Source organism: Haliotis asinina, chromosome 10 (genome assembly GCF_037392515.1).
Source record: "Haliotis asinina isolate JCU_RB_2024 chromosome 10, JCU_Hal_asi_v2, whole genome shotgun sequence".
Classification (NCBI taxonomy): domain Eukaryota; kingdom Metazoa; phylum Mollusca; class Gastropoda; order Lepetellida; family Haliotidae; genus Haliotis; species Haliotis asinina.
Genome location: NC_090289.1, coordinates 13,616,780 through 13,735,221, shown reverse-complemented (window position 1 = coordinate 13,735,221; position 118,442 = coordinate 13,616,780). Strand labels below are relative to the sequence as shown.

At 38.6% G+C, this 118,442-nt stretch overlaps 5 protein-coding genes and 2 pseudogenes across 5 annotated transcripts; 5 read left to right on the top strand and 2 right to left on the bottom strand.

Annotated features, from left to right (window-relative positions):
* Window positions 1–10,368: 10,368 nt before the first annotated feature.
* On the bottom strand, window positions 10,369–29,386 carry LOC137298086 (pleckstrin homology domain-containing family A member 8-like). Its single transcript, XM_067830160.1, has 12 exons — window positions 29,316–29,386; window positions 22,742–22,858; window positions 22,290–22,445; window positions 21,607–21,731; window positions 21,133–21,285; window positions 20,487–20,524; window positions 18,450–18,821; window positions 16,678–16,763; window positions 15,863–15,921; window positions 15,192–15,322; window positions 14,828–14,960; window positions 10,369–12,904 (listed from the first exon to the last, which is right to left on the bottom strand). The coding sequence occupies exons 1-12, from the start codon at window positions 29,353–29,355 to the stop codon at window positions 12,707–12,709; spliced, it is 1,608 nt and encodes a 535-aa protein (XP_067686261.1). The 5' UTR covers window positions 29,356–29,386; the 3' UTR covers window positions 10,369–12,706.
* A 5,829-nt stretch (window positions 29,387–35,215) lies between these two features.
* LOC137299115 (multimerin-2-like) lies at window positions 35,216–40,092 on the bottom strand. Its single transcript, XM_067831616.1, has 3 exons — window positions 39,908–40,092; window positions 37,877–38,021; window positions 35,216–35,727 (listed from the first exon to the last, which is right to left on the bottom strand). Exons 1-3 carry the CDS (start codon window positions 40,055–40,057, stop codon window positions 35,315–35,317), a joined length of 708 nt encoding a protein of 235 aa, XP_067687717.1. The 5' UTR covers window positions 40,058–40,092; the 3' UTR covers window positions 35,216–35,314.
* Window positions 40,093–51,549: 11,457 nt separating this feature from the next.
* LOC137298530 (uncharacterized) lies at window positions 51,550–66,429 on the top strand. The gene is made up of 15 exons (XM_067830826.1): window positions 51,550–51,700; window positions 52,278–52,376; window positions 53,660–53,758; window positions 54,018–54,095; window positions 54,549–54,613; window positions 55,186–55,525; window positions 56,739–56,920; window positions 58,588–58,878; window positions 59,480–60,048; window positions 60,273–60,421; window positions 60,769–60,896; window positions 61,311–61,411; window positions 63,593–63,753; window positions 64,168–64,292; window positions 65,360–66,429. The coding sequence occupies exons 1-15, from the start codon at window positions 51,602–51,604 to the stop codon at window positions 65,463–65,465; spliced, it is 2,592 nt and encodes an 863-aa protein (XP_067686927.1). The 5' UTR covers window positions 51,550–51,601; the 3' UTR covers window positions 65,466–66,429.
* Window positions 66,430–69,447: 3,018 nt separating this feature from the next.
* On the top strand, window positions 69,448–71,911 carry LOC137297919 (fibrinogen-like protein 1; annotated as a pseudogene).
* A 1,371-nt stretch (window positions 71,912–73,282) lies between these two features.
* LOC137298815 (microfibril-associated glycoprotein 4-like) lies at window positions 73,283–80,335 on the top strand. The gene is made up of 3 exons (XM_067831087.1): window positions 73,283–73,594; window positions 78,437–78,539; window positions 79,132–80,335. The coding sequence occupies exons 1-3, from the start codon at window positions 73,301–73,303 to the stop codon at window positions 79,803–79,805; spliced, it is 1,071 nt and encodes a 356-aa protein (XP_067687188.1). The 5' UTR covers window positions 73,283–73,300; the 3' UTR covers window positions 79,806–80,335.
* Window positions 80,336–85,175: 4,840 nt separating this feature from the next.
* LOC137297918 (fibrinogen alpha chain-like) lies at window positions 85,176–89,043 on the top strand (annotated as a pseudogene).
* A 16,407-nt stretch (window positions 89,044–105,450) lies between these two features.
* On the top strand, window positions 105,451–106,583 carry LOC137297917 (caprin-2-like). The gene is made up of 2 exons (XM_067829909.1): window positions 105,451–105,709; window positions 106,189–106,583. Exons 1-2 carry the CDS (start codon window positions 105,451–105,453, stop codon window positions 106,581–106,583), a joined length of 654 nt encoding a protein of 217 aa, XP_067686010.1.
* The last annotated feature ends 11,859 nt before the right edge of the window (window positions 106,584–118,442 follow it).

Here is a 118,442-nt window from a genome sequence, read left to right as displayed (position 1 = left end):
ATTATTGTCTGAATATTACTTAATGATATATTTTGGGATCACATGTAGCTTTATTCTTGATAAAGTGCTCTTTTTGAGACGGATGAGAAAATTCACATAACTCTGTTTAGATTTGTAGCAGCTTTCAAAGTATTTGTACATTTAAATTAATTTTGCAGAATGATGTAGATTCTGTTCAAAACAAGTGCAGCCTTACTGGCAATACATTTGTGTTCCTCAATGATACTTATGCCAATTTACAACGAATACTATGCTCAAATCATTTACAATATTTTATCTTTTATATATCTTGTCTAAGTGGAGAATGGTAAAATTTCTTAAAATACACCTAATCAAAATATGTGTCCTAAGAATTTATACATGTAAGCTTTGTACCTGTGTGCGGTAACAGCAAAAGTAGGTGTTTATGGTTACAGTGCCCTACCTTTTTTTTCAAAGTGTTTTGTGGTACAGATGGAATTGTCTCAAAGTTCTTGTTAACAAGTTACATTCATACACAGCAAACTATTACAAGTTTTCCGCGCATGTTCCAAGAAGAATATCATTTATATGTGAAGTTACAAACACCATATCAAATTTCAAGTAGGGCGTGATGTTTCTTCAGTACTCTATGTATACTATAGTCTTACATGTACTTAGTTCAGAAAGCAAAACAAAACATATCATCTATTTTCATGCCTTATTACTTCTGTTGATGCAAGCAACATAGTGGATTGATCGATCTATTTAAATAATGTGCTAATATACTTTGTTAGAAGTTGTTTAATTTGTGATGATGGTGTCTTATATTGTGATGTTGTGGTAATCTGCGGCTGTTATTATTCCTTTCGTGAAGCTGGTTTCATTGAATTCTTTGTTCATGTAAAATGTCTGGTTTATGCTGTTGCTATACGCTAAGACTTGTACTGAAATGGTTTAGCTTCTAGTACTTTAGAATATAAAACTACTGCAAGTTTTAGGGCTTTATGCACACTGTAACATTAATATGGCTAACCTTTTAACAAACTCTGTGAAGCAAATGCTGATTTACAAATTCCTTGTAAACATACTCATAGTTTGCTTTTCTTTGTGAGTATGATCATTCTTGATTCATGTGATATCACAAACATACTTCTTAAATTCATTGCAATGAAATGATACCAGTAAGCAGCTTCTATCACACCAATGTACATTATCAAGTTTCTCCTTTTCTCAGAGCGTGAAGTTACTCCAAATTTTGAGTACCACCTGAGTATGGGAAAACATTCCTTCTACTTATACTTCTGATAGAAGTGCAACTTCTTTTCATACGCAAAGTGGTTTAGCATCAAAGATATTTCCGTTAATTGCAGAACTAGGTAACAGAATTCAGTGAATTTCTTCACTGGCAATATTACCATAGGATTGAGTATGTGCTCTTAGCTGATCAAGAATCTCATATGAAATACTCAAATACTCCTTGATTGTATGTTATTGTGCTTGTTTCATGTAGCATTTGAATCTTCCAGAGTAGAACATCGGCATAATGTGGAATGGAATTTGATATTGTAACACTTCAAACATTCAGTAGAATGATGATTTTCTTTTATCATCCATTCTTAAAAGGTGGTGAAGTTGTCTCATTCTCCTGTTTTGAAAAGTTCATATTATGTATTAGTGAAAAATCGAAGTTGATCCACCAGATTTTAGAGGTTGATGTATCACAGCATTACAAGCGGTATCTTAGACACTCCTGAGTCTGTGTTCAGTCATGATGCTTATCTTCAGAATTTCTTTATTTGTCTGTCTCCAAATGATTTAATCTTGTTGCCTTGTTCTGTGATCATCATCTACTGAGACAGTAGTCTTTGTCAAAGTATTCATGTGAATAGTGCCTCTCTATGATATTACCTGCCAAATCCAGTGACATAATGTTCTGAAAATAGGGACAAACATTTACACATATTCTTTACTGTTTACCCCAAATTCCTATTTGTTACAGTTATACATTACTATTTTCAATGTTTAAACTTTTGAAGTTGTGAAAATATTTACTTATTATTTTGCAAATTACTGATTTATCATTTTTCTCTGATTATCCTACCAGTGATATTTACATCAAGTCACTTTGGTTATTTGTACATATTGAGTGTTTGTTTTAGTGCTTATGGGAGATGCAAACTAAGACAGTCCACTTCCATTGTCTACAAGTGTACATTTAATTGTGAGACATTTTGTTGTTTACTTTTTTTCATCTTGACTTGTCTGTGATCGTGCCAAAGTAAGACAGTATTATTTCCACGTTGATAAATATACCCATTTCTACTTGTAGTGTCAAAATAGGGCTTGATACTGGTTAACCTCAAGGTATCACAATATTGAACACTCACTTGAATAACTATACAATAATATCTTTCTGTTTTATTCATTCCACTGAACAGAGAATGGAGTCTTTCATATCAGGATTGTGTGTTGCACAATGTCTAGCTCTTAACTTTTCACTCATGAATTTATGAAATGGGTTTTTAATCTAGAATGCATCTCATTAATGTAGAAGTACACATGCCAACCTCTATGGTCCATTTTGCAGTGTATTGACCATTTAATGGGCTAAATATGTACATGTTTAATATGCAGTCAAACCTCACTATCTCAAACACTGTAATCTAGGGATTTGACAACTTCAGGTTAGGCTGTTAGCCAGTAGTAACCCCATTTTTGTCATAAGATTCCTGAGCCAAGATAACCCGCATCAACAAGTTCGCGAGAGTGAAATCATTACACAGCTCTGTCTTCAAAACAGTTTATGTCATGGAACAGTTGTTTTCATTTTGAATGCTAATTTCAGGTCATGTTAGCTTTTCATTATGATCTATTATCTCACGATCAGCTAATAAGATGTTCCATATATACTTCTGAAAGAAATGATATCAATTGTATAGTCATACATAACATTCTTGATTCCTTTTCTAATTTGCCTTTATGAAAGTCAGTTGAGCTTATGTTAGGCTTGTCTACCTTGAGACTAAATATCTGATCAGAAACATCATAACCAACAATGATGACACCAAAATGATATTTTCATTTTTGACATTTAAACTGCTGATGTTCATTACTCGGTAGTTAGATTGGTATATGTGTACTTTGTTATGGAACTCAACATGTTCCATTTTTGCTGATATTTAATTTCAAATTTTACTAATCTCCTAAATTCACTTAAAATGTAACCACCTGACAGTGAAAAAGATACCAACTATACATTTGCTCAAGAAGTTTGAATTTGATTTTCATTTGGAAAGGTCTGTACCTGGTCACATTGAAACTTTGTCATGCTGTAATTTTTCTACAAAAACAAACCAACACATTCTGTTTGGGTTTTGTTTGGGGTTTCAGATGTCAGAAAACATTGTCGATCTCTGCAGTTTTGAGATACTGAGGTTTACCAGATTGATCAGATGTGATGATTTATTAGGAATGGGAGTATTCCACCTTAAACTATGGGCAGATTCTTAACCATCCAAATTCCTGCTACCTCAAACTTTTAGTGTCTTAATTCTGTTTGCACAGTGTAAGTAATGTGATGCCAATTAGATTTAAGCTTTAATGTCATAATGATCAGATCATTTATCTTGGCACAGTACCATTTGACATTAAGATAGGACACCTCTAAAACTGAATGAATGAAGCACTGCTTGTGACTGCCTAAGAAAAATAACAGCTATTGAAATGGCTCCAATTGGTTGCTCAGAAAGTTCACACAAGACATCGTAAAGGGGTGTCCTAGTTTGTCTATGTTAGGTATTGTGTGTTGGTAGTAGATCTGATTTTGTTAAGATTGAATTAACCTACAAACACACTATATCAATGGTTATGTGAAATCTTCATCATTGGAAGAGAAAAATTGTTACATTTGAAAGCACAGTGGACATGGAGTGTCATTCTTGTTATTAAGAGAATATTTAACAAGTGTCAGTGTTGTTATTTGAGAGAGTTCAACTAATTTTAATGCAGCTCTTGTTAACCAGTGTCAGTCCGTTTTGTCAACTCCTTCAAATAGTAATGTCATATGTACAAACGTCATTGTTAGGGTGTAAGGCCATAAACTCTGTGAAGGTGTGCTGGCAGAAATTATTTGTTAAATGTAGTAACTCTGCTTCTAGGAACTTTCAGTATAGGAATCTAATATACTAAGGCATAATACCATCACAATAAAACAGACCCCATCCATCTGTTTGGCCAAGTAATGTTGAATATTTTTATATCTAAAATATTTACAAGGCTGCTACTATGTGGCTTGTTTAGTTGTTAGAATAGGCTTAACTTAGTAATTCATGTCTGTTTATTTTAATAGTTTATTTTCCCAAATACTTAAGGCCAGAAAACAGAAAATTTACAATCTTTCAGAATCTTTGACTACATTTACATAAACTGTATTGTGACTATTTTCTTTAGTTTAGGGAACATTTTTACCATTTTGTTAGTGAAAGAGTGAGTTTGAGGAAGCAAAGGTTTACAATGCTAGTGTAACGTATATAAAAAGAAATTATATTATTAGATAGAATACTCCCCAAAGTAGAGTTTCAAAAATTCATTTTTAAAAAGTGACATGCTTTTCTGTAAAACCAGTAATTGTTTGAAATGTATTGATGTGAATGTTATTACCTGATAGGATGACAGATGTGTCACCTTCCCAGACAATAGACATTCCTGACGGAAACTCTTAAACATTCCAGTCTTCAGTGAGTCTTACTTTCACTGATCAAAAGCCAAAGATAAGATCTCTGTTTTCCTCTTATTACCCCAAATGCAGTAATGAATGATATGAAAGGAATTGATGTAAAACATATGGGGATGGTTTGCTCACTTTGGGAGGGACATGTTTCATTTTATACAACTCTATGAAAAAGACACCATCTATATAAGGGAAATGGGAATTGAATAGTGTGAAAATTAAGGATGAAATTTTCATATTTTTGTGATAAGTGTTCTGTGATTAACATTTTGCGTATGGGGGATGGTTATGCTGTATAACCAAAGTTAATTACATTTCTGAAAAAAAAAAATATACAGTTCTCAGTAGTTCGAAGAAAACTGTCAGTTATTAGATCTTCAGCATTACTTCAAATTATTGTGCCATGATATTTGCATTGTTTGAAGGAGTTGATGACATTTAGATTCTATATTAATACCTGCATTTATTTTGCATGATTTTGTGCCAATATTGCACAAGATGTTTGTATATCTCACAGGACCAGGTTTATTTTATATATTGTACTGTCTTGGTCAATCTTGACATTACTTGTCCAGGAGACTTTTATTATTTTTCCAAGACAAACTTGTTTTCAATTTGATCTTTGTATTAAAAGTTGAATCATTTTAGATATTGTTTGCTGTTTTAAAGCTGAATCGGTGCATTTCTTCATATTTGACCACCATTTGGACTTTGAGTTAGAACATGTCAACAACTTTGCTGATTGGAGACATGACCACATCATTGAGTGGTCAGGTACCTTTGTGTACTGAGTACCCTCCAAGCACGAGTTGTTCACTGTCAATCACTTCAAGTGTTGGGCACAATCGTTCATCTCAGACCAGTCATAGATCTTGAAGACTGCTGTGTTCAGTGTTAAATATATGGACAAGAAGATAAAATAAGCTAAAGGTCCATGATAAAGAGTCTAAATATACTTCCCATAAAAAGTTAAGACTCACTTAAAACACTCACAAGACGTTATGTACACATGAGGTTACCTCGTAGACGGATTTCTCCACAAACTTCGAGAAACCAACTGCAAACCTTATGCAGATGAATTGCATCAAATTGCTGAAAAACGTGCATACATGTGAACACCTGCATTCCGGTATAAAGTTTTAAGAATTTGCCAATTTTCAATGATTATTACATTTATTACATTCATGACAATTATCTTTTCAACATTACAAATTTATTTTACAACACATCAGTTCATGTGTCAAGAGTACAGAGTATTTTGCAAAATTTAATTTCGAACAGCTGCCTGAAGCAAGTGGCTATATTTACTCGAGTGAGTCTAAACTTTTGATGGGAAGTATATGTAAAGTATGATGTAAGATTAAGATGTTCGATTCTTGTCAATTAAAATAAAGTACAGACACATGAGAGAGATGAAATCATATATTGTAAGGATGAGGCTGATGCTTACACCACATGGGAAGGAGGTAGGCCTTTAACGAACTTTCAGTAATCTTATACAAAGAAACCTAGGTCCTTGTCTGAAAGATCAGAAAATGCACCAGTACAAACACATTCTGTTAATACTATATACCTTTGATAAATACTCTGATTCAGTAATGTCACAGACTCCAGTTTTAATGTAAAGCCATCCATCTGACCACTTTCATACAGTGTTCTGGTCTTGAAAATCTTGCCCTCAGCCGTCATCCAAGACATGAAAGGACACCAAACTTCATTTTAAGTCGCACTCAGTTTGAACCCACAGCCTAAAAAATTTCACAACATAATATAGTAATGTTAACTAGTCCCGCATATATTACTATATACATATATACATGCATGTGTGGAGTTGCAGTCCTTTTCACCATACAGGACTTGCAAGGAATTTAGAACACCTATGCTGCCAGGACAGTGCACCAATTTAAAGAACATAATGGTGATTCAATACAAGAGCCAATCAAATAGCAACACCATTTCCTGGGATATCGATAATTACTAAGCAAGTGTTGTGCCTGATCCATATCACCTGCTGGACAGCAATGTAAACAAGAGAACACTTCACACATAACATATATACAACACTCGGATATGAATAACCAAATTTAACAAAATCATGCAATAACAAGTAAACAAAAGTAATATTTAGTTCTTTAACTGCTATTATCGTGTAAGTGAATGTACAGTACGTAAAATTGAGTCATCTGACAAACTATTTGATGTTTTGAACTGTAAATGAAATTTTAAGCAGATCAAACCATTTTAATGCTTGTAAAAGCATTCAATGAATGCCCAATACTTTATGTTCAATTATCAGGAATTGACATATTTTTATAACTACTTCCTTTCAGAGAATTAGCATGCTTCATAATTCATTATGCTGGTGTTATTTCTGCAATATCTTGACTTGTGAATGTCTCTTTCTACAACAATATGAATCAAACAGGAGTCAAAGATAAACAGTTATAGGAATCATTCTAAGTTTAAGTTGCGTATTGCTTTCAGAAATGGTTTATAAATATAGCACTTGAACCACACACAGCACATAGTGTTGCTACTGTGAAGAAACTGAGGAAACCTGATACATTTGTATCACCAAATAATACAATCATGCATGTTTATGTCCATTTACTAAATAATTAGCTCATTTACATTTTCTGATGCTTTTCTTGTAAACAATTTATCCATGTGTAGTTAAAATCTTTAATGAGCAGTATTGTGTGAAAATGGATAAATTATACTATGTGAACCATGAACACACTTCAGTGTATTACAATCCCTTAAGAAAAATAACAGGTATTTTTTTTTTAAAAAAGAGAGAGAAGTACATGTTCTCTAAATCTATACCAGCATGATGAAGGTGGTTTTCCAAACTTTCTGATATTTTATTATCAGGATTGTCCTTGGTTAAAAAAACAAAGATGAACATGATGAAACTTTTGATTCACTAATTTCGAACAGTAAGCAAATAATCCATATATACTATATTATAACAACTGTTCACAAAATAGAAATTGTCATTCATATTTGAATGGTTATCAAGTGACAAACATACACAAAGTTATGTTCAAATGAAAAATATCTTGTGTGACCTTAAATACAGACCATAATTAATAGTGGGATATGTCACCAGTGTGGTGACTGTTATTTCAGGATGAGCTTATCAACTTATCACAATTCACCAACACAACACAAGCTTGCATCTCATGTATTAATTGGTGTCCTAATTCTGCATGCACTTTAAAAGACTGACATTTTACACTGCATTGTACGTTAACTCAGTCTGATAACAACTCAACCTACCATAACATGCTAAATCTCTTGCTCTCAAGACCTTCGGCACACCGAGAGAAACCAGTCATCAAAGCTAAACATAAGCTCGCTCAAAGCAACACTATTTTGATTGCAGGGATACAAGGCAAATGGCGAATTCACAAACAAAATGGTGCAAACCAAATTTGAATACCAGGTGATAAAAGTTTACTGTGAAAAGCCTCAAAATTAAAGCAGGAAAGGTACGAGATACAACTTGAAAAAATACTTTGTCAAATAATGAATCAAGCACCAATACAAATCTGAGTAAAAGGAATGAAATCTCCCAAATTACCTGAAGTTTATGAATAAGAACACACCAAGGTTGTCAGTTCAATTCTGATTCTGAGATGAGATAGGATCAGATAAAAATCTGCATCAATATTTGTTTTCATAATTTCTAAATCATTTGTTGGACATAGAGTGCACTTATATTTCTCAAATATCTTGGACAGTGTAAATATCAGTAAACACTAATGATTTTGGATGACCTCTGCAAACGAATACTTAAGCTGAAACAGGTTTGGGTGAGATCAGTGAGAAAATAGGAAAGCAAGCAAGAACTAAATAAAAAAACAAAATAAACCTCAAATTCTATTATAATTAGTGTATTCTTTCAATGTACCAAAGTGAAAGCAAGTATGATGAAAATGCAATCAGTGAGCTTAGTATCATATTTCTTGTGTGAACTGAAATATAATCATAATATAATAGAGACAGATGACGGACATTGTACGTGAAGAAATTGACCTTTGCTGTGAGAAACAATTGGTCCAACCTCTCATTCACTGAGTAAATGTCCATGTTATATGAATTGTGAATAGAAATCAATACATAGATATTTATTGTGTCAATGGAATGTACTGGTATTTTCAATTCTTGAACTGTCTTAAAGACAATCCAATCGCAAACACTTAACACCTGGCACCAAACAATCATGTCCGTCTATAGACATAGCATGATGCATAGATACATTAATTTTACCCCAATAGCAGTTTAAAACTATTTTCAACATAGAAGAATAATTTTCTGTAAAGAAGTTTCCCTTGTTGTTACTCCATATTTTCCCATGTTCCACAAAACCTCTAATGAACAAAGCCCTGCATGTGAAGCATGCGAACATACAAACGTATGGTAGACTGAGGGCAAATATGTTACTGAAATTTACTCATTTGGTGACATTTTAACAAAAATAACACAACTTCAAAAATGAAAGCCTGTTCACAAACTGTCTGCACTTAGGCAGCATGTTGTTTGTTAAAATTCTCATTGTTAGTTTGTGCATAAACAGTAATTTCAAATACCAACATCTACAACCATAATGTGAAAATCCAAACAGATTTCAGGAGTCGATAAAAAGTTTGGGATTAATATGTGGAAATATTTGTCAAAAAAAACAAACAAACAAAAAACCCACAGATAATAATGTCTGCTGTCTTGACACTCTCTATTACTGTGTACTGGTGATGGCAGCACCATCACACTATACTATCCACCTCATCTTGGTTATTGAAACATAGACATGACACTCATGATCAATCATGAATTCTGATGACTGAGTTTGGTTTCATGCTAATTAACTATAGTTAAATCATTTCCTGGTAAGTCAGTTTGATGTGATGCATGTCTGAGATACTTACCATGTTTGATGAAACCCTTGAGCAAGGTTATAGTGCTGACAACTTGAGAGTAAGTATGGTTTTATGCCACTTTTAGAAATATTCCGGCAATATCACAGTTGGGGGATGCCAGAAATGGGCTTCACTCATTGCACTGATGTGGGTAATCAAGCCTGGGACTTCGGTGTAAGGAGAGAATGCTTGAACCACTAGGATACCCCACATGATCACCTACAGAACCTGCCATTTCATTACATTGCTGGCATTCCCAGGGGATGACACATTCACCTTTCAAACCTGGGCTCCCCAAGAATCATCACAAAAAAACCCCAAACAGTTCATGTGGTTCTTTGTCTGAATAATGTATGAAGAAGCTATTGTTTCAGTACTGTCACAATACCTTTACCTCAACACAGCACTACAGCTTAATGAGATGAGACCCTTGTAGTCATGCACAAGAAATTCTAAATATAACATCCATTCTTAATATACCAACATATTAGTTATATCATACATATCAACTTCCAGTACATATAACTATGTATATATTATTTTTCATGTAATGTTTTCCTCTCAGTGTGCATGCTATTCATATTATTCATATCATTAAAGAACAGTTACTGGCATTATCTGCAAAATATATACATCAAGTTATTCACACACCCCAAAATATACCATACACATATAAACCCTTAAAGTTCTATTTATTATAACAAAAATAACCTTTCAAGCTTTTAGTCTAGTCTAAAAGTTATGTCATTTTCTATATTTTCTTTCATTTTTCTATATTTTCTATTTTGGAACAGATTGTTCAAATGTTAAATGAATAACTGTTTATCATGTATCTTGCATGCTCTGAATCAAATTTTCTTGGGGAAATAAAATCTGGCTCATTATTGCTAAGTTTGAACCCAAATAACAGCTCACAGTAAACATGAACATGTGCAGGACAAAAATACAGTAAGTCATGTGACAAAAGAAAGCACTGACTACCATTTGACAGTTTCAACAATGGACTGTCATATAACAGAACACATACAGTCGCTCAAATGATAACACAAAGCTGAACTGTCAAGTGACAGAAGAAAAAAAAATGTCATGACAGAACAAAGCAGAGATTGTCATGACAAAACAAACCTAAGATTGTCATGACAGCACAAAGCATGCATGACAAGATAAAGGTGAGACTGTCATGGCAGAACATACAGTCTTATCTCAACAAAGCAGACAGTGTCAAGACAGCACAAAGCACAGACTGTTTTGGGACATGCCTCAGCACTAGATGCACCAGCCTATGAGAACAAACTGAGAACATGGACTGACTATGTCCTACAAGACAGAATGCACCACTGATGTGCCAGGTAAAAACTATGAGATGGGAATAATAATAATAAAAATAATATAAGTGCCAAATGAATGAACACTGGCAGTTGCTGGTTTGTGACTTATCTCATACAGAGACACTTGTGACTCTCATAATGAACAAACTCTTGTGACTATTACATCAGACCTTTGATATATGTCATTATGTTTCTCCTGAAAGTCAAATTATTACAGGCAGTCAAATTTGCAAAATAAATACCTTTCAAGATCACCCTTGACAATATCAAATGACCATCCTCTTATAAATATTTCTCTTGTCATCATAAAATAGGTTATCAGATATCAGACTCAAATAATTAAGTTTTCACACATGAATCAATAATCGAATATGAGCTGGAAACATATATATATATAGAGAGATTTGCTGCCCAATATTTTGTTCAATATCACTTCCTTATTTTGGTCCCTTTTACTGCAGGATGACTACAGTATAATTACGTTAACACTTACAGTGGTAACACTATGATAAGCATAATTATCCTGATGTACAAAGGGTAAAATGATCATAATTTCTTATTTATAATTATAATAAAAAATAAGTCCTTAACACGTTGACAGACACCATGAGTATACTAGTAGTGTCAATGTCTGGCCCAGTTTGCCACTATGTGTTATCTCGTAGCTACATCAGTGACATTTTAAGTTTCACATGTCGGCAAAATGTAAAAAATGTAATCGTCTCCTGTCGGAAACAAAGTGGCAAATACGACCAGAAGTGATACCTCGAGCATACACAAGAGGCAGTCAATGAATTAGGTAGATGTAGAGAAGATTACAAGCACCAATGGATGATCACAACAGATGATCACAACAGATGATCTCCCTACTTCTGTGATACTTACTTCCATACATGAGCGAGTGAGTTTAGTTTTATGCCACAATAAGCAATATTCCAGCTAAATGGCTGCAGTCTGTAAATAATCGAGTCTGGACCAGACAATCCAAAGATCAACGGCATGAACAGTGATCTACGCAATTTGGGAACCAATGATGTGTGTCAACCAAGTCAGCAAGTCTGACCACCTGATCCTGTAAGTCGCCTCTTACGACAAGCTTGGGTCACTGAAGATCAATTTTAACCCAGATCTTCATATTTTCATACATCACAAAGAAATCACAACTACTTATTGTCTGAAACATAATGGTTCCTTTATCTATTTCCAGAACTTCACTCACAGTGCTACACATGCCTTGTGAAGAAAGCTGGAAAACAATAAAGGAAAACTTGCACATTCATGTGTTCCTTTATTTGTTTCCATGAGTATATGAAATAAACTGTAGTAAAAGATGGGCAAAAAGTAGGCAATTTAACATCTATAACCCGTCTTGTTGAAAAGAGTGTATATGTACAATGTAGTGAATGTCAAAACTTAGTCTCTGATTAGGATACAGATTACACAGATAATAGAATAGTCCAAAACACCATATACTTGTTCTTCTGTTTGATCTACGTCATGAGACCCAAAGAATTGTTGAAAGGCAAATGAAAACAGGCATGCTGAAATACAACATGATCATCAATGTTTTGTTGCATCATCAAAATTGAAAGTCTAAACAATGAATGAGAGAATACAATTATTACTGACACACTGCTTCAGTGCAAGCTCAAATTCAAGGGAGTTAACTGGTAAGCTTCACAGCCTTATTTTTACATTGCTCCAGCTCATATCAAACATGGCCTACGAGTGGTGAAGAAATCGGCCAGTTTCCTGTGGTTTGCGTATCAAACTTGTTCAGCAGAGTCAAGATCGTGACTGACGTAGAAATCAGTGATGATTCGGGTTAGAAAGCTGAGGGAACGGATGAAGACCTCGCAGTCTTCACTGAGGGAGTGTTGGTAACTGGAGCTCTCTGTGTCACACTCTACCTCTGCCAGTTGAGACAAGAACACATCACGGTATGGTAGCGCTTTCACTGCAACCTGACAGATCAAGAATATCTGATACAAAATTCAAAATACACTGAGCAGAAAGTTGATTATTAATATACACAGTTTCACTGAGGTAAAAGCAAAATACACCATGCCACCTTTTTCAAATCGTAGATCAGTGCCTGCATCATACTCAACAGGGCATTATTCTTCAGCTATTTAGCAGTCACAGCAAATTGTTTGATCATGATTTTAAAAGTTGGAGAGAGAATGTGCTTGATAAGGGCCACAGAATCATCTGCACCTCAAAACAAGAGTCGTCAGAAGATGACATATCGCCCTGGCTCACACATATTTGAAAGGACAGATCATCTGACAGTTACTTGATGTTTTCTTAGATTAAGTTTGAATCGTTTCCGTGGAAGTCATAAAAAATATAAATGCCATATATCTGTAAACAGAAAAAGGCACCACTTCAAGATCTGTCTCTTATATCTGCCAAGATCTGTTGAAAGATATCAAATATCTGCCAAGTTTTTCTGTAAGATACTGAAGTAGTTTTCTAGTTGTGATCTGGAAACGAAGCCCTTCCCTCCATTTTGAGACTAAGTCTGTATTGTTTCCATGGAAACTGGGAAAATGATACATCACAAAAATCTGTAAATAGCAGAAGGCACCACTTTAGGGCCTCCCCTACGTATCTGCCCAGTTTTGCAGAAAGATATTTAAAAGTTTTTGAGTTGGGCTCCGGAAACGAAACCCATCCCTCCATTTTGAGACTATGTCCGAAACATTTCAATGGAAACCGAGAAAATATTAGATCACAAAAACCTGTATCTAGCAAAAGGCACCACTTAAGGTTCTGACTGATAAATCTACCAAGCTTTGCGGAAAAATATTGAACGGTTTTTGAGTTGTGCTCTGAAAACGAAACACACCTCTCACTTTTGAGACTAAGTCCAAAATGTTTCCATGGAAACCGAGAAAATAAGAAATCACAAAAACCTGTAAATAGCAAAAGGCACCACTTTAGGTTCTGACTGATATATCTACCAAGTTTTGCAGAAAAATATGGAATGGTTTTGAGTTCTGCTTCGGAAATGAAGCCCATCCCATCATTAGACTAACACCAAAATGTTCCATGGAAAAACAAAAAAAATAAAAATGCCCAAAACTCTGCAAACAAGGCTATAGGTTGGGATTATTATATCTATCAAGTTTGGTCTAAAAATATTGAACAGATTCTGAGTTATGCTCCGGAAACAAAACGATTACGGACGGACAGACGGACGAGGCGGGGGGATAATGAACAAATCAATGAGACAAACATGAAGGAAGCTGTCGCTCATACAAATGCTCACAGTTAACTGGTTTGGTTGTCATTTAATGCTGTACTCAGCAATTGTATAGCTACATTGGGCGATCTGTGAAAACCTGAGTCTGGACCACACAATCTAGTGATTAAATGCAGGAACAGTGATCTACACAAATGGAATACAATAAAATGTGTCAACCAAGTCAATGAGTCAATGAATCTAATCTGTACACACATAAACAAACCTTGAGGGTACATGAGCCCATGGACCCTGAGGGGCCAGTGAACAACGTATTTATCTTACGGAACACCCAAGTTTAATTTCGATCTGTTTGAAGCTCCTCGGTTGAATGTGAGGCAAATCGCCATTTTGCAGACGACACACGGTAAACAGATTTAGAGTTATCTCCCTTACATCGATTTTCAATCGGTAATTTCCGTGCTTGATGCATGATTCAATGTTATTCGAGATAAAAAAGTACTACCATGAAGCACCAGAAGATTTCGGAATTCCCAGCGCTGTAAATTGAAAATAATACATCGCCTGTAAGTGGGGTACATTGAAAATAATAGAATAGAGCTTAGCCAATCAGAAAGCAACATCCATGTGTGAGGTAAGATAATATGTGAAGTATATAACCATCAAACAGTTTACTTACAGCAAACACGCCCCTCACAACCCATCCATGGAAAGGTTTTAGACTGCGGGAATAGGCATTGCTTGCACACACTGTAAGGTCTAGCTGACCTGAGCACACTTCACGCATGAACTCCAAGATAAATTCAAGCCCTCTGAAATACAATACAATTATTTCTTTATGATGCAGTGTCTCTGATTCCAGGATAAATTCAAGCCCGATGAAACACAATGCAATTATTTCTTTATGATACAGTGTCTCTGATTCCAGGATAAATTCAAGCCCGATGAAACACAATGCAATAACTGCTTGTTTTGTTTGTTAGTTGTTTAAAGTTGCACTCAGCAATATTCCATTTTAATGGCAGTGATATGCACATACATACCGTTTGAGCCAGAGTATTGCTACTGTAGCGGAGTTTGAGTTTGTGTGTTGTTTGGCTTTGACTTCATAAACCACCATATCTTGGAGTGTTGCAAAGCTGTCTGAGTTGGTAGAATACTTTTGCTGAATTTTCTGGAAGGAAAAGTCTTACATGTTATTGAAGAATTAGTAACAAACATATAGTCAGATGAAGTGCAATGAAAGCTGTCCAAGCTAGATAAGTGCATGTTTAGTTAGGATTTGAGATCCGGTTGAAAGAAACAGGATACCAAGTTTTACAAAATACCATTCACTGAAAACCTTAGATTTGATTAAAAATGAAAGTTGACATGTCAGTTGTGATTGTGAATGGTGTTCACTTGCCAAATGTAATATCTCCAAGCTGACATGTGATGACACTACAGAGAATGCAGAAAATTCCACATAGGTCACATCCAGAGAAAGGTCGACCAGTTAAAAAACATTTGGCAGCTTATTGATGAAAACAACTGACAAGACATATGTGCAAAGAGATGTTGCATGCAAGCATGCTGCATGTATTTAACAGTGTTTGTTGTTTGTGACATTACAATAATATACTCATCAGTTAGGGGAGGATGAATGAGTATATTGTGATATATACATTACACAGTTTGAAAAGGCTGGCCAAGGCACAAGTTAGGAATGACTCACCCTAATGTTTCCAGCAAAGTCCATCTTTACAGGAGCAAAAGCAGTCCCATTTAATTTATCTGCAAAAAGATACAATGAACCATAGAAGTGTTTTTAAATTAAAACATGCCAATAATTTATTTATAGGTTAAACAGCAGCACATTACATAAATACAGATTTTAATATTATTATATTTGGTATCATATTTATTGTGTTAAACACCCTCCAAACAGAAACATGACAAACTTAAAAGATGAATCAACACGTATTAGGGAATCTTGTATGGTCCATCTGCATACAACTATGAGACATAATAATTTCAGTATAAGTATTTTGAAATAGTTTTGGATACAATAAAATTTGAAATAAATTTGTGCATGACTACTTAATCTCTAAATGTAAATTTAACTAATCTATGGTATTAGGAAGTCTCCTTGCAAATAATATAAGAAGCCAAAGTGTTTATCAAGGTGCAGCATGTTATGCAACAGGCTCTATCTAAAGACACATTGGGTAGTAAAATTCAGTAAGCTCATTTAATTACAGTCCATGCACAAAGGCAGAAATTACCTTAATGATGTCATAAGACACACTGAAGATTATGGAGTCTCTTTGAGCATTTCAACATGTAAGTTCTATTACTTGCTGTAGAGGAGATATGTCCCAAATTTCAGGAACAAGGATGGTTATCCTTCACTGAATAACTGAACTGCTCCCTTGTTGACCATGTACGTCGTTGTCATATACAAAGCACCATCATCAATGAATCAAAGATATTTACTACCTACAAGTATTCATCATGCTAGTAATAAGCGCAAACACATTTCTGTCTTACCAAATATAGGCACAATGGATCTGCATGCTCCCAGGAATGGTTCCACAGGAACTCCGTTATTTGGTAAAACTCTTATATCAGTGACACTAAAAATAAAAAGAACTGAATATAACAAAATGATATACGATGAAGTCAATAAAGGATTGAAGTTGTATTTGTTGAAGGGAGACAATGAATTTGAGGAACACCTTGATACTACTAAATGATATTACTTCTGTTTTCATCGTTGTGAGAGACTAAACTATAGCAATAGGAAAGAAATGAGTGGCATTAATTTCTCTTGAGATGCATACATTGTATTAATAATTAAGTCTGGACAAGACAAGTTGTTGATGATTGACCCATACAGTCTGAGTACAATGACACTAGAACGTATACAGTGTGTTTGGCTCTAAAGTGGACCGATGAATTGCAATTTAACTTAAAAAAATAATAAACTTTAAAGACTCAATGCAATGCTGATCATAATCAAAACATCAGACCAACTTCGTGAGGTTTTTCCAGAATTTATGTCTTAGAAATAAAAAAGTTGTTCAACAAAATATCATCACAATACTGACACAGTTCAGTATTTGTTACAAGGGAGGTGTGCAAAGAAAGGATTCATATGTACAACCATGGCTACCATTTTCAGAGAATGGTCACAGAAAAAGTTACCATGCACGAAACCATTTTGACACTGATTTTAGGGTTCGGCTCATACACAGTAATATACGGTACAAACATATGTTACTGATAACAGTTATTTATGACAAACTGATGTAAAATGAAACCAACATGCAACCAGGATCTAATTACAGAGGAAGTGTTTTCATGGTTTTTAATTTGTTGTGTGAGTTTAGTTTTACCCTGATACTGCTAGTAATATCTCAAAATGGGGGCAAAAAACAATAAATGCTTACATTGTACCTAGGAAGATAGATCTTTGGAAAGACAAACAACCCAAACGTACTGCTAGGATTCCAGATTGTAAAGATGAAAACAGGATGTGTATAAGCTACATGCCAAAGTCTTAATTATTATTAGTTCGTGTATGTAGCAAAAGTACTGTAAGTCCCCATGGTCCCTATAATGGTGATCTACTTTCAGTTGGCAATCTGTAGCCTGTTATATATTGTATTGTCCTCTATAGTGTTTTAGATTACATTACTATATTTAAGCTATACACATCTGTGATAGTAATCGCTATGTGTCTGTAAATATTAATACTCATTAATTATTGTTAACACTAGGCAATCCAACCAAGATTGAAGAAGAAGACAGGGTGAGTATGTTTTTTGTTGCTTTTAGCAATATGAAGGAGGGAATATGAAAAATGTGCTTCACACATTGTACCCATGACGGGAATCGAACCATGGTCTTGACAAGCATGACTAGCTGACACTTTAACCATTAGTCTACTCCACACTCCCGAGTCCCAGGAGGACATGAGCAGTCTTGAGATGTATGTTAGTACAGTTGAGTGAGTGAGTGAGTTTAGTTTTACGATGCACTCAGCAATATTTCAGCTATAAGGCGGCAGTCTGTAAATAATCGAGTCTGGACCAGACAATTCCGTGATCAACAACATATGCATTGATCTGCGCAACTGGGAACCAATGACATGTGTCAACCAAGTCAGCGAGCCTGACCACTGGATCCCGTTAGTCGCCTCTTGCGACAAGCATAGTCGCCTTTTATGGCAAGCATGGGTTGCTGAAGGTGTGTTCTACCCCAGAACCTTCATGGATCAGTACAGTTGATGCAATACATGCACGGAATATACTAAATACCTTGGTTTCATTACTGAGAAAAATGTTGGTATCTTGCTGTCAATTGCATCCTTAAAATCCTCCAAGCCATCATGTTCTTCAGAGTTTGCTTTATGCTTCAGTGATAACACTGGCTTTGGTTGGGTATCTGAACTGTCACTCACACCAACAGACTTCTCTGATTTGTCAGCACCATCCCCGGACTCCTCCCTGACAGGTTCTACTTCATATATCACATTAGAGTCTGAAGTGATTGAGCGTGGTCGAACTGTTCCGTTGGTGAGCTCGGACTCAGAGAAGGAACTTTCTGAACCAGATCTTGGTCTTGTACGAGGTCGTAAAGGTGTGACACCATCATAAGAGTTCATTGGAGACAATTTGGGATGTACTGACCTGAGACAGACAAATGATAATTAAATGGTGTATACCTCTCATTCACACTGTACATGTGACTCCATAAAAATCACTCCCAGCCAGAAATTATGAACAGTCCCTTATCCCACATAACACATAATGCAATCTCTTACTTTAGAACCAAACCATACTTCCAACTGGGATATCAGAGAGAACACTTCCATAAATGAATCATCTAAACAGACCTCCCACTAAACTTTACATGACAAATTAGCACTTATGGATTACGACTTCCTTAATACTCGTACAGACATGTATGTTATAACTCATAAACCATTATCAGGCATATAAGGTTGATAACAATAAAAGGATCAATATCAAAACATCAAAGAAGTTGCCAGTCATACACAGGCTACTTTGTCATTACTGAAATTCAAAAGACTTCTAAAGGTCATGTGACCTAAGGATTACATGATTCAAGCTGCACAGGACTGTTTCACATTCCCAAATCATGCACATGGCAATCTAACCTCACAAAATTCAGAAGTCGTAACAGAGCAAATTCCGTACATATAGGACATGACTATGGCAAAGTTAATGCTGTACAGGGTATACTCAGTGATGAGTATCTTGTAACAGGAGTGTTGTGTGCAGTTTGGGTCACATGATACTCCATGGTAGTCGTTTTGTTGAATTCTTTGACGGAAGTGTGCTCTTTGGTTGTGACTGGGAGATATGGGATTATGGGTGGGCATTGCATTGTTGGTAATGTGGATAAGTTAAATATCACATACATGCATAATAAAGCATCTTGTAGATACTTGAATCTTAGCACAACATACCACAGTGTCATGTTGACAGCATGAACACTGATCTCATCCAGGAGCTACACTGTACTGTGAACCCCAGGCTTTAACAACACATACAAGAAGTAAGTTACTATCAGAGACCAGTTTCTTTAAAGAATACCCGCACGGACAGATCTTATGCAGAAATTTGAAATATAGCAACTACAGGGGCGTGGTGGGCAAGCTAGAGTGCCAGGCTAGTGATCCAGCAAGGTTGAGGTGTTGGGATTGAGCCCACCTGTGACAGGGTGTAAAAACCATGGAGTCAACTTTGAGTGCAGACCCTCACTGTGTTCTCACAACCCCCAGTGTTTAGTACATAACCCCATGCACTTAAAAGAACCCACAAATCCGTTGGTATATGACCAGATGGTGGCCACATGAATGCGTGCATACAGCTAGTTGTGGGTACAGCAACATGCAGTAAACTGCATGTAGACAAAGTACTGTGACTATGTGTCCCAGTCCACCCAGCTGTGAATGGGTACTTTGATAGGATGACACAGCCACAATAAACTTGGTGTACCTAGTGACAGCAAGAGTTGTATACTCCCCAGGGAGTTGAGATTGACAATACTATGTGACGCTGAGATGGACATCCAGTGATTGAGGGGAAAACAAATACCAGCGCCTTGAGCAAGCAATAGTTGCATGGATATGTGCGCTATATAAATATCCAATAAGATAAGATAAGTTTATACAAGAGCTTATTAGGACAGACCATTTGATTTTGAAATCCTTACTTTACTAGTATGCTGCAGACAACATTGTGGGGGTCAACACAAAATGTATTTCACATTTAACTCAGAAAAAATGAAAGATCTAATATTATATCAAACATAATTCAGACACTTACTTTTCAACAGAGTTGGACCTCGAAACATTCCTTGATCCCTAGAAGAACAAATGTCACTTCATTAAGACATCCACTATCACGGTGACATGTTATAACTGAGAATTCTCCCAAATGACATCATACTACCCATCATAAACAGCCATTGCTACTGACTGAGTCACTCCACTTTCACCTCTGGACTGACAATTTGTATATTCTATTGTTTAAAGCTGCACTCAGCATTATTCAAGCTATATGGTAGCAGTCTGTAAATACTTCAGCCTGGATCAAATAATCCAGTGATTGACAGCACGAGCATCAATATATGCAACTGGGATACGATGTCATGCCAACCAAGTCAGAGACCCTGACCAATGGATTCTGTTAGTTGCAGCTTACAACAAGCATTGGTTGCTAAAGACCAATTCTAACCCAGCGACTTCAGCAAAAGTGTATCGTAAAGCAGTGGTACAGGTGACTTTGATTCAAAGCTGCTTAGAGTTAAAAAAAGAACACTTAGTGAGAGAGTGTGTGAGAACAAATCCCCAAGTAAGTTCAAGATAATCAATGTAATAGCAAAGATCATGAATACAGCTGAATAGCCATTGGAGCAAAGTGATAAGAATAGCACTGTGACAAATAATATCATCATGTAGAATGTCTATACCTTTCGGTTTGTGCGTGTGGGTGAGGATGGAGAAGGACTAAGATCTGTCGGCCCAGGGCTAGAGACATGCTTTGCGAGTTGCATGCAGTCTTCTAGTGTCTGGATAAATGTGTCACAGGTGGCCGTCAGTAGAGAAGTAGCTTCATCAAGTTTCTTGAAACAAAGAAAGAAAAAAATATTTTAAGCAATAACCTGTCAATCTCTGATGATAGAACTTCCATTAGATAACAGTATCTGTCTGGTCAGTCTTTACAGCTTGTTTGAAATAGCAGACAGGAGATAGCTCATCTGAGTATCTGGCTGGTCAGTTTTTACTGCTTGTTTGAAATAGCAGACAGGAGATAGCTCACCTGAGTATCTGTCTGGTCAGTCTTTACTGCTTGTTTGAAATAGTAGACAGGAGATAGCTCACCTGAGTATCTGTCTGGTCAGTCTTTACTGCTTGTTTGAAATAGTAGACAGGAGATAGCTCACCTGAGTATCTGTCTGGTCAGTCTTTACGGCTTGTTTGACAGAGTGCACCTGCTGCATGAGAAGGTCACAGTACAGACGCAGTTCGGACTTCTTAGAGCGAAGACTGCCAGGGGATACTTCATCAACTGGAACATGAATTTGCTGGCTTTACAACTTCAAAGACTGTAATGAAATCCAAACCATGTTTCAGAATTTGTCATTTTGCTAGTAAGTTCAATCCCTGTTGTGATGTGATAAGTCTTTTTGCACTAACACATTTAAATGATTATATATCATTTGTGATATCCTTACTCATTATTTCAACACAGTGTATTGTTACATCAGTAGTATTTCTTCTTTTATACTCATGTCGGTTCTTAATAAATCAACCTGCCATTGACATTGTTGATAGTCTGAACAAATGTCACCACACCTGCATATTAAGTGCGCATTCTTAACAGCTACATCTTTTCCCACACATCAGTATTATTAAACTTCTATTTCTAGACTGCTTCTAACTATCTGATTCTGCAGATGAGGATCAATAAAGGGTGAATGACTTTAGTTTTATGCAGAACTCAGCAATATTCCAGCTATGTGGCACCGATCCGTAAATAATCAAGTCTTGACCAGACAATCCAATGATCATTGGATCAGTAATGGTGCCTACAGTAGTTACACCTCATGCATAACATTAAAGTTACTTGAATCTGCAGCTCGTCCACTGTTGTTCAGCATGGCCTTGGCACTGCCCAGAGCAACGAGCCATTCCTGTCTCTCTTTGGTTGTAGCGGCCTTCACATAGTAGTGTTGTTCTCCATGAATGATTAAGTCCAGTCTGGCAGCATCAGTTGGATGGACTGAAAGCATTTATTCCCATCTTAGTGACAAGACTGTGGTCAAGAATGAAATGACGAGAGATGAAAGCTGGTGTCTATACTTAGGGCCAGTACACGTTTAGACTAAAAAAAAAAATCATGAACAGATAATAACAGGGAAATATTTTTACTTGTAATTAGCTCCATGTCAAAGGCATCCAGCCATGCCTTCACTACCCAATATGCAAATTTTAACTTCAGATACTTATGGTGTTTGCCAACTTGCATAAATTTCAATCAAATACTGAAGTTTTTGAACATGCTAAAAATCAACTCACCAACTATGTCACAAACAGTCATCTTGATCGAACCTTTACATCCATTGTTGACATCCTCTTGTGATTTGTAATAAGACAGAACACCATTGTCCAGGACAAACCAACGAGGTTGCCAACCTGAAAAATACGGCAGCAGTCATGACACTGCATCAGCGAAAGCGATGTATGTTTTCATCATTGATTGCTGCCTCTAAGCTAATGTAATAAGAGATGCAAAGATCCAGATTAAAAAGGGTTGCTAGCAACCCATGCTTGTCATAAGAGGTAACTAATGGGACTAGGAGGTCCTAATGTCATTGACTTGATTGATGAATATCATCATATCCCAGTTAACTGATGCTTGTAATGTCCATCATTTCATTGTCTGGTCTGGACCTGATTAAATACAGGCTGTCCTCATATGTAAGGAATACTGCTGAGAGCGTTATTAAATTTAAACAACAAATAAAAAGAGCTAACTTGATAAACTAATAAATTTATACAAACCTGTAGAGGTTATGAATTCTTTGAAGAATGTCCTCCTTGGGGTACATACATAGCATTAAAATGTCCATTTTAAAATGCCTTCGACAGTTGTTCAGACCTTTTAGATTTAGAATAAAATCCCTCCTGTTCCTGTCCCCTCGGAACCACCTCGATGGCCGCATTGACCAGTAACAACTGGACCTCGGCGCTGAGCACCTCGGCTTTCTCCGGAACAGCTGGCACTGGCGTGCAACGGATTCCGGAAAAGAGAGGTCTCGCTTCCACTGTGGTAAGTGGCCGTCCCTGAGTGTGGATAGGACCCAGGGATTGGATGTGACCTTTTTCCATTCCGGTAGGAAGAGAGAAAGGCGGCCACCCACAGGGATATGTGGTAAAACGCAGTGAATTCCTGACATCAGCACTACTCCGACTGCTTGATTCGGGGTCAATAAGGGCACCAGAGGAGAAACTACTAGGAAGCCGGTAGCGACTTCCCCTTCCTCTGCCCTTACCTTTACCCATTCGCTTGCCCTTGGGCACCTGTAAAGGCTGCGCCCACTTGGTAGTGTCCTTGGCTGGAACCGAAGGAAACACCAAGGCAAGGGTCGAGGGCCGTGTACGAGACGAGTGTGGCTGCTCCAACAAGGGTTTAGAATCCTTAAAGGTGGAGACAGCTTCCGCGGCCTCCCGAACTACCGTCACCGCTCCCGAAAACAGGGTAGAACCCATCCGGTACGGCAACGCGAGAAGAGCCTGCTGCGTGGCAGGCGACTAACGTGCCACAGAGAGCCACAGCATACGGAGGGCCATAACAGCAGACATCATCTGGCATGCCGAGGACCTAATTGAGTCCCGTGCCAAATGAGACTGCACCTCCGTAAGCTGCTGCGCTACGGTCGAGGGGGCAGACTCCCCCTCGCCCCCCTCACTGTCTACCAGCTGGCGCTGTAGCACTGAAGTGTATGCAGCATGGATAGTGACCTTGAGGCATTGTGCAGCGTTGCGGTACTGCTCCTCGAATGACCTATAGGCGGATTTGAGGGCAGTCGCATTAGATGTAAAGGGTGGTAGCCTCCGACCCTGCCTCGATGAGGCTAGCGAGCTACCAGATGAACCCCCAGGGCGACCGACGCATAAATGCAGTCGTCCAAAACAGGAGGGTTATAAATGCCAAGATCTCCCCTTAGGTATCTCCGAACAAGCTCCGGTAAATCGAAGCGAGATCGGGATCCTGACAGGAGAGGGTTGATAACATCGGCTAGAATTGACGGGATGATGCGGAGCTGGGTATCCGCCACCTTCGTCGGAGTGAACGCCTCGCCCCGAAGCTGAAACTCCGTGGGGTCGGGCGTCACCATGGCAATGACCACCTGAGGCAGGACAGTAGCTATACTCTCCGGTACCTGCCTCGGTGACTCGCCGAGCGAAAAAGAAGCTTCTCTTGGCCCCCCCCGACACACACACCACCACCCCACCCACCCCATCCCCCATGATCTCCTCGACGCATGTGCGTCCTCAGCGAGGCACCTGAGACAAGACGTGTGTGAATCTTGGGGGGGCAGCATGGCGCTGCATGTTGAGCATCCTTTAAACTGGAAAAAACAGAACCAAGCTATGATAGTAGCAAGGTCCGTAAATCCACCAAGCACACATAATTTTACAGAAAAATTAAAACACGCGGGCGAAAATTAACTGTAAAAATAAAAGCTATTATACGTATCTGTACGAATAGCCAAATGCGCCTAAGTAGAGAAGCCATAAAGGATACTATACACTAAAACATACCAAGGCAAGCAAAGGGACCCAAAGTTGAATGTAAAGGTCTGACATATGAATTCCTAATAGCGCATTTGTGTAAAAAAGGAACCATACATACAGAGTTAGAAGTCTTCTCACTCATAACTAGCCGTAAGCTTGACAGTACTTGAGAGTTGTCTGTGGACGTCTGTCTCGTATGACGACAGTATGAAAAGTGAGGTGCGAGGTACACGGCAGGAGTTACCTGCTCTTGGCTGTTAAGGGGCCCAGGTAGGGGCCCTGTAGAGGTGGTCTCACAAAACAAAAACGAGTTTTTGTTTTGTAAAATATTTATTCAATATTGTTACAACTGTCGTAGGCATTTTAAAATGGACATTTTAATGCTATATATGTACCCCAAGGAGGACTTCTTCTGAAAAAGAAGTAAGTGTGTGAGTGAGTGAGTTTACTTTTACACCACACTTAGCAATATTCCAGCTATATGGAAGCAGTCTTCTGGATCTTCAAGGGTCAAAAACATAATTGAGAATTATAGGGGTAGCATGAACAAAAGGATAACTCATGTTCAGGAAATGTGTTTTGTCATTTATGATTGTTATTGGTTGTCTGTATGCATAGATTTACCCAAATTTGTCTGATCCATCATTCAAATATCATGACAAATCTGTGTTTTAGTTCGATTTATGAACATGATTAAATATAACAAGTTTGAATTGCCATGGGTTTATCAAAATTCCCAACAATGTGCCTTGGCAAGAAGACAAGAAATCTGTTTGTTGAAACATTAACATTTGTTAGTACAAAAATAACATTTTCTGAAAATAAATATGGATCGTACACTTGCACTGAAAATGTAAAAGCTTCATGCTTGTTATCAATGTAATGTAAGTCACCTCAACAAAAGGCAGTTATATGACATAAACTAGAAATTTAATGATAACAATTTGGAAATGTTTACAGGCACATACCATGTTTACTACAAACTTAGGCCTGAATATAGGCCTCTACACATGTCTAGATAAATCCCTGGATATAATTAATATTTCTGTTATTTGAATAATGATGGTGAATCATTGTTGCAAAACATAGTAGAGGTTGCATAAATGGAATGTTAGATGTGGAAATAGCTTCAATATTGCTAGTGTATTCTGTAAAATCACTTGCCCTGATAAATTTGATGTTTGTGTTTCTGTTCTTTACATGAAACCATGTTAAGTCATTGACTCAGAGAATGAGCCCTGTTAATGCTAGCAACATCCAGGATACTGATGTCAGCATTTTCAGTGTTATCAACAGAAACTGATAACCTTCTATTTTCCTTCGTAAGTGATAAATCCATTTGTGATAACATATTCTATATTCACTGCACATGTACCATTACCACTGTTGTATTCTACTAATGATTTTATGATTTCAATAATACCATAATAAGAAGTAACAATGACATCAACGAAGAAATTACCATAACCTTGTGACATGTATACCATGTGAGCTATTAATTCACTCACTGTTAATTCACTCACTGTTGTATCAATAAGTTTCCTAGTCTTCAGTGAGCATTTCATCATGTTCATGTTGCCACTATAACCAAGTTTACAGCTGGGACCTATCAGATAGGAAACATGACTTTAACATGTTAACTGAATACTGACTGCAGTACTTGCAAACTGTGAGTAAGTTTTTCCAAAAGTACCTTTATTACTGTCTGATTTTATAATTGCACTTTTGCATAATAAAATTTGAGGCATTTTAGGGCTCCTTGATATCACTATTATTTTTAGTAAGTATTTTCCATGTTTAGAGAGTATCCCTATACAACTGAACAGAGACAACATGTACACATTTTACCATTCAACATTTCTAGATAACATCAGTTGCAAAAAAAAAACAGGGAAAAAAGAAAACCTAAACAAAAACATAATACTTCCAAGATATCAAATATCAGGATGGTTTACACATATTCCTATTCAAACATAAAGGAATGATGAGGGTTTTATTACAGCAATAACCATCCTTCATTTAAAAACAGAAATTGGGAAAAAAAATATCCTGTTTTCCAAGAAAGACACCTCTGCCCTAGTATTTGGCACCACAATAAATTGTTTGTTGTTGGGGGTCACCACTTTACAACGACATGGCTGTTTGTGTGAAAAACAGAAATATCCCAAAATTTCCGAGTGCTATGAGGTTTTCCGAATACATGTCAAAATACTGGTTTTCAATCAGTGTATCGGATAAACTGGTCAGATTGCACTACCCTATCATTTTTTAAACTTTTCTTTGGAGCATCAAGAAAGCTATGACACACAACTTGAATCACACTATGTATTTTCTTTAGGTAACGCAGAAAACTATCTGCATAACATCTTTAAATGGCATTTACATTTTGGCATAATAATGAGGAATGGATAGAATATTAGATGCAACGCTTTGCTGTAGATACTATTGCATGCTTGACTTGGCTGACACTTGTCATTGTATCCCAGTTGAGTAGATCGATGCACATGTTGTTGATAACTTAATTGTCAAGTCCAGACTTACAGACTGTCGCCATATCGGGATATTGCTGAGTGCAGTGTAAAACTAATCTCACTTACTGACTCACAAACGTCATTTTCACAGACTGTGTAAACATAATTGGAGAAAAACATAATGAGACATGAATCTGCATACAAAGTTGAATCTTATAAAACAGAGCTGAAATCAAAAGGGACGGAAAAAAAGTCAAAAGGGCCAAGGTTAAAAGTCAAATTTGTCAAAATGAAAAGTCAAAAAGGCTGAAAAATAGAAATTTAATAAATGACATAGTAAAATAGTGTAAATAGTGTTTGGTTTGTTATGATTTTAACTGAACTTTGAACATGATTCTTCTTGACTCAGTGTAATGACTAATTCGTATGGGATGCTTGTGTTTTGTAAGTTTTTAATCCAAATCTAATTAAAACATGGGAATGTTTGTTGTTACAAGTTTGTTGAACATAACCAGTCACACAACAGAGGCAGGCAAACTTGTTTCAGACCAAGTAAGAGCTCAGGTGAGTAGTACCTCCTACTGATTGATTCCTGAAGCAGTTAACTGAAGTTACTTAATTGTTATTTGGAGATGGTTTTATTTTTTTTTTTAAGATGCAAAGATTTATTATGTACAATTTCATGCCTGTTAAATCTCTAAATCTACAGCACTTTCCTGACAATATTATTTGGAGATGTTAACAAATTGAACTGATTCTTAATTAGATGAATCATCCTTGTTATTATAGCTGAAGAAAACTGCAACACAAAACTTGTTTAAGGCTTCATCTTGTTTGCTACTGACCGGCAACTAGCTCAGTTATCTATGGCACTGCAATGGTTTGTGGATGGGACAATTAAAATGTCGAAGTCATTCGAAAGATTCTTCATGTCCTACCCTGTCCACCCCAAGTCTGATACATCATGAACGAATGAACTTGCATGAATTATTTTTGTAAAGAACTTGTGTTAATTAAGTACATTATTAACTACATGTGGTGCCATTACATGAAAACTTGGCTACATGCTTGCACACTACCATGCTATTACAATTTTACTCATGTTTTGATGATATTATGTTTATGCTGTATGTGTCAATAAATAATATAAAACTTTTCTACACTTTTTCTCTGTTCGGCCTATATCAGTAGGAATAAGGCTCTGTGACTTTTTGTCACAGCCCATTTGACTTACACCTCAGTCATTTTGACCTTTTTCATCGGCCCTTTTGATTAGTTCCCATTTAACATAATCTCTAATGTGAGAATAGAAGTTGCATAACAACCACATGAAATTTGTCTGCTCTCTAATTTGAAGCACTGACAGTATTTTACAGTTTGACAACCAGTTTTGTTGATTAAGTAAGTTATCAGGCAGCCACTGCTCTGTTTGGTCAAGCAAACACATGATGCTTGGTTAACAGAAATTCAATAACACTGTTATTACTACAGAAAAGCTACTAACTGTATAACATCAACCCGAGATCAGTGGAGCCTGCACGATTTTAACCTGTCGCGAGTGGACAGCATTTCATAGTCTTTTCAAGTTTTGTCGGGGAACGCTTGTCAGTTTACGTGCACACTGAGGAGCAAATACTTACATTTTAGCGACAGACAAAAATAAACGTTTATTAATATTGAAGACTGTCGCACAAAACCGGCTTAAAAAGTAAAACCCGAAATCAGGATTTGACAGTCACACGGGGATATTTAGGAAAATATATTCGCGTCTCGTTGAAGAAACAGAAAAAAAAGAAAAACTGGTTGTTTGTGATAGAGATGTCATTGGTTCAGAGAAAAGCGAAAGATTTAAAATGAGCGAACACGTCTCGTTTTCTTACCCGATAAATAATTTGTCCACTTCCATAACACACCTTCCATATTTGTTGTCAAACGTCAACATGTAAAGCTAATCATAATGCTCTGTTTCGTATCCTGCATTTTTTGCAGATTTGGCATATGAATTTAAGTTGGTAAAATTTGAATTGTCTACAGAGTGCATAATAACATGAGTATGATAAAATTTATAGATTTTATAACATTCGATGACCAAAACAGACAGGTTTCATATCTTAGTTGCGCTACTCTAGCTTGGCCACGCTTAACAAGTTTCCGTCTCCCAATGCGCGTCGTCAACTTGCGCCAACATTCTCCAGTACAGCAAGTGATGACTTTGATGTGCACAAATAGCTTCATAGAATAGGACAGAGAGGTCATTAAATTTTTAATACACTTTGCTCGACCGTTTTACCTAACTATTTCAGATCATTTTAACGAATGTGCTCCTCGCTTTACTACGGTCACTGGTAGGCGAAGGACAGATTACCAGTCTGTAAGAGATGGACCCCAGCCTACCATGACAGACTGCTAGCTCCTAAGCTGGTTCCTGGCTCTCTTTGCGCGCCCTAACTTTCGCCAAAGCTATTCAAGTCCCCGAAACAGCAACCCCTGCCACCTACACACCCCCACCACCACCCAGTGAAGAAAAACAGAATCAATGCAGTCAAACAAAATGTTATTTTCCAAAACTACAAAGCTATGTGAATTAAACTTGTAGCACTTGTTTGAAGTAATGTACCCGTAAACGCCCAAGTAATTTACGTTCATGGGTAACTGGTAGTATAAACATAAACCGTGTGAAAATTGAACTCTTTTGTTCTTGTCTTAATTCAAACATCGAATAAAGTAACAATTAATTCATCTGAAAAAAGAATGTGTACTTAGTAAAGCACATTTCACACTGTTCACACCACGTGATGCCTGTTCAAAATCTATAGCGTATCAAAGATTAAAAACAGAAACATGAAAATAAAACGTTCCCTTTCGCGAAAACACCATGGAATCATACAAAATGGGAATGAATATTTTTAGCTTAGCTTTAACCGATAAACACTTTTACCATCTTACAGTTCTACTGCGTTACGTATATTACGATGTAACTTAAGTTCTTGGTAAATTCAAAGACAGGATTTTGATTAAACGCAAACGACGACAAAAAAAGTGAAAATCTTTTCACCAGATATGTAATCAAAGGAGAAGTGTACATTATTCTGAAAATATGGACGAGACAGTCGTGCTACACTAAGATATCTCCAACCAAATGTGACATAGTGAGACATTGTGATACAACATGTGTCTACGTTGGGATCCATACCTGTTTAGAACAGGGAGCCTATATAGAGAGTTGTAGAGTATCCCTGTTTAGAGTAAGTTAACGAACATTCTGAGATGCTTCGGTGAAAGATCAAAGCCGCCGACAATACTTTGTCAGACGATAATGTGCACTTTTTGCATTACGTCACGATGTGTTGACGTCGCTGCGCCATTCCAGTCTGCCCCCTCGTGATCGAACTTTTTTGCACGTTTTTTTAAAGTGTCCGAGTGCTTTAACGATATAATAGGTCAGGACGAAAGTGTGCGTTATTACACTATACATGGTGGTAGAACGAACTGTATTTCTTAAATCTTTACAGTTGACAAAGTGTAGAGAGAGAGAGAGAGAGAGAGAGAGAGAGAGAGAGAGAGAGAGAGAGAGAGAGAGAGAGAGAGAGAGAGAGAGAGAGAGAGAGAGAGAGAGAGAGAGAGAGAGGTGACATTCTGCATTCCTTATTTAACTGAACACTTTCCGGATTCGGCCGGACAAAATGCACAATTATGAAGAATGTTGTGACAGAACAGAACAAGCTGTGCATGCCATTGTTACCTCCCTTTGAACAGATACCGATGTCTTCTTGTATATAAAGCGGAAAGCCGCTAGTAGCGAAGCCTGATCCAGAACAAGCATGAACCACTGCGGGGTGCCGCCTCCAACCGTTGTTCCAGTTCTTTATTTTGAGATAACGTTATCTAAATAAATGTATAGCCTCCTTATACATTGATATCCAGATCTGGAATTTCTTGATCATTTATCTCCCATGAAGGTCCAAGAATTTATGTTCAGTAACCCATACTTGTCGGAAAAGGCAACCAACGGGATCGGTTGGTCAGGCTTGTTGACTTGCGTAGATCGATGCTCATGCTTTTAATCAATGGATTGTCTGATTCTGACTCGACTATTTACAGATCGCCGCCATATAGCTAGAATAATGCGGCGTAACATTAAACTCACTCACTATTAATTATATATCACTACATTAATCTGTAACCCACCCTGTATAACAGACTTGCATAAAGTTCCTTTCACTTGATTTTCGGAACGCTCCTTTTGTTGAGTATATTGTGCGTCCAATCATTTTTCGATTGGCTAAAGCGTTATCTCGTGACGCCAATTCCCAACATGGGCACTATGTGTTAAGTCCATTTCTGGAGTCACGCGTCGTGATGTTGTTGGAATGTTGCTAAAACCAGCGTTAAACTCATTCACTCACTCTTCAAATGCCGTCGAATTCGGCCTGCAGGTTTTCCTTCCACGAACACAGTTACCGGTAGTTCTTCCCTTTGCTCCTTGGGACTTCGTTCGTTACAGTATAATTCAATCTTATAAGAGAATTAATTAAGATTAAAAAGAAAAAAAAGATAAGATAATATGAAATGAACACCTTAGCGATCGATAAATCGGGTATCCAAAAAGCCCAAGCAGAAGGATCATTTGACGGTTCTTTACCAGGCAGAACGATCATTTGATGGTTCTTTACCAGGCAGAATGATCATTTGATGGTTCTTTACCAGGCAGAACGATCATTTGATGGTTCTTTACCAAGCAGAACGATCATTTGATGGTTCATTACCAAGCAGAACGACCATTTGATGGTTCTTTAGATGTATCGGTATATATATGTGTGTGAAATCAGAATAACTTTCAAACCGAAAGTCTTGAGTTATGTTTTGTTATGTTTTGGTCCATTTTCCAATTTCAAACTTCAGTTCAGGCTTCAACAGACAGAGGTGTGACAGGTGGAGCTGAAGGATCAAGTGGGTTACAGTTGTAAAGACCGTGTTGATTAAATTTCTGTATATTCAAGCCAAAGGGAAATTTGCCAGTCACACATGTCACATATTCCGCACAGTCATTAACAACCTCAGTGACTGCCTGGCGTCGCATACAATCATTATGGAACATTGTGTATCGACTTTGGACCGTAAAACACTCGCTGCCGATGGCATACCAGACAGCGACGGAAGTCTTTGCCCACTGTCATCTACGATGACAATGTACCTGGGCCACCACGATGTTCCTTGTTTCCACCCAGGGGATGTCGAGCTCTGAATCCTAATGCACTTACAGGTCGCAGCACGGTACGTCGACTGATGACATGACCTAGAGCCAATGACGCCGTTTCCGGTGTCGTGATAACCCAGTCGCGTCACGCGTGGTCTGCTTGACTGTGGCCTGTCTTCTTGTTGGCTGTTGCTAGTGCATATCTGCCTCATGCCTATGAACCCCCAACACACACACACACACACACACACACACACACACACACACACACACACACACACACACACACACACACACACACACACACACACACACACACACACACACACACACACACACACACACACACACACACACACACACACACACACACACACACACACACACACACACACACACACACACACACACACACACACACACACACACACACACAAACATGGGCAGGTTGTCGATGTTTAGTTGAAGCGGTACATGTACTGTTCATATTCCCCTCCAATTAAAATCCTAGTATATGTTTTGCAGATGGAGATTATTATTTGCACATAAAGTCAGACTATTTATAATTGATCGATTATATGTGCTGTTCTACTCCTGTACCGTGACTGACAGAGAGAGGTTTTAGAACACCCAAACCTCTCTAGGCAAAAACTATGGACAAGCAAGTCTCGTCAGTTTCATTCAAGAATTTTCAGTGTCTGTGTGACGTGATCACGCCTTGATATACCTCATTAACATTATGGGGTCTCAAACAACAGAACGAATTTGTGGCGAGTTTATTATATCCCCAAAACGAGCCCATCAAACACAACGTACGGCAGTTGTTTGTCCCACGAAGAGCGAAACACAGGTCAGGATAACATCTGCAAATGATAATTACATGTACTTTCTCAATGGCCTTCTCGTAGCTTAAGAAAATAACAACCCTTCCATTCCCGCATAAATGATCACGTATTCAAGTGTTTTGCCCGCGTAACTCACATCCTGACTTCGATTTTGCCAACGCACTTCTAATGATTCGAGACTGTCAACCTATACAACCTGAACGACATGGAAAGTATGTATATGTTTCATCTTGACGTACTGTCAACATACGCACACAGCCCATTAACTTTGCTGTTCACCATCACACGTTTTCAATGACGTCATAGTATTGATTTTAGTTGTAATTTTCGACTGAAACTGAATTTGATTGCATACAATGAAACTTCGCTGACTCGACCTTCTTCACCCTCATACCTTTTGTGTCTGTGGTATTTAAGATATGCATTGATAAAGGACAGACATTTCGTTTTGATAGGACACCTTTCTAGACAATACTAGCCCAAAGATTATACTTCAAAGCAGTGCAAAAACAAACGTGTTGTGAAACGTCGCCATTCCTTTCCCATCGCCGAAAAACAATGTTATGGTTATGTGTTATGCGTAGTCAATGACTACGTTTATTTCTCATTTTAACCTACACTTTAAGAGCCGTTGAATGGCGAATGATATTGTGCAGATTAAGGAGTTTTGACAATGTGAAATATATGGACCAATCACAGACCCATTAATTGCTTATACGTCTGAAGAAATCACTAACTGCATGTATAGATAAAAGATGAGGTAACAAAAATGTGCCACTGACAAGAGGAACCAGTGCCTAATTGGCGTTGGACGTTGATTCGGGATGGCAACTAGTGCAAACTAAAATGTAAATCCAGGCGTAAATAGTACAGACACGTACGGAAGCCTGATAGACAACTAAGCAGTGATTAAAAATCGACAAAGGGATGACAAGGATGTACAACATGGTTGGTAATAATTGTTTTCACGTGTACATCTATATCTGTCACCTTCGCAGCTTTCATACACCTGACGAAGGGATAAGAATATACTCAGAGCGTCGTATACCTCGTAGCAAAGAAGCGAACATCCATTCATTTTCGACCATCCACCCCAAAAGGAGCTGGAAAAATACGTCGAAATCTCACAACACGTTTTTTATATTGCTTGAAGTGAAAGTGTCCAAGAATTATTTGAAATAAAACAAAATATGATTATGTAATGGTATTATCGATATACTTCTAAAATTATACAATCTTAAATCATGTCCCCTTTTATATGTATCACTTCTAGACGCCATTGGAAGAGTAAGCAGTGACCAATATCCCGTCGGAAACAAAACTCCAACATCATATACAGTTCAAATCGTTATTCTTTGATACATCTTAATTCATATTAAAATTGTTTTGTATTAAAACAATTGTGCTGTGGATCTTTCCGTCATAATATTTACATTACGGAACCGTTACTACGAGTTGGACTTGAGACAAGCCCAGATGTGTTGTAAAAGTGAGTGAGTGTGTTGTGTTTTATGCTGTATTTAACATTGTTTCAGTGATATCACAGCATGTCAGCTTGACGCAGGAGGAACGACCGTGGTGTCAATGGAGGTTTTAGACTGGGCAGTTCGTATTACTTTTTACCATCAGTCTTTGATTAACATTCAGAAGTTACAATTCAAAATTTAAAAATTCTGAAAACTATGCTGCCTTGACCACATTGGTTGAACACAATTCATTTTCCCCTTTCAATAAGATTTTTAAAACAGCAGCTTCAGTTTATTGGGTAACAACGATACGGTCTATGTACCTCGGATACATGTCCAATACTCTTCAGGGTAGAAATCAAGATAATCTTTTAATGAGCACGTATCAGTGTGCCGCCGTAGCTTGAGGCGCCCCCACCGACGACCACGTGAGTCACGGTGGAGGAGGAATTGAACGAAAAGGTTATCCTGGATCCTTGGGTTAGTCGGGAGACAGTTGTGAGATGGATTGTGCCGTGGTTATGACCAGCCTGGGAGAGTGGGTATCCTGTGCCGAGAACTCCCTCGGGACCGTTCATGTATAAACAGTGATCGTTATGGTGGTTGTACATCATGACGTCAGCCCAGAACAAATACGTTCCAGAAACAGGTGCCCTAAACACGCCTGTCCTTGGGCTATAGGCTTTCCCTATGTTCGTCAAGACTGTATCAAATTTCAGTGTGGTCCAGGCAGTTTTCTCCTGCTTTTGGCTCACCTCGAAGGCAACATCTGCGTCAAGTTCATCTGCAAGAAATTCAGGTTTCGACATTCAGAAACATTTACAGCTTGTAATGCAGTCAATGCGTTTTTGTCAATATTCAAGCAATTTCGAGGGTACCAGAAATGGCTTCACTCATTTTACTGATGTGGGGAATTGAACCCGGGTCATCGGCTTGAGGGGCGAACTCTTTAACAGCTAGGCTACTCCACAGCCTCAATGTTGAAAGTATATTTGATTATTTTCTCATGTGCTATGTTTGGATTTGGTTTGAAACATTTTACTGAAAGCTTCAATTATTCTTTGAAGGTTTCAAGGGTATTGTTGTTCTTTATCAAGTTACGTACAATTTACTCTGATATACTGGGTATATCATGTGTTAGTATCATTAGTATCAGCAAACTAATACGAAAACTAATACCTCTGGCATTAGGCGACAAAGAAAAGGAAACTGAGCATTAGCCTTTCTTTAAAATCCCACAAGGCGTCTGTTTATGTTTTGTTCCGTGACTTATTCTCAAATTTGGTTCCATGAGAAACTGAGGTATACATTTATGAAATACATGACCATTTTGAAACTTGATCGATTCATCGATTTGACGCTTGCTATGAGCACACTGCAACATATATAGATGTTCTGCTTTAACGAAGGTTGTTGCCAGCATTGTTTTAAAAAATCGTTTTGTGTTTTATGCAAGAATGTTTCAATTGTATTTATGTGTAACCGAGATAAAAAAAACAACGAAGAAGTGATGGATAAAATATGGGAGAGGCCATGAATTAATATACCCCTAATTTAACTGTTGGTTTACTTGCACTTTGTTGCTGTTATTATCACATTTCAAGAGTTAGAGGTTGTTTTAATTAATAAAATATTAACCACATGGACAGCTGAGTGTGCGCTTTTCATCCGGAGTTTCTTCTACAACAACTATCACTGAAATACATCCGACTGTGTATTATAATGCCTTTACAGTGGTTGTTCAAGTCATAGAAAATCGACCCTTGAAGATCCGTGTTGGAATATATCATTGGTCTTCAGTAATCAATGCTTGTCGTACGAGGCGTCTAACGGTTAGTGAGGTTCGCTCACACGGTTGTAGCCTGTCTCACAGTCCCTGAACCACATCATTTCTCCTACCTCCAAGTCCTCTTTGCAGTGCTAAAGCCATAAATTACCATACTAGGGACCATGGGGACTTACAGTACCTTTGCTACCTGCTTGGACGCTAGTTGGATTTACATCATCCCTTCAGCCGCCGCTGGAGATTGTATGAAATGCTAGTCAAAATTAAAATAACATGAATACTACGATTAAAAACCTGGTAGACTTAAATTTACATCAAATGTTTTGGGACTTACGTACCCTCTCAGGAGGACAATAATTTACAATGCTTCAACCCCCTTTGAGGGTACCGCCACTATCAATTCTAGTTACTAATCTAAACTACCAGTCATTAAAATATATCTATTTACAGAAACATATTGCTCAAAATTCAACCATGAAATCGATTTCCTTTAAAAATCCAATGCTTAAATGACAACTAACAGTGGTATAAAGGTTCTTGATAGTTTTGACATTGGAATATTTATCCCTTGTGACGTATATATCCAGAGACTAAGCATTAGTTTAACATGGTTGATATATATTCATATACCAGTTGCTTTGATATCTATGTACAGACCTCTGCCATATAGCTGGAATATCGTTAAACAACAATCAACCAACCAAGACGTCCTCAACAATGACACTTTCACTGTCCACTCAAGGAGGGTTACATTACAGTCAGTTGCTAAACAGAGGGCCATTTTGGTACCATGGCCTTCCTTCAAAAGGCACATAAAAGATAGTTCACATGAACGAGTTAGTGATGTCTCGGTATTTCAGAGTATTTATTATAATACCCCAGTGAATACATCAGCTGTGGATAGTCAGGCTCGATCACAGCTGAGTCACCTACGAAAGAAATGTTATGTCCGGAACATTAACACTGACAACCCCCGTAAAACAAATCAGTGTGTTTATCGTGGAAACTGCGGACGCAGGAGATACTTACCATATCCTATATGGAATTTATCTGTAAGGATAGTCTGTTTATTCATTTGTGCTAATGTCCTAATTTCACAATGATGCTGATGCTTTGGTTCATCCTTTCGGAACTGAAGGCTACTCACTGACAAGTCGGGACATATTTTTAGTTGTTTTCTGCAGTGCTTCCTGCTTTGCCTGCACAATGAGCAGCTGATCAGACGTTGTCTGTAGTTTGTCCTCGGTTGCCTTCAACTTGGACTTGACGCTTTCCAGTTCCACCGTGTTAGTCTGGCGGGAAGCAAGCATATGTTAACTTTGGAGGAATCATGGATATATAATAGTCTTCAACATTATTAAAGGACAGCAATTCCAGTAAGACTGTGTGAACTCGAAGGGATTTGACACAGAGAGACCGCAATCCTCAATGACGTTATATTAGAATGTTTCTGTGACAATCCTGCTTGAGTAGTAAGATGCCGAGGGTAATGAAGTAATTCCTTAAAAAAATATTCATCCTGAAAGCGAGATTTATTTCAAATGTGTGATTTTTGTATTTATGTATTTTGTGTAATAATTCATTTTTTCAGATATGTTATTGCTTTTCATACAATGTTTGTGTTAGGGGTGCTAGGTTTCAGGCAAGATGAGCATGCTTGTATGAGCTGACTAAGGACGTGGTCGAGAGGTTCAGTGTGTCCTTTGGCCATGATGTCAGCCCTTGATTTGCTTGGCCGGTTACTCACAGATCACTCTCATCTAACCCCCTAGATAATGGCTGGCTTCAGAGTAAGACATCATTCATTTTCGCACTTTACTCACAGTCTCTGTTAGTTCAAGTTTCTTCTGTCTGTACACACGTAAATCACTAGTCATCTCACGAAAGTTCAATATATCATTGCATTCATATTACACAGGTGTATGTGGCTACTCGTGTATCTTACCACCAGCTGTAAATCACAGCGGTATGCTGATATTAAACTGATCACCACTGCTGTGATTATAGTCACAGGTGCCAGTAGTTTTGCGACGTTTCAGAGCAAGTGATACACAGATGGATCGATTATATAGCCCTGAATTCCCAAATCTGTGTATGATGTTTTAGAAATCTTAATAAGGCGGTTATGATAGAATGGTGATAAACCTATTGTGTTGGAATATCAGAGGTACATAACGAAATTATAATAGCTCTAAATTTAATTTAAAACCAAACGCGTAGCACAGTGTTGGAAGATCAGAGGTATACAACGTGGCTATATACCTCTGAAGGACTTTGATTAACCAATCACAATCCAGTATTTACTGATGTCTTGATACAATAAGGTCTATACCTCACTTATATGGAGTTGCGTAATAGTGAAATCATTTGATTGGGACATTATATGATGTTAATGAGGTGAATTCACGAAAGCATGAGATACCGTCTGTAACAAGTCAGCCAAATAAACAGGGAGGACGAACCTCGACAATGACCCCCGTCCTGGAGGGCCTGTCAGCAACATCAGAACTGATCCAGAGACTCCACGATATCATGAAGCACGACCGGCGAATGGATGGACGTCTTAATGCTATTTCAATATGCATTTACAAAGAGAGAGTACATTTCATTATCACAGACAAACTTTGGAATTGGAAAAAATACCAGCTCGTTAGTTTTCAAAGACTCTGACATTTGAACAAAATATCCTTCACAACATGTCCTGTCAACATGAAACTGATTCTTGCAACGATTTGTGACTATGGGTGGAACCTGTGCTCATCACATCCAGCCGGAGTCTAACTGGGACATCGCCATACTGTGAGCAGGTGTCAGCCTGATGTGTATACCCGCAGTGTTATCTTTCAATGACTTTTGCACCACATGACATAAATATATGATATTCACTAATTTTCCTTCCTGAAACCCTTCAAGCTAGAATATGATGTCATGCTACAACGGGTCAAGTCATAATCTCCCATGAGCAATTTTCTTACATGCCACTGTCGGTAAATAAACTAGTTTGAACCAGTTGCTACAAGGTTAAGGGTTGCTTCACTGGCTGTCATCAGCTGAAACATCGAGGCTGACTGCCAGATCCGTCCGGTTTGGTTCTGACTGGGTTCGATGACGATCCACAGACTTCCTGTTGCTAAGAAACGTAAACTAAGGGATAAACAAACACAAATTGTGTATTTACCTGAAACTGGGATTGCAGCGATGTCATAGCTGTTTCTAAAGTGGACACATGGCTAACTAAACTATTCACATCAACCTGTCCATTTGGTTTGGTGAGCGGCATTATTAAGCCTGATGCAATAGAAAATAGAACAGCCAAACATAACAGCATGGCTCCAGTTGTCACACGTGCTAGCTTGGATTCACACAAGTGTCGGAGACGCACATGGAAGTAGTTGTATGTTGGTTGATAACGTTTCTTATCTCTGAAATGTCTGGCATCTAGATTAGGAGCGGCTCCATTGTGTGCTAGTTCATATCCTTCATAGATGAATTGCGCAATTGTTCATCATTTGCAATGTTGGTTTTATTAGGGCATGTTTTCAATTAAACCGTATCATATATATTGTTGGATCGATTAATAGTGAGTTAGTGAGTGAGTTTGGTTTTACGCCGCTTTTAGCAGTATTCCAGCAATATCACGGCGGGGGACACCAGACAATGGGCCTCACACATTTTACCCATGTGGGGAATCGAACCCGGGTCTTCGGCGTGACGAGCGAACGCTTTAACCACTAGGCTACCCCACCGCCCCGGATCGATTGATAGCTTTGCAGTGAAAGAATACTCTGATCAGATATTGGTTCTGCCATTTTAGAATTGAATATAAAGAAATAAAACTCGGGATAAACTTATGGGAGAGGAGCATTTATATTAATGCTTTATAAAGGTAAAAAAAGGTGACTGTGATAATTGGAAGGTTTTTGTATAAAGATGATGGTCTGATGGGTATTAGAGTATATATATATTATAAATCTAACAAGTCGGTCAGTACGATCTTGTTGTAGTTAATGTACACGCATGTCAACGAAACTGTATAACGATAATATAACGCATCAATATAGCGTATGACTAATGCGTTGATGATGATTATATAAATTTCAGGCACCCGTGAACGGCCACCTCCTCGTGGTGGGTGCTGGGTAACGCAAAGAGCCGTTCAAACCCCCGTGTGGACCCGGGTCAACTAGGTCCATAGCACCCCATTGCTGGTTGCAAGGAGCAACCGAATTGGGCAATCTGTTTGCCGTGGGTTGCGTCCCGTGTCGGTGGAGGACGGTAGTCTGGTGGTTGAGGGCAGTAGGAGCCTGAACCGTGTTCCTGTTGCTCAACACACCACTTCGACCCTTACTTCACCTAGACGGGTGGTAGAATCGGCCCGATTCTATCAATCGGCTGGTCACGCCAAGCCCTGTGTATGGACTTGTACGTCACTCATGTACGTTAAACATGTACGTTTAATTTGAAAATGTTTTACATTTGGACTCGGTACATTTATACATATCAGATGTCAATGATTTGCAATGTGATGTTTTGCTCTTTGCCTAGAGTCTTATGCCAGAAGGCGGTGGCTCATGGGCCAATCTGGTGGATTAGCTATTTATAACTTTTCTGCTGGAGTATATCATCCGAGTATCCTTGGTGCTGCAAGTTGGAGACCCACTTGTTTTTAGCATTGTCCTTGTGATACTCCGTGGTGGGTGGGGAGCTCGGATGATGAACCTTAAAACACTAACTATGGCTTCCGAAACCCCTATGACCAAGAAAAAACGTCCTCTTGACATGGATCCTGATGTTAATGATCAAAGACCGTCCACATCTATTGACTATTGGCCACGTTTTATAGTACTTGAGACTGTTGACAAGACTCCCTTGAAGCTGAACCCTTTTGCTGTTTCAAAAGGCGTACAAGGCATAGCAGGAGATGTTAAAAATGTTAGACGTTTGCGTACAGGTTCACTTCTTATTGAATGTAGTAAGAGACAACAGGCAAATAACCTCCTGTCAACTAAATCTTTTGTTGGCATTCCCGTATCAGTCTCTGCCCACCGAACGCTTAACACCAGCAAAGGCATAGTGAGAGACCGAGACCGCCTTTTTGCTGATATGCTGGAAATTGATATTGCCTCAGAGATGAAGGAACAAGGTGTGTTGTATGTGAAACGTTTCACTACCCGTAAACACAATGAGATCCAACAAACAAACACCTATTTGTTCTCTTTTTCTTCTCCGACTGCTCCCACATCAATAAAGGCTGGTTACTGTCAACTCAAAGTGGAAACGTACATTCCAAATCCATTGAGATGCTTCAAGTGCCAAAAGTATGGGCATGGCGTAAATACCTGTACATTGTCTGTTGTGTGCGCTCACTGTGGTGAGAAAACACACACAACAGAAGATTGTGACAGTGATTTTAAGAAATGTACCAACTGCTCAGGTGACCATTCATCTTCATCGAAACAGTGTCCAATCTGGAGAGAGCAAATGGAAATAAACAGAATAAAGTATACCCAAAACATCTCTTTTTCTGAAGCAAAAAAACTGGTGAAGAGATCTGATCTTCCAGAAAGTTATGCTACAGTAGCAAACGCATCATCTGTGCGCAGCTCTAAAATAACAAAGTCATCTACAAGCTGCCAAACTACCTTGACTTGGGTCAACAGTGACTCTCCACAACTTCTATACCCAGCTATGTCATCACAGACTGAAGAATCACTTCCTGGAACATCAAAGTCTTCTTCTGATCATAAATCATCTTCGCAGTCACGCACTGAGTCTCAATCTACAACTGATAGACAACAAACTGCTAAAGGTAAATCTAAGCCTAAACCTGATGTTTCAAAACAACAAAGTGGCAGAGCTCCTAAGGGGTCACAAAATAAAGTTCAATTGTTTAATAAATACGGGTCTCTTGAAGACATGGACGTTTCTGAAAACGTCCATTCTAGGGCACATAGCTTGTCGCCCTCCAAAAGAGTGCGGGGTAGATCCCCAATAAATCCCCCCAAAAGATAGTTTATTCCACTAATATTGTACAGTGGAACTGCAGAGGATTGAGGACTAATTTACATGAATTACAGCTATTAGTCCAAGATTTCACACCTTCAGCGATATGTCTCCAAGAGACATATTTAAAGCAAACAGATACATTTGACCTTCGTCATTTTAATGCATATCATTCTTTTTCACCTCCGGGTGATAGAGCTACTGGCGGATCATCCGTTTTAGTCAAACAAAACGTTATTCAAAGCCCTGTTTCACTTAATACTAATATGCAGGCTGTTGCAGTGAGAATTACCTTACACGTAGCGTTTACGCTATGCTCTCTTTATATTTCGCCGTCTTCGACGTTCACTAAAACTGATCTCCAAACTCTATATGACCAACTCCCGAAGCCCTGTATTATAATGGGAGATTTAAATGGGCACAACCCACTCTGGGGTAGTGTAAATACAAACACTAGAGGTAAATTGTTGGAGGACTTTTGTTCTGACAATGACTTATGTATTTATAATGATGGTTCCAACACATATTTACACCCTGGCACAGGGACGTATTCTGCTCTCGACTTGTCATTGACAAATTCCGAACTATTAAATGAATTCGAATGGTCAGTCCACGATGACCTGTGTGGAAGTGACCATTTTCCTACTATATTAAAAGCTGTAACTCCATCTGATGTTCCTCCATCATCAAGGCGGAATTTTAAAAAGGCTAACTGGGCTTTATATGAAACACTGTGTGCTGAAAAATTTAAACCTGAACGTTTTATTGACGTTTCTGATACTATCAAATCTTTTTCTGATGAACTGAATTCCATAGCTGATGAGTGTATACCAAAGTCCTCTGCAGTTCCACACATAAGAAAACCATGGTTCAACGATGAGTGCAAACAAGCTAGGAAGGCAAGGAAAAAAGCAGAACATTATTTCCGTCGCCATCCTATGGTGCATAATTTAAATAAATTTAAGATTTTAAATGCTAAAGCACGGCGTACTTTTAAACAGAACAAACGCCAATCTTGGCAAAATTATGTATCCAAAATAAATTCTCGGACACCCATGTCCAAGGTATGGAACATGGTCCAGAAAATCAAAGGTAAAGGTACTAAATCTACTGTCCATCATCTTAAACATGGAGATCAATTGCTTACTGATAAATCAGATATTGCTAATAAACTGGGTGAAACCCTTGCTAAACACTCTTCCTCTTCAAATTATGTACCTAAATTTCAGCAATATCAAAAACAACAAGAAAAGAAAACTGTTAATTTCAATTCTGATAATGGGGAAGATTATAATGAAACGTTTTCTATTCATGAACTCCATACTGCTCTTGATCAAGCTCATGACACTGCTACAGGAGCTGATAACATACATTATCAACTCCTGAAGCACTTACCAGAATCCTGCCTAGAAACGCTTCTCAATATTTTTGATGATATTTGGACATCGGGTAACTTTCCTCCGTCATGGCGTGACGCCATAGTAATACCAATACCTAAACCTGGACGTGATCATACGGATCCGTCCAATTATCGACCTATTTCACTAACTAGCTGTGTTTGCAAGACCATGGAACGCATGATAAATAATCGACTTGTTTGGTACTTGGAAACAAATAATCTTATCACAGATATACAGTGTGGTTTCCGTAAAAACAGAAGTACTGTCGATCACTTAGTGCGACTGGAGTCATTTGTTAAAAACGCACTAATTAATAAACAACATGCTGTGTCTATCTTTTTTGATCTTGAAAAAGCATATGACACAACCTGGAAACATGGTATTTTGAGGGATTTACATGACTTTGGTTTGCGAGGTCGTTTGCCTCAATTTATTGCCAACTTTTTAAATGACAGACAATTCCAGGTCCGTGTGGGTTCTACCCTGTCTGATCATTACAATCAGGATCAGGGTGTTCCACAAGGCAGTATTTTATCTGTCACTCTTTTTAGCATCAAGATCAACAGTTTGTCAAAAGTTTTAAACGATTCAATTGATGGATCGCTTTTCGTGGATGATTTTAATATTTCTTGCCGAGGTAAAAATATGCATACTATTGAACGGCAACTGCAGTTGTGTTTAAACAAAATAAATAAATGGTGTCTTGAAAACGGCTTTAAATTTTCTAAATCGAAAACTAATTGTATACATTTTTGCAGAACATATAAGCCACATAAGGACCCTGAACTGTCTCTAGATGGCACTCCCATCAAAGTTGTAAAGGAGGCCAAGTTCTTGGGATTAATTTTTGACTCGCATTTAACGTTCCTACCACATATCAAATCCCTCAAAACTAAATGCCGGAAGGCACTTGACTTGTTGAAAGTCGTTTCAAATTCTAAATGGGGAGGGGACCAAACTACCCTCCTGCAACTTTATCGATCACTGATCCGGTCAAAACTCGATTATGGCTCCATTGTATATGGTGGAGCCTGTAAAGGGAACCTGAAACTTTTAGATTCTGTTCACCATCAAGGTCTAAGACTTTGTCTTGGCTCCTTTCGAACTTCACCTGTTGACAGCATGTACGTTGAGGCCGATGAGCCATCTCTTGAACAGCGACGTATAAAATTAGCTTTACAGTATGTAACAAAATTATATTCCAGTGAGTCAAACCCTGCATATAACTGTGTTTTCAGTCTTCTGTGTGAGGACTTATACAATAAAAAATCTTCGCTTGTACCGCCTCTTGGTTTAAGAATTAAACCATTTCTTGCTGCTGCCGGCATTGAGCTGGAAAATATAGCTCCTTCCCGTCTTCTTTCTTCTCCTCCTTGGCAGTTGGTTAGGCCCCAAGTGGACCTAACATTGACCGCATTTAAAAAATCGGAAACTAATGAATTACAGTATAAACAAGAATATAATCAATTGAAACATAAATATAGCAGTTATAAATCCTTATTTACAGATGGGTCCAAGGACGGTGGCGCAGTAGCTTGTGCCACTGTCATTGGATCCAGAACAATATCTTCTAGATTACCAGACAACAGTTCTATTTTTACCGCTGAGGCTAACGCCATATTAACAGCTCTTAAATATATTCAAAGACGCCATAAACATAAACAATATATAATCTATTCCGACTCTCTTTCTTGCCTTCAGGCGATTAAAAATCTTTCTTGTAAACATCCACTTTTAATTGAAATTATTGAATTATATAATGATCTTGCTACTGGCCAATACGACATCGTCTTCTGTTGGTTACCCAGCCATGTAGGCATTTCAGGGAACACAATGGCCGATTTTGTTGCCAAGGCAGCACTCAACAAATCTGTGACACCACTTCTTCTTCCATACTCAGATTACAAAGCGAATATTAGAACTTATATACGTGATCTGATGCAAAGGAAGTGGGACACCCAAGTAGGTATAAATAAATTACATGAAATAAAACCGTATATTGGTTACACCTACTTGAGCTGTCAGTCCAGATTTGAAGAGGTCGTTATGCGACGATGTCGTATTGGTCACACCAGATATACGCATAAATACCTTTTGAAAGGTGAGGATCCTCCGTTTTGTATCCCTTGTGATGAAAGAATCACTGTCAAGCATGTCTTGCTTGACTGCGTGGAGTATTCCATCACAAGGGATACCTATTTTAAATCACGTAGTATGAAGGACCTTTTTACTAATATCAGTTCTCATTTAATTATTGGATTTTTAAAAGAATTAGATTTATTAAATGAATTGTAAATAGATAATTTTTATTATCGGAAGTTTAAATTGGTAACTGTGCTTGTTGGTGGCTGTATCCTCAAAGGGGGTTGAAGTATTGTAAAACTATTGTCCTCCTGAGAGGGTACGTAAGTCCACAAACATTTAAAGTAAATTCAAACTTTCCATGTTTTTAATCGTAGAATAAATGTCTTTTTACTGAATGGCTAGATTTCCCGAACTGCTGACTCCTGAGGGGATGGTGTAAATCCAGCTAGGGTCCATGCAGGTAGCCAAGGTACTGTAAGTCCCCATGGTCCCTAGTATGGTGATCTACCTTCAGTTGTTAGCAATCTATAGCCCATTTTTATCGTGTATTGTCCTCTATAGATAAATTGTTTTAGGTATAGTTACTAGTTTTATACTCTACTCTGTGATATTCTAGTTGTTTTACTGTCCTTCGTTGACAGGTTTTATAATAGGCATATAGTTCATTTCAGAATTAAATGTTCTCGTCACGATATGGCTGAGATACTGCCGATGTGACGTTAAATGTTAACTCACTCACTCACTATAAATTTCATCTTAAACACTTGCCACTCATTATGACATATCAACGAGTGAACAGCCATAGAGAATATTGGTTTACAGCCCCTAAATGTTTCTGTGGCTTAATCAATAGGTATTACAATGAGAATTAAACTTGCTCAAATGCAAAATGTAATGTCATTTCAAGGAACAAGTCCGTGAATTGCCATGCTTTTTCACTCCAGCTGGAGGTATTCCTTTCATAAAAGCAGGTTATAAGGAGAAATAGTAAACTAACGAGGTATTTGGATTATGTGCTACTAAATATATAGAATATACCATGCATTATGTAGAAATAAATTTGTTACCTAGAACTGGTATCAGCCTCAAGAATGCACCTACATATTTGTCAATCATTTTGACACATGTTTTTCTGAAACAGTGAAAAAAAACCCACATCATATTATTCATTCTTTAAGTGGCATTTTTAGAAGTTTGGAAATACAATATTGACAAACTTTATGGAGTTTAACTTCTTTCCAGTTCGTACTACATTTCGATACATGTGCTTGTATCGTTGTCAAGCAGGAATTACTAGTCTTGAATCTGTGTCGAATGAGCATCGAAACGCCAAGCACTCTCGAATTAAAAGAAGTTGCCAACAATATAGATTGTCAATACCATATTTTTCATAGTTTCAGTACGTTATCATTAACAATAGACATGGGTCTTATGCAGTTATGAATATAATTAACAATTTGAATACTTTGATCACCAATGAAGAAACGCAAAATGACCGAAAGCTACAGCAGAATATTCAGAGGAATAAAGACGGAAGAATATGCTCATTGTGTAGTGCATATAGCTATGAATGTGGCCCTTTCATGATTCAGGCATACTATGTGGAAGAAATAAAGTAAGTGTCTACGTTATATACATTTGAGGACATCATATATATGTACGTGTATGTATGTGTGTATGTATGTATATATAATACATATATAACACAATGTACATTGCTATTTTATTTATAACAACAGCCATAAATTCTGATGCACACTTACCTATGAATGTTCACAGAGCATGAGAGGCTTGTTCCAGTACATCATGTTTATGTACTGGTGGATCTCTTCAGCGTATTTTACAACCGATAATATCCCAAACACCATGCCCTACAAGGTATAGAGTTTCTACAGCCTTTTGACGTGAGAGTTGAGTTTGGTTTTACGTCACACCGGCATTATCCCAGCCATATATTGACCAGATCAAGTTTGCATCCATTACCATTTTAAGTGCATGTCATTTCACCACTATTTGAAAACAGAAGATGTCATAGCATCAAATACAAAAGCAAGCAATTCATGAGCTTGACATGAGAACTCACCATACTCTTGTGTACGATGTCGCCAAACATTGCCGTCCACGAAGATTAGCTTTTGCGTTCAAAGGATGGTCATGGTCATGGTACAACACTGTTTAGGATATCAGTGATGACCGGTGTCTATTCAGATTCAAGCTCATCGTCATAAAGTTAGGTTTACTATGAGAGGCGTGCCACCAGTGAACCTCATATATATTCATATTGTTCATATGCATTTTTTACAAAAGCAACGCAAACAGTGGACACTTCCCAACGACCTCAATTACAAGCACCTATAAGGCCGTTTGGCTCCGTATCCGATCAATTTCGAACCCTTGTCTTGAACAAACAACAGCGCGCAACCAGCTCTGCTTTTAAAACACAGCATAACATGGAAGGATGGTTATGAGGGCAGCTCTGTAACTCCTAGGGGTTGTCACTAGTGATGGACCTGAACGCTGACAATCCTTAACCTACAATGTGCTGACGTTTTCAATGACAATTATATCTTCCAATAGTCCTAAATGACAGGTAACCTATCTGCATACCAATAACTTGCAACTCTGAGAAGTTGTCAGATGAAGACCCCCCACCCCTCCACCCCCCCATGTTTGCTCATCAAAAACGAAGTCACTTGATTTTGATAGCTTATCGAATTGTAAAAGGTTTACTGAAACTTGATATTTTCTTAATGACAGGTACTCTTACTGGACGTCATAGTCTGGTTTGACTGTGAATAAAAAATATCTATAATATATCTGTAATATAAAATATCTAAAATCAGTTAAAAAGAATTAAAAACTAAGATATGAACTAATATTATATAAATATAGATAGCTATATGTAACTAAAAGAGTGGCGATGCTATTTAACTTGTATATGCATTGAAATCAGATGTGTCTAAGACATGCTCTTTACATGTGTCCTAGATACGTGTCATTATTTCAGTGTCATTAAAATCTACACCTAGAAATAGCTGTATCTGATTTTTAAACACGATTCGTGATAGTCTTCGCAAAACGTGTACAGAAAGGAATGCAGATAACAAACCGATGACATGAGAAATTATGAAACCTGTGAAAGACAGGTGCTGCCGGAATGCCATAACCTTTTGTGAAACTATGATGCGTTGTCTTCTATTTTAACCTAAATGGTTATGAAAGTTAAACATATGCTGGCAATAATTTCCATTCTGTTTCAAACATTACATTAAGCGTAGCAAAGCATTTCACATAATCCGAGTGGGTTAAGTTCATAGTTTAAGAACTCAGAAACAGCTGGAGTCATGCTGCTCGTTGTTGCGTCAACCTAAGCGGTATATCTTCGGTTCTTTTGTACCAAGTGCACTAAGTTCACGTGAACGTAACTTTCATTCTTATGTACTTGATTCATATTTTCATGATCTAAAGCTTTGTAAAAAATTTCATGGATAATTGAAACTATATATGATGACGATATGAATTTACGGATTTATCAATTTTTGTGAGCTTGCCTGGACACCTCTTCAAGACCGTTGTTAATGGACAATGGTAAATAACTCGATAACTCAAATAACTTTCAAAAATAGTTTGAGTTTGAAAATAACACAAAATGAACGAAGGAATACAAATAATCCATCTTCAGTTCAATTAAAGATTGCTTCTTCGCATTTTCAGGAAAAGAATGCCTTGGGTGTTTTGAATTTTATGCATGGAAGAAACAGACTGTGATCCTGACAAATCACAGTTTCCTCCACTTCTGAGTGTAAGTCTCTCACGGTCACGCTGACATAATGCTGTAATGATTTAGTGATAAAAGCCATCATTGTCTGAAAGAAAAAGAAACACAAAAGCAAAACAAATATATATAGAAAACTGTAATAGATGTGTTTCATAACATAGTGTCTTTTAATGTCTTGAACCAAACATTATTTTTCCGTAGAAGGAGCGGCGATGAAACCTTGAGGTTAAACGTTCGGTCATGGGTATAATGGGTACAATGGGTATAATGGGTACAATGGGTATAATGGGTACAATGGATATAATGGGTACAATGGGTATAATGGGTACAATGGGTATAATGGATACAATGGATATAACGGGTACAATGGGTATAATGGGTACAATGGGTATAATGGGTACAATGGATATAATGGGTACAATGGATATAATGGGTACAATGGGTATAATGGGTACAATGGGTATAATGGATACAATGGGTATAATGGGTACACTGGGTATAATGGGTACAATGGGTATAATGGATACAATGGATATAACGGGTACAATGGGTATAACGGGTACAATGGGTATAATGGGTACAATGGATATAATGGGTACAATGGATATAATGGATACAATGGGTATAATGGGTACAATGGGTATAATGGGTACAATGGGTATAATGGATACAATGGGTATAATGGGTACAATGGGTATAATGGGTACAATGGATATAATGGGTACAATGGGTATAATGGATACAATGGGTATAATGGGTACAATGGGTATAATGGGTACAATGGGTATAATGGGTACAATGTGTGAAGCCCATTCCTGGTGTCGCGATGTTGCTGGAACATTGCTAAAAGCGACGTAAAACCATACTCACCGTAATCTATATCTCACAATGTTACCTGATAAAGAGACAAGTGAGCGAGGGCATACCTCTTGTGAAAACGCTTGATAACTGTTCAATACTTGTCACACCGGGTATCTTCCCCACAATCATGACGCTTTACCCGCTTAAGAAGGAGACTATATCACTACCGCCCACAACTGTGGATTCAATATTTTGGTAATGTATTTTGCTTCATTCATGAGTCTGTAATATGTCTTTCCATCGCTGTTCTTGTCTTACACAACTTTTCATAGACATAGATTCTCATAAGAGGTTTGATTGTGTGATTGTGCATATGTGCATGTGTGCATAATTATGTACTAGTATATATCATTCTTTACTGTTAAAACCCTTTTCTTTTACTAAGAAACAAGTATATCCTGACGAAGTTTACTATTTATCAGTTTGTATTGCATTCACATGCCAATCTTAATATGTTTGCGTGTGTGCATGTGTGAGCATGTGTGAGCATGTGTGAGCATGTGTGTATGTTGTGTTTGTACCGTCTCTTAATCAGATATATATGGTGTTGGCATATTCCTACTGCTATGTTTCATGTTTGTTCATATATTTTAAGATAACTAGTAGTGAGTGGTGAGTTCACCTCACGGTATAATTACCGGATATCAGCCACGTCACCAAGCTTGATAGTCCAATCCCATACTTCAGAGCTGTAGACCCGACCCGGACCACGTCGGTAAAGGCAGTGCTGAGCAACTGAACAGCCATGACAAGAAAAGCTCTGTTTGAGGCTATTGACTCCAATTGCTTGAAGACAGTTGAAAAACTACTCAAGAGAGGAACAGATGTAAATGGAAGCAATTGGGTAAATATCAGCGCAAGTTAACACAACCGTGTAATAAACTGTAGAGAAACTGACATAGTTCTGTATTTCTAGGTACATAATTCCTCCCGCAGTCCTTAATTTTCAGAGACTAGTCTATCAGTAATTAATGGGACTGAAAAAATGCATTGTATTTCATATGTATTTGTTTAGTAAGGGGTGTGCAAACTGACCAATGTTGAATAAAATATGAGTGGGTGGAAGTGCAGTCCTTCAGTGATATATTCCAAAGTCATATGTGAGACCATTTTATAAAGTAGAGCATGTATCGCTATGTCGAAGTTGAACGTACCGACACAAATACTTTGAGTTATCCAACACACACATGGTGGATAATGACATGACTGCTCATCCTGACTTGTGAAACAATCCAGGTTTCTCAGACACGTGCAGCTCTAGAGGACTGCTTTATTTTTATTATGTACAGGGTGGGTAAGATGAATAGTGACATGGTTATTTACCATGACTTGTGAAACAATACAGCTTTCTCAGATACCTGTGGAGTCCTAGAGAACTGTTCCATTTTTATTCTGTAGACGAACAATCATGTCAATTTCAGACAGACAAGACTCCGCTCCTCCATGCCATTGAAGGTCAACATACAGACATTGTCTCCTGCCTATTGGAATACGGCGCAAAAGCTGACGTAGCTGACACGGTAGAGGTGCACGCGTGAATAATTGTGTTGTGCCCTACTCAGTGAGTGAATATGGTTTTACGTCCCTTTTAGCAGTATTTGAGCAAGATCACGTCGGGGGACACCAGAAATATGCTTCACACATTGTACCGTTGTGGGAATCGAACCTGGGTTTTCGGCGTGACGAGCGAACGCTTTAATCACTGGACTAACCCAGAGTTCCAAACTATTAAATGTAAAGAAAGGTTCACTTAGTTGTGACTAAATAACGCGAAACTACATATGCAGATAAGGTCTAAAAAGTACATTGTCCGGATAAGATATGACATTGAAACGTGACGATGACCTGAACGTGGAAATGTCGATCAGATTACCACGACATTTCGTTGTGGTTCATAGTTCGGTGTGTATGTGTATAAGTGTTCCAAGTAATCCGATAAGTGGGCTTTGTGAGCAAGTATGTGTGGAGCAGCTAGTCTAGGGGATACGATCTTCCTGGTTACAAGCGACCAATCGCCTGTGTCGATAAGTGTAAGTTCTTGTGCCCTACTTTCAAACGTCAACTACCAAAGAATGTGAGCGTCTAGACAGAGGCAAAAGTGTCCCTCCTGGTTTGGTAATTTTATGGTCGCTCAAACCTAATATGGCCAAACTATTTGGGGAATCGAATCTGCACACTGGACACACATATTTCCAATAGACTGAATGGAAATAAATCTTTACTTCAGTAACAGCTTACATAGTCATGTTTGTCATAATCACAAGAAACCCGAGAAGATCCTGATTTTCTATTCGGCCACACTGTATATCAGCGTTTCTTGTCAGCAGTGAAAAATATCGGGGAACTCTTTCTCTGGGATGGTTTTGGATGAGTCATCTTTATATTATTCTTCTCCATGTCCATTTATGCGCAAAGTAATTTGAATGTGAATGTATTTCTCGTCTCGAGAATTCTATACAGTTGTCGATAAATTCATTTTTTCAAGAAGAATCCTTTTGTGCGAAAGAGCGTTCTACTTCAAGCGTTGTGTTTCCTATGCCGTAAGGAGTCCGATTCTTCATATCACCACCCACTGCTTCTTTCAACCTCTTCAATGCATGACTTCGCAGTATGCTCACTTTTCAGTTGAGAGGTATCTAAACCTGAATATCATTTCACAGGCTGAACAGGGATGTTGGTGGAAGTTCAGCGCCGTCCATTTTGAGAGCTTGTGAATTGTTGGAATACCAACCAATCTGTAACACCGGATTTCCCGTATCATGTTAATGTTCGCTGTTACTCTCACAAAACACTTTTCTCCTAGAATGGGCGGACGGCCTTTCACCATGCCGTGATGTCTGGCGTACGAGGAATTCTACAGATCTTGCTGACTCGAACTCTCAACTTTAACCATGAAGATAAGGTATCAAACATTCTTGCTGTTGTCAGTATTTCTTTCATGAAGAAAATAATTAAATACTTTAAGAAATTTTAGAGCTTTTGAAATTTCAATTCATTTCTTAATACCATGTTTCGTTTCACTTAAGATACGTTGTTCTGACAGCGTAGGTTTTGCTATACAAAACGACCTATTTGAGGGTGATATTCAATGAACAAATTGCTTCTAGGTTATACATGTAGTCTTCAAATTTCTATTCTGCTACCTGAAAGTTATTTTACAGAACGGCCAAACACCACTGCATTATGCCGTAGAGAGATGGCTGGTTTTCCTTGGAGCTGACGTCAACAAAAAAGACCAGGTTAATAAATGAAGACAATGGGTATAATATACATAAAACTGTATGTACCAAATCTTTTGGCATGTAGTTGGAAGGGTGGAAATTTTGGCACATAGATCTACAAACCACGTGTAAATGTGAACTAAGCTGAGCTTAGATAAAAAGGCTGAGACTGTTTCATTCAATATGAGTTTGATCTCGCTATCCACTTATTTCTACAATTTCAACTTTATATGACTTTGAATAGATTCTTGAATAAACCCCCGTCATTACGTATTTGAGCCCGCTCAGAGATTGCCACAGCATATTGTCTTCACAGTCCAAGCAAAATTAGATCAGATCAGATGACAGTCTTTTTTCATGATATTTTTATTCCATGGAAGCAGTCGCCAGTGACCTTGGCAAAAGCTGGTATCTTTGCGTAATCGGTCATTAGAAATCATAATAAATTTACTCACTCGCTCTTTTTTTGAGATGGGAAACTCTGCAAAGACTCTGGCCGGTGATAACAAAGCTCTTAGAGACGCTATTGAACAACGGTGGATTTTGAAAGGTAGCAAGAACACACACAAATCGTAGAAAAGCAGCAGCAGCCGTAGTTGTAGTAACAGTAGTGGTAGCAGCAGCAGCAGTAGTAGTAGTTGTAGTTGTAGTAGCAGATGCAGATTATGCCCGCCCACTCCACCCCCCCAAAAAAAAGAAAAGAAAAAAAAAGAAATTAAGCCAGACCATAGGGCTGGTTGGATTTAAAACTTGCTGGCTCTGACTAAAAACTTACCTGATTGCAAAGTATCTTCGTACACATGTCTAAATTGTAACCCGACCGTCGGGCAGGTGAATTTGACTATCTGTCAGTCCGTGTTGAAATTTACTCGTCCCGGGCGGCAGGGCAGGCAAGTATTTCGAACGTTAGTAGGTGTAGTAGTAGTTGTAGATGGCAGCTGAATCTTACTCAGAGCTACTACAATGAAAATATTTGCTAAACCTTAAAACGCATTTTTCTATATGCTATAATCATGATATAAAGGGCATGGAAGTTTATGGTTGCCATAACTTGTGCTGCTCAGCACATACTGTACATTCAAAAAGTAATACTTACGTTAATCTTCAGGCATGCAGAAAGAATCCTGGCTGAACATTGCGAAGAAAAGCATATCAAGAGCATGAGTATCAGATTTGGGTCACAAACTGACTTGGGTTGTTCCAAGACATTCATGATGCTCAAGCGATACGAACCAGCTAAACACCCAAAGTGTCCTTCGAAGAAGAAAGACGAATCCTTCTGGGAAGAGTTTTTTGAATGCCGTATATCACAACCAAATATTCTCTTGACAATCACTTTCCCTCTGCAAGACAAACCAAGCCCCTATTCTGAAGTGTTTGTAAAGTGTGCAACCATGAATGAAGAGGAAAAGGAATCGGTGGCAAAAATAGCCTTCGTGCCAGAGGAGGTAAGAGTCATGTTCAAATACACAGCTGCAACGTGTGACGTGCAACTCAACCGTATGTAATATCCACAAGGATCCGGGATAGATCTGATTATCAGTGTGTGGGTAAGTTTAGTTTTACGCCGCACTCAGCAATATTCCAGCTATATGGCGGCGGTCTGTAAATAACCGAATCTGGACCAGACAATCCAGAGATCAACAACATGAGCATCGACCTGCGCAATTGGGAACCGATGACATGTGTCAACCAAGTCAGTGAGCCTGACCACTCGATCCCGTTAGTCGCCTCTTACGACAAGCATAGTCGCCTTTTATGGCAAGCCCGGGTTGCTGAAGGCCTATTCTACCCCGGGACCTTCACAGGTCTGATCATCAGTAACTCATGCTTGTCATTAGAGACGACTAACGGGATCGGTTGGTTAGGTTCACTGACTTGGGTGACGCATATCATTGTATCTCAATTGCGTAGATCGACGCTCATGTCGTTGATTGATTGTCGCTTGATTGTCTGCTCCAGACTAGATTATTTACAGCCATTATACTCTTTAAAAAATGTAGGGGAGTCTGATCTTTGAAGGAAAACCCACTGAGGAAGGTTGCAATGACATTCATCTTGTGTATGCAGCATCACTGCACGTTATCACCACATACAAACACAATGCATTGGAAGCACGTGCCACCTTAACGCACATAGGGTGTCGTTATGAATCTTGACGTTTTTCCTCCGTAACCTAGTGGATAAAACCGCCAGGGCAGTAAGCGAAGGGTTACGAGTTCAAAACCGGGTGTCGGCATTACATGTTGAAAATTGTCAATATATACTGTGATATTTAACGATCATATTCATATTCAGTGATGACAAGACAAAAGTCGTATTAGTCTTTAAAATAAGTAGAAATTCAAAGTTCTGGAGCCGAGGGACAAAATCAACATAATGCCCGGGTAATGAAAATAACGCCCGGGTCAGAGGGACATAGATAATTACCCGCGGAAGCGACATTGTATCAGACTTGAGGGATATTACGAAAAAAGTGTCCTCACATTGCTCAAATTCAACTGATTTGTGACCCGCACTCTTTGTACCAGACCACACATCACAACGAGGAAACCCAGGAGCCAAGTTTTGGTGATTAGAAAGAAAGAATCGTCAGCACAACTCTAACATCAGTGACACTGTCGTAATGAATGAATATTTTCTCAAATTCTTTGTTTTCAGCAACGTTGGACAGCAGAAGTCAAAATAAATTTAGGAAGCCGTGGCTGGTTTGTCATTTGTCAAAGACCAGGAGAAGAACTGCTTGACATTCCAGCCAATGGTGGGAAGATAGCTTCTGTGCTTGACACTGATGTAGAAATTGATATTCCGAAGACTGCATTTGACAGACCCGGCAAAATGTCACTCAAGCTAAATAATCGGCTGGTCAATGTGTCACATCTATTTGTTTCACGCACATTTGTCATAATTACAAGGCTGAATGTGTTATTACACTTACCCTCAAATACATGTTATATCCCAACAGGCTTTTCTAACATTCTCATATGAACTTATTTCTTGTAACAACTTTTCCAGTTATAGAGTTTAGGCAATAGTATTTTGCGGAAAGAGATCTTGGAATGCTAATCATACACTGAATAGCAAAAGAAACTCTCACTCCTTTTTTGAAATTCGTAATCAGCTGACATGTTTCATAGCAATACTTTTAAGACGAATTTCAGATAAGTACAAGTCAAAATGGCGACAGGTCCCGAAAGTCATCATCGTGTATGGTACACTCCTGTCATCTTCTGTACATGGAGTGGATGAGACGGTTGATGAAAGCCTTGGGAACTTGCTCCCATACTCGATACGCCTGAGAGAGTTCAGCTGCAGTTGTCGGTCTTGGTCGCACATCAATGTGCCTCCTCTGAATCTCGTCCCACGAGTGTTCTATCGGGTTTAAGTCTGGACGGATGGCAGGATATGGAAGAGTTTGTACGCCGTGTTGACGGAGAAAGTCTCTAGTTGCTCTGGTAATATTTGCAGGAGCGTTGTCCTTCTGGAAGACGTGGTTTCCATGACGACCAAAATGTGGCACGACGAAGGGTCTCGACGCATGCTGAATCATTCCTTCTTTCAGGACCAATATTCCGGAACACCACATGGCCTAGTTTGTGGTTGAGAGCAATAGCACCCCACACCATTATGCTCGGACTTCCCCACGCGTCTCTTTCCAGGACACAGTCATCTGCAAAAAGCTCCCCGCGTCGCCGCCACACTCTCACTCTGCCATCAGTCGTCGAGACGAAATACGGGCTCTCGTCGGAGAAGACTAAAGTTCGCCACTCCCGGTGCCGGCAATTCCGTTGATGTGTGGCCCACTGGAGACGACCACGGCGATGTCGAACAGTGAGGATCGGAAACCTGTATGGCTTGCGACAACTAACGTTTCTCTGCCACGAGCGCCTTCACTATGTGTCGTCCCTGATTGGTCTCTGGCATGGCAATAGTCCGTGCAGTTTCCGTACCCCTGGCAAAACGATTTTGCAGGTGATGACGGACAATCTGCCGATTTTTTCTCGAGCGTTGTCACAGGCGGTCTTCCACTGCGGCTTGGATTCGTTGCTGCATGCGGCATATTGTTCGAACATGAACAGAATAATAATAAATAAACATGTCTTGCAGTCTGGACAGCATTCAGTCTTCCTAAAGCTTGGTCTCCATGTTCCCTTGATAATCGTGGCATGTCGCTACTGTCGAATAGTGATTTGGTGAATGCCCGCTGCCTCCTCGTATAGGGATGACACCTCGTGATGCACGTACATTGTCATTTTCATGCAACGCGCACAAAAACTTCGTCCCATTATTACTTTAGTAAATTCGTTTTGACGACATTTTTTGTATCAAATACAGAATCTGAAACCAAATTTTACTTACACATTGGCTACGAACCAGGGCCAGCTTGCATATATAACAAGTAAAAACATATTAAATTAAGATGAAGCATATCTGGTAAAAGTTCTGGTAGGTGACGTTTCTTTTGCGGTTCAGTATACATCCCTTCTTCCCATCATATATTAGTTTTTTTCTTTAAGGTCGAGGAGAGTTTGCCTCTTACCAAAGACCTAGATGCCATCATATCATTTTCAAGGTTTTATGAAATTGAACACACGTCTGGCACACAGCCGAAGAAAGATATCATTCTTACTTTGCCCCTTCCCGAAAAATACACTGGGAAAGGACAACTCTTTGTCTTGTCGAGGTCTGGACCCGAGAATGTCTCGAGTGTAGAAGAGGATACAAAGTACTGGACAGTCCTTGACACTGACATCAAGATCAAGGGCAAAGTAGCAAGCTTTGCAACCAAACACTTTTCAACGTAAGAATTGTTCATATTCTATGCTATCTTGAGAACGATAAACACTGTGTAGATGTTCGCATTCGTCCTGGAAATGTTGATAGATGGTTGATATAATGTGATAATTACTTGGCGACTGGCTTAACGGGAGTCGCCAAAATATTGGTTCGGTGACTGGGGAGATGTCCCCCAAAACAACATGTAGTCCTATTTCCGATTATATAGGGGTCCCCCCCGCCCCCCTTACAGACGGAAGTGGTTCTAACTTTTAGATGTCTATGTTTCGAGCTCTTGTGATAAGGTAACCGTAAGTATCTTAGTCAAGGTGTGTACGTCAAGGATATCTGACATTAAATACTTTCTTGTCTTGGGAAAATGGGTTACGGATTTCTACATAACTGCTGATCTTTTCGGGGGTTTAGCACTAAAAATATCATTGTGCTTCCCAGGTCCTTCCTTAGATGTTTCTTCGTTTTGCCAGTATCACGGTTTCGTCCTGCATCATGCTTTGACATAACTGAAGTACGTTGAAAGCGGCTTTAAACCTGTAGCAACTATTACCGCACGTATGTCTAAAAGCATTAGATTCATATTTCAATATTAATCAATTAATCATAAACAGAACGACGGTGGTGGAGACTCGGAAAAACACCCAAAGGAAGAGCCTGAAAAAGCAAACATCAACTTGTCACCGAAGAAGAAAGATTCACATAGTAACATTTATGGCATACGCAAAACAAGTGTCTCCAAAACTACACGACGTCATTGTGGAATGCTGTAAAGCTGAAAACCTGAAGACACGTACCTCGGCATGGGAGAACGATAACTATTTCTGTCTCCGTGTTAGCGGGATGTTCAAATCTCAACCGGAAAACGAATACGGTGTTGCTGTCAATGGAAACGCCAAATCATTGGTAGATATCTCACCATTGAAGATCACTTACTTCCCAGGGATGAATTGTCACCAGTCCTTGGAACTAGAAGTGATTGACCTGAAAGACATCAGTCGAGCTACGGTTGCTATAAAAGATCTGCAAACGGACAACCACGTCGTGCTCACGTTTCTGCCGCTTATCCTTGACAAAAGTGCATATTCGGCCCAGAGTTATTCTGTATCAAAATTTGCAGCTGATGAAGTGAACAGAGGACTGGATGAGGCTTATGATCCAGAACTGTACGAGTCCAAAGGAAGTACGTATATGTCATTTACTTGATATATAGTTGTTTTAATGAAGTGTACATTTTATTATGAATACGAATATTATTAAAGCCATTATCACCAATGATTGCTTGGCACATCAAGGGAATAAAAGTTGATCACACTGAAAAAAGGAGAGGACGAACCAAAATCAAAGAATAACTTTCCCAACGAAGTAAATAAATCGCAATCAAACATTACATTAATGTGCTTTCAGAATTCGTAGTAGCAGAACACACAGCCAGTCTTTCAGTTCAACTGTTTGGGTCCTGGTGGAAAATATGGCTCTACCTTTGCCGCTCTCTACCTTGGTTGATGGATGTACTTCACAATGATCTGTATGACTCTCAAGAGGGAATCAAACAGGTATGGTGTATATACATTATCTTATAGTGGTTGAGTTTTGGTTATTTTTTCGAATACTGTTTCATAACACGGAATCGTATTTCCAGAAAGATAGAACCGAACAAACGTCTTGATAATAGATGTTGAGAACATGTTGAAATATTCCAACCACGATGGTAAGTGTGTCCAAGTAGGTCTTCCGTTGAATCGGAAATATGAAAACCCAAAGATGGTGGTTTCAGCGCAGTTGAAATACATATTTACTATGCTATAAATACTGATGGATTAATAGCCATGAATAGCAGCCATGTTGCCAGAACTGAGTTGCTTATGATTTTTCTGGTGAAGTCATTACGTTAAGTCCACAGGTATTGGGGAAGTGGTTCTCAGCAAACGCCAAAGCAGCAGACTTTGGTGTCACAAAACTTACACAAGCATTAGTAAGAGTTGACAACCTGTCAGCGGCACAGTCAGTCATTGATTATCTTGAGATGTGGTGAGTATTGATGCATTAATTATCCTCTTCTCAGTGAAACTGTCTTAATGAAACGCATTGTTTTCTTTATCGCTGTTTATATGAAAGCAAGAACAATAGGCGTTTCAAGCCTTTCTTTCTCTTGGGGACATATTCTTAGCGGAGATGCGAATTCTCACTTTCTGACGATACTTTATATGATCCGACCATAATTTGTTAACAGTCGATGAATTTCGAAGTAATAACAACCCATTGGAGTTTTTGGTTTTATCAATGTATGACTGTAGCTTGTACTGTTGTGCTTTCCAAAGAGAAAAATGATCCTATTGATGGAAAGGCCTTACTGCTGGTTGTAATAGGATGCCCAATGTAAATCACACATCATCCCACCACACATTCACATACACACGTAAACTATTGGTTACCTTTCACTAGCTGGAAATCGTCTGACTGCAAACATGAATGGGAGAATAAGCCATCTTGGAATTGGCTGAAGAACCAGACCCTCAGCCTTGAAAGCTTTACAGAAAACATCAGTAAGTTGTTATAAGTGTAATGCATGTCATCAAACATGTGGATATATTGATGTGACTTATATTAAGTAACATTCGCAATACACAGTGTTATCATATAAAGGATAAAGTTGGTATCAGGTAGGAACATATGCAGATAGAGAGAGCATACCTTCAGTTTTCCCAAACAAAATATGCGTCATAAATTCACTAAATTAGAATTAATCAATGGAAATATGGAGAAACGTTTAATGTGCTATCATTATTACAACAGCTGGTCCTGTGTAGTTGGATTTGTTCTCAAGGCATAGTCTTAGTAACTAAGTGACTAACATCTTCATTCTTCTATCTTTGCTATCAGTGAAGTCGATGTTAAGAAATTCCATTGAATAGGCTGTTGCGGTAGGTCAGGCGTGAAAGAATAATTATGTTATCGCATGAGAGTTGCAATGGCATTTGAAGTAAAACGATGCCGACCAGAACCATTGTTCCGGAGGTAGAAGTGGTTTCTCCTACACATAGTCCAAGGTTATGAACGAGTCAAGGTAGACTCTAAGATCTTAGAGGTTAGATTGGATTCCTGACCAACTGTTAGACTGCTGACGTAATATTTCCATACTCTGGGAGAGGTAGAAATTATAGGTATCTCAGTCTTGTCTGCTTTGTGTTGGAGCATGCTGCCAGTCATGCATGACTTAACACAAGCAATACATGAAAATCCTTTCATCAGTTGGGAATCATCTGAATAGATGTGATGGTCACTTTCATGATCAGTACGATTCCCGCCACAATTCACTTTGAGACGATTGATTAATATATCATGGTGTCATGGCGACATGACAAATTTACTTTATCAACCGCGCGCGAGAGGCTCATCATTATACCTTATGATGCCGTTTCCGTGTTGTGATCATACATACATGTAGTTGTAGCTGAGACATTTGACTTGTTACAATTTAGCCCAGACACCATGCTAGCTGGGATCCGTTTCCATGTATATGTGCTTCTAGACTAACGCATTTCCATGAAGATATATAATTTTGGTGGTAACATATATATCCAGTTAAATTCAAACGGAGCACCAAGGAGACCAACCTGGAAAAAATCTAGACTTGCTTCAGATGGGGCAACAGCTTTGCAGGGAACACTAGGAAGTAGGGAAAATAGTATGGTCCAGGGACTGTGGGACAGACTAATGTGCTTGTTGTCCTCTGCGGTGCACCCCAAATTCAAACCAGTTGGATAAGGCCTAATTGTTGCCTATTTTGTCGGCGAGTATACGTCTGACACCAAGCTTCGTGACCTTATAACCATAGTTTCAGTATGTACATGCCGTCTCATAGAACAGGGTTAGATTAGCTGATAAAGGACATTTACACTCGTGGACAAAACAACTGATTGCCACTGAACTAGAAACAAGTGATAACATCTTGGTAATGAATTTTCCTTTTGCGATTATGACTTTCGAAACATAATTTACTTTTCTAATGAAATGACATTTGGCCATTACATGTGAAAGTGAGTTTAGGTAGTAGCTGTCATTACGGGAGCTATTAGAGAGACATCCTACGAAACCCAGTACATAAATTCATAAAATGTAATGTTTGCTCCAGGTGTTGAACTGAAGCCATTTGTACATTGGGAAGTTTGAAATCATTTTTATTTTGCATGATTGGTTAGATTCTTAAAATTGCCTCCTCTATACATGCTGCATGAAGATGGATGCCCCTGTTTTAGGTGGGAAACATTTCACTAAAGCCTCCCTTTATAATTATATTTGTTCATATTAGAATGCTTGTAAAAGTTAGGACACTATCATTTGTTGATGTAACTGAATCTGCATTAGTAGAATATGTGTAATGTGAGAAAAACATAGGACCAACTATACAGGACATTAGCTAGATGTTAACACATACAACACCACGGATAAAGTAGTTAAAGTCCAAGAAGATTTGGGTTAAAATATGTATATAATATATGACCATGCTGGCTGACTTGGTTGATGCATGTTATTGTATCCCAATAAGCAGCGCAATTTTATAGATAGTCGGGGAAGAAACCGTTGATATCGTCGGATGATACCTAAGGGGATATTTTATAATTAATGCTGAGAATTGTGTCTTACACTGTAAACTTTATGCTTTTGTCTTGTCGATATTTTCAATGCAGATGCGACCAACTGTTTCCTGTTTCCTATCTTTGTAGGTCCACCGGAACCGATGTCAACTCTGTTTCTCCTTGATATCCTGAAGTACATCGAAGTTGAGCCCGAGAATTTGGGAATATTTCTGGGTTTGACAAAACAAGAAACTGATACTGCAACATCCGATGCCCACAAAGGCGGTCGGGAATGTAGGATGTTCGTGGTAAATATACTTCTTTGTGGAAATCAAGGGAATAATCAATAGTGGGTGAGTGAGTTAATATTTAACGTCACGTCGGCAATATTGCAGCCATATCGTGACACTGAAAAGCACTGTGTGTATATTGTAAAAACCTGTCGACGAAGGACAGTAAAACAAGTAGAATATCACTATTTGAATTAACAATAGTGTGGAAAGTTAAAACTAATATCACTATGTGGACAATACAATGTAAAAAAAACAGACTATAGATAGCCAATAACAGAAGGCAGATCACCAGATTAGAAATAATCAATATAGGCAAGAATACCTCTTTAAAATTGACTGAAAATATCGGTCTTATTTTAAAACGTGTCAAGAATGTGTTATATGATACCAAATATATAATGGAATAGATGTACATGTGGTTATTTCAAGGTTCTGCTTCGGGCAAAAGAGAAATACAAATGTAACCATGAGTTCCTTCGTGTGTTACTGGAAGCACTCGAGCAAATGGAGCACAATGATACCAAGGAGTCCATCATTCAACATGCTGAAAAGTGGTAAGTGAAACTCGTTTGTGATTCTCGTCATAGTACGTCCTTCTTTGCACAACTTTCAGCCTTCTTGAAAATGATGAACATAGAGATTTTTCTGGGTTCCACCTTCTTGTTTTATTCTGGACCACAACGTTTCGGGGCATCCTCTAGCCCCATCATCAGGTAAAAACGAAGTGGTTCAGAGTAAAACAAGAAGATGTGACCCAGAAAAATCTCTATGTTCATCCTATAGCATCGTCTAAAACGTCAAGCATCTAATTCGTGAAAATGGCCAGAGGTGTTTTCTTATGACTATAACGTCAACATAAGGAAAGATATCGCATACCATGAAATCGATTTGTCATTAAATATTTAATGTTGATACTATATCGACACAAGGTTATGATTGTTCATTCTAAATCGGTATTTCACTGACACATAAACATTAATGATATTAAGATTATCATGATTTAGATAACTCTTCAGATAGATGAACATTTCAGACTAATTCATAGATAGTATTAAAGGGCACACATAGCTAGTTATTTTTCTTTCTGTACAGCACATACTTTTTCGTCACAGGATATGTTGATGAACTGTGGCAGTTATCTGAGTCGATATATCGATACATAGATTTCCAGTGATTGACATTCCAGTTCTATCCATAAACCATTTATGATGATATTCTAATGATATTCTAAACGTTCATTTCAAACTAAGTAACTACAATTATTACCTATTTGTATAGATACAGTCTGACTGAAATTTCACCTCCTTTGAATCTAGAGGAACATAGTTTAAGGCTTGACATGGTCGAATATTCAGTGACACTTCGACAAGTAAAACAAATAAAACTGACATTCCGTTTTGGATGAGATAATTTTAGAACACTTGAGAAGCCTTTTGTGGGAAATGCAGACTACCGATGAGTAACATACGGTCAAAGTGCATACTTTTAACATTTGTTTCTTTCATATGTGTCAAACATGATAATCGTTGCTACCGTTTAGTTTTTTTGAAATCGTGCGTGCAAAAGAAATCCGACAAGGACCTTACAAGAAAGTTATCGTGTATTTTTGTTTTGATTGAAGGTTAAAATCTGAAGGAAAATCTAATGGAACGATTGCGGAACAAATGAAAGAGGTTATTGACCAGTTCACACAGATTACCCCACCAGAAGAACTTGCCAGTGGCTGACTCTCAGTGTCAAGGAATCATTTAGGGCAGGACTGATGGAAATGAAATCAATGTCACCATATGCCTTCGAAAACACATTTGTGTAATGCATGTAACTGATGATTAATTCACTTGAAACAATTCGTTGTGACTTGTAAACACTCGTTTCTCGTGCCGTAATGAAACTTTTATCCTTTAAAACTTTTGTGAGAGCTTTTCTACTATATGCATACTGACACCAGACATGCATCTTCTACACATAACTGCTTCATGAGTAAGAGTGAAAATAACTGACGGAGTGTGTATTTTCATGACATATTCATTGAACATATTCAAACGTACAGACATCAACACGAAACGTGCCTGAATGGTTTATTTTTCCAAAATCGGGATCTTCTTTACTCTTACTCGAATATTCAATCAGAAATGTTCGCTTTCGTGCAAATGGACACTTGGGAATTGTGTATAAGTATTTTTGGTGACGTTAATTGTACATATCACAATAGCAGCAAATTGACAGGGAAGCCATGATGCTGCATTGTTACAACATTTACACATTTTTTCTTGGTTTTTACCCCAACCTCGACCACAACCCTAACACGATTATGTAAGGTAAAGAAACTGCAACATTATACTTAACAGATTATATGAAATTCTCATAGCTCATCATTTGTTAAATTCTGACATAAATGTGAAAATGATTATGACATTGTTGTGTATTAGTATTTTACATGAAACCAAATACACTCTGTTTTGTGTCACTTCAACACATCCCTATGGAGCATCGATGATGCCGAGCTGTGCGGACAGTTAATAGCGGGGGAGGAGCGACAGTCACTGGACTGTGAAGAGCTTTGTTTTATAAGCTTGTGACAATAATGGCTGATGTAAATACAGTTTATACCTTCTGTGCCAAGCTTGTCCATACATGAATATTGCTGAGTAATTGCTTTTGCCAAAAATAAAACATTAACCTGGACTGAATATCTCATGCTTTTACTTTCAAGTTAGACATATGTGCAGTGCTTGTGACAGTGAATAATAACACAGGAAAAGTGAGGCTTTTAAAGACAAGTACTAGTATATACCGCACGCACATGACTGAGATGGTCTCTCTTCAAGGACACACGAGTGTCTTCAAGGACACACATCCGTGTGCTGAGCATTCAGCTGAACTGCAGTTGGGGAAAAGGTAATCTGGGAAACGGTAATCTCCGATTCCCGTTGAGGCGATAGATAGTGAGGCTAAGTATATTGCTGCTGATCAAAGTGCACTCCACAACTGTTCTCTGGAATGTCATCTGTTCATTCCACTCAATGGGAGTAGGTCTAATTGAGTCGGTTATAGGTTGAATATGTCTTTTAATCTTGCATTCGGAGGTCGCGTACTTAAATGAGATTAATGGAGCGCAAATTGCACCATAAATGAAAACGCTTTTGTGTTTCTTTCAGCCATCGATTTCCCCTGAATGTAAAGACTCTTCACTTCAGTTTGTCGTGTTAATTATGCATTTAAATGATAACCTTTCAGGCTAAAGTCCTCTGACAAAATAAAATAACTTACATATTCAACACGATGCTTAAATCTACAGTTCTGCTGATTTATGTGGAGTTTACCTAAAGACGTGAGGTAGCATAGGTTTGGTCGCTGACCTCTTGAAATAATGCAGTTTTAAGTCGGTGGAAATGCGTAGGCACAATTCAGGTTGATACAGTGAAAACTGCAAGTGGAGACATCACAATAAAATATATGTATAATAATTCGTCCGATATCAGCGCAGAGGATGAAACTTCTTGTTTCAAGCAATGGGCGTAATCCACAACGATGGAACAAAGACTTTGTTATAATGTCATTCTGAGAGTTGAGAATATGAAAACCTGTGCTTAAACCAACATTTGAAAGTAACTAAAGTATTATATTATAAAAGCAAACATTTGTGTAGCATCGATATCCAGTTCAACTGCTCAAAGGCGCTTTGTTTCCCCTCGATCATCGGATGTCCGTTACAACGGCAATGTCAACTCCACAGGGAGCATACAACTCCTGCAGCCTAATGGGCGGACCGAGTTAATGTCAAGGTACCAATTCACAGCTGGATGGGCTGGGGCATATAGTCACTGTACTCTGTCCATGTTTACTGGACGTTGCTGTACCCGCAACTAGGTGTACTCCTGTGGCCACCATCTGATCATCTACCATTAGATTCTTAATCACTATAATAGAATGCGGTTGAGTGCAACCTTAAATATTTCTTTATTATTCAGTCATATCAATCACCGATCAGTAGTCCCAGTGATTATTCATGATAACTATCATTTGAAACAAACACTTGAAAAAGTGCTTCATTAGTGACAGTCGTAATTTTGAGGTAACTTAATTAAAATCGCCTTAGAACCATACGAGGTTTACAATCTAGGGAAAATCACGATGGTCACAAAGGATAAGGTGAAAGCTCACCTCGATCCACGTGCTCTAAAACCTTCTGAAGAATTTACAAAGGATGAGGAAATACGAAAATCAGGAATTTGCACGAACATTGATGACGATTTCTAGTTCAGTTGATTTATCTAAGACTGAGGCCGTTTGATAAATCAATAAACTGTTCTCGTACTTATTGAGCACTGATCTGTGTTGCCCGTGAGTGATAAGTCCCCATATAAAGAGATGACACATAGTGAAGACATCTAGTTTTGATTTAAAATACACACAAACAACTTTCGAATACCTGTTTCTGTGATAGACATACTGCTTTTCAAAGTTATAAGCTAACCAAAGAAAAGGGAAAGACTCTGCATTATTATTATTTAGGATGAGATGTATATTTTGTGATACTCGGTTTGGTTTCTCGGATGACGACACTGTCCTTGAAAACAGATTGGTCATACCTGTTATATGTGTTATATATCTACATATGCACACACATACACACACACACACACACACACACACACACACACACACACACACATACATACATATAATGATATAGATACCCTAAACTTATCTCCACCCCTTCCCCAGCCCTTACCTTATCTTACCCTACTCTCTTCAAGAAAAGACTGATTGTTCTCAGTAGATTAAAACTCCCATTGTAATGGCAAATCGCCTGTGAACAAATTGCAAATAAGATATATCACCAATGTATACAGCAATGCATAGATCATGGCACGTTAAACACAAACCTTGAACACGTCATCGCATGATTCGCTCCACGTTCACATAGAACAGAGTTATTCACGGAGAAACCAATTTCCGTTGTGGTTTAAGTATCTCCATTTAACAGATCCTCTAGAACATTGCTAACCAACTGTGGAACTCTTGTACTGCAGTTAAACTGCTTGGAACCACCCCCATACTTACTCAAAAACACCAGCGTCTTTATTGTAACGTTTGGACCATTAGTGCTGTTTCATGTCATGGTATTTATCGACCACTGTAAACCAGTATTTAACAATAGAAGATACAGCACGAAAGTAGTGGTGTTTTTTTTGATGGTTTGATCAATCACCGAGAAAACATCTGAAAAAGACTTTGATAGGAATGGGATATTTCCTGGACATTTCAATATGGCTGCCTTCAGAAAGGGAACGTGTTGAGTATCCTAGTGATTTGCATATATGTTAAGTATACTGTGCCACAAAAGAAACGCAAGTTGATTTAGAAATATCAATAACTCTAAATCTGTTGAACACATAATCTTAACACTACGAAAAAACAACAGACAAATGATTGTTGAAAAAATGAGTCGTGATCTCTGATGTAAACAACACTCAAGTTTACTGTAAAAGCACGTGTTATCACTCCACCCTCACACATAAAAATGTCATGAAACAGTGTTCAGTCAGTGGCCGCCATTGGCTGCAATGCAAACAGCGCAACGTCGTCTCATTGAGTCAAGAAGCGTCTGATAGAAGGCTTGGGGAATTTGATTCCATTCCCTGAACAATATGGCTTCCAGCAGGTTGAGCAGCTATCTGCCCCTCTACCAATTGCATCCCACGCATGCTTGATTGGTGCCACATCCGGGGAAAGAGAGGACCATGGGAGTACAGCACTGCTGTTCCCTTTGAGGAAGTCCATAGAGGCCCGCGCAGTATGAGGACAAGCAGTGTCCTGCTGGGAAATCAAGCTGAGGCTGGGCCTGGAATAGCAGTACAACGTGGTGTTGGAGGACCTGGTCTCTGTAAGCTACAGCTGTCACTCGCTGATGAAACACATGTAATCGTGTGGTTGTAGCTGAAGCCATCCCGTCAGCGGTCAGCCTCCAGAACACATCAGTTGGCGTAACGTTCACTACGTCGTCTAATTACACACACTAAACAATCGGTGTTGGACAAGTTGAATCTGGACTCAGAAAACAACAGAAAACAGACGCAACAACACTTGTTGCCATTGTTGACGTCGCCAACACTGGTATTGTCGCGCCCACTTGGTGCTGACGTTGCGTTGAAATCAGTCCGGCGTAAGGACGGCGACATCTGATCCCCGCTGGCCTCAGACGACGACGAACCGTGTCTGCGGAGAAGTGAGATTGTGGCCCTTGAATGCTTGCAGCTGTCTGTGTTGCTCGTTGTTGTCGGACCTGCACGTGGTCTTGAACGATACCTTGCGGAGAGTCTTGTGATTGTTGTCACGTGACTTCTAAAGTGCCTCTCCACTACAGATCCGGTCTGCATCATTCCAGTGGCGATTCCTGGTTGCTGTTGAGTTAGACGTGGCATGTTTACTCCACGTCGTAGCAGCCAATTTTGTGTTTTGTGGTGTTTTTGGAATGACCTGACTTATAAACGATCAAACTGCAGTAAAATGCATTCATGTTTGTGTGAAGCACGAAAACATCCTGCAAAAAACACAAAAGCATGAAAAGATCTCGTTTCGGCGATATGGTCAACAATTACCGCAAACAACTGCTAAACTATCCTTGAATGCTTGGTTCAAAATTGGTATGCTTTGTTGTCTTAAAAAATGCATGCGGAAGGCATGTTTTGAAAAAGTTAATTTGGGTTTCTCTTGAGGTACAGTATAGAAGACTTAACAGACAGAGGTCCTGTATACTGGCTTCGAAAGCTAAGGTACACTTTACAGATATTCTTACGTCACTATTTAAATTGTGTACAAGGGTTCGTTACTGGAACACATTTAATTACCTCACCAAGGCTACTGCTTGTATGTTCAACTCTATGTCTGTGAAAAAGACAACTAACATGTTTTTTGTTACATATGACTATACATGTACGTACAGGCTTCTTGTCAAACAAATGCTACATGAAACGTTCTGTTTTACTTCAGATGGTACAAGTGTATGAACAAAACCAACATGTCTCGGTAGCGTGACTGAAATAATCACTATTCTTACAAAAGAATCAAGACAAATGGCTTTCACATTCTGCTACTGCCAAACAGCATTCACCTCAGTAACCCTATAGCTTTGTTTATGTAACTCAGGTTATGGCACTGTGTGTTCAAGTGTGTTCATGCTGCCATTGCCTTGTGTATTGGGATGTTTCAACGGAACGTATTCTGGCTTCAGGTCTTCATGGCAGTGATTACAATTGTGGTACAAGCACCTGTCGATGTTTTCAGCAGTTAAAAGGGAGACCTTTGTGGGCAGGTGATTGAAGACTTTTACTTTATTGTCTTCAACGTAAATAAACTGTATTCAGGTTTCACTTCGAAAATAATCTATTAGTCGTGTTTTCATTATTCAGGTCATTACTGAACAATATCGATTTTACAGTCAGGCAAAAAGATTTCTGTCATATATTTAATAAATAAGATACTCATCGAATCATTGTACCAGTGTCCCGTGTACTTGAACGCATGTGGTCGTATTACATCGTTTACAGTTAAATGATGTGCAAGCAAAACAAACAAACTGGCGCACATACATTCGTTGCAGACTGTTCGGATGGAGTGGCTTATTACTACGGCCAGAATGGCGAATTCATTATCCACCCTAATCTACCTCCAAAACCATTTATTGTCTACTGTAAAATGGCCTTTGGTGGACGAACCACAATCCTGAAACAAAAACGTGGTAATGAAAACTTCAACAGACCATGGAATGACTACAAGAACGGATTTGGGAACATATCAGGAGATCACTGGCTGGGCAATGACTACATCAGCTACAGCAGAAAACAGTCTCTCTTGTGTCCAGATTGGAACGGGAAACAGCTATCATCAGTATGTCATGCAGGACTTTGGAGTAAACGACGAATCAAGTGATTACAACCTGACGTTTGGCGATCATTTCCCCAGTGAAAAGTATCATGAATCCCTTGGAAACTGCCTAGGACCGTTCTTCGGGTACTCATTCAGCACCCCCGACCGTGACAATGACAACAGTGCTTGGAACTGCGCTCAGGACTTTCAGTCACAGGTTGATAGTTTAAGCAATCCTACAGGCGTGTATAAGTCATCAACCGTTGGTGGACAACGACTGGGTGAGGACCTTACATACTAATCATTTGACGTTACCTCTCTGATTTTCACAGCTTTATGAAATGGGATTGATCGTGCAAAGTGCGCCAATGATAAAAAGAGAATCTTCCACCTACGTCTACCCCCGCCAGCTCTGCTGTCGACTGTTGCTTGTAGTGACCATCATTTGCCCTTTTGTTACGTGTGAGATGATTCCCTCCACCAACAATATTTCATGCTTCTTCAGACAACAAGATGTATGCATTTTGACACCAAATCTGTAAGCTTAGTTTCACCTTATGTATGTGTTTCATCGTGTTGAAACATATAGTGTTTGTTAAAAAGTGAAATTCCTGGTTCTTCCTCTTTACGTTGCCTTGTTTTGTTTTGTTGTTTAACACCGCATCGTCATTACATCTACGTGACGTTTTTCTACATTTGTACAGATCAATATTTCAATAAAAATACGATCACAACCTATTACGTCATGATTGCATGTTATTATGAGAAAGATTTCAATGGTTTGCAAATGTGAGTCAATTGGCCTTCCATCTTTGTCATGTTGACCTGAGCTAATCGAGTCTTGATCAGACGAGTGTCGAGCGCAATACACAATCTGAATGTTTAATAGTTCCTGTTAGTTTGTAATTCATATTCCTCGTTTTGAGGTTTGATAGTTCTGAAGTGGCCTGTCTGTACACTCGATGGAACATTGTATTGTGTCTTGATCTCTTCTTTAAGTGGCATTTTAGAAGTTGGTATGATGAGGATGAAGACATTTATGGATAGACAACTTCTTTCTTGCAGTGGATGCGACGTTTTGGTGTAGATTCTAACACCACCATTTGAAAGAAGTTGTACTATACAACCTTAGCACCTAGGCCATCTTAAGGCTTTGTTAAGGTAAGGGAGTTACGGTCACCTTTAGCTCTAACACCCTTTTTGTACAACGGCCCCCTGGCTGATAATGTGTTATCTTGGGCGCAGAGCATTATTCAGATTCGATTAGTTGTATGTAATCATAATATGGAATAATTTTGGGCGTAGATTTGACAAAAGTCAAGGAAAACTTGGTAAATTTGTATTCACGTGCCCTAAACCTTCTGAAAAATTTACAAGGATGAGGAAAAACTAAAATCAGTAATTTGCACAAACATTGTTGAGGTATCCTAGTTCATTTAATATATCTAAGAGAGAGGCCGTTTGACAAATCAATAAAAAGCCCTCGTACGCATTGAGCATTGATCTGTATGCACAGTGAGTGACAAGTCCCCATATAAAACCAAGACACGGAATGAAGAATATTAGAATATAGGCAAACAACTTGGCACTTTCCACTAACTTTCATTGCGACATTTCTTGAATAGACATATTACTTTTGAAGCTTATACGTTAACCAAATTAAAAAGGAAGACTTTCGCAATTATTGTTTATGATGAGATGTGCAGTAAGTTTTGTCCTGTTGATATTTTCCACGGACCATCTCGTCTCTGGGGACTTTAAAGGTTTCGAGGTTGTAGAGTCGTGTCTGGATCCCTACAGTTTCAATGGTGGACCACTGAGGACAACTGTGGGTCACACCGCAACATCCTGTGCTAGCCTATGCAGTGGGGACACACGATGTCATTCCTTCACATTCAGGAAATCCTCTTCGACCTGTTTTCTCCACCATGCTTACATCCCTGACTGGCCCTGTGACAAACCTGGCGACATCCATTACAACGACGTAAGTAAGTTGAGGACAAAGGATTGACTTCGTATCCTGTCCTTTCATATAGTGGCTTTTACGAACTTAGTTAGTTATTGACTTGAATCATTTCTTGCAGCCGGAACACGTCACCCTTTTTCAGAGTTTGGGTGTATGTATATATGCTGATGACAGTCGCTGAAGCTAAGACTTAGCACCCATATATACCTCAGGTAACTCCGCATGATGCAGATCAAACTGGTATCATGTCTACAAGGGACAGGGAAGTAGCCTGGTGCTAAAGCGGTCTTTCGTCACGTTCAATACTCAGGTTCGATTCCCCACAGGGTTACAATGAGTAAAGCCCAATTCTGTTGTCCTCTGCTAAAATATTGCTAAAAAGAGGCGAAAACCTAAACTCACTCACTCATCTTCTGATCAGGTTACTTAGCATGGAACATATCTTATTGCTACCATGTTTAAACAACGACATAGAACAAAGTCGGGAGTTAATGAATGTGTGGGTTGGACGTTTGTACAGTTGTTTTACTCAGTTATAATTTGATGTAGAATAAAAGCTCCAAATGATGCAGGACTTGATTACCAATCACGGTTCTCATTAACCAAAACAACACAATGAAGGTGAATTCGTAAATCGAATCCATTGTCATAAGTTTCAAGCAGTCTTGAGGGATTGAACACTGTACACTAACGACAGCGTCTGAGAAGATTTGACTACGCGTGTTGCGAAGTTTTGAATAAAACACCTTTAATTAACGTTTTAAAGGACAGTATTATGAACAAATCTTGCATAAATTCCGACAACATATGTTGCTATTTCATTCATTTCTGAGATATTTTATTAGTGATTAATTCTGATATTATCAAAGCATTGGAATGAGTGCATGTGTGTGGGATAGAGTAAAGCGTAAGCGGGGTAAAGCACATAATCATGATACTTTATATCTTTGAGTCCAAACGCGGAATTTGGGATGGCAACACGATATCACTTTTGCTATTTCACATCAATGTTTCTAAAATCTGTTTCATTCATGTCCCTTGCATTCTCCTTACTAGGTTGTTCATCATTTATTCCTATAGTGTCATCCTTTGAGCTCATGGTAGTCTTCATCTGTCACAGTACCAAACAGGCCGGGACAACTTCCGATTCATTTTGAACGTTTGAATTCGATGATCTAATTATGAAATAAAAATATATATTCATGGGCAAAAGAAACGGAACACTTCTTATTTTGACGTTTTGGCAAAGTTGTTCAAATTAGTAAACTCCTTTTAGGCCGATACGGTTCGCCCACTCACTGACTAATCATGCGCCCAAAACGCAGCATGGTGGCTGTTTAGGAGCACGTGAATTTGCAAAAAATGCCAAAACGTGCATTCCTGAGAATGCAGAATGCCTATCGAGAAATGGTATGCAAAGGCATCAGTCGGTGGCCATATATCTCAGCAGACATAAAGACCTCCACTAGGAAGCCCGCCGTCTGCATACTCTTCATCTGCGCAAACAGGTCATGACGGCTACGGAAAAGGCGGCAAGGGCTCTACGACATCGTCATCAGTCGACGTACCATGCTACGACGTCTACGTGCAGCAGGTACCACAGCTCGACGTCCTCTGCGTGGAATGGTACTGACCCAGGAACATCTTCGTCGTAGGTAACAGAACTGTACGTCGCTGACTGGCAGCGAGTGTTTTTTTACAGACGAAAGTCGATTAGTCTTTTTCCATATGATTCTTTGGTGTAAATATACCGTCACAAGCGAGAAAAACTAGCGCCGAACTGCATCCAAGAAGTGCACCCTTTCGGAGGAGATGGTGTGGTGGCATGGGGTGGAAATTGTGGGAATCAACGAACACGATTAATCGTAATTTGGGAAACTTGAACGCTCAGAGATGCAGACACCTTTCAACCCGTATCAATACCATTTCGTCGCCAGCAACAACGGGGAACACTTCTGCAGCGCGACAACGCCAGGCCCCACACAGCGCGAAATGGCCACAACGTCTTCAACGCACAGAATATCCAAGTTCTTCCAAGGCTAGCAGGCTCACCAGACATGAACCCCATAGAGCATTTGTTGGATCATCTGAATCTCAAGGTGACACGACGACCACGACGGCCAGGGGACCGACAAGAACTTGCAGACGCTCCCAGGAACGAGTTGAATTGGATTCCGAAATCACGCCATTTACCTGTTGACGACATCGATGCGAATCTGGGCGTGTATTGCAGTGAGGTGGTCACACTCGTTACATAGGATGTGTATGCGTGGACAGAGACTTGAAATGACCGAGACATTCCATGACTGACTCTTGTTGAATCTGTGAGCTGTGCTATTCCTATCCCTCTGTCCATTACATGACACGTGTCCTTTATCTGTGATGAATTTCTCATAGACACTGTTGGTCCATTGTCTCAAATACTGGCTTCATTAAATGTACTACATTGTATAACTTAAAAACACTGTATGTTTTGCTTTGATTTTATTGACTTTCTTTTGCCCACTAGTTTAGATAAACAATTGTGACTGTTTGTAATTGTGAATGTAACGTTTAAACATTTACAGAACAAAATATTTCAGCTCGTAGTTTCCTATACCCATTGGTCAAGCGGTTTAAATGAAGACTCAACGATTAAAACCCGTATGAGAAACTCCATTATGTTAGGAACGTTTCATCATCCCGACTGTTTGCTTTCAGAGATGATTATAAAGTCGATACTTTGTTTTTTTTTAATCCACTGCTGTTTGGAATAGATAAACTTTCCCTGCACCATGACAACCTAGCAGTAATGCTCAGTTTGTTTGCACGGATGACGCGATTGTAGGTTAGCAACCCTTGAAAACGTCAAGACTTTTCTCAAACGGTGTATCCTATGTGCAGATGTAAAGCATACACTTAACGCAGCCTCAGCGCATCCCCGTTTAGGTTGTGTGATACCGGTACGACCAGGTCTAATATCGACAATCATTTATTATCGAACATATTCGATAATCGCAAGGTGTTTACTGGTTCCACAGTACATGCTAGTCAGTTCCTGAGTCTGTATAAGTGAATAAATAAGGTAAAGAAAATTATGCTTTGGTCAAATTCTTTCTCAAATTCCAATTGTCAAAGTGAGTGAGATTAGTTTTTCGCCTTTTCACAGCCTTATTCCAGCTATATGGCGGCGGTCAGAAAAAAAAATCGACTCTTGACCAGACAATCCAGTGATCAGCAGCATGAATATAGATCTCCGCGTTTGGGGACCGACCTTTAAGTTCTGAAGACAACAGAGGATCATTTTCTCCAAATTTAAATGCATCGGAATCATTTATAAACAAGATTTGATTTTATTGTTCCGAAATAACTTTATTTCTCGTTTTCAGAGGCTGAAAAGTGAAATGGCTTATCTGCAGCTGTATATACAATAAACGAGTTGTTTACTTACAATGACATTCGTAGAATATTGCTGACTGTGGCGTAAACAACGACAAAAATAAGAATAGGTCGAAAGTTAATACACCACAGTATGCTCATATGGACATTGTTGCTAAACAATACCATGACGATTTTGATAAAATTTGGTTTGCAGATAGCCCCGAATGGTTACGTCACGTTTCTTATATACTAATTAGGCAACTGACAAGCAGGTCAAAAGTACGCATACGCAGGCTAAAATGTCATTTTGGACAAACATAGTTTTAGTAGATAAAAGATCACATGACAACACAACAAAAATATTGATACACTATGTGCTCACAAGTTATGTATTAGACTAAAGACGTGTGAAAATCGCTTAAAATAAACAGTTACTGCAAATAAGATACGATACGATTACCAGTGCATACGCTAATAAGAGGAGACATAATAACACAAGTCATGTCACACATAGATAACGACATGTTAAACACAAATCTTGAACACGAATCATGTCATGATTCGCTCCACGTTCACATAGAACAGAGTTATTCACGAGGAAACAAATTTCCGTTGTGGTTTATGTATCTCCATTTATCAGATCCTCTAGAACATCGCTAACCGACTGTGGAACTCTAGTACTGCACTTAAACCAAAGTATACCTACTTAAACCAACTCTCATACTTACTCAAAACACCAGCATATTTATTGTAGTGTTTGCACCATTAGTGCTCTTTATACGGATAGGTGGCGTGGTATTAATCGACCGGTGCAAAACAGTTTTTAACAATGGGAGATAGAGCATGAAAGTAAAGGTGTTGTTTTGATGGTTTCGTTTACCTAAATCAATCATGAACGTGGCGGACTTCTCACATATTAGATGCACAATATGAAAGGTGGAGATCTGATATTTCATGGCAGTGTCAATATGGCTGCCCCCAGAATGGAACATGTTCAATAACTATCCTAGTCATATGTCAATATGTTAAGTAGAAGACTGAAGAGATTGAGATCGTGTGTAATGGCTTCGAAAGTTAAGGTTCACTTTGCAGATGTTCTATAGCTAAGATCGTATTTTAAATGGTGCACAGGAGATGCCGGAAAATGGGTTTGTTATTGATCATTCTCTTTAAACAAATCTACTTCTTGAATGCTGAACTTTATGTCTGTGAGATTAATGGCAAACAACATGCTTTTTTTCACGTTTGTGTATCTCACGAGGTTGCATGTGTTTCTATGAGATTATTTGAAACACAGATGCTTCGGTAATATGACTTGAATAGTCTCTATTCTTACTTCTTGTAATGCTAAATAATGCATTCTGCTCCTGCCAAAATGGTATTTGTGTCAGTGACCATATAAAAATGTAACACATGTTAAGGCCGTGTGTGTTTAAGCGTGTTCATGTTGCCATTTCAACTTGTATTAGGATGATTCAGCGGAACGTATTTTGGCTTCAGGTTTACAACCCCTGTCTTCACGGCGGAGATTACAATTCTGGTACAAGCACCTGCCGATGTTTTGGTGGTTACAAGGGAGATATCTGTGGGCAGGTGATTGAAGGTATGACTTCTACTTTATAATATTCGACAAAAATAAATTGAATTCTGTTGTCAGTTAAAAACTGCATTGTCTGTTAGTTCAAGTCATTCTCTCATGGTTCAGATCACTTCTAATCTACATAACCCGTGAAAGTCCCGTGGTAGAATAGGCCTTCAGCAACCCATGTTTGCCATAAGAGGCGACTATGCTTGTCGTAAGAAGCGACTAACGGGATCGGGTGGTCAGGCTCGCTAACTTGGTTGACACATGTCATCGGTTCCCAAGTACGCAGATCGATGCTCATGTTGTTGATCACTGGATTGTCTATTCCAGACTCGATTATTTACAGACCGCCGCCATATAGCTGGAATATTGCTGAGTGCAGCGTAAAACTGAACTCACTCACTCACTCTAATCTACATAGATTTCACATGTGGGCATGTATAATTTCAATCATATATTTACTACATAAACATATATTTAGCTGTTAATTAAAGCCTTGTAAAACTGTTTGTGCACTTTAAGATGTGGGAATGCATCATAACATTTACAATTAATTGATATGCAAGGAAAATATATATACTGATGTACAAACAATAAATCTTTTCTGCAGACTGTTCGGATGGAATGGCTTATTACTATGGTCAGAATGGCGAATTCATTATCCACCCTAATCTATCTCCCAAACCATTTATTGTCTACTGTGAAATGGCCTTTGGTGGACGAACCACAATCCTGAAACAGGCAACTGGTAATGAAAACTTCAACAGACCATGGAATGACTACAAGAATGGATTTGGGAACATATCAGGAGATCACTGGCTGGGCAATGACTACATCCACTACATCAGCTACAGCAGAAAACACTCACTCTTAGTACAGGTTGAAACGGGAGACAGTTATCATCAGTATTTCATGCAGGAGTTTGGAGTAAATGACGAATCAAGTAATTATACCCTGACATTTGGCTTCAGTTTCCCCAGTGACAAGTATCATGAATCCCTTGGAGACTGTCTAGGACCATTGTTCGGTTCATCATTCAGCACCCCGGACCGTGACAATGACAACAGTGCTCGGAACTGTGCCCAGGACTTTCAGTCTGGCTGGTGGTTCAAAGACTGCTCCACCTGCAATCCCACAGGATTGTATGAGGCATCGCCCGTTGATGGATTAGCTGGAGCAGGTGACAGCACCCTACATTGGACCCCCGGGCAGGGTCTGGGAAACCGTTCCCCGAGGAAGATGCTTTTGTACCTGGTCTACAACAACCCAGATACTTGGGGATAAGCAACAAGTTGTGAGATATGTTTTCGCTACACGATGATTATACATGAAAACTGAAATTCAACGTATTGTTACACATTGTGTAATAAATCAAACGTACCAAAGCAAATGTAAATGTAAGAATACAATGTATTTGGCCCGTGACGATACATTCATTTGGGGATAAGACAGTCAGTCCGACATTGTCATGCAAACGGTGAGTCGGTGAGCATTCAAAGATATCAAGGCAGCAGTGACGGCATATATGCCATATACAGTGATCAGATGGTGGTTATCTTCCCTGAAAATTCGAGCGATCGTGCGTTTTGTCCCATACACATAGGATAGGAACACGCCTCACACCTACGTCTGCCACTGCCGGCTCTGCTATCGACTGGTCCTTGTAGTGACTATCACTTGTCCTCATGTTACGTATGCGATAGAACCTCCCACCCCTATCCTATGGCTATCTAACAACACTTTATGCTTCGTGGGACAATAAGTTTTTGTACTTTCGACACCTAGACTATGAACTCGCTTACACCTTCAACAGTTGCTGTATTTTTGTTGCAATGTACAGTGTTGGCTTAAAAGTTGTATTAATAATTTCTCCGTCTGTCTCTCCTTCCTTGTATTTGTATAGTTCAATAAAATCATATTGCAACCTTGAATGACATAACTGCATGGTACATGAATGCGAGGAAGATTTTACTATATATTTTGCAAATGCAACTTTGGCATTAATCGAGTCATGTTCAGGCTATTGTCGAACACAATGCATAATGTGAATTTTTTTTTTGGCTCTCCACAAACGAAAGGTTCGGGCAGCTGGGATTTCTAGCCCCAAAATAGACATTTCTGAGTGGCATGGTTGATGAACTTAAATCCGAACTGAAGCAGGTCACCGTTCATGACTCTAGTGACAAACTAGGAATCTCGGACAACGATCATTCGAACATAGGCACAGAACTGGCACTGACACACCAACTCTGCATATGAAACTGCAACAGGTCAACTCATGCTTATATTAGTGAGTTGTTTGTGAATGATTGCATAGCGATGTGCTGAGAATGAGAAAGGTTCACACACCATAAAGATTTCCCCCGTGTTAGCAAATAAGTATCACAAGTAAAATGCATATGACTGAAACTAAACTGATGAACAGACGTGCACTTGTCTTAAAGTCTGAGAGAAGAATGGTTCGAAGACACGCGTGAAATATCCTGATTAAAGTAGACCAGTTTAAATATATGACATATGCCTCTGTAATCGATTAACAGAGGTTTTACTTTTTCTGTTTCTGGACAACTGACATCGAAACAACTCCTCTGGTCATCATCATCATTAATTAGATTTCTTGCAAACGTTTCACTACACACACACACTCACACACACACACACACACACACACACACACACACACACAGAGAGAGAGAGAGAGAGAGACAGACAGACAGAAAGACAGACAGACAGACAGACACAGATACACACACAAATGTCGATGCCAAGACTAGGTCCTTTAAATGCGGTTTCGAGCGGAACGGTTATCACGTTTATAGTGACTGGTCGGTGTCAGTTACGTCAAGTACTGTGACAGCCAATCAGTATAAGCACATATGGTCATGTGACCACCTAACGTTGAGCACTGGAGTCATGCAGTGGAATTTGAAAGTGTCACTTACAGGCCTCTTCATGGACTGTGAACGATGTAATTAAGGCTTCTATTTGTGACGGATCATTATCATTGGCTTAGCTGTCCTTAAAAAATGATTTAAATAATTCATGACTGAAGTAATCGTATATTCACTAACGTTAATCATTTGTTGACCTGCTGAGGTGTACAAGAGTGTTTATTTCATCCTAAAATATGTTTGTTTACTTCGTTGAGTCTGCAGAGATTCCGCAATAGTGATATCTATAGTTCATTTACTTGCGAACGTTAATTACGATGATATAATGTACTAGTATTGATCGTTGACGATAACATTGTTTAATAAACAGACAGCTGTACATAATAACATCACGTGCAGACGGCACTATTTTCGGTTATTAGCTACAACGAGCCATGCGAATGTACACAACGTCTACTCTGCTCACAGAAATACTGTCAATAATTTTTACATTATTGGCTTTGATATATCGCCGGGTCTGAGGAAAAATATTTGAAATAGAGAGAGAAAACTAACTCATAATGATGTCCTTTGTTATGTAAGCATCGTTTAGGACCATTAATATTCAGAGTCGCTGCATCATCAAAACCTTTGTTGGATTTTCTAGGAGATTAGTCTGTTGAAGCTTCTGTTACATTTTTTTCGCGCTGTAAATGACTATCCAGTGGCACCATCAGCTACGACTTTAAGCTCTGAGATAAGATCATGAGCAAAGTTACAGTGAGTAATCAATACAAACCATTACACACATCCTGCTACAGCGTATTTTAACAGGTATACTTCCAAACGAATCTACACGAACCCCGACCAAAGCTTTTGTACGTCAAATAAAGACAACATATTTCAAGCAGGATCGATTGTACTTACTCTGTCACGTGCAGTTGCGAAAGTTAATTTCATTTGTCAAATATTCTTCTCATGAACTGATCACTTGCGTTTATGGAGGTGTAAACGTAGAAAATAAAGGTATATAACTATACTAGGGTAAAATACCAAATAGCACATGTAAAGGAAATTCTCAGAAATAGTGGAACTAAGAGCGTCATCATAATGTTAATGAGTTGATAAAGTGACACACCATGACATACAGACGAAAAGTTCAAACAGCACTAGCAAACAGTTGTATTGAAAAAAAACATTCCAAATGAAAATGACAAACACAAAGCACTCCGTCTTTCAATATCTTGTGTACCCCCCTCGCGTGTACAAGACACGGGTGTATCTTGTTCTCATGCATCTTATCAAGTTCATAAAGACAGCTTGCGGAATCGCATTGCATTCCTCTACTAGAGCTCTGTGGAGTCCTGGGAGGTGCACTGGTACTGGGTGACATGTACACACGTCGACCGAGTTCATCGCAGGCATGCTCCTTCGCTCTACACCCTGCTGCCGTAGGAATTCCGTGACCTGGTCCTGTGAGGCCTAGCGTTGTCGACCATAAACACATGCACAACTTGCAGAAATGGCACTGCTATAGAAGCCAGAATGACAACACCGGTCAGATAACTGTCGACCACGTGCAGTGGAGTAGTCCAGTAGAAGTTATCCCTGCCCAAAGCTTAAAGCTTGACTGACCGTAGGCCAAAACTGTTATGTGTGGCCACATCTGCAACAGTGATACGCTCTCCACTGCGACGGTAAATCCTCTACCGGCCACCATGGAAGTGAAAAACTGAATTTGCTTTCATCTGTGAAGAGCACACGAGACCAATGACATTGATTTCAGCTTCCATGGTGTCTACTCCATCTCCAGCGCGCCTACCTGTGACGTGGTGGATAACTGTAGGTCACCTACAGTGGAGCCCGGTAACCCTTAAACGTCGACGACAGGTGTTTGAAGATCTACTGAGTTAAGGAACCTGTAATGTAAAATCATGTGCCTATTGTCTTGGACTGTTGTGACTCGGGGACGACTTGGTCGACGTGTGTATTCCACAAACCCACTGGCTTGAAATCTCTGTCACCAGTAGCACTCATGACAGCAACCGTCCGATGGGTTTGACCAGATTCCTAAACGTCTCATCTTGAGCTGCCATTTCCAGCAGATACCTGAACAGTGAACGACAGTGAAAAAGCATAAATGCATGTGTATTGTCCTCGACTTTCCATGGATAGTGCGACACACGTGCAAATTATTGATGTTAAATGGCAGGTGGATGTCTATAGTGACAATTTGACTAAAAACTGTGTCATTTGTAACAGAATGAATCGGACGTTAAAGAACATGATAATGACATTTCAACGACCCGGTGTGTTTTCTCATACTGTTGAAATGATTGTAAAACATTTATTCCTATATGTTTAAAACAAAGACAAAGATTTGACAACATTTAAGAAATAGTGTTTTCAACAGCTTGACCATTCATTAATGACGCCGAGTATATTTCGAGGTTAGGCCTAAGGATAAATAATTATGTTCATAAAAATATCTTCACAGACTGTATATATCATCATAAAAATAACCTTAACAAAATCCTTATTTTACAGCAACGTATCAATAGCCGACACACTGTATTATTAAATTTAAAAACAAGACTTCTTTAGTTCGCATACATTGTTTCTTACATCGAAACGCACAAAATATAATTTAAAATGATTAGAAAATATATTGCCACCGAAGCACGTGCCGTGTATTCGTTATAAAACATAGTTACTCGTAATATGGATGCAAATCTGAGTTTGGGTGGTGAGGTGCGTGTGCATGTGCGTGTGCGTGTGCGCATGTGTGTGATGTACGGCTTAATATTATAATATATTCTAGAAATGTAATAAATATTATATAATATAGAAAATAAGAACTGTTATCTATGTATATAGAAGACTCAAAGTCAATTGAGCATGTTCTTTTTGCGAAAATTAAGTGACAAGAATCATGTTTGATGCAATATACTGTGTAAAGCTCTACTACAGTCTACTACATGTCAACATTTGACTTGCCTTCGCATGTGTCTGAGAGAGAAGCCTTCAGAAGCAGATTGATATGCTAACCTTTTCGCTAACGTATAATCCTCTATAATTTAGAGGTAATTCGACGGTGCATATAACTTAATAGCCTACAACAAAGCATTAAAGAATATATTATTCCGTCTGTCACTCACATAGACGATAACTGAATGACTGAAGGCCAAATCAAATGTTACAAAGCTAGAAAAAATGTTACCGCACATTAATAACCAACGTAGAATGTTTAAATGACAGCTGCAGCAAACCTCGACCAATGCGCAGGTCTACATTCGTCCTTACATGTTTACAAATCGTTTGGTTCGTTTCAAATACAAACTGAACATTCCAAATCACTTCATCACTCTCTCTCTCACTAATTACGTTCCTCCGACCCTGACACCATGGCAAAAACAAAGACGGATTGTCGGTCGGGACTAGATCAGTTTGTTCTTCAACAGTTACTATTTATCACTAACATCGGTTTTTTTTTATATCGATACAGTATTAACAAACACAAGGTGTATTGAATTTTGAGGACAGTCAACGACAAATCAAGATGATATTCACGGACACAGCACTATCATTTCCAAGTTTCCAGGAAGCATTTAAAACTCGAGTATTCTCTTACCCCGTATAGGCATTTTTCATCCACTTCAGGTTTGTGTTTTACACGACAGCGAAGGTTTACTTACCTTTCTAAAAATGAAACTTGCCACAGTTATTATCTTGGTAATTGGTTTCGTTAACTGGGAAGTCGCTGGGGTTTCGAGGTTTGTTTATGATGAGATATGTAGTAAGTTTTGTCCTGTTGATACTTTCCACGGACCATGTCGTCTCTGGGGACTTTAAAGGTTTTGAGGTTGTGGAGTCGTGTCTGGATCCCTACAGTTTCAATGGTGGACCACTGAGGACAGCTGTGGGTCACACCGCAACATCCTGTGCTAGCCTATGCAGTGGGGACACACGATGTCATTCCTTCACATTCAGGAAATCCTCTTCGACCTGTTTTCTCCACCATGCTTACATCCCTGACTGGCCCTGTGACAAACCTGGCGACATCCATTACAACGACGTAAGTAAATTAATGTCAACTCATCACAAACATCATGAATGCACAATCTAAAAGTTCACCTCAGGCGGTATCTGACACATATGTGTATGCACTGGCTTCATCAGAAACATTTTAAAGCGAGGCTGAAATGCGACAGCTGTATGTTCTGAATGCCTAGAAACTACATCAGTATCCTTTTCATACACATTTCTTTTAAAAATTAAACTGTTTAAAACTCTGTGATATATATACTCTATTTTCGTTCTTAGATATATATAGTCGTGGGTGGAAGGGACACCTTCGAAAAACTAGGTTGTAAGAGTGGCTTGTTGTATCTGGTTAAACTATATTTCTGAGACATTCAAACATATGCACGTGTTTTGCTTGACTGTGTTGAATATTCCATCACAAGGGATAAATATTTTAAATCACGAACTATGAAGGATCTTTTAGAAACGTAAATTATCATTTATTTATTGCATTTTTAAAAGAATTAGATTTGTTGAGTGATTTGTAAATAGATATATATTTTATTGGAAGTTTGAATTAGTAACTAAGATTGCTAGAGACTGTATCCTCGAGGGAGGTTGAAGTACCGCAAAATTATTGTCCTCCTGAGAGGATAAGTAAGTCCCAAAACATTTGAAGTCAAATTTAATCCTCCATTTTTTAGCCCGTTGTAAAAAATGCCGTTTCTGTCATTTTAATTTGTGGCTACTCTTGCATACAGTCGCCAGCAGCTGGGGTGATGGTGTAAATCCAACTAGGGACCATGCAGGTAGCAGAAGTACTGTAAGTCCCCATGGCCTCTAGTATGGTGATCTACCTTTAGTTGTTGGTGATTTATAGCCTGTTTTTATATTGTATTGTCTGAATAGTGTTATGAGTTTTATAACTCTTGACGCCAGTTTTATTTCTTATTGTGATATTCCAGTTGTTTTACTGTCCTTTGTCGACAGGCTTTTTACCATATACATAGATTCCTCTTTTGAAGAATGTTCACGTCCCGATATGGCTTCAATACTGCCGATGTGACGTTAAATATCTACTCACTCACTCACTCACTCTCTAGTATGGTGATCTACCTTCAGTTGTTGGTGATCTATAGCGTGTTTTTATATTGTATTGTCTGAATAGTGATATTAGTTTTAACTTTTCACGCTAGTTTTAATTCTTATTGTGATACTCTAGTTGTTTTGCTGTCCTTCGTCGACAGATTTTTTATCATGTAAATAAATTCCTTTCTTCCAGAATGTTCTTGTCACGATATGGCTTCAATATTGCCGATGTGTGTGATATTAACTCACTAACACAAACACATGCACGCACGCACACGCATTCCACAGGCACAATTTTCAAGGAATTATCCATTTAGACGGATGTCTGAAATACTTGGATTTAACAGTCCGTGTTTTTCTTGTGGCAGATTCTATTCGTGTTGGTAACAGTGTGCTCGTGTTGTCATCACCACATGTTTTGGTTTGTGCTTCAGGTATACAATCCCTGTCTTCGCGGCGGAGATTACAATCCTGGCACAAGCACCGGTTAATGTTTCGATGGATACAAGGGAGATATGTGTGGGCAAGTGATAGGACGCGTGATCTCTATATATTTGCATTTATCGAAAATTTACATCATCTAGGCATGACATAGAGTTCAGGCCTCGACTAGAAAATAATGTATTAGTCCGCCAGGTCTTCTCGATTCAGAGCACTATAGTGAATATAAAAATACTCACATAGGTAAGTATTGTGTCGTTATTAAAGTTTGCAGAATGATCGATATCGAAGTGGGTGAGTCAGTGAGTTCAGTTTTACGCAGCTTTCTGCAATATTCCAGCAATAGACCAGATATAGTCTTTATTCGCAGACTCGTGTTTAACAAGTATAGATGTAGTAGTGTTAGGATGTGGACAAACCCACAAAGCCACTGGGGTGTGAGGAGGTGGATATTTTATTACATAAATGTAATAAAGACGATTTAGCCAGGCTGTTGACACCTGTGCTATTGGCAACTTGACACATCTACGTCATCCTGCCCACATTATCTTCATATATGAAACACAGTCCAGATCACCATGATCTCAATCCAAAAAAACACAACCTGTCTGACGCTGACCACATAAGATACTGACCTGAAACTAGATCAAATTAAACTTTAAATACCATAAGGCCTTATACGCTTGGATGGACACAGAACAAAAAAACTTACACACTAGCCTGAGCTAAGGACATGTTTTAAGAGGGATTGACAGGAGAAAAGCATGCAGTGCAAATGAGTATTACTGAAATAGATTACATTGAGACTAGATTGGTGTTTAGAGAGCTAGGGTTAGGATATAAAATGTTGAAGATAAAATAACTCATAGATTTAGGTAGATTTAGGCTATTTAATGAGATAGTATATCTCATCAAAATAATACCATGACACGATACTTTAAAAGATTCACATGTTTATTATATTTACAGCAGTAACTATATACAAAGTTGACTCTGCCACATAAACATTGAAACAGTGCATCATTTCATGTTGGCTGTATGACTTCGTTACAAAGTTCGTTAGAACTGGTTCTGGAACACGCAGTTCCAAATATACGTACAAACATATACTAATACACATGCGATGAACATTCGTTGCAGACTGTTCCGATGGAATGGCTTATTACTCCGGTCAGAAAGGCGAATTCATTATCCACCCTAATCTATCTCCCAAACCGTTTATTGTCTACTGTAAAATGGCCTTTGGTGGACGAACCACAATCCTGAAACAGGAAAGTGGTAATGAAAACTTCAACAAACCATGGAATGACTACAAGAATGGATTTGGAAACATACCAGATCACTGGCTGGGCAATGACTACATCTACAACAGCAGAAAACACTCACTCTCAGTATCGCGACGTAATATGTTTTCGATCGGCCATTACGATTCCCGTTTATAGTGCGATAATGCGGGAAAATCCATGAGAAGCAACCTGCATGCCAACAACACGATCCCATCTATTGTTGGGACATAAATACAATATGAATCAAAGTTTCATGCGTGAAGAACAGTAAAAAATCAACGAAAGATTAATTTTTAACTCGGGAATCATTAATGCAATATCTACCTCATAACCAAATACATGCAAATCGTAAATCCTTACTCCAAAGATGTCATTAGTGTTTCGAATGCCTAGTTTACATACTATGTTACTAGTCATGTGACCACACTAATTGGTTTATTTTTATGGCATGCCAAAATCGCAAAATTGATTAGGTAAAAACGATAGAAAGTGCGTGATATGCATGTGAATATAACAGTTTATGAAATAAACTTTATTTTCCCTGAATGTTTGCCGTACGATATTAAACGATTGTATATATTTTTCGTTCACGAAATATTTCATCGTTACTCCAGGATACAGGTTGAAGCAGGAGATAGCCATCATCAGTATTTCATGGAGGACTTTGGAGTAAATGACGAATGAAGTAATTATAACCGGACATTTGGTGTCCGCTTCACTAGTGACAAGTATCATGAATCCCTTGGAGACTGTCTAGGGCCGTTGTCCGGTTCATCATCGGGGATGAGCGACGATTTCGTTGATGACGGGTAAAATATACAAGAAATGTCGAATATATCAATGTATCAATGTATCAATGTATCAGGAAGGAAGGATGAGTGAGTGAGTGAGTGAGTTTAGTTTTACGCCGCACTCAGCAATATTCCAGCCATATATCGGCGGTATGTAAATAATTGAGTCTGGACCAGACAATCCAGTAATCAAGAACACGAGCATCGATCTGCGCAATTGGGAACCGATGACATGTGTCAACCAAGTCAGTGAGCCTTTTATGGCAAGCATGGGTTGCTGAAGGCCTATTCTACCCCGGGACCTTCACGGGTGAGGAAGGATGAAATATCTACATCGCTCAAGCACTTGAGATCGCAATACAGCAGTGTATTAATTTCAGCGTTGAGAAGCACAGTTCCCTCTGCACAAACCACAAACGCATTATGGTATTGACACAAAAACCCCTGAGAACTTTCAATTACTTTTTATAACCTTTTGTGGAGATGAAAGACATGGTTTGTACAATTTTCTTGTAATTTCCTAAACCCAACATATATTTCTTACTTAGGAGCAATATGATTGATCACCACTTCTACCATTGCACGTTTATGTCGTTTACTCACACGGACACATTTCGACACACATTTTAACACAGATTGTGACGTACCGGAATTCCAGTGATCCACTCAAATAATTAACATCACTAGTTTGCTTGTTACTTCCAACTGAATTGTTTTCGGTGGATGACTCTAACTGTTTAGAAATGCTCTTTCAAGACTGTATAAAATTCTGTCATAAACGGATCTGTTTGTTTTATCTATTATTTTACTCGGTACGGTCGCTTCGAATGACTTTAATTTGTAGCTGTAGTATCCAATATATACGTGTATTGTTTTATGTATCATTAGTGTTCGTTGCTGTGTCTATGAATGAGCCACTTGGGTCATTGTATTAAATATGCATTTGCACCATCGTTTCCGTACATTGAATTATGTGTTTAGGTTTGGATCTTACATTTAATGGTAACAATGAAATAAATTTGTTCTCAAAATTTTATTTTATTGATGTGGATGACCAATTTACTGACGAAGAATATTTTGGCAACGCAAACCAGCTGATAATTAATTTGCCTAGGTGAGAAGCTGCTTATGCATGTTTGAACGTAGTCAGTGGTAACCCTTCCACAATTATTTGATTTTATAACCCGGCAAAGAGACGAATTGATTTTATAATGCGCATGTACTGAGGTGAAAACCTAGGATCTGCAACAATTTAGAATAAATATTTGCTTGCTAAACAGTTGTAGGTCCTGGGTTGTGTGATTGGCGCTCTAATCGATGGTTTGAAGATGAGAATGATTTGTTGATCTCAGACAATTGTTTGTGATCCATTGGGATTGTGGCACTATATTGATACTTTTGCAATGTTCACCAAACTTGACACATAGATTGGTATAGTGGTGTACTGGCGCCTTTTGATAGTTTTGGAATTCTGAATAAAATATATTTGGCGTTTCCATGGCAACAAGTATACATATGACGAAATCAGTAAATGTGCATATTCACTGAAAAAATCAATAAATATGCGCATTTAATGACTTATATATAGGATATACATTAGCCCTGATAGGATCAGTAATTATATGTAATAGGCGAAAAAATACCAGTATACACATAACTTTACTGTTTACTTCTGTTTACTGTAACATATGGATAATCTGGTATCGTTTACTGGTGGTTTAATTATCTTTCACCGATTTACCCATGTCAGTGATTACACAATGCTATTAAATAAATAACGCAAAAAAAAAAAAAGAAAAAAAAAAAAGAAAAAGAGAGGCCAATGATAACCGATTGTCAATGCTATGGAATGGTCGGTAAGAGTACATTGTTGTAGTCATGCATATTTCGATCTAGGTGTCAAAATGTCTACAGACAGACACCTGGCGTACAGTTCTTGAGTACGACCCCTGCTTCACGCAAATGTTTGGCAGCGTTTTAACAAATGACAGTTTTATCTGGTTGGAATGCACGTGTCTGCATTAAATCAGATTAAGATATGGATACCAAGATAAGATCTTACGTCACGCTCTTCAGAGAAATGTAGGTGTAGGAATGTGAACCTATCCTGAAGTTGAGAAACGTCCCAGGAAAAGTCGGTAACTACAACAAGTTTATTAATTGATTGTATTACGTCCCAACATACTTAGACATTTTTTGACAGCATCGAAAATCAACAAGTTTAAATGATTTTAAATCGTGTGTGTACTATCTAGTAATTTCTTCATTTTTTATGAATACTGTATTCTATAAGACATAACATAATGAAGATTAATGCCATTGATGTTAGTGTGTAACGCATATCAAAATTTAAGATCTTCGTAGCTGCCTAAGAATTTCTATTTATTTTACAAATTACAATTACGGTTTTCATGTCAGGTGTTAATTAAGAAACAATAAATGTTTCCGTACAATATGACTTACATATTTATATGTGTACTCGTGGATAAGAGTTAGCCTGATTCACCAACAACAAACAGAATCAGTGTTACATATCTACTGCAGCAAATGAAATGTTTTTACTTGGACAAATATTGGAAAGTTGGTATCGATGAACAGAATATGAGATCAAAGGACTTGGCATATGTAACTGCGTTATAACACAAGATGCTGTTCGCAAGCATTCGGACCTTTCACCTTCGCTTTTGAAGCCACTAAATGTCGATTGTGGAAGACTGTTTTGCGGAGCACCTACTGCGATATTCGGATGACGTCGTCAACGTTGCTCCATTTCATCCCAGACGTGTTCAGTGGGTATAAAATCAGGCGCTCCTTTCTAACTAAACCCACGTATGGTTGGTCTGGTGACATTTTTACTCCAGAGTCGTTCTGATTGTCGTTCAAAGCAGTAGAGAGTTAATTCGCAAAATAAATTCGTCTTGAAACGCCACGTCACCATGGCACCGTCATTTTGGTGAAGAAGAAAGTATGAGTCATTGGTCAAAAACCTCTTCGCGCTTCCAATCACTCCACTGGTGTTGTCTGCTCCACTGAAGACGTCGACGTTCTGGTGTCAGAATACTGAATGTCAGGCTGGCGTCTTGCAGCCTCTATTGCCAGTAATGGAACGCACTGTAAGGATTGTCGGTTGGAACTTGTGATGTAACTGCGTGGTCCGAATATGTCGGTATTGACGCGTGGACGATATTTATGGGCGACCACTACGTGGACGATCTAAAAAATCTTCTGAAAACGTTGCCATACGTGTCAACTTGTATTTCTGTGGAGGATCTGTGAACCAGGCATGCAGCCAGCTCTCTGCTGCTATTTTCCACCGAACCATGGCATGTTGACCGTATTCTAGAATAGGAATGTTTTTTTTCCTGACGTCTCCACTTCTTATGGCAGCATTAAGTGGAAATGGTGAGTGAACAATGCAGACCATGTTCTCGAATATGTCATGGTCCCTAGTGTGGTGATCTACCCTCAGTTGCTGGCGATCTATAGCCTGTTTTTATATTGTATTGTCCATATAATGTTATACTTTCTATACTTTATGTTGTATAACTTTCTACGCTAGTTTTAATGCTAATTGTGATATTCTAATTGTTTTTACTGTCCTTAGTCGACGGGTTTTTATAATGCACATATATTCCATTTCAGTGTTAAATGTTCCCGTCACGATGTGGCTGAAATATTGCCGATGTGACGTTACATATTAACTCACTCACTCACTCGAATATGTGATGCATCATGCAAAATGCTTCTGGTATTGTCAACCACTGCTCTCTCCTACCATTTTAACCCACTCTTTCTCTGGCTCAAATTCAAAGATTCACTCGCAAGGTCACAATAGGTTTTGATTCTGAGTATACGTAGTTAACATAATCATATACGCGTAATTAAGCCAACTGGTGTTTAACTTGCACATGTATCTCTCCCATAGTTAAAAGTATATTAAGAATGGTAGACCTCCACTGCAAATTAATAACGATTGATTGGTTGACACTGTATATAGTGGTAACAGTTACTGTCTTATGTGATGATTATATATACATGCATTACAGTCAAACATGTCCAGTTCCTTTAGCGTTTATTCCAAGTTACCTAACACTGGGAAAAGCGAGTGAGAGCATGAGGTATTGTTTAATATCACCATCGGCAACAGTTCATGCCATGCAGTCTCATTCCTCGCAGTCAATATCACATTCTACACAAGTAACTTGCATTCATTTCATGCGTGTGAAACACAAATAGAATACAACAATGGGTCTAAACGCTTTACAGCTGAAACATGATTCGCTACACATTTATCAAATGTTTGTACTAAAGAACGGTTAAACAGGCGTTAGTTTACACATATTACTAATAACATGACAACCTATTAACCACATGCACAACCAATCAGAAACTAATCTGGTGACAAGTCAACTCTGGCTTGACCTCGCATGTTCGATCAGCTCTCAGAATACCAAAGAAACCAGACACCATAAGGTATCATGATACTGAAACGGATGATCAATCAAAATCGAACATATCATAACAAACATCTACATTAACATGAAATACAACACGTATCAATATGTATAATTATTCTTTCAGCTGGCCTAAACAGAACAGACAAAAAGAATACCATGAAAGATACTGTCACCAACCAAACTATAGCACAAACAAGCTTTTTTTATAACTTGTTATTGACTATTTATATGAAACAAACCACAGTGTAAAACTACAATGAATCGTCACTGCTACACTACGATTAAAACATATAGTACGAAAACATCTTTGAATGAAGAAGGACTTTCTCTGAGTGAGGATACTCATTTTACACTACTTCAACCCCCCTTTGAAGGTATTGCCACTAACAGTCATTTATTCATCCTAACAAATTAAAATTCATTTACTAATTACAAAACAACAAAAAATTCTATCAATTAAATCTGGTTCTTTAAAAACAATATTTAAGTGAACATGTACATTATAAAACATTCTTCCTCGTCTTTTCATTGTAATATATAGTTATCAACTGTGTCAACACTGGGAAGAGTTGGACAGGGTGGTCAGGTGATTGGGTGTCAGGGTACCGCACATCTTGGTACGCCTAGTCCTTAACATGCAGGATACCCGTGAAGATTCGCTTTAGAAGTCATGGTTATCAGCCAGCCATGCGTGTCCTAAGACGACTAATGGGATCGGGTGGTCAGACTCGCTAACTTGGTTGACTGATGCCCATGTTGTTGAGCACTGGATTGTCTGGTCCATATTTGATTAGTGAAAGTGCTACGCTAACAAAACAACCAACCAACCAACCTTACTGGCTAGCGACCAGTTATCGCCACAAACTGGCTGTAGCGCATGAGAGTGAGTGAGTTAAAATTTAAAGTCGTTTTGGCAATATTTCAGCCATATCGTGACTAAAACAATACATAGATTTACAATATTGAAAGATAGATTATACAATCCTGTCGACGAAGGACAGAAGATTAACTAGAATATCACACTGTCAGATATACATGTAAAACTGGTAATTACGTCTAAAACATTTTAGCTATAGGGGACAACCCAATATAAAAATAGGCTATAAATCGAAACCAACTGAAGGTAGATCACCATACAAGGGGCCATGGGGACTTACAGTACCGTTGCTAAATGCATGGACCCTAGTTGGATTTACACCATTCCCTAGGCCACTGGCGGTTGTGAGTACCCAAATTAAAATAACGAGAATATTACGTTTAAAAATCCTAGTATGTTTACATTGACTGTGAACGTTCTGGAACTTACGTACCCTTTGAGGTGGACAATCATTTTACAATTCTTCAACACCCTTTGAAGGCACAACCACTTACAATTCAAGTTCCTAATCTAAACTGTCAATTATTAAAACACATCTGTCTACTGAACATATCAATCAGAATTCATCAGTGAAATCAATTTCCTTTAAAAAAATGATTAAATGAAAACTAACAGTGTTAAAAGTCCTTAAGTGTTTTTACAGTAAAATATTTATCCCGTGTGATGGAGAATTCAACACAGCAGGATATGCTTGACCATGATTCTCATACAAAAGATACAAAACGGTGGATCTTCACCTTTGAACAAATATTTATGAGTATATCTAATGGCCAATACGACATCGTCACGTGATGACCTCTTCAAATCTGGACAGACAACCCAAGTAAGTGTAACCAATGTAGGGCTTTATTTCATGTAATTTATTGATACCTACCAGGGTGTTCCACTTCTTCTGCATCAGATCGCTAGTTTAAGTTCTAAAGCTCGAAGACAAGAAAGGGAGTCAGAAAATATTATGTACTGTTTCTTTTTAGAAAGTGTTTGAATATATTTGAGAAGACAGCTTGATTTGTAACAGTCGTAGTATTGCACACATGGACACATCACTGAAGCGATAGGCTACGGGAGTCAAAATCAAACTGTCTTCACAAGAGCTATAGCCAGGTATTGGCGATAACTGTTACGCGGCGATAACTGGTCGCTAGCCAGTAGGGGTAAATGAAAGCACAAAAAGCCAAAAACAACCTTATGTCACCTTCGCTGAGGCATAAACGTCCCCTTTAAGACGACGTAGCTTCTCACACCCACAGGACACCGGATCTCTTCTCAAACAACTATATTCACGATCTACCACAATGCACACCGAACGAGAGGGAGGCGAGGTCATACGAACGAGAGTGAACTAAGGGACGTTACCCTGTACGCCTCGCCAGATAGGATAAGGGGATGTAACTCTGTACGTCTTAACATTAATGATGCTATACAGTGCTAATGCACTGGCGGGAAAAGATATTGCCCTATGCACTGAGACTTTAAAAGGAAAGGAAACACAAACACACCAGCTCACACATACTCACGCGCCGCGCTGCCCCGCGCTGTCCCGCGCTGCGCCGCGCAGGTGCACGCAAGCACGGGCCTAACAGGAAGTCTTGCATTCAGTACATAGTGATAACCCAATAATAAGCTATTGTGCGTGTGTTCTCGTGAACTGATCAATACGGGACACGAAAATATGATACTCATATGTCACTGTAGTATAAACAAACATGAAACATCGTTAAAACAAAAGTGTACAAATTTCAGAAAATGTAATGATGTTGCCATATCTCCCAATGCGTTACAAGGCATTAATATTTTCCTTACAGGTACAATGTTTAAAACGGGTCGAATACCTTTTTATCAGTCGTTAATATTTTCGCACTTTATCATACAGCTTTATCATGAAGTTACATGATATTTATGTTTTATTTATAAGGACAACAAATGCCTTTTCGATAGTTGCCCTTTATGCAACCATATTTCAGTTTTTGTATCTTGTGTACTGGTGACCAATAAAAGTTCCAAAGGGAGAAAACTGGTATGACAGGGAATACATTAGTGCACGCGATACCACTTGACGCTTTTTGTGAGTAAGAAACTGTAAATGTGATAGACAACAGTATGTAGAGTGTCACGTTACAAACAGTTGTGTGTTGCGAAATGTCTTCATCATTCTCAGATTTCACACTTAAACATAGTGCCACGCTCTCTACTAAAGAACAATACACTGTTCTGGAGTACTGTAACACTTAAGTCATCATTTGTAATCAATTTCGTTTTGAATCCATTAGTGTTAGACTTATTGATTCATCTGCGGACAATGACTATCTGGATAAAGAAATATCCTGCTACGAAATAATTAAAGCTGTTCAATAAATGCATTCTGGAAAAGCACCATGTCAGAGTGCCATTCCAATTACATGTTCTAAAAATGCACCTCCCTCATTTGTAAAACTGATTGCCCTGGGACTTATAGACCTGCTACACTGCTGGACGTAACAGGTTCAATGTTAATTTCTCTAAACTTATCAACAAGAAGTTAAACTCTTTGGCTGAAAGGGAAGAATTCGTCGTTGACGCGCAAGCTGGGCTCAGTCATGGTTTCCAGACTCATGATAATATTTTCATTCTTAATGCTATAATTGTTAAGTATTTTTCACTTTACAAATGTCATCTCATGTGTGCATTTATGAATTGGAAGGCTGCTTTTGACACAGGCCACGGGTGTGGTCACCTTTATAAACTTTGGCTTGGCAATGTGAAAGATAATAGATATAGACTATTGAGAAACATGTATCAAAATGTAAAGGCTTGTGTGTCGGTGAGAGATGGGTACACCCCGTTCTTGGATTGTTTGTCAGTAGTTGTCTCCCTTACCTTCAACGACACCCTTGACTGCTTATTATTAATCTAGACGTAGTTGTTCATCATGTTGTTTGCTTTAAACATATTTTACCGCCGAAAAGACAAAAGGATTAGGCACAAATGCACCACCTATAGTTTCCCTCTCCCTAAATACTGTTAAACATAATATTACTTAATAGGATTGTACAATTTACACCGAAAGCTTGATATTGGGAGAGACACATAGAGCGTGTGCTGGAAAGTCGTCCATATCATACATTTGCAAAGATAATACAGTAATTATTCATTATTTATACATACACTGAAGTATGATCAACAGGCTGGAAAGACTAATAGAATAGGCCTTCAGCAACCCATGCTTGCCATAAAAGGCTATTCAGCTTGTCTTAAGAGACGACTAACGGGATGGGGTGGTCAGGCTCGCTGACTTGGTTGACACATGTCATCGGTTCACAATTGCGCAGATCGATGCTCATGTTGTTGGTTACTGAATTGTCTGGTCCAGACTTGATTACTAGTACTTACAGACCGCCGCCATATAGCTGGAATATTGCTGAGTGCGGCGTAAAACTAAACTCAAACACTTACTGGAAAGACTAACATTGTATTACCTTGTGAATCTGTTTGTAGCTTCCATATATTTGTTTTCAAACAAGAATATATTCTTAGTTTACAAACAAGATATTATTCTTATTTATCAAACCGTCACCGAATAAGATAGTGTGCACTGTTTTTTGTCCTGCAAGTTTTTTAGTATTTGAGAAAAGTGACTTCCAAGAGTCATCATACTTATTAGAAATAAAATGAAATGAATTTTCGCACGCAACGCCACATTTACAGACAATATCATCAAGTAGGTTACATGAAACTATTTGAACAAGTGGTGATAGGCCTTGAGGTCAGCCTTTCAAAACCTGAAAACTGCTTGAAGCTGTCCATATAATGAAGAATAGCCCACCCATCAACAGAGATGATGGATATTTCCAAGGCCTATCTCCACTTGCCCAATTAATTTTCATGTAATCCTGCCCAGCTATTGTGCATTTACCCTTGTGCCCATCACAACTTCAGTGGCTTCCTAACAGCATCTTATTACCAAGTAAAAACCTATGCACATCACTCCCTATCAGCTGCCAATCAACATTCTGAATCCATTATTTATTACAACCATCTACATCTTCTACTGGTTTCCATCTACAGCTCATTTTCGCCTCATCTCATGTCCAAGCATATCCTGAATATATATCACCCCCCAAATACTTCCCATAATTGACAACGACATTAGAATCTATGCCGAAACGTCGCCAATTCAAAATAAAGAGGTTGTATATCCATAAAATAGTCTTATCCCTCACACAGACCGACACTTATATTTAGAGAACACACCTATTAAAGTTGTGAAAGAAGCGAAATTCGTATCCTTAATTTTGATCAGCATTGGTTCTTTCACCTCCCATCAAGTACTTAAAAATAAATACCTGACGGCCCTTGATTTGCTAAAGGTTGTTTCTAATACAAAGTGGGGAGGTGATCAGAAAACCCTCCTCTACGTGTACCGAGGGCTTAAACGATCCAAATGCGATTACGGCTCCATGGTATATGGTGGAGCCTGTAGAAACAGCCTAAAATTATTGGATTCTGTCCACCACGAATGACTGAGACTAAGTCTCAGGTCCTTCGGAACTTCCCCTATTGTGTGTCTATTTTCTGTGTCGAGGCCGATGCGCCTTCGCTTAACCAAAGGCGTATAAACTTATCCTAACAGTATATAACAATAGTATATTCCCACGAGTCTAACCCTGCATTTAACTGCATTTTCCATCCTCTTTATGGGGATCTGTACAGCAAAAAGTCTTCTGTTGTTCTGCCTAGGAATTAAACAGTTCATTTTCGCTCCTGGAATTCTGCTGGAAAATATATATCCTCCCCGTTTGCTTTCTTCTCCTTGGCAACAGTTTAAAAAGGTCAGAAACTTATGAATTACAAAGTAAACAAGAATATAATCCATTAAAAAGTAACTTTGATAGATACAAACCCTTATTTGCAGATGGATCCACGAATAGTGGCAAAGTTGCTTGTGCCACTGTCACTGGATCCAGAACAATATCTTCTCGATTGCACAATAACAGCTCGATTTTCACAGCAGAAGTTAAAGCCATATCAACATCTCTTAAATATATGAATATCGTAAATATTCAAAATACATAATCTTTCCCGATTCTCTTTCATGCCTTCAGACCATTACAAATCTGTCTTGTAAAAATCCACCTTTAACAGAAATTATCGAATTGTATAATGATCTGGCTACTGACCAATGTGGCAGCGTCTTTTGTTGGTTACTCAGCCATGTTGGTGTTTCTGGGAACACAATGGCTGATCTTAGTGCCAAGGCAGCACTCAACAAATCTATGGCACTTTTCTTATTCCATACTCTGATTACAAAACTAGCATTAGAACTTACATCCGTGATCTGGTGCAAAAGAACTGGGACACCCAAGTAAGTATCAATAAACCTCATGAAATAAAACCTTATGTTGGTTACAGCTACTTGGGTTGTCAGTCCAGATTTGAGGAGGTCCTTATGAGACGACCAAAAGATTTTTTTCTGTTTTGTGTCGCATGTGATGAGGGAGCCATAGTCAAGCATTGCCTGAGGGATAAATATACGTCTATGTTAAACAGTTATGGATTTTTTCAATACTGTTAATTTTCATTTTAATTCTTGGTTTTATAAGAGAAATTGATTCATTTAATGATGTGTTTATTGATGTGTTCTGTAGACAGATGTTTTATAAAGACTGGTAGTTTTGATTAGCAACTTAGATTGTTGCATCGGAGGCGTAAGAACGAGGGAATGGTAAAGTGAGTGCATGATATTGAACTCCAACACGTTTCAGCCAGACCACAGGTTAGGCGTAAAGCTTGTCAGCCAGTCTGACCAAAATATTAATATACATGTCTAAATTGGTCAGGTGAACTTGAGAATCTGACAGTCCGTGTTGAAAATAAGCCGTCCCTGGCGGATGGGCATGTAGGTAATTCGAAAGTTGGAGTGAATGTAGTTTTAGCAATCATATAGCCACATCAAGATATGGTTGGTTGATACGTTGAATCGTTCTAATGAAACAGACAACGAAAAAGAAAGATGTAATTATATCAGGTGGGTGAAACATTGAAGAATAATGATCTGGATAATCACTGATACCATTTGAAATCTTGATACAATAGTACTAAATTTGTGACCACAAATACAACATACTTCATCATTTATTATATATATATATATATATAATATATAAAATTATAAACTTGTACATTTATACATTCTTTGATCACTGAGTGAGTGAGTGAGTTTAGTTATATGCTGCACTCAGCAATAATCCAGCTATATGGTGGCGGTCTGTATATAATCGAGTCTGGACCAGACAATCCAGTGACCAACAACATCAGCATCGATCTGCGCAATTGGGAACCGATGCCATGTGTCAACCAAGTCAGCGACCCTGACCACTCGATCCCGTTAATCGCCTCTTACGACGAGCATAGTCGCCTTTGATGGCAAGCTTGGGTTGCTGAAGGCCTATTTTACCCTGGGACCTTTGATCACTGAGTAAGCTCGTTAATTAAACTGGGTAAATATGGTTTAATGGATAAAAACCATTATGATCAATGAATTTCATTTCAAGTAATAGACAATAATACGCACAATACCAACGAACCATTTTGTGATTGCGTTTTGTGTAGCGCCCGCTTTGTCCATACATCATTTCATTAACTACATTTACCTTAAAATTAATGGATCGCTACATGTATTTGGCATGTACAACGTGTGTGAAAACCAGCCAACAGATGTGGCGCTGAGAAACCTGGAAACATTAAGAGATTCGAGCGATGTAAGGTGTGTGTTTTAAATGACTAGCTCTGCACAGCTGTAATTGAGTGAGTGGGTTGGGTTTAGTTTTAAGCCGCCTTTCGCAATGTTCTAGTGATATCACGGTGAAGGACACCAGAAATAGGGTTCACACATTGTACCCATGTGGGAAATCGACCCGGGTCTTCGGCCTGACGAGCGAACACTTTAACCACTAAGATACCCCATCGATCTCTGCACAGCTGATTGATGTGCTTTACGTGACTGCAAACTGGGCTATTGCGGATTCTACATGCATAATAACGATACTAAACAGTCTGGATCAGGCCAGCCAGATTTATACTGAGAGAAACATTCAAGGTCGATGGGTTATGACGATAAGCATGAAACCATATCTCCGAGCCTCAGCATCCAACCTGGTCAAGTCAACACTGATAACCAAAGGGTACCATACACCATTCCCACGATGAGTTACCCTGGGTATAAGGTTTAGTGTCGAATCTGAACACGAGTTTAAATAAAATGGGCCATGACGTTAATGACAAGAGACTGTAGCGGGGACATTGTGGGACGAATGGTCAGAAAAGTAGAATTTGTTTGGAATTCTGCTCTAACCAGGGAGTAGTTACTGACACATCGCGCTAGCTTGTTTAATCAGTATTCAAAAATCACTTTAAAGAATCTTGACAAGTACAGGTTATTAAAACCGTTTTTCCCCATAAACACTAGTAAACTAAAGCGGAATAATGAGTCCAATTGTAATACAAGTATAGTCGAAGCTTAATTACTGTTGAATGTCACCACTTGTTAAACTGAATTTCGTATTATCCCTTTTCAATTTTATAATGGAGACTAATCGTGGTCCAAGATGAAACCACATGTCACCTTCTCGCCTCCTCCTTCCCCCAAAACTTAATCCCCTTAATCCTTCTGAAGTTCAGCTTTGAGCTTCCCGACACTGTAACCCTCATTTGTGATCCATTGTAATCCATTGTTAACCGCCACGGGTAGTGGTTGTTCCGGTACCCACGAAACGTTGTGTCTCTGTGGGCGGTTGTTTCTGAAAACAATCGGGTCACTTTTAACACGCACGTGCAATCTGCGAGAGCGTGAATTTTGGGATTCCTAATGAAACATTGTACTTATTCACAATCATTTCAATGCAATTCATTGAATTCATTGGATAAACAAACTAAAGGGATACAAACACAGGCGACAAAACTGTAATATCACATGTATATATTAAAACAACATACAGTGATCGAAATATAGATTAAAAAGACTTTAGAAACACATTCATATTCCAGTAAGTCTCTTACAGGGGATATACAGAACGTCAGTATAAAATATCTACAAAACCTAGGCAAGACCATCCTCAGAAACAAATTCTTACTGTTACTTACATAAAACCGCTTCCATCCATTCCGAAAGGAACACTGTTGTCTTTGTCAAGGTTTATTTCGGGGACTGGGTGTTTTCCAACTGATTAATGTAGTTTTGATTTGTTTGTTTTGAAGAATGATAACAACTAAGCTCATTTGGGAATGTGTGCTTACGTACATATGTGTGTATGTATTATTAGGCCACGGAAATACCTAGTACGTTATATGATTACTTCAAGTCATACAATACAATCTAGACATTTATATCGCACAGGAATGCGCCATATCGTTGACAACTTTAAGCTTCACACGAACACCGCTTTATTGCTGTAAGGTAAAAAAATAACTCCCATTCACTGTAGGTGCTAGGGGCAAAGTTGTAATCGACTATCGATGATAACGCCCGAGGCTCCCAAGACCTGTCAGTGGTAATCGTGGCTTTGACCACAAGCTGTCTGATGTAATGAAATCCTGATACAATGGAGTGAAGAGTACACCAGGTCCTGACCACCAAAACATGATTTCTGTTGTTTTTCCCTCGAGCTTTTTACCTCGTAGAATGTGTCTGATACGGATTATAAGCGCAAAACACGAGCCTCAACTACTGTTTGGTGTTCATCGAGCGTGGAATGACAACGTTTTCCAGCCACGTATAAATGGAATTGATTATGTCTGTGTTTCTCGGAAGATAGATAATCAATGATTATTGATCTGCATTCTGTTCGATGCTCAGTTTAGACGTCGGTGATCTATACCAAGTTCAGACAAAATAATCATAAAGCAAATAGCAAACTAACCACTCGCGTCTTCAACATGAGTTCTTTCCTAGTGTAACAAACAATTAGGACTAGACTAAAACTTTTTTGGGAAACCGACGTAAGCATGTAAATTACTGGTCGATCTTGGGGAACATAAAAAACTTACGTAAATGGAAATGGTTTGTTAATTATTCAACCAAACACGCTGGGGATCATGAGTTACCGATGATTACATGTATTTGTATACATTTAATTTTTTAAAAAGTACCACAATAATATGCTCCAGTCAATAAAAGATATTGAAGAAGAACGATTTTTATAAAGCCAAGCGTACTTAATCTTCACAATTCACAATTCACCGAAACCTTTATTTCGATGTGTGAGTTTAGTTTTACACTGCATTCATTAATATCTCAGCTATATGGCAACGGTCTGCAAAATAACTGAGTATGGACCAGACAAGCCAGTGATCAACAGAATGAATATAGCTCTACGCAAGTGGGATACGATGACTCGTAACAACCAAATATGCGAACCCGACCACCCGAACCCGGTAATCTCCCTTTTGGATAAGCATGGGTTACTAAAGGTCAATTCTAACCTGGGTCTTGACGGGTGCTTTTTTTCGGACCACGTACGACTTTAACTCTATATTTGCAGTCGTTTCTCTTCAGTTATACAGTGTTCTTTATGTCGTAACACTGATTCATTAATCCGAATAATTCAGACTATGTCATTGTAGCTGGGACTGGATGGATTAAAAGAGTTACATTCGTGTTTATATTAATCTGGAGCATATTTTGTACAACGATACAACTGTATCTGTATACAATTGATGCATGCAAACCATTCCTATCCCCACGTGTCAGTTTCGAAGAAATGATTCTTGAAATATGATGAAAATAATGAAAATATTCAGAAAATGTTTCGGTTAATTTACTCCAATGTTCAGTCAGATATAATGCCTGTGACTGTCAGATGACATAATTTCATGATAATATTAGAGATAGATTAAACTGTAATCGGGATAATATTGTCAATTCATCCATTTCTATCTCATCAATATTATATTACACGTACACCTCTGATAATTTGACATCAATGATAGAGAAATAGTTACCCTTAAAGTGCCGACAGCTTTATTAATGGAATTCCGTTTACTGCATAATTGACCGGACTTCACAATGCCAGACTACATAACAATAATACCCGTAGGCAGATCTAGAAAAGACGAGGACCTCCTATTTTGAGTCAGTTGTTATCGCAGTCGTTGATTGCGAGCCTGGAAATGACATGTTTTCAGCTGCAATCAGATAAAGGCTGATTGCATTCCTCAACTTATGATCACACATGTACGGTCCAGTGGAGATGTTCTTTGTTATGATGACAATAAAACGGAGTGGCTCGGCGTGAAGACATCAGTTACAATTCTCGTGTGGATGTACACGCTGCTGTCTTACACTGGATTGCCCGCCACGTAGGTTTTGCTCTCTGAAAGGTACGTAAACTGATTGCAGGTATGCGATCACTTTAACATTAAGCTACAACAAATCACATTCTAACTTTACTGATTTTCATACGGATGTCGTCACTAGTATAGTGATCTACCTTCTGTTGTTGGCGATCTATAGCCTGTGTTTATATTGTATTGTCTAAATAGTGACATTAGTTTTAACTTTTCATGCTAGTTTTAATTGAAAATGTGATATTCTAGTTGCTTTACTGTCCTTCGTTGACAGATTTTTCCAATATGTATATATTTCATTTAAATGTTCATTTAAGTATTCTCGTCACGATATGGCTGAGATATTGCCGATGTGACGTTAAATATTAACTCACCCACTCACCCATTCATACTGATGTCAGTTAGATTGTTCTCGTCACGATCTAGGCTGAAATATTGCCGTTGTGATGCTAAGTAATAACTCACTCACTCTTTGATCGTGCCTTGAAGACTCATTTCCTGGAAAAAAGATTGGCATGCTAAACAGAATGCATGTATATAGATATGAAGAGTCAGTGGAAACTCAAAAGACAATAATACTTCAGCCCTTTCATGGAGATGCATGGGTCCGATCGAATGCCATGTAATTCGTTTCTGGAATTGTCTTTAATGGTCCAGTTCTGCTTCTATACAGATTGAGACGCACGTTGGAGTACTTCAGAATATACTCACTCTTGCTTTAGTCAATAACGTTGATTTTGATTTTCGCTTTCAGGCACAACGACTGTATATCATGATGAGCGTTCTGGATACTTCTCTTTTTGCCCTTGTCCTTGTCTGTCCGATGGTGACCACAACCACACCTGACTTGGCGTCGGTGTCTCTACAGGTTCAGCAACTACAGACTGAAGTGTCCGACCTGACCTCAGAGCTAGCCAACGTCACGGGAGAGCTAGTGAGACACCAATCTGAGGTCAGGAAATTTGCATCCTACGTTGAGAACATACAGCGGATTGTTGCCTTTGGTAGTCGCCATGGTCAATTTGGAGTTGAAGGTAACGTTGGTTTACATTAAATTACATTTATAAGCATTTGTGTAGCGCTAAAATCAGATCTTAAGAAGACTGCTTATGAGAGCTTCTGAGATCTGTATCCAATGCTGAACAAATAAATAATTACCCTAGATTTGAATGTACTGAATGTCTCAGTACTGATCAAAAAGAGAGGGCCGACAAATTTCAAAGACACACATGATATATTTCGTTGATACAGATTCATAAACACGATTGATATACATAAGCTAATGCGACAAACGCCAGGTGACGTGTTTATTTTACAGAGATTATGATAATACCATTTTAGATTATGAAATATGCATAGCTCTAATATCCTGTGTTTCCTTGTGATCGTTATAACGCATCAGTGCATATAAACGTTCCAATGAAAATTTTAACATTCATTCAAAATTTGAATGCATAAGCTACACCCGTATCATACACCAGATGAATCCCAGGCTTACTTCTCTACATTTCAGCCTCTGTGGGTTTCCAAGCAGAGTTAGGAATGAACCCCGCACCAGTACTCGACCGTGAAGTTCTAACCTTCTCTCACGTATCCCAAAATAGGGGCGACTGTTACAACGCATCAACAGGTATCTTCACTGCCCCTGTTGGGGGCATCTACCTTTTCTGGTGCAACATCATCAACTACGATCGGCACAACTCACTCTCCATCTACATATTCCGTGACGGCAAACCTCTGAACTATGCCATGGCCCCACCAGACGTGTATCAAGGAACTGCCACCGTTTCGTCGTTGACTCATATGAAGGTTGGAAGCAAAGTGTGGTTCGTAAAGCACAAAGGTTCTGAGTCGTTACAAGGTGCTGGATGGTCCAGTTATGGAGGAACTCTCATCAAAGTTGGCTGATGGACAAAAAACTGTATAAGTTATCTGTTGACTGGTAGTGTGGAAGTGTTGGTTGTGTGTATGTGACGGATGAAAGATTATGATGCTTGAAAGACATGCGGTTTTCATGGTAAACTGTTCTCCACAGACCTCAGTTATTTGTGAATAGTATTTTATGACACTTATTCCTACTCAAGATCATTTATTAATATATAACTCGCGTGTAACTCGCACGGATATTATCGCCTGTAGACAACACGTGAAATACTTAGAGGATTTAACAATTATGGGAGTTGTTACACGATTTTTCCTAAAACGTACTAACTGTCGTGACTTTGTTGTAGATAGATGACCCTGTGTTACGGGCCAAAGTTTATAACACTGAACACGAAAATGTACATCGGACGGTTTGGAAAGAAACTGTTTCATTCTTTATTTACAATGATTATAGTCATGCTCGTGTGTCACTGTGTTATGACCCATGAAGGAATTCCCTTTTGTTATTGTTTTTAAATAAAGTAATCTTTGTTTAAGATGTTTCATTTTGTACAAAAATCACGAAAATATATCATGCCTTATCCAAAAATTAGGTAACAAGCCAAGAACAACAACTATTCTATGTTATGTTTAGCAAGTGATAATCTGTTTCATGAAATATTGAAAATGCGTAATTTTGATGAGGTTGTGTTGATGATCTGTTGGATGGATATAGGATAATAAGAGAGATATTTTTGCCTATGAAATTTGCAAAAGTGCCTGCGACCCATTATAACAGTGGAGTCATCACTGTGTATTCTCAGCGGCACGATGACGACAGTGGGATTGACCAATCATTCGACGTCATGGATAATGAATAGAGAATCTGACTGGAGAGTGACAATGAAAGGAGACAAATAAGCATTACATGTGAAAAGATAGTACGTTTTACCCATGCCTGGCAGTCGCTGCACGCAGTCAGGGTGCAATGTATGCGAAGTAATAGTGTACTGACACAAACCCCCATTTACCGTCAAAGTCATAACAAAAGTAATCTTGCCTGTGCTTGGACGTGGATGTAGTTAGCCAATACGTGTCATGTTTCTACTTCGATGCAACAGACCCGTGAAGGTCCCGGGGTAGAATAGGCCTTCAGCAACCCAGGCTTGCCATAAAAGGCGACTATGCTTGTCGTAAGAGGCGACTAACGGGATCGGGTGGTCAGACTCGCTGACTTGGTTGACACATGTCATCGGTTCACAATTCTGCAGATAGATGCTCATGTTGTTAGTCACTGGATTGTCTGGTCCAGACTCGATTATTTACAGACCGCCCCCATGTAGCTGGAATATTGCTGAGTACGGCGTAAAACTAAACTCACTCACTCACTCGACATAACATAACGACATAACATACCGCGACAACATTTAGCACACTTCTTTCCATAACAACATCGTCACTGAGGAGCCCGTGTGCATATGTCTTTCACGTATGCTACATACCTAAAGCGGAACAACATTTCTTGGAAGTAGGGGAACGCAGCCAGTACTCATGGCAGCTGTTCCGGATAACAGGAGCAAACGTGTCGACAATCTCGATTCGTCTCCATGGCTTACCACTCCCACTCATGTTTCTGTATCAACTGCATATGATGTACAAATAGGTCGGCTGCAATATACCTAGCCACCCTCTAGACCATCTGCTGAAAGCATATGTTGATGTGATGGAAAATCCCACAATTGACGTCCTGCAGAAAATATATTACGACACACTATTTTGCTGTCTTACTGAGGTGGTTCTTATCATTCATCTTAAAACTAACCACCTACATATGCACTTACAAGCCGGCCACATTATACCTAGTCAACATTTTGAGAGAATATGTTCCGCCCAGAAATCTTAGGTGACTCAGGGTTAACTGCCCGAAAAATACTATGATGATATGATACTCGATAAACTGGCTTCAGCACAAAAGCAAGGTTCTGAATGCGATGCGTGTGAATAACAGCACCTACTGTAAAAGATAATCAGATTATAACCACATATGTATGCATTATATATATATATCCTCCTGAGAGTTTCTAGTACTTCAGTCCTGCCCTACAACGAAACACAAGAGAAATCTGGTCTCACCTTAGGCAAGTTAAAATTGCATCTGTTCACCCATCAGAACATGGGTACCCAGTGGTATAAGTTATAGATAACCCTCTCACGCCTCACAGACAACAAGCGTGTTATTAATGCGAAAAATTCATCAGTATTCTTCTCAAATTATTATAAAGCTTATTTCAGTCTGACCATGTCAACTTTTGAAAACTTGATAAAAGGACAGAAAAGGTGCCTCTTTCATCGTCTTTGTAGTCTTCAGGTTAGCATTAATCGTAACAGTGAAGAATATAGAAAGAATTTTGACATCTCTCATCCAATTAATTGACAAATAAGCACCAATTTTCATGATACTAACTGTTTCCCGTTGAACTTGTTAATCAGCAAATTAACAATAGCAGACACCACACATTACATCAATACAGGTCAATTTCCCGATGACAGGTATCTCAAGTAACATGTAATTATCACTGGTTACACTCGATCAGTGGTCATTGCTTAAAGTCACTCAAGCACATCAGCCAGGCCGGACATTCTGCAACCACGCATGATCAATTCGCAATAAGTCGAATTTATAAATGTTGGCATGTGACTGTGTCTGGGTAAATAACAATACGATTGTTTGGGCGCTTTGAGCATGCATTGTGTATGGAGAAATGTGCATGATAAAATAACTCATATATACATTGACTCTTAAATGTATAATTATATATTTTCATAAGGTAAGATCTTACTACAGCCCAGTGTATTTTCACACGGTTTCTTGGTGAGGCGGCTGTATTTTGTGTCTGCATGATATCAAAAGCCATTAGGTATCATTCTGCCTTCTCCTGATGTGCTGGATGTGTGGTTTGGACACGCTGAATCTTTGGACGGCCATTAAGCTTTCCGTGCGACTACTTTGGGAACAACTACAAAAGTGTTGGTTAAAAAATCAGTAATCACATAGAAGGACGACACCGCCATCTTATTGTCATCTTGAGTAGTTTAAATATATATGCTTCATGAAACAAAAAACCAACGAAAGAAGTTCATGAACTGGACTAGTCAACAAGCTTAAGAGGACTTATACGAAGACTGCTCGAATGTACACAGATACATGAAACAGTATCTTGGCAAGGAAATATCCATCGAAAATTGTTGTTATGACAGAAAATTAAAATCATGATGGTTGTATACATATATGTCATTTGCAGTCGGGATTCATAGCACTATAGTATTGAGAGTAACTCAAGAATCTTTATTCAAGAAGAATGTAGTCTCCCTCCTCATGTTCACATATACATATGGCCAGTCAGCATACATTGCATACTGCATACGGCAACACACACACACACACACACACACACACACACACACACACACACACACACACACACACACACACACACAAAGAGGGAGTTGTAGTATACACACACATATACATACATGCATGCATGCATGCATACATACATACATACATACATACATACATACATACATACATACATACATACATACATACATACATACATACATACATACATACATACATACATACATACATACATACATACATACATACATATACATGCATACACATACACCCATACATGTACATACGTACCCATAATGAATGCCTGGTTCTATTTTAAGTCCATGAGAACTGCAGCGGAATTGTGCCATGGCCACGAGGAATTTTGCAATTGTTAATCGTTTGAGATATAACTCTGTTCCAAATGTACGTTTAAAATAGTATAATTTCTTATTTTAGAGCTGAAGGATGCTTTACTAATTATTGTTTGTGACTTCCATACATAGCCAAATCCAAGTCGAAACAACAAATACTTAAATTTGGAAACCCAATTACTTTTACCATTATTAGCTGTCTGTAAAAGCATGTTCTAACACTTTTTTTGGTATCTTACATTAGGCATAGACAACAATATCATCCAGAATTTTATGGAGCGTTTAGATGCAAAAATATGCAAAGGATATCTGCCACATTCACCCAGCACTGTGTAAGTTGACGTCGATACCTTCACTCCAAGGAAGCTTTTACATGCAAGCATATGAATGGTTTCTATATTACGTACACTATCTAACCCCCACACCTCAGCCCAAGAAAGAAAAACAGGCATGATATTTGTGTCAAATACCCTAAAAATAATCCATACGGAATTGGTTTAAATCTATTTAATGTCCTTAATATGCCTAACCGAACTTTTCTAGCACCGTTCTATATCTATAATACCGTTTTTTCCTTCTCGAAAGAATACCGCCATACTTCAAAACAACCACTTTAGTTTTATCCAAATTAACTTTTAGCTGATAATTATTACAATATGATTCCAGAGTCTCAATTCTTTTCTGCGGACCAAAGATTGTGTCAGATATCAAAATGACATCGTCGGCAAACAGCAATATGAACAGTTCAATCATTTTGGGTGAAGCTGGATACCAGGTTAGCACGTGGATTCAATTTCCTGTGCTAGTACATTAATAAACATTGAAAATAAACAAGGGCTAAGGACGCATACCCTGACGTAAACCCAGATCACAGTCAAGCATATCCGAATGCATATTATTAGACTTGACACACGAACGTACTCGATTATATATAGCTTGTACACCGTTTAACATTTTTGGAGAAACTCCTTTCTTTATTAAAACCATCCATAATTTCCAACTATTCACTAAATCAAAAGGTTTTGAAAAATCTACAAATGAGGCATACAGTTTTCCCCTTTTCTTTGCTAAATACCGTTGAATGACTGATTGTAAAATAAAGTGTTATCAATGGTGGAATATCCCTGACGAAATCCTCTTGTGATTCCACAAGTTTGTCATATGCATCAGTCCAAAATGTAAGCCGTCTGTTCAAAAGAGATACATAGATTGTACAAAAAACGCTCGAAATTTTAATTCCTCGGAAGTTATTAGGAGTGTGAATATCCCCCTTTTTGTGTAAGGAAACAATGATTCCACTGACCATGCTTCAGGGAAATATGCAGAGTCAAATACAGTATTGAATAATAGTACCAGGTAAGGCATTAACAAACCAAGGGAACTATGGAAAAAATCCGCAATTAATTTGTCCGCACGTGCAGATTTATTACATTTCAAACCATTGACTGCTTCTTTAACTTCGTCTTCAGTTATTGGAGTCGAGGATGAACTGAGTCATGCTATGAAAACCTTCATCAATATCGAAATCTAAACTTTCATCGTTAATTACATCATCCTCGGTGTTAAATATATTCATAAAATGATTATACCACTGTGTTATGGATATATTTGGTTGATGTGATGTACTTTGTGAAATTCTTTTAAAAAAAGACCAAAACGTTTTATTATTATGTAGATTATCTAACAAAATGTTACATAAGCTCACATTATGGCTACGCTTGTTATCTCTCAACACTGATGTATACTTATTTCTGGCCTTTATATACTTCTGCAAAGAGATTGGATCCTTGTGAGGCCTATACACCGATAACATCCGATTTCTCTCACAGCTATAATATTCACATTCTTTATCAAACCAGACCTACGACGTTTTCCTAGCATTACTATATAATCGTTTCATACCGTTTGCAGCATTACAGATGACATCAGTAAACACCGTGACTGCTTTGTCAACATCTCAGTGTATTAATTCTGAAAAGGTATCAAACATATCCAAACAATCATCAGAAAGTAAAATTTAATTGTCCCGAAATAAGTCCCGTTTGGTTACGTCCCAGACATACCGGTAGTCACAAGGTTCACGTGCATCGTGAGACTCAGAGTCGGCCAGCATATTGTCTCTTGACTGCAATGCACATACGAGGGGAAGGTGGTCGGACTCTGACCTAGTTACAATGTCAAAACGTCGAGAGAGTGAAAGAAGCTCTCCCGACGACACAACATAGTCAATGACACTTGCCCCAGAGGCACCAATGAAAGTAAAGTCACCGGTACCCGAGTCAGTGCCACAACGACCATTATAAACAGACAGATCAAAAGCGGAGCATGAATTCTGTAGTTGTGTCACTGTTTTGTTTAGTATTTTATCACATGAACAATCATCATCTAAGAAGTCACCACCAATGAACAAATACATATCACCACATTCTTGCAAAATATCAAGAAGTGAGTCTTGCAAAATATCAAGAAGTAAGTCTTGCAAAATATCAAGAAGTGAGTCTTTCAACATTGACATGGCACATTTAGCTCGTTTCGTATGATATCACGTTGAATCATAAGGATGTATATAGTCACTCGCAAATAACACATCTTTATCAGTTCTAAACAATGACATATCAAAAACCGTACATATAGCATTCAAGGGAGTCAATGATTTTTTTACATACCTATTGACTAGAAGGTGTTTTATCAATACAATAATCCCACCAGATATCATAATGATATCTAATACCTATATAATTTGATGACACCCTGGTTGTCAGTTTTCTCAACGCAAGGATGAAAAGGTGAATCCAAGGTTGTTTGTAAATTCTTGAAAAGTAACTTCAAGACATTTTGTACTTACAAACTATGCTTACCATGTTTATGCTTTGCTAATATGGTTCAAACAAACCTAACATTTTATGATCGAACTTAAATAAGCACACATTATAGATCTATAAATGTGTACTGAAATAATATTCTAGTTCTAGTTATGTTTATATGACTTTTGATAGATGGAACCTGCACATAAAACGTCTGAGCACAATATGATTAGGAGACTGAAATTGCAGCTTGAAATTGTGTCTTGAATTATTCAGTGTTTTAAAATTATGTGGTACCCAAGTGTGTAAATGTACTGTGATGCATAACAAGGCTGTTTAAGTTGTACCCGTTTTTCTGTACTCTACAGTTAGTGTCATTTGCTAGGTGGATGGGGGCGAGTGACTACTGAGGAGGAAACAACTATGGCGATAGCGATGGTCTGTTGCAACACACTACTGTGACACACTATTGAACTTCAGTCTACTATTGCAACAGATTTTTTCTCTCCTTGAACTGTGTCATCTGAAGTCATTTCTCAGATGAATGCAGTGTCTATATGAATTGAAAACAAGCACAAGTAATGTCAGTCTGTTTTAATAACAGACGAGAAACTTGAAACCTAGATCAAGTTTGCTTATTTAAGGGGTCGATAATTGATAAATCTGGTACTTCCTGTAGTTTGCACTCCGCATTTTGTCAACGGAAGTCAATTACTAAACTCTATAGTTCGATGCCTCGTTATTCCACTATCATTTACCGCTGGTAACGTGTTCTTTTGTGTTTATGACGCCTCCAACATTCCATGCACGTTAGTGAGCGTGGTTTTACATTCCCCTATCTGTTACAGCACTACTTCATGGAATGCGCCTTATCTATAATAAAACAAAACCATTTTATTTGAAAAGGAGACCCAGGGATATCAGAGATTCAGAGACTAAAAGCATCTGCGTTGTGGCTACGGAAATGTGGACTTGCTGAATTTAGAGCCTTAGCACTTCACTGAATGCTGGACCGTAGGGGAAATAATGTGGTTCAGGGACTGTGAGACAGTCTACATAGTCATATACTAGTATTCTGATCTCTCCAACATTGTCTCACTTACATTGAACAGGTGATATTTGCTTGGTTGAAGTAAACAAAGAAAACATTATACTGGTTTGTTTTGTTGTTTCATGTCACGCTCAGCGCTATTACAGCTATATTGCAGCTGTCTGTAAATACTCAAGTCAAGACCAGACAGTCCTGTGATCAACAACATGAGCATTGATCAACGTAATTAGGATACGATGACATGTGTCAGCCAAGAGTGCGAGTCTGACCACTGATTACATTAATCGCTTCTTACGACAAGCATAGGTTTCTGGAGACCAACTCTAGCCCGGATTTACAAACCTTTGTCAATGTGTAATTATGGTTGATTGTGAGTTTGGTTGGTTTGGTGCTTTTAAGGTCTAGAGCAAGGGGGAGCAACTACTGGCTTAACAGACCGGTGACAGTGTTCATTTGATACGCGATTGGTACCACATGTAGTAAAATATAAAGCAGCAGGAAGGTCTCCTGATCACACCCGCCCCCATCCACAACCCCACCCCCAACAAACACAGATACACCACACACACCTGTATATTTTATTCCCTGCCTTATGGCGTATAGGAGGGTAATCATGAGTGAAAATACGTCATAGCTTCTTCTCAACGTCCTCTGCAACTTTAATATCGATTCCCAGTTCGCACCAGTCAAGGATACAATTAAAAATAATTGTATTTCTGAAATACATTGTTTCAATTTAACAGTACATGATCACTCTAAATAATTACTAGAGGCGTCTTGCATGAGCAGTGTACAAAGTCAGTGCGACACAGAGGCTAGTGAAAGAAATAAACTGGTACTTCAGTCAAGCAACCTTCCACTGGCAACAATAAACACCATACAAATGAAACGTTAATGAGATGATTAAGTCAAATCCGAAAAAAAACCCATTTATCTAAGGTTCGTTGTGTTACAAACGTACACTGGCTATCAGTGGGTCTAACAAAACCTAGTTGGAGGTCACGTCAGGTAACCTTTGAGACTGACCAATCAGAACACAGTTACCAAATCGCCAAAGTGGACATTCGCACATACCATTTGAACTTTTACCCACTCAAAGGTTTGCACCCGAACCATCCCGAATGCTATTGTTATCACAACGATCGCCTCCGTATGGTGCACATGGAGCACGCCACAACGCATCCTCGATATCTCCAGGGTATAGGTTCCGATAAGTCTCCACTATACCCTGGATGCATCTACGGGTCGGTCAAAAAACATTTATTACCTCCCTTTACTGGCTCGCATCACAATCAGCCAATCAGCTAAGCCGCCGTTACAACTGAACTTGAAAGTGTCAATAAAGATAGCGGTTGAAACTGCGAAGGTTTGTTCGCAGTGTGACTCAAAACGAGGCTCTGCTGCTAGAAAAGTTTGGCTGGCTTTACAGAAATACGCTGAATAAGCGCAAAGAACACATAGCAGGTTTAACCAGTAAGCCAAATGCATTGTTAATGATTTTACGACGACGCTAAACAGGGGATGTCTGTGAGTCTATATTTGATGTATGCTGCCTGAATCTCCACATAAAGTATAGAAAGACGGTGTTATTAAAGGTTAAAATAAAAATTCATTTATAAATACCAGTTTCTTTCGAAACAAGGAATTGGAATTCAGTTTAACCAGAGTTGTTTGTGGTGTCAGTTTTCATTTGCACACGAGAAAATTCGGATCGGCTGAAAAGTAGGTCAGTGTCTGAATTGGTTAATGAGAGTTATGTTTCGGTATGTACGAAGGGCTATCAAAACGTTTTGCGCCTAAAATACTTCTGATAAGTGCATGATAGAAATAACAACATGACATTGATGAATGGTATGTGTCATTCTCACAAACATAATATAGTCGCATGTCGCTGTGACATCTAACCACCGCCATTTTGAAACGGCAGAATTGGATAAGCTTGGGTACAGAGCAGTCATAAAGTGTTTGGTCCTCAAGGGCGATTACCCGATGGGACTCAGTACCCGTACTGCTGTTCATCGCTCAGCAGTGAAGTATTTTAGACTCAAAACGTTTCGATAGCACCTCGCAAGTAACTTTTCCTTCTGCTCTATTGGAACTACTGCCCACAAAAAATCTTCCTCATCCTCCATCCGCCCCATGTAGAGATTTACCAGATTTCGGGATGCGCGTTGTATGCTTAAAATACGTCATCAAATTGTATGAAAATTCACGTGATATGTATATGTGATGTCACTTTACCTTGTGAAAAGCTATGCCGTGTTTTATGTACAGGGCAGAACGAATCAGTTTGAAATGGTATTGTAAAATTCGGGTCAATATTTAGAACACCAAAAGTCATATCCTGTGTTTACCCTCACAAAACCATGCACAAGTTTAAGGAAATGTGAAACATATTTCTTGACATAAGTACGTGAAGCAATGTTAACATTGACGGGAGCAAGCACATAATGATTCAGATACAAAATTAATGCTTTCTGAGAATATGCAAGTGGACGACGCCTACCCCCAGTCAGGCAATGACAAAGCGTACTTGTATTGGTACGTGAGGTAAAGCAGGTCACGTGATAATCAGATACAACCAATAACAGTTCCAGTGTTGGTCAGCAGCGAAGCCAAAGATCAGCTTACAACTATTGTGTCAGCTTACACCGTAAAACAACATAAGAAAAGTGAAATCATCAAGTCGATTAACCGCTACCAGCTGCCGAGGACCGATCCATTCGGCAGATCCATCCCCAGAACAGATTCGTGACGGCGACATCAACGGCAGCGACACACCATCAACAGACGAAACAGCGTTCAACGATTTAGCATGGCTGGTAGCGAGCCCTTCCGACGTTAGTCAACAATCAGATGTATTCATTAGAATCAATTTTCGTCAATGCCATTCAGCAACTTCAAAATGTTATCTTCCTTTATGTTTATTGCACACACATCTTTATATCCCCTAGCGATATTACACCTTATTATTTCTGTAGCTTTAAGATACGAAAAATATAGACATGAGGATTGTGAATGATCAATAAAATATTGCACAATTTAAACACGTAATTAATTAACGACCTAGGGTACATGTGAATGAATTAGTTTTTTTTGTATTATACAGAGGATAAAAACCCATATTTTCTGACTGAAAATTAGGTTTTGCATCAGATGACGCACTTATTGGAGAATTTCTATCATAACAGCGGTTATTTATTTCATAGTGATTAAACTTTTTTAAGCCAAAGTTCACACTTGCCCTTGGATTCAAAGCATAGGTTTGATATGAACAACATATCTGTACGTCTAGGGAGATGGAAAAACTTCCAAGATATACGTTGAATTTTATGCACAATACTGTCAATATCAGTAAGTGAACTATTTTGAGTGAGTGAGTTTAGTTTTACGCCGCATTCAGTAATACTCCAGCTATATTGTGGGGTCTGTACACAATCGAGTATAGACCAGATAATCAACTATACATGAGCATCGATGTGGGATACCATGACCTGTGTCAACCTGGGATAGTAACTAATGTACCCTGGGAAGGTCACTAATGTACCCATGTACCCTGGGTGGTGGGTTGTCGACTTCTATTTTGTAGATGACACGCAGGGGATTGGCGTGGGGGTTCACGTTGTACATAACTTACGTCTGGACCAGACAATCCGGTGATCAATAACATGAGCATCAGTCTACGCAGTTGGGATGCGATGACATGTCTCAACCAAGCCATCGAGCCTGACCGCCCGATCCCGCCAGTCGCCCCTTACGACATGGATTACTGAAGACCAATTCTAACCCGGGTCTTCACGGGTCCTCAATGACGAAAAACTGTTCGTCCCAACTATATAAAACTTTCATTACATCGCCCATAACTAATGCGACACGAAATGTGATGGTATTAGACGTGTTACACAATCTTTACATTATGGTCCATACGTTGGCGGTTCTAGGCTATCATTTACTCTTCTCTGTACCAGCTTAACCTCATGATATGAGCATGGACAAGGATGAAGTATAGAAGTGTGATTAAAAAAGTTTCAGTAAAATCCAGAAAAAACCCTCAGAAACAAGTCCATCACAAAATGAAAGCTGGAAGAGATATATTCCACAAATGTGAGTTCAGAGAAGAGTTTTTATACCTAAATCCAATATAAAAGTCGGTTTGGGTGAAACGCAGTTGTTGCACGATCATAGTGGATACCCTAATTTAAATTGCGCTGATATAAGTAGTGCATCTAAAGTATTTTTATTGCCTCATTTAACGCAATGCACAGGTAATGAAGG

What these genes read in the sequence shown, in the direction of transcription:
- LOC137298086 (XM_067830160.1), bottom strand. Translation starts at nt 29,355, where the DNA reads ATGGAAGGTGTGTTATGGAAGTGGACAAATTATTTATCGG. An exon ending in ACTTTGCTGGAAACATTAGG is followed by an intron (nt 15,323 to 15,862) that starts GTGAGTCATTCC and finishes TTTTCCTTCCAG; the next exon opens with AAAATTCAGCAAAAGTATTC. An exon ending in TTGTGAGGGGCGTGTTTGCT is followed by an intron (nt 12,905 to 14,827) that starts GTAAGTAAACTG and finishes TTGATCTGTCAG; the next exon opens with GTTGCAGTGAAAGCGCTACC.
- LOC137299115 (XM_067831616.1), bottom strand. Translation starts at nt 40,057, where the DNA reads ATGCTGTTATGTTTGGCTGTTCTATTTTCTATTGCATCAGGCTTAATA. An exon ending in CGCTGCAATCCCAGTTTCAG is followed by an intron (nt 38,022 to 39,907) that starts GTAAATACACAA and finishes GCTTCCCGCCAG; the next exon opens with ACTAACACGGTGGAACTGGA. An exon ending in AAATATGTCCCGACTTGTCA is followed by an intron (nt 35,728 to 37,876) that starts GTGAGTAGCCTT and finishes AATTTCTTGCAG; the next exon opens with ATGAACTTGACGCAGATGTT.
- LOC137298530 (XM_067830826.1), top strand. Translation starts at nt 51,602, where the DNA reads ATGACAAGAAAAGCTCTGTTTGAGGCTATTGACTCCAATTGCTTGAAG. An exon ending in GCAACCAAACACTTTTCAAC is followed by an intron (nt 58,879 to 59,479) that starts GTAAGAATTGTT and finishes AATCATAAACAG; the next exon opens with AACGACGGTGGTGGAGACTC. An exon ending in CTCAAGAGGGAATCAAACAG is followed by an intron (nt 60,422 to 60,768) that starts GTATGGTGTATA and finishes TTAAGTCCACAG; the next exon opens with GTATTGGGGAAGTGGTTCTC.
- LOC137298815 (XM_067831087.1), top strand. Translation starts at nt 73,301, where the DNA reads ATGATGAGATGTGCAGTAAGTTTTGTCCTGTTGATATTTTCCACGGAC. An exon ending in GCGACATCCATTACAACGAC is followed by an intron (nt 73,595 to 78,436) that starts GTAAGTAAGTTG and finishes TTTTGGCTTCAG; the next exon opens with GTTTACAACCCCTGTCTTCA. An exon ending in CTGTGGGCAGGTGATTGAAG is followed by an intron (nt 78,540 to 79,131) that starts GTATGACTTCTA and finishes TCTTTTCTGCAG; the next exon opens with ACTGTTCGGATGGAATGGCT.
- LOC137297917 (XM_067829909.1), top strand. Translation starts at nt 105,451, where the DNA reads ATGAGCGTTCTGGATACTTCTCTTTTTGCCCTTGTCCTTGTCTGTCCG. An exon ending in TGGTCAATTTGGAGTTGAAG is followed by an intron (nt 105,710 to 106,188) that starts GTAACGTTGGTT and finishes TCTACATTTCAG; the next exon opens with CCTCTGTGGGTTTCCAAGCA.